This window comes from Emys orbicularis, chromosome 11 (genome assembly GCF_028017835.1).
Source record: "Emys orbicularis isolate rEmyOrb1 chromosome 11, rEmyOrb1.hap1, whole genome shotgun sequence".
In the NCBI taxonomy this organism is placed as follows: Eukaryota; Metazoa; Chordata; order Testudines; family Emydidae; genus Emys; species Emys orbicularis.
This window is the reverse complement of record NC_088693.1, coordinates 35,568,885-35,713,063: the sequence shown is the minus strand read 5'-3', so window position 1 is coordinate 35,713,063 and position 144,179 is coordinate 35,568,885. Positions and strand designations below refer to the sequence as shown.

At 40.8% G+C, this 144,179-nt stretch overlaps 1 protein-coding gene across 9 annotated transcripts; it reads right to left on the bottom strand.

The window, feature by feature from the left end:
- Nucleotides 1-35,520: 35,520 nt before the first annotated feature.
- Nucleotides 35,521-136,893, bottom strand: LOC135885545 (sodium channel protein type 2 subunit alpha). Of its 9 annotated transcripts, none has more exons than XM_065413319.1 (27): nucleotides 136,627-136,893; nucleotides 132,299-132,417; nucleotides 128,070-128,159; nucleotides 126,149-126,277; nucleotides 125,562-125,653; nucleotides 124,189-124,461; nucleotides 118,638-118,701; nucleotides 117,838-117,979; nucleotides 116,848-117,054; nucleotides 116,808-116,810; nucleotides 115,013-115,306; nucleotides 112,779-113,123; nucleotides 111,511-111,643; nucleotides 108,662-108,900; nucleotides 106,902-107,075; nucleotides 93,770-94,126; nucleotides 92,080-92,559; nucleotides 67,571-67,691; nucleotides 67,023-67,177; nucleotides 65,062-65,235; nucleotides 57,845-57,967; nucleotides 45,809-46,090; nucleotides 43,136-43,189; nucleotides 41,725-41,862; nucleotides 40,344-40,448; nucleotides 38,247-38,517; nucleotides 35,521-36,716 (listed from the first exon to the last, which is right to left on the bottom strand). In XM_065413319.1, the coding sequence occupies exons 1-27, from the start codon at nucleotides 136,891-136,893 to the stop codon at nucleotides 35,521-35,523; spliced, it is 6,027 nt and encodes a 2,008-aa protein (XP_065269391.1). The 9 variants fall into 9 exon arrangements, with proteins under 9 accessions (XP_065269391.1, XP_065269396.1, XP_065269390.1 ...); XM_065413324.1 differs by lacking the exons at nucleotides 116,808-116,810; nucleotides 125,562-125,653 and adding exons at nucleotides 122,644-122,690; nucleotides 125,374-125,465 and having other exon boundaries at nucleotides 118,638-118,700; nucleotides 124,286-124,461; XM_065413318.1 differs by lacking the exon at nucleotides 116,808-116,810 and having other exon boundaries at nucleotides 112,746-113,123.
- Nucleotides 136,894-144,179: the final 7,286 nt, after the last annotated feature.

Below are 144,179 nucleotides of genomic sequence, written 5' to 3'. Positions count from 1 at the left end.
AAATCTTCAACAGAAGGTTGCCCCAAAAGTTGTGTCTACTGAAAAACTCAATGCCTGCTTTTCAGTACTACCGGTGGTACTAATTAGTAATGTAGACAGCACTCAGACAATTTCAGCACCATCTCATGAAAACCGGCTTTAAAAAAAAAAAAAATCCATTCCTTCATATTAATTTATGTCAACTGGAAGACAAGAGGTAAAGATCAAAATCTGGAGACAAAGAACTAAACCAAGTGGAAAAATTAGTGTTCCTTAAGTGAGGAGTTACTGTAATTCTCTAAAGTAATTCCGGTTTAGATTGTTTCGTTGCTGATCAATTAAAGAACATGCTCGTTTAAAGTTGTGCAATGCTCCCTTATAACGTTGTTTGGCAGCCGCCTGCTTTGTCCACTGTTTGCAGAAAGAGCAGCCCGTTGGAGCTAGCTCGTGGGGGCTTGGAACCAGGGTGGACTGGCAGCCCCCTACTCCCCTAAGTTCCCTGTGTGGCAGTGGCCCAGCAGGATACCAATTGCCGGGCAGTTTAGCAATTGCCATGTGCTGCTCCTGCCCTCTGCCTTAGAGCTGCTCCTGGGAGCCTCCTGCTCACTGTGCAAGGGGGTGGGGGGAGGGAAGAGGGAGGCTAATGTCAGGGTGTCCCCCTCCCCCCCGCTCCTTTACCCCATCTCCACAGAGCAGGGTGGGGACACGAGAGGGAGCTTGCTGGCAGCAGCTACTGTCTCAACTTGCTGACCTACTTAAAAAGGCAGTGTACTTAAAGTGCGGTCAGCGTACTTAAAGGAGCAATGCGCGTCTCTCTCACACACAGTGTGTGTCTCTGTCTCTCTCTGCCATGCTGTCTCCACTCCCTCCATTCGTGCTGCCTTGTAGAGTGTGAAGCTACATTAACAACGTGTTAACCCTTGAGGACTCAGACGAGTGCTAGTTCATCATTTAGCAGTAAGGCATTCCCCAGGAAATATCCCACCCTCTTACTTCACCACCTCAACCAAACTTCACAATCAGCATCATTGCCGTGTACAGTATTAAATTGTTTGTTTAAAACTTATACTGTATGTATGTGTATATATATAGTCTTTTGTCTGGCGAAAAAATTTCCCTGGAACCTAACGCCCACTATTTACATTAATTCTTATGGGGAAATTGGATTCGCTTAACATCGTTTCGCTTAAAGTAGCATTTTTCAGGAACATAACTACAACGTTAAGTGAGGAGTTACTGTAGTATCTAAGAATGGAAATTGTGAAGCGGACATAAGAAGAATTGGACAAACTTCCACTGCATTTGGAAAATTCTAAGATCTGAAAGGAAATTTTTTTTTTTTTTTGATAAAAAATGAATATTGGCATATATGAGATAACTGTGCCGATCCTTCTGTACGTGTCAGAATGCTGGTACGAGGAAAGCTGACAAATGAAAGCTATTGACTTCAGAAATGAACTGTGAGGGGAATGCTGAGAGTTTCTAGACTGCAGAAAATAAACAATGCAATGACAAGAAAACAGCTAGGGCAAGAAATAATGCTATAACAAACGATCCATAGAAGATGACTGTGATGGTTTGGACACATGTCAAGAATGGATCCAGAAAGAATACCATATATGGAAATACATGCCAGAGTGCAAGAAAACAGAAATATAGGAAGACAGAGGATGTGCTGGATAGACCTGGTGAAGAATGACATCGAACAAAAGGATTGCAAGATGAACAAAGCTGTGAAGCTGGCACCAGACAAATTGATTTGTTCGGCCCTAACGTCGCTGCTGAGCTGATGGACAGGAATCAAAGAAGTCAAAGATTCCTTCATATAAAAAGTATCACCTGAGGCAAAACAAGGCAATGTCATTTAAGTGCCATAAAAGACCCAGACAAACAGTGCTCCAAAACACAGAGTCAATATTTTCAAATAGAAATCAAACAAACCCTAACAGATGATTAGTGTTAAACAAGGCCAGGCTTCACTTATAATCCCAAACTGCATTAGGAGTATACATGTAAAGATCCCTAAAAGTCCACAGTATGTGTGGCACTATGAACTCCACATGGTAGCTTCTTGAAAGTCCCTTAGCAACATTCAAAAAGTCCTCAAGAAAATCTTTGTACTGTATTTGTAGATTAAAAATTAAAATTAATTGAGGTCTTTACATTTGATAAATTCCTTTTTGATCTATGGAATGCACTTGAACGAAAGACCGTTGGCTTCCATAGATAGCATTAGCAAAATATCTAAACACACTTTCCAGGCCCGTAGAACTATTATTTGACTAATTAATCACACAAATGCACTGGGATTGGGAAAATTATATTTTTTTGGTGACAGGTTTTCGTCCAGACCCTACCTTGTCCCCAATGGCTAGTGAACACATTTGGGATCCTCTTGTTGCTCCATCTCATTTTAAACCTGTTCTTCTCTGTTATTTCTCCCACTATTCGGTACTTAACCTTCTCCACTAAACACCCTTTAAAATATTTTCCTAAAATATCGTTATTTAGGCCAGAGAAAATTCAACAGAATATGCATAATGGATATGATTGCCTAAATGAACATGTAGATGCAAGATAGTGGAAAATGGAGAAACAGACCCAGTACAGCTTTAATGAGGCATATGCTAGATAGAGGCTGCCAGAATGTCCTATAGCTGAAGGCAGTGCCATGCAGCCTTACAGCTGACAGCAGCAGCCCTAATGAAGCGGACAGATGGAACCTGACTTGTTTTACTTGGACAGTTTGGTTCATTACAAAAATGTCTTGGTCTAACATCTGTGTCAGGTTTCACTCTAGATATCTCATATCTAGGTTTATGACTCTAGAGTTCTACCACTCCATATAATGTAAGTGATAAGGTACTGCAGATATCAAGGTGGTGAGCATCTTACAGCTACATGAGAGGTAGAGAATCTTGCAGATTAGTTTCTGTGATGTACTGATGCTAAAACTGTAGAAACTCATCAAGGGTCCAAAGAGATGTTGGGAAATCAGAGACAATTAATGCTCGCTTAAATGCTCATAGGCAAACCTACCTTAAAAAGGTGAACTAACATGTTTTAATAAAATACAAATAATTAAAATTCTAAAATGTTAACAGAGTGAATGTGTATAGCTAAAATTAGAGATGATCTGGGCCAAGTCCTACAGAATCTTCTCTTCCCTCATCCTCTGATCTCTCTGCTACCTTTACTACAGTTGATCATTCCACTCCTCTCCCCCAAGGCTCTATCCTTGGCCCTTTCTTGTTCTTCTTCATTATAATTATCATAAGGTGACTCAACCTCATTGACTCACAAGTCTTCAACTGCCATAGTTGGGCTGTTGACTCACAAATCTATTTTTCCTCCCAACTTACTTTCCTCCTGTTTCACATCTATCTTTCTCCCACTCATGAGCACTTAAGTGTTTTAGGTCTAAGCTGCTTTAGCACATACACTCATGTCCTGAAGAACTACACTGTGACCCTAACGGACTCTTTTTGCCAACTGGCAAAGGTCACACTCAACACACCATTATCAGAATATTTAGCCAAACCACACCTTGTAAGCTTGTCATACTGTCCGGAGTTGTTCATGATGGAGTGCCAACCTCAGGGCACACTGGCAAAAAGCAGGGCAGAAACCCCAAACAGATTGTATGGTCTATAATTAGACATCACCAACCCAGTAAAAAGTGTGAATTCCTAAAGTACTTAGCATGGAGTCACAGACAGTTCCCTTGGGCATTCCAATCCATCTTGGCACCCAGGCAAGCTGAATTATGGGATAGATTTTTTTTTAATGTAAAGTAACCAATATTCATGTTACTCCCAGGCCCAAAGGACCACCTACCCTAGATAATTTGTACTCAGACCTCAAACCAAAGACCATGCCTGTAGCGCATCCTGTAATAAAGTAACTAAAGATTTATTAACTAAGATAAGAAATAAGCATTACTTAGGTTAAAAACAGAAAAAAAAAAAATACACACACAAATGAGATACAGTCTTAGTTTTAAAAAAGACAATATAAGCAGCTTGATATGTCCTTTTAGTGCTGATCCATGCCAAGCAGCATGGAGATCTCTTCCTTATGTTTAGGAATCTTTGCTCCTCAGAGACCAGATGGCATAAATATGTCAGCTTTTTCCTGTCAGGCATTTTTATCCGCTTCACCCCAGAATTCCAAGATGATGGGATGAGTTCATGTGCAGGTCTCCCCTTCACGGAGGGAGAGAGGAATGCAATCCACAAGGTCCCTGTCCTTTGATGCTACACAATGCCTCATATGTCTTCAGTGAGCCATCTTGTGTGCAGGAGGAGCACTTTACCTTAATTAATACATCTTTTCCTGTTTGGTGAGTTATACAATTACAGAGGCTCTCAGTGCAAACACTCAATATAACTTTATACCCTTGGCAACAGAGGTTATAAGTGAGATCAATACATGCAGCATCCTACACTGTTAATAAGGTCTAGACACTGTGACAGAGTGCCTTCTTCGCCTCGGTGGGTTCCACGCTTCTGCTTAGCGGCAGGCCAGGATATTCCTCTCTCCCTCAGAATTTCCCCACACCCCTGGGGTTACTGTCCATACCTTGACTAAGCAGGGTTCTTCCCGGCCTCCTTGATGGGGGGGAGAGGGAGGGGAAGGGGAGCCTCTTAGTGTCTGGTAGCCCCTCTGGGCATGGTGGCAGCAGACCAGACACGCAGTTCAGTCTCTCCCCTCTGGCAGAGTCTCTTCCCTCAGACCTCTGGGGCCCGAAAGGGCTGTTTGCCCTGTTGGGCAGAGTTTCCCCTGACCTTCGCCTCTGTACCTGTGGGGTTTCCCTCCTGGTGCTTGTCAGTGTCTGCTCCAACCAGCTCTCCAGTAGCATGCCTTCCTCCCACAGCTCCTATCGTGCACCCCTATCTGGCTCGAAGAGGGGCTCTTAACAGGTTCTGGCAGACCCCTTGATTGGCCCCAGGTGTCCTAATTAACCTGGATTAACCTCTGTTCAGCTACCAGGGGAAAAGGGACCTGCTTATCCTGGGGCTAATATACCTGCCTTCCACCACTCTCCTGTAGCCATCTGGCCTGACCCCATCACAACACCAAACTCAAACTCTAATATTTATCATAACAATACTAACACACAGGTAAGCCTGACAGGTTTCCAGCTATGTATTTGTCAGTGTTCACTTACACCTGGGGCTTTGGCATGAGCTGGCACTTTGTCTGCCAGCGTCACAAAGATATCATACAAAAACTGGTGACTCACTGGTCACGAATATCAAATTATTGTGTGGTGTGTGTATAGGTAGTGTATAAAGAGTTATGTATGTGTGCTGGAAATATGTTCTTAATGTTTTGGAGGAAGTGGATACACAAGTCTGCTCAAGACAAAGGAATGTTATCTTGTCTGTTTTCCTCTCTCTCTAGTGCAAATTGTCTCTGGCCTCATCTTGCTCAATGAAGTATATTTACATCTAAGGTGAACAAAACGGATTAAGCCGATTGGAGAAGCAAATTGACCTGAGCAGGAGCGAGTCAGAATGGCATTTGCACAAGCAGCAGGAAAAAAAGCTTTATCTGGAGATACACTTCAAAGGAATACATTTCAAAGGTTCACTGGACTATTCAAACAAGGGCAGAGAACTCCTTAGTTATCCATCACTTAGGGAAAAAAGGGGATAGCACCCTTTGATTTCGTGAAAGTTGGATCTGCTGGCACAGAGGGCAAGAGATGTTGGTGTCTTGATGTAAGTGAGAAAACTGCTTAGGCAATGATTGTCACCTGCTAAAATTAAGTTTTTAATCACTAGAAAGTGTGTTTTGTTTTGCTGGTATCCACACCTCTCTGTTTTTCAGGCTTATGATCTCATATATCTGTTCTTTGTTAATAAACGTATTAGTTTTACTATAAACATCTTAAAATGCTATTATATTGAAGTAAAGTAGGAGGCTTCAGCTAAATTAATAGGTTGGAGTTGTGCTCTGTCTCTCTGGAGGCGCAAACTTAATTTATGTGAATGTCCAGTGAGAGGGGACTGGACACTACAGAGAGCGATGCCTCTGGGGAACTCCGGAATTAGGATTCACTGATGGGTACCTGCATGGCAAGGTTTTGACTGGCAGAGTCTCGAGGAGTTCGCTGGTGAGGCAGACAGACTGGTGTGGCAGGGAGCTGACACACACTATAAACTCCAGCAAAGATCTCCCTTGCCCAGGCAGAGAGGAAAACACGGTGATTTACGGTTTTGGGTTCCCTGAGTAGAGAGCATCACACACTGATTCACCAAGTAATTCCTTCACTTAATTGAAGGACTTAAGAAATTTGATTAAATTCTTCAAATACAGACTGAGACTGAAGGCTCCATCATCATTTGTACCAACAGAGTTTGCCCTATCTGAGAGGATCATTTGTCCATTAAACCCAGTATCATGCCTCTGTCGGTGGCCACTATTTGATGCTTTAAAGGAAGTCAATAAATATACACTTACCTGGGGAAATCATCTTTGCTGATCACATAGAAAAGTAGTTTATACCCGGATGCCTGATTTTGTTTAAAAAATAATAATAATCACATTTATCTTGCATAAGTACAAATGTTAGTGATCATACAGTTAACCATCTCTTTGGAAAGTCCACCCATAGTATTTTGGTCATTACTAAGTTCAATAACATTTCATTCAAAATTATCAGTCATTTATTTCACTGAGTATTGCTGTAATCTTGTATTTTAGAAAAAAGGATAAAAAAGGAGAGACTGTCCAGTTTTGACCATATACTTCATGATTTTCAAGACTTGAGTCAAGTTTCTCCTAATGTCTCCCTCACACGTAGTAAATATTTTTAGTTTGTGTAATCTGAAGGTAGGTTTCTACGCCAGAACTAATAGGAGAACTGGTTTAAGAGTTATTAGCTTGGAGAATAGCTTTCACATCCTCCAAATTCTTGAAGTGTGTGTTTGGTTTTCTGATAGCACCGACTACAAAAAGAGCTTACAATCCAATTAGACACAATGCAACTGGTTGTATTAACGGGGGAGGGGGGGAAGGGTAAAGTAGGAGGAGCAAGGTTACACAGACTAGCTTGTGCATAACTTGCAGGTTTCAAGTCAATTTTTGGTTTTAACATGTAAAGAAGATTTCAATCAATCACTTTCTGCAGGCCAACAAGTTGAGCAACCAGTTTCTGAGGTACAGGTCTGTCGCATCTTAGGCGCATTTAACATGTGCAATTTCAGCTTTACGCGGTTGGCAAAAACAAAACAAAAACAAAAAAAGAGAAAAACAACAATTTAAATACTGTTTCTGTAGTGCGGGCGATTCCGCCCGCCATTACACTCAATGTAATTTTGACTACGCAATTTTCGCTTTAGGCGCTGACTGCGGAACGTAACCCCAGCGTAAGATGAGACAGACCTGTACTCACAATCAATGGCCTAAGCAGCGGTCCCCAGGGCGGCTGGAGCAGCTGCTGGCCCCCATAGGTGTCCCACCTAGCGGCACCCCCCAAGATTTAGTCAGGGATATTTATACTATAAATCATGGAGAGGTCACAGACTGTGAATTTTTGTTTATTGCCTGTGACCTGTCCAAGACTTTTAGTAAAAATATCCATGACTAAATGGTAGCCTTAAACACCCTCAACTTTAACTTTCCCATCTAAGAAGCTGGAAGATAGTGTGTAAGTAATCTGAATAAATACATCAGTCACCAGGTGTAACTTATGCCATCTATCAGGAAGAGATTCCTTGACCAAAATAATTCTATTATTTTTCTCATAGGAAAAAAACAAACAAACAAACAAAAAAAACACAGCTTTTCTTAGTCCCAGATATGAAGACTTCTTGACGAGGACACCATTCACCTGAACAGGGTTTTACCAAAGGGAATGCCATTGCTTATTTAACTAAAACTCAAGATCCTTTCACCTTACCGCTTTTCACAAAAAAAGAAAAAAAAGTTAATGCAGGGAGAAGTGTGGCCTTTTATGCACATGAGAAAGCCAATAATAGATTATGTTCAGTCACCCACAGGTGAGTAATTAGAAGACTGATTAGAGTTTCTGTTTCCTCCCCCCCCCCCCCCCAATTTAGCAGTTTGGATGCAGCTCTTTTTTCCCCCTTAAAGAGGCAGTATATTTTCTCCCCCCCCCCCAAATAATTAACTAACTTGATCAAGCTTTTCAGCTGATCCTAAGTTTGACCAAGATGGCAATTATATGTAGCAGTGCATTAAAAATAAATTAAATAAATAAATAAATAAATAAATAAAAAGGCTTGCACATACCTAGACATTTTCATTCTTGGTTAATAATTACTTCTAAAAAATACCATATAGGGCCATTTGGAATTGGAAATAATATGGGTCACGGCTTGGGGTATCCTCACATGCGTGTCTTCTAGCACTGAGGGTAAATGAGATTTGATTGATGAGAGGTCTACTTTGTCAGGCTCAAATGCCTACATTCCCCATAGTCAAACAAACATCAACTGTTGGGGGAATTTTTCCAATTGAGGAAACAAGGATCCTTTTTGGTTACAAGGAATCCTTATAGTAAATTATTGTCAAAGACGTCGCAACATATCCTGTGTTTTGGGGAAATGTTTGCCATCTGATGTTTTTTATATGCAACTTTTGAAAGCACCACAAAATTATGCATATTTCATGGACAAACAAACAATTTTTTTTTCTGTTCTAACAGTCATCAGTGCTTCCAGCGGGATTTCCCATTAGAAGTATAAGGAGTATCACTCAAACTAGTGGAACATATCAAACCCCCAAAAATTTCACCTACTGTATCCAAACATCCTGAACCTGTGCAGGTAGGTAAGATTTTGTAACTAAGTGCTCAGTTAAGAAAGGGAGAGTGGAAGAACAATCAGAAAAAAAATAATATGTTACCAAAACAAAGTTAATCAAGATATACATTTTTCACATGCTTGTGCAAAATCTATTTCCAGATGTCATTACAAAGGAGTCTCTTCTCTAACCCATGCATGCCTTTCATAAGGGTCAGGCACAGGTGCAGTCACTATATTCCACACACTTTCCCTACTCTCCCAGGGCTGCATAGCTGACCATAGGGGGAGCAGAACTGGCATAGTTGAGGGAATAATCTGCAGCTATAAACGGGTAAAATAATGGACATGCTCCCCATCACCATACCCTTTCCATTTATAAAAGGTTCAGTCATTCATTCAGGGGCCAGAACCAATATCATGTGTTTTATGTGATCAGTTATACAGCACAAATAACAAATAGCCAACTTGAATAGATTGTGAACAACCCATTGGCCGATATATGTTCAGATACAGTCTTTGTTGAACAATTTAGACTAGCAAACATTTTCATTCCCCCCCCCCCCCCAGATTACAGGGCAAAATACATTGAGTAAGTTATTTGCTCTGAATATTGCCAGCTGTAATCCATACTATATTCACAAGACATGTACTGAAGTACCAATGCTTTTCTTTCAGATTCCTCTTGAGAGCTGAGACACTGTAGTATAGTGCCTTTTCTCCCAGAATTGTGCACTTCATAGATAGAGCATCAAGCCTGGGATGATCATGGGGAGACATCTAGTGGACAGTTTCAGATATGGAAATACTGCTACTGATCATCTAAATACTAGGGCTGTCAATTAATGGCAGTTAACTCGCACAATTAACTCAAAAAAATTAACTGCAATTAATCGCACTGTTAAACAATAGAATACCAATTGAAATTTATTAAATATTTTGGATGTTTTTCTACAATTTCAAATATATCAATATCAGTTACATCACAGAATACAAAGTGCACAGTGCTCACTTTACATTATTTTTATTACAAATATTTACACTGTAAAAATGATAAACAAAAGAAATAGTATTTTTCAATTCACCTCATACAAGTACTGTCGTGAAATCTCTTTAGCATGAAAAAGAAACTTATAAATGTAGATTTTTTTTTGGTACATAATTGCATTCCAAAACCAAACAATGTAAAACTTTAGAGCCTACAAGTCCACTTAGTCCTACTTCTTGTTCAGCCAATCACTCAAACAGATTTGTTTACCTTTGCAGAAGATAATGCTGCCTGCTTCTTGTTTACAATGTCACCTGTGACTTCAGCCCGCAGTCGCTGGGAGCTGCAGGGTATACCCCCACCTCCAGTGGTGGCCTGGAGTACCCTAGCTGCCACCAGTGGTAGGGGGATCCCCCGGCAGCTCCCCAGCCACCAGGGCCACAGACAGCGGACGAGGCATCCCCCGGCAGCTCCCCAACCACCACGGATGCGGGGGGATCCCCCGCAGCTCCCCAGCCGCTGCAAGCGGGGGTCCCTCCCAGCTCCCAGCCACAGCAGGGCAGGGTGCTGGACCCTCCTCCCTCCCTGTTTTGTCATAGACATTTTTAGTAAAAGTCAGGGACAAGTCACAGCTTCTGTGAATTTTTATTAATTGCCCGTGACCTGTCCGTGACTTACTAAAAGTGTTCATGACAAAATCGTAGCCTTAGCTATTGGCAATCCTTCCTCTCCTATAGGCTACTGGCACCCTACAACTTTGGGTAAAGGATCTCACCTCCTGAACTCTGTTGAACTCCCCAGCACAAAGCCCTGAGTCAACAAACAAGCTAACATATTCTGTGTTCCTGGATATGCAAGAAACTGCCAGATGTTATCAGCTAGTTATCTTAATAGGCTTGAAACCCACATGTTTAAAATTCTAATTTTCACACTTTCAGTTTTCTTGAATCTCTGATATTGTGGATGATACATAGAGATTATAAAGCATTCTAAATTAATAGCAAACTGCACCAGGATGTAAAGATAAATTGCTATTCAAAATATAACACTGGATTTGTTTAAAGATTAATCTTCAGGCCCCAGGAGAAGTGTAATATAAATATGGGGCTCAAATCTGTGCCTACTCTTCATCCAATGCATTAGCTTCAATGGGACTGCACACAGAATGTAAATTGGTTTCAAAGTGGTAGCCGTGTTAGTCTGTATCAGCAAAAAGAACAAGGAGTACTTGTGGCACCTTAGAGACTAACACATTTATTTGAGCATAAGTTTTCGTTGGCTAAAACCCACTTCATCAGATGCATGCAGTGGAAAATACAGTAGGAAGATATATATACACACAGAGAACATGAAAAAATGGGTGTTGCCATACTAACTATAACTAAAGTAATCAATTAAGGGGGGCTATTATCAGCAGGAGGGGAGGGGGGAAACACCTTTTGTAGTGATAATCAGGATGGCCCATTTCAAACAGTTGATAAGAAGGTGTGAGTAGCAGTGAGTTTGGGGGGGGGAAATTAGCATGGGGAAAATAGTTTTTACTTTGTGTAATGACCCATCCACTTCCAGTCTTTAGTCAAGCCTAATTTAATGGTGTCCAGTTTGCAAATTAATTGTGATTCTTCCTCACAAGCTAGGGGAAGGCTCATGCCCAAATCAGTCTTTAGTGCTTCCCTCTGGGCTCCATTTATTGTCCAAACCAACAAACTCACAAAAAGAAAACAAAGCTTCCAGCTAGAGACACAACTCCAAGGGTTTCCCACCTAGAATCTCCCTTCCTCAGAGACTACTGCAGTCCATCACTTTTCCTGAGCTTCTTTCTGCAGTCCATCACTTACCTGGAGCTTTTTATAGGGAACACCTTCTCAGCTGAGTCTAATTAGTGAACAGGGCTGGTTTAGCTGCAGGCCCCTGAAGTGGGAGACCACCTTGTTAAGTATTCAAGTAAATTATTTATTCATGTCTGAATATCGGTGACATCACATCAGAATTTTTGGAAGCCGTCACGATGCAACACTAACTTTGAGCGCTCAGCATCTGTGCTCCAGTGATCTGTCGCAGACCATCCGTCCATCTCCTCACTAGTTGTCCTGTACTACAATAAACCTCCATCAGTCCTTTCATAATAACTTTCTCAAGGTTATTTCCAGCTCTACACATAATGAGACCAAAGTACATAAGTTTTCATCTGTTGATTTCTGACATCAGTGCCTGCTGCTCTCCAATAATATTTTTAACATAGGCATTTGTCTTTCCCCCCCCCCTCCCCATCCAGCAGATATGTAAGAGGCTTCACCAACACCACATTTCAAAAGCACCCATTTTCTTTTTGCCAGCAGCATTAACTTCCCAAGACTTGCATCCATAAAACACTACAGAAAAAAAAAAATTAGACTTTTCACCAGCTGCACCTTCATATATTTTAAGATGCCAGAGTTTTTACACACTTTCTTAAGGAAGACCATAGCTGAGCAAGTGGTCTTTGTGACAGGAAGCAATTCATTTCAGAATTTAGGCAATAAACTTGTATATCATCCAGTTTTTCTAGGTCTTCTCTCTAATGTGATGTTACAGTTTTTTGTGCAAAGAAGTTTTTCTGCAGATTTAAAAATATAATCCAAATGTCTGGAGAATATTTTTGCTTGCATATATAAAAATATCGTTCTAGACAGAAACACGTCTTTTTATGTTGACAACAAAATGTGCTTTTTTTGGGTGAAATTTCTGTCAACTATCTTCATGGAACGGTTATAAAATCACCAAACTACTGCATGAAAGCCCTGAATTGCTTTTGCAATTTGAGTTTGGGAAAAGGAAAGAAGAAAATGATGACAAAGGATCTTATTCCAAAAGCAAGCTCCTTGCAAGTCCCGTGGAAGTCACTGGGAGTTGCTGCCATTCAGTCAGGATCAGGCTCTGATGAGCTCAGAAAGCACAGTGCCATCATAGAATGCAAGAGGAGCAATCCTATAAAATGACATTTAGTCATAAGCTTTAATTTCTTAAATCCTACTTGTGTTGTACAATGTAATTAAGGGAGATGTGGAAAAGTTGGTAAATGAGACTCTGAACTTAGGAAACTAAAACACAAAGCCATTTTTCCCCTTCCTTCCTGTACCGCTTTCTTCTCAATGGAAATGTCTCTGTTGCATCCATTATTATCCATGTTAGTGTCCTCTCCTCTGCAATCTCTCAAGGTAGAAACCCTCATTATAGTCAAAATTAAATATATAAAAAGGACACACTGAAACTTTATCATTGTTTTGTAAAAGTAGGTCACTTATTTGGTTTCCATGGTAACCATAGCTGAACTATTATATATAGCTGCCCATAGCCAAAGGCTGTTTTCTTTTATAAGTAATGGGGAGGCTACAAATTATGTGGATTTGGCTGATTTAAAATTACAAAGGATAAAATAAGTGTTTTGCATCACTTTTGGATACACAGCAAGGTAAATTGCATGGTCAACACCATGAGACAGACACGTATGGAAAAGTCCTACAGCATTTAAGAAGGATGAAAGCAATAAGGATCTATAGAAATTGAATGAATTTCTACAGAACTCACAAAAAACCTGGCAGAATTTAATAGAATCTCATTTTCTTTCTATAGTGTTTTTTTTTAAATCATATATAACTCTATAGCAGATTTATAATTCTCTATTAAATTCTATGGGATTTCTATTCAAGTCTATAGAAGAGGAGTAAAATAAAGGCATGCATCACATACTTTCATCAGAATATAATATATTCTGTTCTTCAGTGTTATAATATAATAAATCTTTAAGTACGTATTCCCACTCACCCCCACACACAACTTTCTGGGAGAGCAAGGGGTTTCTCAGGGCTCTGTCCTCGGTCCCCTCCCTCTGTACCCCATCTCTGGGTAATCTAATCCACTAACTCAAATTCGACTACCATCTCTATACAGATGTCTCACAGATCCATCTTTTTACTCCAGACTGTATCCTATCCAAACTAAAATTTTAGCCTGTCTCTCAGATATCTCTTTGTGGGTATCTAGCCACCAGCTCAAGCACAACACGGCTTAAATGGAGCTCTTAATCTTCACCCCCAAGCCCTCTCTGTGGATAACAACATCATGCTGACTGTCACTCATACCAGTAACCTGGATGTCAACTTCCACCTCTCTCTGGAGCCTCACACCTATGCTATCTTTAAACCTTGCTGATTCTCTCCATATAATATCTAAAATATATAACCTTTTCTATCCATCCACACAGATGAAACTCTAATCCAGGCTCTCATTACCTCATGTACTGTCTCAATTACTACAACATACCTATCCCTGGCTTGGCAAATCCAATCTTGCCCTGTTCGTATCCATTCAGACAGAATGCTGCTGCAATGATCATTGTCCTAGCCTGTCACTTTGACCGCAGTGCCCCTCTTTGCTTCCCTCTCTCTTCTACATTGCGTCAAACATAAGCTACTTGTCTTCACTGTAAGCCCTTTCCGACCTATCCCCACTCTACCCATCATCTCTCATTCACTACTAAAAGATTGGCTCAGGCCTAAGATTGGCCCATGTTGCCTGCCTATCACCCACTTGTTACACTTTCATACAAAAGCATCTTCATGCTTTCACACTCCCCCACATGCTTGAGAGGTGCTCCACATAAAAATCTGCAAAGCTACCTCACTATCCTCCTTCAAATTCATCCTTAAAACTCTCCTTGGTTAGGCCAATGGTGTATGGAGGCCGCTGCCTATCAGGCAGACCAATATTGTCTCACTGTTTCTTGTACTCCCCCCAAAAGGTCTGTCCGTATCCATCTCTTGTGTCTAGATTGTAAGCTCTTTGGGGCAAGGACTGTCTTTTTGGTCTTTGTTTGTACAGCATCTAGTACAAATTCTCCGAAGACTAGGGTTTCTAGATGCTACAGTAAATCAAATAAATAATAATTGTTATGTCCTTAAAAGCCTGCTCACACTCCCACAGAATAACAGCAGAACCCCAGTGACTCTTTATGGAAACCTCCTACAAAATTTAAAAGAAAATACTGTTGAATTATCTGGAGAATTGTAGAGGGTGGTTGAAAAATCATTTAGAACTGATCTTATTCTCCATTAAATTCTATAGATTTTTAGAATATTTTTTACAGAACCCTGTTGTTTCATCTCTAATAAATACAATACAAACTTTCTCATAAGAGATTTCAGAGGAAGAATGAACAGGCCCCAATATTGGAAGACTGAACTTTCAGAGAGCAGGCAAAGCAAGCATCTGATTATATTTTTGGATTACAGCAATGGAATCAATGTACTTAGAAGTGGGGCTGAAAACATTTAAAATTGAATTTTCAAACAATTTTATTAAAAAGTGTTTTTATTTTAATAATTGGGTCTTACTAAATACCTGGTTAAGAATCACAGACAACTAATTCAGAAAACATCACCGAAAGGAATGAGGAGATTATAAAAACAGCCAGCGCAGTGCCAAAGCAACTCTGTGTGAACCAGTCTTTATCTGCCATATATAAATGCCTATTTAATCCTAATATTCAAGGACAGACATACTGGTGCCATGAAGAGAGTTCTATCAAAAAGCGGAGTTGAAAAGGAGTTCCTGGGTACCAGGTTAGGTCAGATACTGTCAAGGTAGACATGGCACTGATGACCGGGGACTGGGCAGAAAGCCATCTCATATGTCCAGCAGGGGATGTTAAGGAGGTGGTGCATAAGATGACAGGGATGGAGAGGACCCAGACAGACAAGGGAACCCACACTGATGCAGAACAGGCTGTAGTAGGGACTCAGACCCTGGAGGAGAGGATGCTGGGGGATCCAGTGGGTCAGGTAGAAGAGCAGCAGGAGAAGTTGGCAGCTGCTGAGGAGGCCCTGCATGTAGCCGAGGGGAACTTAGAGAGTTCCAGAGGAATCAGGCAAAGTATGCTATTGAGGAGAAGGAAAATGTGTGTTTCCTGATGCAAGGTGTGCAACAAGAGAGGGATAACCTGCAGGCGCAGCCTAGACATGTGCAGGGCAGGAGACATCCCTACCACTGAGAGTTGCACTCTTAAGGGGGAGGGTGTGTGATGGGGCGTCTGCCCCATATTGGCCCATAAAGGGTAACAGAGCCTTAGGAAGGCAGCCAATTAGAGAGTGGCTGCGAGGAGCAGCCAATCAGGGACGGGCTGGCCCATAGAAGAAGAGCCGTAGGGCAGAGCAGCTTCAGTAGCTGCCTGGAGCTTGAGGAGGGAATATCAGGCTCCTAGCAAGAGGAAGGAGAACCAGCATCCTGGACAAAGCAGTGCTGCCATCAGGGTCCAGGGAAGCCAGAGAGAGCTCCTGGCTAGCTGCTAAGATTGGCAGGCCGAAGCCCTGAGTTAAGGGCAAAGAAGGTGCTGGGGGACCGCGGGGAGGTGGGCCAGGGAAATGAACTGAGGAGTCGGAGGGGATGCAGCAAGTGGTGACCATCTACAGCAGGGTAGGCAACCTATGGCACGCGTGCCGAAGGCAGCACGCGAGCGGATTTTCAGTGGCACTCACACTGCCCGGGTCCTGGCCACCGGTCCGGGGGGCTCTGCATTTTAATTTAATTTTAAATGAAGCTTCTTAAACATTTTAAAAACCTTATTTACTTTACATACAATAGTTTAGTTATATATATTATAGACTTATAGAAAGAGACCTTCTAAAAATGTTAAAATGTATTACTGGCACGCGAAACCTTAAATTAGAGCAAATAAATGAAGACTCAGCACAGCACTTCTGAAAGGTTGCCGACCCCTGATCTACAGGGTCAGTGGGCCGGGACCTGGAGTAGTGGGTGGGCCTGGGTTCCCCCTTTCTCCCCCGCCACTGAGGAAGTGGCCAGATAATTAGCTGTGGTTGCCACTGAAGGAAGTGGCTGGACAGCAGACTTCAGTTCCCCCAGAAGGGGAGAGAACAGACCATGACACAGCCAGAGGGCTGTGTCCTGAACAGGACGCCGTGGTCCTTGAAGCAACACGCATCCAGGAGCAGAGGTGACGGTGGGCGAGACAGCACCAGAAGAGGTTGAAGAGCTAATTCCCAAAAGAGCCAGTAGGAGGTGCCACAGTGGGGAGTCACACCTTTACTCAGAGAGGGGTGTTAGTGGACCAGAAAATTTGGTAATTAAACACAAGGCCTAACTCTGCAACCTCTTCTTGTGCATATAGTGCTATTACAATCAACAGGACTATCTGCATGAGTAACAACTAGTAAGAATTGTAATATTAGGGCCACAGAAATCTTTTATATCTATTGCTAGCAGAAATCTTACTTTCAGAAATGAGTGATATAAAAAAGGAACAAACGTTTTTTAAAATAAAATGTATAGGAGAATCTGATTTGTGCCAGCATGTCTGCAGTTTTCCTCAGGGATCCTCAGGTACTACAGTGCTTTCACTAATATATTTTCTACTGGTTTCTAGTTGTTCACATTATTTGCTGTATTGCTGTAGGGATATTAAAGAAGGTACTAACAGTGATTCCCCCAAGTGACAGTGACCCCCCCATAATTTGTCCCCCACACTTTAAAATCCAACAGTTTCACCAAGTACAAAAATCTCTTGGGTCTTCTTTTAAAACTTGTAAGCTACTGTCTGTAGAAATCATTGATTGTATCTGTCCTGTGAAAGATACTTTATTACTATGTAAAACTTACAAACAAGTTAATTGACTTTGTTCTTGAAGTAATTGATACAAAGTAAACAAACACTATAAGCCGTTAAGTGACTTTCACTCCATTGTAACAGCAACGGCTCCTAGGAACAGACCCCCACCCTCTGTGATTAAAGGGCCGGGAGTCTCAAATGAATTAGCACACACCCCGAAAGTGGTAGAGACAGTAAATTAAAATATGGTTAAGATATGGAATGTATGTTGATGAATGCTTGATGTACATGAATGGTTAGGGAGGTGTCAGCCTAGAAAGGGACACCCCCCTAACCATTCACGGCCGAAGAATGTGTCAAGTAGATCACCAGACAACCCCCGGAGGGTAAACTGGGATCCACCCCATCACCTGGAAGGATGAGAAACACAAACTTTGGACAGTGTGGAGCCACCAGGAATGTGCCATCTGCTGATTGAGTCTAAAGACTGAGGACTTTGAGTCTCTGGTTCTGCTGCCAGCCTCCAGGAGCATCAGGTGCACCTGACAAGGACTCGGCTCCATCCTCATGACCAAGATACCTGGCCAGTAACTTGGCATGAGCAACTTCTAGGCTGGTAACTATAACACCTATACAGAGCTTGAATGAATGATTGTGTGAATGAATGTGTGTGTGTGTATAAGGAATAAGTAGTGATAGGAATAAGTAGTCAAACAACGTTGTTTACTTTTATCTTTTGCTTTATCATTATATTTACAATAAATGTGGCATCTTTGCCTTATCCCTCTTAATAAGATCCTGCTGGTTTTTATTCTATTGGTATAACATTGCTAATGCAATAAATTCAAAAATATAATACCTCAGACCATGAGACTGGGAGTTGGTAAGCCTGGGCTGTATTCCTGGCTTTACTCACTGACTCACTTTGTAATCTACATTGAGCAAATCTCTTAACGGCTCAGTTTATCCTTCTGAAAAATACATATAGTAGTAGGTGAATCTCTCTCTCACAGGGCTATTGTGAATTTTAATTAAATAAAAAGTCCTAGTATGTAAATATGCAATGATCTCAAAGCATAAAAAGGCACTATAAAATGTTAAATAAAATTAATAAATGCATTTTAAAAATTCAAACAAATTTAATCATATGGGCCTGCTACTAAGGGTCTTATGCCAGTTTATGCTGGTAGGCATCAGCATAAATCCTGGGTGAATTTAACTCATGCAATTTTCTATTATATATATCACTGCACATTTACATGTGGCCATATATTTTCCAAGTCTCTACTTTATTAGAAAGCTAATAGTAATAACATATTTCCAGTGCTACAACTGCAATAAGCCTTCACATATTTTCCATTATCCTTTTGTACTGTCTGCAGAATTAGAAGAGGTAGCCTGCTTTCTATCATAAACAGAAATTCATATTTACACAGTGATCTCACAATCAGGACACTGATTATTAATTAAAAACACACCGAAGTGCCTGATCAGTTCCTTTCATAGTTCAACGTTTTCCTGTTACAAAGAAAATTTGTACCTTATGCAATATTATTCTTTGTGGATCAAAAATCCTGGTTGCCATGGAAACTGTAAAAAAGAAAATCAGTCATGACAAAGCAATAGAATAAGGGAAAATATCTGCTGGGAAATCACTCACTTGCTCAGGTTTGCTTATCAGAAATGCTTGGGTGACTTCAACTTGAAAATAAAGCATTTCCTCACATCTAAGTCCCAAACTATAAACATTAGCAAGTTTAAGACATTCAAACATGTACTGCCTCTATAGATTGGAAGGAGGTAACAATTTGTGTTTATAGAATATATAAAAACAGAATTGTGTACATAAAATATATTGTTTTTCTTTGCTAGACCTTTTATTAAAGCTGTTTTGTGGATGCAGATGCATTTGGCACAGAACATTTACTGTGCTAATGATCCATCTTACTCAATGCCTCTATACACAGGACAATGAAATAAACTACTTAAAAAAACAGATGTAAGACCCTTGATGAGAAATGCCAAAAGGGGATCATTATATTGGGCAGGTAACATAAAATAAACTGTGTTATAGTTTAAAACAATACATCAAGAGTCATAGATCAGTCATCTCTCCTTTGTGCTACTCTACTAACATTTCTCATTCAGAAAAAAATACCCTAAAATTAATATCAAACTGTATCTGAAAAATCATTTGCCATGTAAAAATAAATAAGAGTCCAAGCCAGAACCATGCAATTCCTGTTCAAATACCAATGGCTTGTGGGGATCAGGTTGTGAATGACAACTATGGTGGTCAAAAAGCCATATAATACCCTGGAAATCATGATCCTGTCAAACTTAGCCTCTGAGTTATTCCATTATAGGGCTATCTAGGGAGAAATGCTTGATTTATCCTCTTGTCAAATGTGTATAATAATGTAAAATGTCTTGAGATTGCTACATGAAAGGCACTACACAGAAATGCAGTTGAGAATATTCTAATCCTAAATTTGAAATGCCAGGGCCCAATCCTGAAGTGCCTTCCACAGGGTGCAGGTCATAAACACAGCAGAATAGGATGGATTTAAAAAAATAAATAAATAAATAAATCAATATTTTTAAAAAACTTAATTTTTGTTTAAATCAGACTTTCACTAAATACTTTAATTTTTAATATTAAATCTATTTAAAAAACTAAGGTTGTCATAATTTCAAATATCTATTAAAATAATTTAAATGAAAACAATCAAGTAGTATATAGTTGCTGTTCAGAGTTTTAAAGAAAGCCAAACCACTTAAGCCAGCGGTGGGCAAACTATGGCCCGCAGGCTGGATCCAGCCCCACAGGGCTTTGGATCCAGCCCACAGCATTGCCCCCTGTGGCGCTGCGGGGCCCACGCCACTCTCAGAAGCGGCCAGCACCATGTCCCTGCGGCCCCCGGGTGGGGGGGCAGAAGGCTCCATGCATTGCCCTTGCCTCCAGGCACCACCCCCCGCAGCTCCCATTGGCCAGGAATGGGGAACTGCGGCCAATGGAAGCTTCGGGAGAGATACCTGGAGGCGTGGCAAAGGCAGCGCACGCGGAGCCCTCCGCCTCCCCTTCCCCCAGGGGCCGCAGCGCTTCCTGGAGCAGCGCGGGGCCGGGGACAGGGCAGGCATGCAGGGAGCCTGCCCTGGCCCCAGTGCGCACCATTGCCACCTCGGAGCCACTTTAGGTAAGTGGTGCTGAGCCCCAAACCCCTCCTGCACCCCACCCCCCAACCCCCTGCCCTAAGCACCCTCATATACCCCGCACCCCTCCTCTGCCCCAATCCCTTGCCCTGAGCCTCTTCCTGCACACCGCACCCCCCCACACACACACTCCCTCCCGCACCCCAACCCCCTGCCCTGGCCCTGCATACAATTTCCCCACCCAGATGTGGCCCTCGGCCCAAAAAGTTTGCCCACCCCTGACTTAACCCATCACTTCTTCTGGGTGGAGACTTGCATCTCTCTCCTTTGAGATTGACATTTTAAGGCTTCTCGGCTCTCTGATTATCAGACATGCCCATTCTCCTCCATATTTGACCTAGACCACACTCTTTACAAGAGTTGTGCAGCAATCATGTAAATCCTCTGCACAGCTTACAACCAATTAACTGTGCTGTTGTGGATCAGGGGTAGTTTCTAGAGGAATTTTTACCCACTTGAGCACTGTAATGAGAATTTAATTTCTCAAAGCCAGAGGGGAATAGGATTATAGTGCTTAGAGATCATGTTCTGCACCTTTTCCCTGTTTTGCAAAGACTGAAAGTGTAAGGACAACTTGCCTCAAAGAGTCAAGAAATATCTATTTACAACAAGAGACTATAACAGCTGGGTGGGCAACACTTGAGTTGGTGACTTTTCAGGGTGTACCTTTATCATTTTACTTGTGTGGTGTTGTCACTTTGACACTCACGGGAAGCAGTGGGAACACTTATGAGTGCCTTTTTTTTAGAGCGAGCTAGAAGGCAGCAGAATAACTTAAAAATTATATCAATAAATAAAAGTTTATACAGATAAGAAAAAGGCCAGATAATTATTTGAGTTGATCTCTCAGCACCTAGTGTAACATCTATTGGAATAATCATTTCATCAAGAAAAATCTTTTTCTTAGCTCTATAAATACTTAAGCAGACTTTACCACCACAGCCAAACAGATGCATTTTTTCTCCTTTAACTGTTCTCCCAAATCAGCCACTAAGAAACTATCTTTAAATGATTTCCCAGACCTGTTTATATTTAGCAGTTTAAAAAAGAAAACAAAAACACAACCCAGTGCAACTCACGCCACCAATCACTGTGGAAACAGAACAATCCAATAGCTTTATAACAATTCTCTGGTTACTAGGTAACCTATATTGGTAGTTAAAGAACAGAGCTATTTCTATTTCATGTCAACCAATGTCAAAGTGCTAAATTAGACTATATTCTATTCTGTATTTTTAAAGAGTTTTTGTTTTGAAATTACTGAAATTCACAATAACAGCATTCTGTACCATATATAACTAAATACAATATGGTGGTTTGCTTTTTCCATACTGCCAGTGTCTGAACACAAAATAGGGAAAGTAAATAGTAAACAAAAATCTGTCATTAACAAGACTTGAAATTGCTCAACACAAAACAAATAATGATTAAAGCATGATAACATAACGGCATGTAAAAAAAAAAAAAAAACCAACACATTGTTTTGAAGTGTGATTAGGATCCCAGAGGAAGGGAAGAAGTCAGACTGTGTTCAAGTTCTGGGTTCAAATTTAGGAAGTTTGAAATTTCCCAGACTATTTGAATGCATCTAACTCAAATCGGAATTTAGATTTCTCTCATTTCAACTAATATTCCACAAAAACATGTTTAAAGCAATATTGTTGGATATTCCAATCATTTCATAATATGGAGTAAATACACCTGAACAGTTGAGTTTAAAATGTTTAACAGCTACAGACATATTTAAATAATTCATGTTCAAACAGTCATATGCAGGAAATAGAAAGAAGCTATGCAAGTGCTTTAATTTTTCATGCTCTATTCTTTATCTTGCTCCCTACCTGGAATAACAGACAGCTGAAATCTTTAACACACATGAAGGAGTGGGGTATGCTCCTCAAGTAGTCAGAGGTTTCAAACACAAACCATGAGGCAGAATGTATTATAGCAGAGTTCATAGTTCAGAATCTGTATACAGAATGGTCAGTCCCAAATGTAAAATTACCTATTTTACAGTCAGTTTAATAATGCTTATTATTTTAATGACCACAATTACTCTAGTCTTTTTTGTTGTTGTTTTGACAATACCATTTAAATAGAACATAGTAATCTGGGAGTCAGATATTGCAGTGATCTGCTGCTGAGCCAACTTGTTCCTTCCTGCTCCCACGTTACCACTGACACACTCCTGGGCTGAAACGGCCACAGAGGAGTTATTAAAATCACATCAATAAAGTTCCTTAAACATTACATTATTTAGCACTGGCTATACAACACTGCCATTCTCAGAATGCCAGATTTGCTAAGTGAATGTTTGGATGTTTGAAGTGTCCTTGATGTCATTAGTCCACTGGTCACCCAGGGAAACACCTCTTCCCACCGGAGGACATGGAGCATGATAATCCTGTTTCAAAAACTAGGTGGAGCAATTCCTTTTATGTCACTAAGGGGAGCAAAGACTGGTGTACACAAATGGAAAATTGGATGCCCTCCTCATCCTAATGAGCACATTGTTTGTAGCCCTGGCACTGTACGTTCTACTTGTATGTACCATCTCTTTCCCCTACTCTCTGCCAGTCTTGCCTATTTAGATTGTAAGCTTTTGGGGGCAGAGACTGACTCTTACTCTAGGACAACAACAAAAATGGGGTCCCGTTCTTGACTGACTGCTAGCCACTACCCTGATAAATATGATTAATAATCCAGCAAGATGGTGAAGTCCATCTGAGGCAGAGTGAGGGGAGTTTTTGATTATCTTTACATTAAGTTTCTTAAGTGTAATTATTGCAGTTTTCATTTTAAGCCCTTGCTATATTAAGGGCTACTAGATTTACATTGTGCTGCAGGGGTTCCCTTGCTAAACATTAATTTAATAGCAGGGTAAACAAGGCCTGTAAAGCCTCTTCAAATTGCTGGTGTGCAAGTTACTGGTGTGCAAGGGTTTAAAGTGCTGGGAAGTGGCAGGGGAAGCAAAGCTTTCCCTCCTCTGCTAAAAGCAGAAGAGTGTTCCTACTCCTTTCCCTGGCTGAAGTAAGCAGTGCTCCCTCACAGCTCCCCCTTCTCCTTTGTTGGTGCAATGAGAGCTCTCCGTCCTGTTTCAGTCTACTCTAACTACCGGTTACTGATACTTTTTTACTTTCTTGATTATGCAGTACTTTCATTAGAGCTAGGAGTGACATCTTTCAGTTCACAATCCTTTTACTATCCTCAACTTTTTTGAAAACCCCTATGACTGTGTCTATGCTGAGCTTTTTCTTAAAAACCTCAAAGCAGTTACACAGTACTGTAGTGCTGTCTAATAAGTTAGTGGTCCCACTATTCCTATCACTGATGGAGCTGTGCTGATCATAGCACAATATTGGAATTTTTAAGAAAAACCTTAGTGGGGATAAGGTTATGTGCAAAGGAAAGAAAGCCGATTAACAGAAAATAATTTTTAATGCTAAGAAATAACTTTTTTCAGCATAAACTGCATAGCCATTTCACTAAAACGTTCTTAACACTAACCTTGATTGAAAATTTTCCTCACTTATAAATGTACAAAGGGCAGATGGCCACCCAACTCTCAGTGAAAGTCAATGGTAGTTGGGCACCTAACTTCTCTTTGTGCTTTGAAAATACCCACCGCGGGCTATAATCTGACTGCTTTTTTGTTTTAAATCTTGTGCAGTTTGGCTTTGCCAATTATGTAGAAATTCAGCAGCTTTGTCAGATTTTTAAAAGACATCAGTTGCACTAGAAAATATAGAGTGTACTTAGCAACAATCACCAGAGTGCCAGTCTGCAACCTCTTGTCTCTTGAGGAAGAAAATGTACCTCAGTTTACTTTTCTTGACTTACTGCACACCATAAGCTTTGAGTGTTATATTTTAAAATACTAGCCCAATTTCATCCCTGCATAACTGCACTGATTTCAGGTAAATTCTCCAGAATTTGATTTGTGTTCAAGTAGTCTGTCAAATTACTTCCTCAGATTCACTGCTTGAAAAAAATCAATTGTATACAGGACATAAAATCTTTTCCCTATCACTTTGTCTCAGTCTCACCTGAAATACGTCATAGGTAAAGATCTATGGAACTATGACTAGAGTAAGAAGTGATATTTGGTTTTAATTATCAGAACATAATGAATTTTTAATTATAACAGCTGATCTGTCCTTGTAAATCTGTGAATAACATGTATTTGAGGTTGTATTTTCTCTCAACAACCATTCCACTAACATGATCAATCAACTTTTAGTGTAATTCTGTAATCAGATTAACAGCACTTTACTCCATCTTTATTATTTTAGCTCAATACAAGGTTTTATAACTCATTTACCTGAAATCTGCATGGGAAATTAATATTGCAGCTTGTCATGTGATCAGCTATTAGTTAATCAGTTGTACATTAAGTTGTGTAAGAAAATCCTGTTTTGTCCATTTATTTTCTTGCCTGTTTTTTTCCCCTGGCCTTAACCCTTGTAAAAGAAATTTAGCATGGTCTAAAACTGGGTAGCAGTTTTCATTACCACAATGCCATTGTGATACTGTCTTTCCCAGTAAGGCAAAAAATTCGGGGGAGGGGGACAAAAAAATCCTATCACATTCTGATCCTATATTCTTTAGCACTGTACTAAGAACCATGTCAGCTACCCTAGTGTTGCTTGGAAAGGGAAGTGTAGAGGCACTGATTTAGGGCTTGTCTACACTACAGAGGCACAGCAGCTGCATATACTGTAGCACTATAGTGTGTAGACACTGTCTACAGATACAGAAGAAGCAGTAGCTAGTGGTACTCATACGGAGGTTGTGAATTTTTCCACTCCTCTGAGTGACACTGCTAGGTTGACCTACGTGTTAGGGAGATACCTGGCCTCACACTCTCATATCCAAACAGTATCTCCAATTATTGATTGAGTATACTACTACATAACATGTTTCTTTTCCCATGAACATTGGCCGGCCTAGAGGATTCAATATGCACTTCCACTCTGATAGAAAAGCTGAAGTTTTGTAGGTTGCAACTGTATTTGAAAATTAGTTCAGATCCCTGGGGCCTTTGTAAATGGCAAGTCTAATGCAGTTACCTAGGGCCATAGGAGATATATGCCATGGAAATTCTACACTATATGGAATTAGCTGCTCCATGGCTTTGGGTGTTTACAATGTTTCCTGAAAAATTAAAGCTTTCATTGAGAGAGAGAAAGCGGATGTGTCTGTAAACATCCAGCCCTCTTGGTCAGTGGCTAGAGGAGGGCAAATGCGCATCTGCCCACGTTGCTGGGACTCCCCTGGATCGCTCCTACCATGTTTGGCTACTGCTGCCACTCAGGCCTGTGCTCCCTTTAGTTTCTCTCTTACTCCTTGTGCCTCTGTGGCTAACGCCCCTTCCGCAGGGGCCACAGCCAGGGTCCAGTTGCTCCCCGTCCATCTGAGGCTGCCCCTCCTGCTTGGGCCAGGCATCCTCCATTGGTTCACCCGCTCCTCCACGCCAACAGCCAGAGGGGCCTGGGCTCCGGCTCCCTCCTGCCCCTGCCCCCCTCTATGGCTGCCCCTCCTACTGGGGCTCACCCCACTGCTGCTCCCACCCGGGTTCTCCTTCTCCGGGCTTTACCTCGCCGCCCATTACCGTAGCATCCGGCGCCTTCCACTCACAACCAACAGCACCGTCCGCAGTGCGCTTGTCTCCCATGCCAGGGCCCCCACCAGCCCTTGCGGCTCCCTGGCTGCGTCGGGGCCCTGGGATCTGCTTCCCCTCCCCTGGGGCCCTTCCCCCGCAGCGCCGCAGTGGAAAGCAGGCTGAGGAAGGCGAACAGCTCCCCCCATTTCGCCTGGCCTGTGCTGCCCCCTCGCTGTCCCCAGCGCCTTCCCCCAACTTCCCTTACCTGGCTGGGGCTGCCCACAGGGTAGCTCATTGCTCGGCACGGGCTCAGCCCTGCCCGCCGATGAGCCGAAGGGAGGCGGGTGGCCGGCCGGCCTCTCCCCGCACTGCTCGCTCCGCTTCCCTGGGAGGTACCTGCACTCCTGCAGCCTCTCGTGGGCGCGGGGACAGGCGGGGCGGCTCTACTGTGGCCGGCGGCCCGCTGCACTGGGCGGCATTAGCCCCGAGGTGGTGCTGTTGTACAGCCGCGTTCTCTGCCTAGTCCGGCCGCTGCTCCCTCCCGGCTGGGCTGGGAGCGCCGCAGCTCTCCGGCCAGCCGCAGAGCACCGGAGCGGGAGCGGCTCTCTACGGGCTCCAGAAGCGATAGGAGCGACACGTCTGCTTTTAACAGCGATGGACCCTGGTGCGCTTTCTGTTTAGGAAGAGATCGTCCCAACTGTGAACCGGGGCAGCGATGACTCCTCTAGTCTGGAGACCCACTAGGACATTAACTATAACAGAGGTGTGAATTACTCCATTCAGCTCACTAGAGAGCTGCCTGTAAAGTTTAACAATAACAAGCGAAAAAGTGCTATTTAAATGCTGATCATTCAGTAGAAGTATCCAACATGTCTGAATTCATTTGAAATTGTATTCTACAAGAAGTAGGTTGCAAGATTTAAAGATATAAAAACTGAATTCCCAATCATGTGTTTTAGCTTCTCTGCTAGGATTCTGGAGAGAGGAAGGAAAAGAGTGAAATAAAATAATATTTTTATATATAATAGATATTACAGAACTTAGAAATTAGAAGTGACCTGTTAAATCAGCCAGCCTTTCCTCCTTCCCTAGTTAAAGTGTCCTCTACAAAACCCTCAAAAATCAAGATTTAGAGAGATTTAAGCTCTCAGAGGGAAGATCTCACCAGGGAGATTGGTAGATGTCAGGAAGGTATTTTTTCCTTAAAAATAAAATGTCAAGACTGGGTGAAGTCAGTTGTATTTTAAACTAATGAATAAAGATGCCAATAATTTAGTAAACATCATATTATTGTTTTCATTTTTGTGAATAAATACAAAATCCTGAAGTTCTTAAAAAACAAACCAAACAGGTTTCCAATGGCCCCTGTCTTCAGTTTTTAAGCCATTGTACAAGGGTTTGCCGGGGCTCGACCCTCTCCGGGCGGCGGGCAGCCACACCAGCTCACTACACCACTGAGGCTGGGGTACTTCGTCCGGCCACAGGGTCTCCCTCAGCAGCCCTTGTGGTTCTGGAAGACACAGGAAGCCCGACCCTGGCGGCGGGCTGGGCACCAATGTTATGTCAGGGCTCAAGCCCTCAGTTGGGCTGAGCAACACACAGGAATATTTAGCCCAGGCCCTGGGTCAGGGCGGGGCAACAAACGCTGAGTCAGAAGCTCAGACCCTCAGTCAGGGCTGAGCAACAAACAAGAGGTCCCAGCCTCTTCAGGCCAGGGAGAGGGGGAGTCTGCCACCCAAGGAGTGGGAGTCTCCCTCCCACTCCACTGCATCCCAGCCCGGGGCCCTAGCAGCAGCAGATACCCGTTGCTGTCAGTGGGGATCCTGGCCGCAACATACTGACATAGGCTCTGGCAGTGGTGAGAAGCCGCTGAGGTTTCCCAGCCCCGAGCTAGGCTGGAGACGTCTGGTCTCTCCGGCAGCTGGGGCCTGACTAAGCTCTGAGGGCGAGCCTTTGTACTTCCGGGTCGCCGCCTGACCCCCCTGAGGGGCAGGCTCAGAGCTCCCTAGCTCCGCCCACTCTGGCCTCTGGATGGGCTCTTCCCCCTCCGGGGCGGCGGGGAGCCACACCAGCTCACTACAGCCATTCATAAGTTTTTCTTTTGTAACATCCAATTTTTCATTACATATGAGTCAAGTCAGTAAAGCTTTGCTCTAGACTCACAAACACATGGATCATTTTCTGAATGGTCTAGTTCAGCTAGGGTTACCACCTGGCCGGTATTTGACCAGCCTGGCCATCTTTTTATGGATTTGCTAGTTGCCAGAAAAAGAATTTCAAAAGGGCTAACTTTAATAAATTAAGACGACTGATTAGGGAAGTGGATTGGACTAACATATTTATGGATCTAAAGGCGGAAGGCACCTGGGATTATTTCAAGTTGAAGTTACAGGAGCTGTCGGAGGTCTGTATCCCGAGAAAGGGAAAACGGACCGTAGGCAGGAGATTTAGACCGAGCTGGATGAACGAGCGTCTCAGAGGGGTGATTAAGAAAAAACAGAAAGCATACAAAGAGTGGAAGAGGGGAGGGATCAGCAAAGAAACCTACCTTACTGAAGTCAGAGCATGTAGAGAAGGAGTGAGAAAGGCCAAAAGCCATGTAGAGTTGGACCTTGCGAGGGGAATTAAAACCAATAGTAAGAGGTTTTATAGCCATATAAATAGGAAGAAAACAAAGAAAGAAGAAGTGGGACCGCTGAAGACTGTAGATGGAGTGGAGATTAAGGATAATCTAGGCATGGCACAATGTCTAAACGAATATTTTGCATCGGTCTTTAATGAGGCTAATGAAGGGTTTAAGAATAGAGGCAGCGTAACGGAGGGGAATAAAGGAGGGGGGGTTGACATTACAGTACCCGAGGTAGAAGCCAAACTCGAACAGCTTACCGGGACTAAATCGGGCGGACCGGATGATCTTCATCCGAGAATATTAAAGGAACTGGCGCGAGAAATTGCAAGCCCGTTAGCGATAATTTTTAATGAATCTGTAAACTTGGGGGTGGTACCGTTGGACTGGAGAATAGCTAATGTGGTTCCTATTTTCAAGAAGGGGGAAAAAAGTGACCCGGGTAACTACAGGCCTGTTAGTTTAACATCTGTAATATGCAAGGTCTTGGAAAAAATTTTGAAGGAAAAAGTGGTTAAGGACATTGAGGTCAACGGTAATTGGGACAAATTACAACATGGTTTTACGAAAGGCAGATCGTGCCAAACCAACCTGATCTCCTTCCTTGAGAAAGTAACAGATTTTTTAGATAAAGGAAATGCGGTGGATCTAATATACCTCGATTTCAGTAAAGCGTTTGATACGGTACCGCATGAGGAATTATTGGTTAAATTGGAAAAGATGGGGATCGATATGAAAATCCAGAGGTGGATAAAGAACTGGTTAAAGGGGAGACTGCAGCGGGTCGTACTGAAAGGTGAACTGTCAGGTTGGAGGGAGGTTACCAGTGGAGTTCCTCAAGGTTCGGTTTTGGGTCCGATTTTATTTAACCTATTTATTACTGACCTCGGAACCGAATGTAGAAATGGGCTGATAAAGTTTGCGGATGACACAAAGTTGGGAGGTATTGCCAATTCGGAGAAGGATCGGGATATCCTGCAGGGAGACTTGGATGACCTGGTAAACTGGAGTAATTGTAATAGGATGAAATTTAATAGTGAGAAGTGTAAGGTGATGCATTTAGGGATGACTAACAAGAATTTTAGTTATAAGCTGGGGACGCATCGGTTGGAAGTGACGGAAGAGGAGAAGGACCTCGGAGTCCTGGTTGATCGCAGGATGACTATGAGTCGGCAATGTGACATGGTCGTGAAAAAAGCTAATGCGGTCTTGGGATTCATTAGGCAAGGTATTTCTAGTAGGGATAAGGAGGTGCTGCTTCCGTTATACAAGGCGCTGGTGAGACCTCATTTGGAGTACTGTGTGCAGTTCTGGTCTCCCATGTTTAAAAAGGATGAACTCAAACTGGAACGGGTACAGAGAAGGGCCACTAGGATGATCAGAGGAATGGAAAACCTGTTGTATGAAAGGAGACTCGAGGAGCTCGGTTTGTTTACCCTAACCAAAAGGAGGCTGAGGGGGGATATGATTGCTCTCTTTAAATATATCAGAGGGATAAATACAAGGGAGGGAGAGGAATTATTTCAGCTTAGTACTAATGTGGACACGAGAACAAATGGATATAAACTGGCCGTCGGGAAGTTTAGGCTTGAAATTAGACGACGGTTTCTAACCGTCAGAGGGGTGAAGTTCTGGAATAGCCTTCCGAGGGAAACGGTGGGGGCGAAAGACCTCTCTGGCTTTAAGATTAAGCTTGATAAGTTTATGGAGGGGATGGTTTGATGGGATAACGTGATTTTAGTCAATAAGTCAATAACTGCCATCGCTGGTAACTAGTATCAATGGTCAATGTGGGTCTGGCTGGAGAATCTTGCCCGCATGCTCGGGGTTCTGCTGATCGCCATATTTGGGGTCGGGAAGGAATTTTCCTCCAGGGTAGATTGGCAGAGGCCCTGGAGGTTTTTCGCCTTCCTCCGCAGCATGGGGCAGGGGTCGCTTGCTGGAGGATTCTCTGCGACTTAAAGTCTTTAAATCATGATTTGGGGACTTCAACAGCTGAGTCAAGGGAGAGAATTATTCCAGGAGTGGGTGGGTCAGATTTTGTGGCCTGCATCATGCGGGAGGTCAGACTAGATGATCATAATGGTCCCTTCTGACCTTAAAGTCTATGAGTCTATGAGTCTATAATTTAATCTGCTGGGATTTTTTTACGTGGATCTAAAGATTTGCATTATCATCACAATATACTGGGATATCTAATGTTAAAAGTTTCTGTGTCTAGCTAAAGATGTTGCAGTGTTCCCACTTCCACGGTTTAAGGAATAACAGATCAAAACTGTTGAAAATACAGCAGCTGTCTGCACACCAACTCACAAGCACACGGCGCATGTGTGAGAGAAGGTTTGAGTTATGGGAGAGTGAGGAGACTGCAATGTTATCATGTATCATATAATGTTACCACTGTATGTGGTATCGCTCTAGATACTATAAGTGGCTGTTGAAGGGGAGGGTTTATGGAGTTGCCTTGTGGTTGGGGGTTGGGGTTGCAGTGGGCTTGCCTGGGGAGGGGTGGGTTTTTTGCATTTCAAAGGTGGTAGCCTAAATTCAGTTCATATACAAATATCTCACAACACAAAATATCTGTCTTTTGTTACTTAAAAAAATTAGTACTTAAATAATTGTGGTTCAGTGTTCTCCATTCTCTTCCTTTCTTAGGCCCTGATCTGGCAACTCATTCTGTAGGGGTGGGAGCAGAGGTCTACTGACATGCATCTACTGTTGCAGGATTGCGGCCAAAGAGCTTGCACCATGCAGCTCCATCATAGTAGTGTTACTGGTACAGAAAAATCCCATACAAAACAATGTAAACAAGCCCTTAATTTTGGATGCTTTAAAAAAGAAAATATAAAAGAACAAATTCTGCAGTCCTTATTCAGGCAAAACTTCCACAGACCATTGGGAGTTTTGCCCAAGGACCAGAGTTGATTCAGAAGACAAATACATGATTTGTGCATATCTGGTTATCTTGAAATTCTGCAGCTGCGTATGTCTAAATAAACATAGTCGCAGGACTTTTAAGATATGCGGTGCTGCTCATTGTGTACATGAGATTTAGAATAAAGAATCTGAAGTGATATTTCAGGGCTCTTCTTTTTTTCGTCAGCATCTGACTTTTTAAGCATTGCACTCTTAAGGAAGCAATTGAGACAATACCGCTGAGAATTTCTCCCTTTAAAGAAGTTACATCAATTTGATTGCCAATTTTGAGTTTCACTCCAGCTTTGCTCCCAGAGCCAGCCTCATCACTTTCTGGGAGGTTCACAGCGTACTCTGTATTAATGCGAATGAGCAAACTTAGTTGTATTAGCAAATAAACAAGATATCATGTGTCCCTTAAAAATTGCAGTTTCTCTGTTTTATAGAAATCCATATTTTGTCATGGAGTTTGTAAGCCCCAGCTTGGGAGGGAAGAGGAAGTAGGGAGATGTACTTTGACATAAGATATTATTCCAAAATAACTGTCCCAACCCCTAAAAATGGGTGCTGTAGTTTGGAAATAAAATTAGATACCATATGATAAGGATGACACACACACATATAAAATTGTTTTTCCCCCGAGACATTTCCCTGGAATGAACCTACTGAATGTGTGAATAACGAGGGCTACCCAAGATGATGGAGAAAACATAAATGAAGATAAATTTACCCATTTATAATCTGAGGACCTGTCTGTTGTGCTTGTATGTTGAAGATCTCACAGTGCTTTTAGTAAGAGTAGGGATTTGGCCTTTGTGTCCTTGGCCGAAATTCCCCCTATTTACCAATTCTTATGAAGCCCTGTTTTTCACCTAGCTTCTGCCTCCACTGCAGAGATGGCTACATTTCCATGGTACTATGTACATACAGCATGTTAAACATTTGGGATCCTTCAAGGTGAAAAAGCACTACATATAAATATACCATAAATGTTTAAATGATATACGTATACAATCTTCATATTTTAATAATGCGCAATACCTTAAATTATAGCAATATAACATGGGCCCAATGCTTTATTTAATCTAAGAGCAAAGCTCCCATAGAGTTCAGTCTTCCCTATGCCTTAATGTACTATAATGAATGAATCATCTAATGTACAAAATTCCTCTACAACAACAAAAGTGATACTTGGACTTTGGGTCCAAAATATTGCTGGAAATATAAATTTAATTTTGGTTTGTAGCTTTGATGTCTAGTACTAACACCTTAACATCACTTTTCTAGTAGTTTAAAATGCCTGGAATGTAAATGCATTTTAAGCACTCTACACATGAATATTATCTTATGGTACAGTAATTTTAAATAGTGTTAATCAGCCTAAAAAATCCATCTTGAAATGGAAGTGCAAATCAAGTTCAGGAAACACTGAATTTTAAAACAACATAATCTACTGCAAAAGATATAAAATGTATTTGTGAATATATAAGTATACAGTACTTTATTTCATTCCATGCACATTTTTTAAATCAAAAAGACTTTAAATTCTTATTTCTGTTTGCAAATATTTTATCTGTGTAGCCTTTTAAAATTTATAGCACCTTTTGACATACATTACTTGTTGGTGATAAAAACAAAGACAACAATTAAATACAATAAAAAAAGAAATCTTTATTCTTTTGGCTCAACTGTAATGTGGTTTACCGTTCTTTGTGGTAATAGCATTTTCCTGCATGCAGTTCACCAACACACAAGTCAATAGTTTTAGTTAAAGGAGGAATCAACATTTAATTTTTGCTTGTGTAAGAAACACAAATGTCCTGATGTGATCAATTATACAAGTTTGCTACTTAGTTCTTGTGAAAAAGACACTGTCTATCCCATAGTATATTTAGAACAGTTCTAGTGCAGCATGAATCAACAAGAATAAGAATAGTCGATGTAAACAAACACTGGTAAAGATCAATGATTCCATGAATAAAAAGACTACCTTGAAACTTCTGACACAGGCAGTGCTAGGATTTCAAACAAATCTTTCCCACCACATTTCAATTACAAGTTATATCTATTTGGAAGCAAGTGCATTTCGGACTGAATTTGAAATTTATTTCACATTAAAATGTGTGCAAAAATACAGTACTAATAAAAAGAAGCAGAAACCTAAAACTACCTCATTCTCTCCTTTACCTCTTATTTTGTGAAGTTCTTTGATTAAAAAGTGCTATGGACAGAAAGTAACAAAAGTGACTGTGACATCAACCTGAAGATAATTTTAATTTCTGATTTTATGTACAAAATGCTGAAAAATAAAGTAAAATGATATTTTTACAATATTTATATTTTTTTAGAAAATTCTACCCATGTATTTTCAACAGATTAAGCAGTTTGAAACATGTCCTGTACAGACTGGCTATACACCGTACAGTATTCACTTAAAATTTAAGAATGCAAAGCAAGAAGCTCTTTAATAGCTGCAAACTATTGCTTGATGATATGAAGGAATGATTTCTGGTTGAACAATTTGTTTCACTTTACCACTGACATATGGCTTCCCATATTAGACTTTTGAACAGTGGAAGGAATAAAATACAGCAGCAAAGGCAAGATAAACATGCATCAGTGATAGCCTCCAAAATATCTATAATGGTACAGAATACATAATATTATCTGTTGAAAGCTTGCAAACTACACTTATCGTGGTACATATTTGATGCAATAAATATTGTGCTCAGGTCATTATTTGTTTGCTCAAACATGCACCACATGGTAAAGTAACTATTTACATAGATGGTATTATTTTATTGACACATACAATGTCAACCTTGCTGAGAGTAGAAGATGGCTAAATGATACTGCAGGATGAAGCAAAACAGCTTTATAAAGGTTGACTTTTTTGGTCAGTTCAATTTTCTAGGTTAGATTAAATGAGTATTTTGTTCTCCACAGAAGAACACTTAAAAAAATCAAGTTTATATCGCCAACATTTTTTCTCAGAGAAGTTTGTATCAACTATAATTTAATGACTTGTGAAAAAATAAAATATCTGTTTTATTATTGTAGGTTCTATGGGACTTTACAGGCACATTAAGATTTGTCTGAATGAGACACAAGATGAATACTTTCAATAAGCACCTCAAAATATGGAGCCACCCTGAAACATGGAAATAGTTAAAACCCTTGCTTTGTGCGAATGGTGTCATGTGTTTTCCATGCATGAACAATGAGTGCAGCATGCCTTCATGCAAATCACTTCTGCCTGTACATTAGAGAGAATCAGAGGATAAAAGACCTGGTCCTCATATCCCTTTCCCCAACACAAAACCCATTTACAAAAATAGTCACAGATAATAGGAAACAACCTGTGAATTAAAAAAAAAAATGATAAATTCACCAACACCAATTTTTGTAAAAATATGGCAAATATAGCAGTTGAAATGCAGACAGTGGATACAATTACTGTACTCAAGTGTTTTTTGTTAATCACACAGAAATTGTAGGTTTGCACCTTTTTTTTTAAACTGGTCCCTACAGTCTGAGTAGCCATTTTGTCTCCTCTTCAGCAGCATCAGCTGGTAGTGAAAACAATAACCTCCTGTCAAGGTTGTTACCCTGTTTTACAGAGTCACAGTTTGATGACGAGGGGTCACTGTCTTGTTATAGGCACTGACCTTAAATATATATATATATATAATCATTTTATATATATATTTATATAAGTAAAAACTGTCAGTTTGGCATAGACCTCATACAGGAGTCTTGTTGACACAAATATGTCACTTTCCCAGGATGTAAACTATTTGTCACCAATGGAATTCTTTGTTACTTTTTACCTTCCCTGATGTCTTTACCTTTGTCTTCTTTTTCTGATTTGTCTTTTTCATATTTCTCTTTGTCTGGCTTCGTTACGCTATCATAGGAAGGTGGAGAGGTTGTGGAAGGGGTCATATCTGTTTTTTCTGGAGTGGAGTTCTCATTTAGCTTATCGATAATCATATCTTCTTTGATAGGCAGGTCATCCTCATCTTTATCTTTATCTTGGTTAAACATACTTGAAACTTTTTTAAGTTTTTGCTTTAAAAGGTAATGTCTGAAAGCTCGCTGAATAATGACAGCAGATACTTCCTCTTGTTTTCGTTTTAATGTGGTTGTAATTGGTTCATAGGAGACTTTAGAAGGATTTGCTGCCATAAACCGGTCTTCCATTTGTATTCGAAGTGTATCCATTTCTCCACTGTCCCCCAAAACACGCTTTGTAAAAGCAAACAAGATGTCAAGGCAGTGAATTCTGTCACCACTCACCATGGGCAGATCCATTGCAATAAGCTGAAGAGTGTTTGGTTTTGCTATAAGAAGAGGAGGATCCAGTGAAGCTGCAAAATCAGACAGTTTACTGAACTCTATGAACTGGGTGGCGTCTGGATCAAACTTTTCCCAAACCTCATAGAACATCTCAAAGTCGTCCTCACTCAAGGGCTCGGCACTTTCTTCTGTAGCAACACTGAAGTTCTCCAAAATAACAGCAATATACATGTTTACTACAACTAAAAATGAGATGATAATATAACTGACAAAAAAGAAAATCCCAACTGAAGGGTTACCACAGTCTCCTTTAACCGAGCTTCCTGGGTGATCTTTGTAAGGGTCACAGTCTGGTGCTCCACTGTTCAGAATTGGTGCTAACAAACCATCCCAACCAGCTGACGTGGTAATTTGAAATAGGCAGATCATACTGTTGCCAAAAGTTTCAAAGTTGAACATGTCATCAATACCAACTTCCCTCTTAACGTAGGCAAAGTTGGACATTCCAAATATAGCATAGATAAACATGACCAGGAAAAGCAGGAGACCAATGTTAAACAAAGCAGGAAGAGACATCATCAAAGCAAAAAGCAGAGTGCGGATCCCTTTAGCACCCTTAATGAGACGCAGGATTCGACCTATTCTGGCGAGTCGGATAACTCTGAACAAGGTGGGGGACACAAAATATTTTTCAATCAGGTCAGCTAGAAACATACCTGTTAAAAAATAAATTAGTTAGTAAACATATAATAAAATGTAACAGCAACTACTAAAGATTTATACTATTACATACAATGTTGACCAATGAGAAGTGAAGCAAACTTATTCAAATAGCAGAAGTTTGCATTATGGGCTTTAGTTCATTTAACCAAACAGTTATAGTACTATGGTCTGACATACAAATCTGAAAAATCCAGCTAGAACTTCTGCAGCAATTTGCAGGATTCTGTAAAACTGCATCAAAGAGATTTGTTCATTTTAGACGGTATCACTATATTTTTTCCTGGAACTGCTCCTCACTTATACACTTCTATGATCTGTTAGTGAATAGACCAGTGGATATTGAAGTTTACAGAATATTTTTCTGTTTAGTTGTAATAGAAGTAATCTAGATTAATCTGAAGGAAGTGCCCTATTTATAGTTTCTGGTAGCGAATTATAATGTAATCCATTAAAATTAAATTATTTAAATTAAATATGCAAATTTAGACAGGTACTTAACTCTTTAATCACCAATGAAATAATGTGACCACAAATTTAGTGGGAATCCCACAGCAAACCAGTATATAAATAAACCAGCAATGAAAAGGCTTCTTAGAAGAAAAAAGTGGCAGAAAATTTCTTTATTATGGCATCAGAGAAGCAGAAAAACTGTGACCTTTTCAGCCACTCAGAAGATAGCTATGGGTGAAATCCTGTTCCCGAAAAATAGGCCATAAAACCAGATAGTGTACTGAGGAATCCTGCAAGGCCGGAGACAAGGAATCGTACCCATTCCAGGGAGCCCTTTCTGCTCCTGTGCGCTAGACAGAGAAATAGGCCATTGGAACTACATATTTATAGATCCACCTGTTCCGGCCCCGCTCTTCCCTATGCCTCTCCTGAGTTAACAGGCAAAGAGCCCTCAGATGTAAGTGCCAGAGGTGGCTCTGCAGGAATGGTGGGGGTGCTGACCTGCTGTGTGGGGTCCTAGCATGCTATCCACACTAACCAGTAAAACCAGACGGGGTTCTTTTGCTGTTAGTGCTGTCTGTCATCTCAGGGTTGCAGGGCACAATTTCTCCCTGTGATTACCAATAATAAAGTTTGTTCATTTTTGCCTCGAAACAGCCTGTCCATTTATTGGTTTGTTTCTATACTAGAGTAATATGCAATTTCTACTGCACTCAGAGTCATGGTCTAATAGGGTTGCCAATTTTGGTTGGACGTATTCATTAAGGTTTCATCACATGACATAAACTTGAATTAAAGATTAATCTTTAATTCCTGGAGACTCCAGGACAATCCTGGAAGGTTGGTAACTCTACGGTCTAATTTTTGATACTGAAAATGACAATCAATCAAATCTAATTGGTATAAAAACTCTTAATACACAGTTCCTTTATTTCATGCACAGTATGGAATAAGAAATTGGCAAACTAAAGAATCAGACTCTCTTCAAGTCAAATGTTAAGGAACTTAAATTCCTAAAACAAATGTTCAATTTCTACTCTTGTAGTCCCTTCTTGAAAGTGAATTGTACTTACCTACTATGGAGAGAATGACAACTACAAAATCAAAAATATTCCAGCCTATGGTGAAATAGTAATAACGAAGTGAAATCAGTTTCAGAATACATTCTCCAGTGAAAAGGACAATGAACACAAGGTTAATCCACCATAAATTATTTTGCATCTCATCACTCTGGTCGTCTGTTTCTACCATCATGGTGACCATGTTAAGGCAGATAAGAATCATGATGCTGATGTCAAATACTTGTTTTGTCACAAAATCAAAGACCATGCCTTGGAATTTGTTCTGTGGGTAAAAAAGAATGCATAATGCATACACCTTGTGTATAAATTTCATTCCCAAATTACTACAAATAATTAACTAAATCTACAGTTTCCTCATCTGTAAAATGGGGATAATGATACTGACCTCCTTTGTACTTTGAGATCTACTGATGAAAAGCACTATATATAGACTTGGTGAAATTTGATTTTTATTTTTTTATAATTTCAACAGATAACATCAAGGTTAATTTTTAAGCATTTTTTCAATTTTTATCACTTTAAATTTTCAGTCATAGGAAATTGTGGGGGATCAGACAATAGAATCAGACAATTATTTAATGACAGCAGACATTGAGATTCAAAAAATTAAAGTTTGATAACTGTTAAAACACAAATTGTCAACATCACATCCAAATATACAAAGTAATTATCCACACCTCAAACTCAAATAAGTTCTCAAGCAGCGTTTTTCTTACTTCGCCTATCAGTAAATTTTGATTTATTTTTGGAAAAAAAAAGTAAAAATTTTCATTGGTTTATGTGTGTACAGTGAAATCGACATTTACAGACATTTACCAATAAAAATCTGATCTTTCCAAGCCTAATATATAGGACCTAGGTGGTATTATTATTATTATTATTATTATTATTTATTATTAGTTGTACCCTGAGGACTGCATAAGATAGACTCCCTGGGGGGGGAGGGATAGCTCAGTGGTTTGAGCATTGGCCTGCTAAACCCAGGGTTGTGAGTTCAATCCTTGAGGGGGCCATTTGGGGATTTAGCTGGGGATTGATCCTGCTTTGAGCAGGGGGTTGGACTAGATGATCTCCAGAGGTCCCTTCCAACCCTAATAATCTATGAATATGCATTCACTTGTTTGTGCATACATAGACATTTGCCCACACAAATTCAGTAGTTAGGCCTCCAAAGATTCTACTTATGCATATTAAAAGGAAGATTTTCAAAGCTACAAGATTTGGTTGTCTTACCGACATTCATTTTAATATATGGGCTTTAGTGATACAGCAGACTAAAAAAATGTTTAGCTTTGGCAAAACTGGCAAACAAGTTTTTCTTTTTGCCCACGGACATCACTTCCCTGAAAACCTATACAGGTCTCAGAGCTAAAGAAAATACAGCCTCCCTAAGAAATACTTCTTGTACCACTAATAAGATCTTCAGCCTCAATTAACTATAAAAAACATTCACTAGAGAAAATCCTTCTTCCATCTGTGCAGCTGTTGAAGATATGCTGACAGCTGAACCAGTATGGTTCCACTGCACAAGGAGCAGAACAGGAATTGAAGGTCCTTTGCATGGGGAGGGAGAACACTTTGAGGAATGCAGAGCTGTACTCTAATTGCTCCCTAACTGACATTGCACAGGATGGAGGATGGGGAAGAGAGAGGCCGAGAATCCACCATTTCATGGATACTCCAATTCTCTATATCCAAGAACAGGCATGTAAGAGACATGTGGATTAGCCTCCACAGAACAGCTGCAAAGCCACTCTTGGCCTGAGAAGAGGATTCCTTCCTAAGGCCTTGACACCTTTGGCACTCACAGTACTTGAGCTGTAAGTTAGTTGTTTTAGACAGATCAGTGGTTTGAAGGATGCAACCTTCAATCCCACTAGTCTTCCAACAGATGTAGAGTGAGAATTCAAAGCAAAAAGAAGGGTCCTCCACAACCAAGGAGATTAATGAATACAAAAGAGAAAATTCATTTGGATTTAGAGAGAGAAAAAGTTTGCTTTAGGTCAATTATTTTTCTTGCTTACAACTTAACCCAATACATTATTTAAACAGTGTGGGGAGGAGGGAGGGAAATACTTTCATTCTTACCGCTGGCCTAGGTATAGGTTTTTGTGGTTTCTTTGAACCCAGCTTTTTCATTGCATTGTAATATTTCTTCTGTTCTTCCGTCATAAAGATGTCTTGGCCTCCAAAGTAAAGAAATGAGATCAAAACTAGTTACAACCGTGTACCTCCATTGATTACCTACAGCCACCATCACAATTAGTATTATCACTCCTGTTCAGAGTCTCAACAGAATCCAAGGACTGAATGGGCATAAAGACTGGCTTGCTCTCTCATTCTTCTTATTTTTATTGTCATTGTAGCTGCTAGCAACTCCTGAATTTAGGTTGCCTAACATTTTCCATTCCAAAAGATTTTTGCAACTTTTTCTTTGAGAAGCTCTCAAATGTCCAGTGTTTGCAGTAGGCCTTTGATGTTTTGCAGGGGGAATGCACTCAGGCAACAGATGTACCTTGTCTTTGTCCCATGCAAGTCCTTCAGCTTTTGCCCAGACATGAAATGTTAAAAAATTCAACTTCCCTTCTCTTGTTTTTGCTCCTTAGGAAAAATTTGGCAAAATGCTTAAATAATAAGTAAATATGAATATTCTATGACTGGGTTCATGCCCTTGTTAAAGCAGCAACACATATTGTACTGGGTATACCCAGGAGCTGCCAATGAAAGCATAGTGGAATGTTGCAGGGGTGAAGAGGGCCAGGCTGGACTCCCTTCCCTCTTAGACCTAGCACAACATGGTCTCAGCACCTCTCCACCCACAGGGTCACCACATGGGACAGGAGCTCCCGCAACTGATGAATGTGGGCCAGCAAAGAGAGCTAAGTCTGACTGGGTTCCCCCCATGCCAACAAACCCTTGGAGTCAGCACTCCTTCCTCCCCATCTGGGATAATAGCCTTTTCCTGCTGTCAGCTAATGTATTTAATCCTGTAGCTCAACTAGTAATAGTATTTATTCAGCACTGCAGCAAAAATTAAGACTCAATACAGTACAAAGAAGGATAACATGGTCCTACAACTAAGATTTATATGTCTACATTTGGGAGTTCTCAGACATGGAGGCAATGTAGCCAACATTTTTTTTATTGCTTGATTTGGCCATTTAAATCTTTAGCCTTTTTTATGATACAACACCTTTAAATTGATTATCTTTTTTCTTTTTCTATTTTGGTTATATATGCTCATGTGTATGGTTTTCCTAATTCATCCATCCTGCAATGGAATGAATATAGTTAAACCTGTTTACATTACATACTGCATGTTACAGCAAGTGATAATAAATGTTAATCATAAAAAGTATAATATTTTTCTGACCTGAAGTCACTACAGTAATTCATTGTATGGTAGGCACCAAAACAAGCAATATTTTTGTATTTAGCTTTCTTTTCAGAACAGTGACAAAATACTTATCTTCTTTTTTTGCTGGTTGAAATTATCTATGATGACACCAATGAAAAGATTCAGGGTAAAGAATGATCCAAAGATGATAAAGATGACAAAGTAAAGATACATGTACAGGTTGTCCTCATACTTAGGCTGATCCAATACCTACAAAATATGCACAAATGTCAAGCTACAGTATCAGGGTGAACACTGTGTGTCAAAAGCCTTATTTGTTATATAAAGCCTATGGCTCTATTATTCGGACTCATGCGCCTTATGAACTAGGCTCCATATACTCTGAATCTGAAGCCCCAGAATTCACCTCCTTGCCACAGAACTCTGTTCCAGAACTCAGTTCTGAGCTTTCATTAAAAAATAAAGTTTCTAGCCCTGATGGTTGTTGGAAAAACCTTGAAAATGTTAAATGAGTGAAAACGAACACTGTGTCACTTGCCTCAATCTGTAGACAACCTGAAACAATAGCTCTAAGACAGGGTAGTCAATAGGTGGACCGCGGGCCAAATCGACACTGCCAGATGCTTTTGAACAGACCTTGAAAACTTTTTATTTACTTATTATTATTATTGTTATTATTTTTGTATTATTTTCTCTGGAGTCTGGACCTTGACCAATAAATTTGGACCTTGACAGAAAATAACTGATTACCCCTGCTCTAAGAGGTATGAACCGTTCCATTCTTCTCCGTCAGGTTCTTGTGGATTCTGCAATTCCAATGGCAAACAATCTGATGTTTTCCAAGATACCATGGAGTTCACCAATTCTGCCATAGAATCTCGCATTTTAATATAGCTAGGACCTCCTGCCAGGACCTCCCTTCAGCTGTCCCTTTCTTACCATTTATTAACGGGGACTTACTAGGATTATAGGGCACACTCCCTGCATAGTTTCATGGAACAAGGGAGCAGGAAGTTAGGGAGCCAGAATGGAGCACAGCTTGTAGCCTGGGAGCAGAGGGAGAAAGAAGGATAAACTGATGAGCTATGTGGAGCACAGAACAGTACAGGAACTGAGACCTGAGGAGTGGAGCCAAGCTGCTTGGAAAACAACCTCATCCTTGAAAATAATCATTGTTGCAAATAATTCCTAAAATTTTTCCATCAATGAGTGTTTCCAAGTATGAGTCATAGCCTTTTGAGTGTTTGTTTAGGAGCCAAGGGTATTTCATGACAAAAGAATAAGTTAAAGTTACTGTGGAATTTGGTCTTGCTGTGCCACAGAATATATGGGACCTTAAAGGATCTTCCCTTGATCTCCTTTTCTTTTGTATTTTCATGCTCTTTGCTACCTTTTCGGCTTGATGGAACTATATAGCTCCATATTATCTCATTTCCAGTGTCACTCAAGTAAGATATCAGTTACATTACTGGGATCACAGAGTTCACACAATCAAAACAATGGCTCCAGGGAATATACTTACATTTCGAGAATCCACAGCTGCATACATTATATCCATCCATCCTTTAAACGTGGCCTATAAACAGAATACATGTGCTTAACTTCTGCTGTTCCTAGAAAATGACTAATTGGAGACACTGTTTATGAACTGAAGACCAACTATATTCATATTCATTTTAAAATACTGGTATGGTGCAAGATTAATATTTGGCTTTTACCTTGTATCTTGTTGTTTTGTATACAAGAATTGTAAACAATTATAATAAATATGCAATCCAGCTAAATGCAATACCTAATCTTTTACTACAAGGAATAATATATCTATTAAAAATTCTCATCTAAATATGCACTATCGGAAACAAAGATACATTTTGTGGGGGGGGGATGTATCATGGTCTGTATCAGGGGTCGGCAATGTTCGGCACGCGGCTCACCAGGGTAAGCACCCTGGCGGGCCGGGCCAGTTTTATTTACCTGCTGACGCGGCAGGTTCAGCCGATCGCGGCCCCCACTGGCCGCGGTTCGCCGTCCCAGGCCAATGGGGGTGGCGGGAAGCAGCGCGGGCGAGCGATGTGCTGGCCACGGCTTCTCGCCACCCCCATTGGCCCGGGACGGCGAACCGCAGCCAGTGGAGGCCGCGATCGGCCGAACCTGCCGCGTCAGCAGGTAAATAAAACTGGCCCGGCCCGCCAGGGTGCTTACCCTGGCGAGCCGCGTGCCGAACATTGCCGACCCCTGGTCTATATGATGTAAGCTCTGCTCTTGATTTTCAGAGTTAAGACTGAGTTGGTTTTAGCACTGAAATATCTATATACACCTCTACCCCGATATAACGCTGTCCTCGGGAGCCAAAAAATCTTACCGCGTTATAGGTGAAACCGCGTTATATCGAACTTGCGTTGATCCACCTGAGTGTGCAGCCCCGCCCCCCCGGAGCACTGCTTTACTGCGTTATATCCGAATTCGTGTTATATCGGGTCGCGTTATATCAGGGTAGAGGTGTATGTGCACAGAGTGTGTTTACAGTCATGTGTATGCAGCTGTGACACAAAGAATAACCAGGGATATAGTCAGTATAATAAATATGCACACATACATATATATAGCTAGATATAGATAGATATTAAGTGCAAAAGACAACTCAGCCTTAACTGTGAAATCAAGAGCAGTGCTTACATCATATAAACCATAATACGCCCCCCCCACAAAATGCATTTTTATTTCTGATAGCGTGTATTCAGATGAGAATTTTTAATAGCTATATTATCCTCTATAGTAAAAGATTAGGTATTGCATTTAGCTGACCTCATATTTTATTATATTATAATTATACTGAATACATCCATAGTTATACTTTGTGTCACAGCTGTATATACATGATTGTAAAACAAACTCTGCACATCACCAGTTCTGGTGCTCAAACATACTATGCACTCAACAGTAGCAATGGTTACTCCACATGACTCACTGCATAGCTCAGGGCCCATTTACCTCTTCTGCAGGAACCCCACCATACATCCTCCTTGCAGTGAAAGAGAAAGCATGTTGAAGCATGGATAGTGTGTGTGTTAAACCCAGAGACCAATTGCTCCACATGCTGGACACTTAAATAGGTTACTCATTTGAGTGCATGGGAATGACTTCACCTCTAGATCAGGAGTAACTAATTCATCCTACGATTGCTACAGATGGGTTGCTACCAGTAATTACAAGAGGTAAGTATAGATAAAGTAACTTATAATATATGGTGAATTATGTCCCCCAAACTTGCACCATAAGGGAGAAGTAGTAGTCATGGCAATATGAGCCTAAAGTAAGAAAATATTCCAGATTTGAACTGATAGATTCTCAGGGCTTTTAGAATTGTCAAGCAGAAACAAAGCAGACCAAAATGTGTTGAAGAGGTGATAAACATGTTTGCATGAAATGGTGTGATTCCGGGTCTTGTGGAAATGAGTAAGGATTTGTCTAATATTTATAAGTTTACAGAATGTATTTTTAAACTTGTTTTTTAAAGCAAGGGTACAAGTATAAGAAAAAACAAATGGCATCCTCAAAAGTTAAAGCGGTAGTGCTTCAGAGTCCAAGCCACACCCAGTGCTCCTCATTGAACCTTGGAAACACCACCTCCTCTCTCACGTGTCCCAGCAAGTTCTGGTCATGCAAATTAGGCAACCAATCAGCTCTCCTATTTCTTGTCATGTATTGAAGCCTCCCATCCTTCCTCAAAGGGACCCCGCACCACTGCCACTCAGTTCCACTACTCCTTTCCAGAACATCTCAGTACCCTTCAGTTTTGCTTTTTATTCTATTTTTGGGTGTGTGATTTTAGACATATACTTTTAATAGCATATACACTTACCAAACTTGCTCTCCATAATACAGGGAGCCAACATAGCCAGTTGAACTGGCAAACTGGAAGTGAGTCCCAGGTATGTAAAGGGAGAGACAATGAGTATTGTGAGTGTCCATTTCTGCTTGCTCCAGATCTCTTCCACAGCCAGATATGTGTATGTATCTGTCTTTTTAAAAATTGTGCTCAGCATTCCTACCATATGTAAGGATTTTCATGGCACAGTAGTAAACAAAGTATTTTTTTAGGTGTAGGACAGGGTAACTTAGTGACAAAAACATTGAGAAATTACTCTTTACTACAAGTAAACAATAAGAAACATATTAAAGAGTGGTCACTTACTACTTGAAGCAGAGAAAGATAGCCAAGTCCTACATTATCAAAGTTTACTTTAACGTTTTTCCATCTGGCAGTTTCATTGTTGTTTATGAGGTCCTCACATTGACTATAATTGTTGATTTGGCTGATATCAAACCTCTCATCATTTGTGGTATTAACACAGTAGTAGAATTTGCCAGCAAACAGATTTACTCCCATGATGCTGAAGATTAGCCAGAATATAAGACAAACAAGAAGCACATTCATAATGGATGGAATTGCTCCTAAGAGGGCATTCACAACGACCTAGCATATAAATAAAAGGAAAATAGTGGAAACTGTGTGAGAATATGTATAGCAATAAAATAATTAGATATGTTATCAATTTTAATCAACCTTTCTTAAAATGTAATACAGTATTTTAAATCTGTTTGCACTCTGCTTTTCAATTGGTGAAAATAACTCATACAATTAATTTAACAACCAAAAGATGAACAAACTTCACCTAGGTAGAAAGCAAAAAAAGTATAAAATAAATAAAAACCTGATAGTGGTAGGATGTTGCCTTATAATTTGAATACTCTAATAAAAGAAAAAAGAGATACATGTTAAACTCAGACATAAAGGAAAATCTATAAAAATGTAGCAAATCATAGGTTTAAAGAAAGAATGATGACATGAAGAACTAATTGCTGAAAAGGACTTGGCAAAAAATAGAAAAAAACCAGGATGATTTAATTCTTTAAAATTGTTTAATTTATGTAACCCTAAAATTTGTGCACACATTTCTTGTCTTATTTATTCACACATTATTCTTCTAAAGACCAGTAGCAACCTTTACATTAAAAAGAGCAAAATCAAAGTGTGTATTATGTGTTTAGTTGGATAAGCAGTCAATTTCAAAATTCAGTCTAAACAACATTGTCACTGAGTGTAAGTAACAGGAAATTAGGAGAAGTCAGAATATTAATATGAACATGTTAAGGAAGTATGGTGGTAATTAATACAAATGGAAAAGCAGGTACGTACTCAAACAAAAATACTCAGAAACAGTTAAGTCTTAGAGGAAGAGACTTATATTATTCCCTCTTGACTTCAGAGGGAACAGAATCAGGCCCAAATGTAGCAAAATGTAAGAATGAGTTATTGTTAGCCAAAGTATTTAAGGGCTTTTGCAAATATGCCAGGGTAAAAAAAAACAAAAAACAAAACAAAACAAAAAACAGTAGGGAGAAAGTAGGTCCATTAAAAAGGGTTTACTTAATGTTTAGATTAATAATGATTGAAAAGGGTTAAGATAATTAACACTTTGTAAAAAATCTGTCTGTAAACCAGAATAATAAAGAAAAGAAACAAACAATTAGGGTCCAATCCAACTGCTACAGAAGTCAATGGAAAGATTGCCATTGACTACAATGGCAGCTGGATCAGACTGCTAGAAAATAAGAGAGATTTTGTAAAATACCTAAGAAACAAGATCAGCTAAGAGAATATTTGATAAATGTGAACATATGCAAATTAGTCAGTCCATATGATCTGGATCCTAGGACAAATTACTGCTCTGTAAGTCTAACTAATGTCTGTCCTTAGTGAAATAATATGACGAAAGAATAAGTAACAATGGAACAACTGGGTAGATGATGTCTAGTGGGTACTACAGCAATTGTTATTAGGTATGATCTTATATTAAACCTTCGTTAATAATCCTGAAGAGGAGAATACTAATCATGCTAACAAAGTTGATATTAAATTGAGAGCAGATGCACATGCTAGTGAGGACAAAGAAGTAACATGAAGAGACCTAGAAATATTTTTAAAATGGGCCAAAAATAGCAAAATGATATTTAATTTGAGAAATGCAAGGTAATGTATTTTGGGGAAAATAATATAAAACTCAGATATTTGATGTGGTGGAGAAATATGAAAAGCATTAATGCTGAAAGTACTAGGGATGACTGTAGGCAGCAAATTAGACATGCGTTAGCACTATGATATTAAAACAACAGTGTCCCAAAAGAAATGGAGGAAGTCTCTTTGGCTGGTACACTTAAAAGTTTATTGGACAAAACACTAGAAAATGGAAAAGGGGAAAGACAGTGAACTAGTCCAGGGGTCGGCAACATTCGGCACGCGGCTCGCCAGGGTAAGCACCCTGGCGGGCCGGGCCAGTTTTATTTACCTGCTGACGCGGCAGGTTCGGCCGATCGTGGCCCCCACTGGCCGCGGTTCGCCGTCCCGGGCCAATGGGGGCGGCGGGAAGCGGCGCGGGCGAGCGATGTGCTGGCCGCGGCTTCTCGCCGCCCCCATTGGCTCGGGACGGCGAACCGCGGCCAGTGGGGGCCGCGATCGGCCGAATCTGCCGCGTCAGCAGGTAAATAAAACTGGCCCGGCCCGCCAGGGTGCTTACCCTGGCGAGCCGCGTGCCGAACGTTGCCGACCCCTGAACTAGTCAGAAGTTTTTGAGCAGGGATCTAATGGGCCCATTAAAATGAAAGGCTTATTGTCCAGGTTAAAAAAGATATAATGGAAACAATTTTGCATTGGCAGTGAAATGGACTTGATGATGGGATAGGTCTTTTCCACCTCAAACTTTTAGAATTCTATTTATTAAGTAGGACTAACAACATCAAAGCGCAAATAAAAATGAAATACGCAGAGATTATAGTATCAGGGGGTAGCCGTGTTAGTCTGTATCCACAAAAACAATGAGGAGTCCGGTGGCACCTTAGAGACTAACAGATTTATTTGGGCATAAGCTTCCACGAAAGCTTATGCCCAAATAAATCTGTAAGTCTTTAAGGTGTCACCAGACTTCTCATTGTTTTTGCAGAGATTATAGGTGAACAGATCTAAAAAAAATTATTTCAGCATCTTTCCTCAAAGCACTTTACAAAGACCAATAGTTAGCCTCACAATATCCTGAGATAAATATTATTTACAGATGAGGATACTGAGGCACAGATGTTAAGTTACTTGCTCAAGGCTTACATACAAATTCTGTGGCAGACCCAGAACTAGAACCGACATCTAAAAATGTCCAGGGTTGTGTCTTCCCATTCCTCTCTGACATATAACACAAATGTATTATTAGCTGAAGTTTGGCAGCTTGGATCAAGATGGTGTGTTGCATCAAGAGATGGCTCACATACATTAAAGATGAGGCAGCTGTAATTTGCTCCTTTTTCAGGAAATTTGGTGCAGCTCATGGGTTCCTGATAAGCTGCCACTGCAGCCCTCAGTTGGGCAAAGTTTGGTACCCTTCTATGCGCTGTTGAGAGCCCATTTGAGCATCAAAGGAGACTTCAGCACATGGGTGCTTTTTGAAGTAAATGGGAAAATCACTATCATTTTCTATGAAACTATCTCAGAAAACATGTTGCTTTTTCTAATTCTGATAGCATATTATGGCTTTTGTAGCCACTTTCAGTTTTCTGGTGAAAAACTTGGATTTATCACTTACATGCAAAAATTAGGCTAGAAATAGTGTATAATATTTAATATGCAAGCCTTATTGATATTTCTTCTCCACATTAGCTGTTTGTTTGTGCTAAATAACAACACTACAATGGAGGAAGGAAATAATGATGGTGTTACAGTTTGGATTACATGTAGCAGAAGCTCTGTTTGCATCCTAGTAATTAAAACACTTTAGTAAATGGGGAAAGGTAATGAACTAGTTAGAGATTTTTGAGTGGGAATATGATGGGCCAATTCAAAGGAAAGGCTCATTGTCCAAGTTAAATGAAATATAAACTAAAAGTCTCCATGCGTTTTCAGGCTTGATCCTATCATCTGTAATAAGAGTTCATACAGTCTTGATTAACTGTCATTTCCAACAGGGATTCTGGTACTGGGGAAATGACATTTTTCAGTATGCGACTCAGGGCCCAATCTTGTCTAGCTGGGTAAATCAAAAAAGCAATCTAATGAGTTCTGGGTCCTACTAGGACATTACATCTAAAGTCTTGAGAATTGTTCCTACAATTTCTAAAAGTTTTGCATCAGGGAAATGCTTACTGCAGTGGATGAAAACCTTACATACATTATCTGATGAGGTACACATCTCCTTGCTATACATCTTTCTACTTCCGAAGTGTCATGTGATTCCTCCTCCCCCAAGTCTCAAAACAGGTATTTTTAATTTCTCACGTGTAGGACTGAATAACCTCCTGATTGTGAATTTTACATTCTAAAGAGATGCCCCAGCATGCACTGTGCTGGTGACATCAGTAATTCTTATTATTATTGGTGGACTATGAATTCTGCCTATGAGAGGAGGTAAGTCAATTTTTTCAATATTTAGTAGCTTTCTAGTTGGTTTTTTTTAACACTTTTACTTCATAGTTTACTGAGGCATAAAGTATAAATGCAGAAAAAAATAAAAATAATATAAACTATACATTTAACTTCCTTTTTCTTCTACCCTCCCATAAGCAGACTGCACAGTCAAGTGCTGATCAGAGGATATTAATCGTGGGCATGCAGTGGTGAATTGTCGAACTAGGAAACTGCCAACCACGGTCTTTGCATCTCTGCAGGAAACCTACACATTTGCTGAAATCCTTTCTAATCATGGCATTTGCTGCATTAACAAGGTAATACTAAAACTGAACCATTTATTTCTAAAAAAGTTTAATTTACATTTTAAAAGTTGTATGTAGGAACTGGAAACTCATCAGACTTCCCATTGTAACTAAGTATTGTAAGCTAAGTATTTTTCTCTTATCACATCCTAATTTCCCAGTAGTTTCCTTTAGGAGGCTTATTTGTTCCAGTTGTCTTTAAAGATAGGTTCTGAAATCACATCCAAAGCAAAGAAGCCTAGACCAGGGAGGCGTTTGTCTGTTCCCACAATTGGCTTACTGTACATGGCAAAAGGAACACAAAATAGATCACAATTCTGAGGGGAAAAATGGTTTACAACAATGGACAGAACAAAAGTTCTACAAATGTTCTATCAAAAGCAAAATCTATCAGCTGTCAGGCTTGCATAAAACCTGAAACTCTGTTTAATCAATGCATGTCTGGATACAGTCAGCATTTGTTGTATAGAGTTAATGTTTTTTGCCCATTTGTCCGTATTTAACTTTACAACTGAAGTTCTTTTTTTTTTAAAGCCACACTGCTACAATCCTTCACTGTATGAGAAGAGTTAACTCCAAATGTAATAATGTGACTTCAAAGCCTCAGATGGAAAATGAATAATGCAGCATTAATAAAATAATTATGTTCACTCCAGAAATTATCAATTGTAACTATAAATTGCTAAAATTACTTAGGTGGGTATACTTAATGATAGAGAGTGTATTTATTGATATATTAAGATTTCATATGTTGTGGATTGTTTTCTAGTATTGGTAATATTGTGCCTAATTTGATGTCACACATACATTATTATTATTAATATTATAGCCATTATTTATACTGATAGCAGTGATTTTTCATTTTTAGTCTCTATAAAATAAAGGGACTTTCGGTATGAGTCCATTTATAATAATTACTGTAATTTATGGGATATTACTTTGCCAAAATCAAAAATTATCTAAAACTAAAATACAAAAAGTTAAAAATTCAAAATGCTGTCTATATTAGTAACTGTGAAAACCTCTTCTTCTAACACAAATGTGTTGTTTGTTTCTCACTGGAACACACAGTATGTAGATTACTACTGTAGTTTAAGGAAATTTGGCCTAAATTTTTTGATCTGTATAAAAGGGCAAAAATGAGAAATGACCTAGTTAGATGATTAATTTTACAACTAATTTAAAACAGTTTCTGGGGCCCAAATACAGTCTGTGAATGTTTGGGTAAAGAGAAAACCACTAGCTTGGGAATATTGTGCCTGTACAAGGGATAATATCTCCTGGGCTCTGGGGAGGAGGGTAAGTATGCCGGGCAATGGCATTTGCTATGCCTTCATGGCTCCACACCTGCCAATCCTATATGTTTATTTTGGGGAGCTACATGCTTATGACAGAACTAGTTAGCCTCATCACTAGCATGCATCTGCAGGTAAGTTAAAGGGGTCCTTGACCCTATCCTCTCTCTAGCACTAATTTGTTCATTGATATCAACAAGTTTACACTCATAACAATAAAAAGTACAAATTCTAAGAAAATCAAAGATTTCTAGTATGACATCTGGTAATTTAAAATCAAAATAGTATGGTTAAAAAATAAGAAAAACATACTACAAAGCATAATTGGAAATTGCTAATGTAAACCATTAATATAAATCAGAATAACTAGAGACTTTGTCATTCACCAGTAGGGCATAGAGGATTATGTAAGGACTTTCCCCAGTCTCATACTGGATAGATGTGTGTCAGCCACTCCTTCAGCCTTCCCACAATGTTCCAGCAGAGCTCTCTCCTTTGTTGGTGATATGGGTGGCAGGGCTTTTTCCTTGGTAGAGTGTGACAGTCTACACTATTAAGGTTACCACTTTTACAAAATTATGATAAATCTGTTACAAAGTATGCCTTGTGAGGTATCATTGGAAAAGTCATAGTCTGCTGAGTATTACTGTCTTGCAAACATGTGTGTATCATGATTGTATATGGAGTTATGAGATTTTGCTATATGTTTGTTACTGAAACATGTTGTGACTCTGGAGAATGCCCACAGACTAGCTCTTTAGAAATAACAAAAGAACTATAAACAAAGGACTGGCACGTCTTTCCTGGAGACACCTCAAACTGCAGGTATACAGAAGGTGCAAGCGAGAATTTGCAACTCATATGTGAAGGACTGAGTGCAGAGCACTTCGTTAAGTCATGGGGCCTTTTCCAGTAAAGTCAGGATATAAAAAGGGGGAACAAAGGCCCCCAGCCACCTCTCTCCTCCCACATCTCTACTGAAACAAGATTGCTTGAAGGACTTGGAACTGGAGAAGATTGGTTCCAGGCTGGGAAGGGACCCCAGCCTGTGTACTAAGAACTGTGAACTGTCTGCAACATCCAGATGGGTGAGAAAAGTGTGCTTCTAATTTAGCCTTCGTAAAATTTAGGAAACAGCTTGCAGTTTTTATCTTTTATTTCTTTTTGTAACCAATTCTGATCTACTATGCTTACACTACTTAGAATCATGTATACTCTATCTTTTTGTAGTTAATAAACTTATTCTGATGTTTTATCTAAATCAGTGTGTCTTTGGCTGAAGGGCTTGGGGAATCTACTCAGGTTAATAAGGGCTGGTGCATATTCATTTTCTTTGATAAAACAACAGACTTTATAAGCTTGTATTTCTCAGTAAGTAGCTGAGCAGTACAAGGCTTGCATTTCTGGGGTGCAAGGGATATGTGGGGGTTGCCCTATATATAATTCAAGAGTGGCTGGTTATAGCACTCTGGTATATGTCTGGGGGTGAGGGGTGACTTGTATGCTAGAGGCTGGGGTAAGTGGGCAGAGTGGCAGCTCACACAGCAAAGCACGGCATAGTATAAACCAGACTGGAGAATTAAGGGGCACAGCAATTCTACAGTCCAGATTGCACCCTGGGGGATGTCACGGAGGGGTACTCAGACATATGGAAATTAACAATTCAGCAATAATGTTGAAATAATTTAGTATCTGAAATCAGTGATCAGAGACCTTTAGGCCTCATTGAGGGATAACTCCCATTGATTTTAGTGGGCATTTTGACTGTAAAAATAAGGGGGTAAAGGATTTGGTCAAGTTATAGATATTCTGAAATACTTTCTAACATTTTAAGTGATATTTTAAAAAATAAACATATTCTTAACCAAATCTTTTAAGATCTCATGACCATTGACATTTTTACTTAAAAATAGGACTGTGTCATTTCTTAAGTATAATAATTCCACGCATCAGGGAGAATAGTTATGAAGATATAAAGGATCTGTTATGTGGGGAAGGCATTTGGCCTCAGGCATTGTATCTCATTACACGCAAGGCGTCTGTATCTCTCGCTCTCACAGCCGCATGTCCAGTCGTGTGTTTTCCTTTCATAATTGCTGCATTTCCACAGATGACCTACTTTTTCCTTTTTCAGTGTGAGTCCTGAAGTTATAGCTATAGCTCAAATTATGAATTTTTGACAAAGTACAAAACATAAAACAAAGCATCAAGGAAAACATTCGGCTAGATACATCCTGGCTTCCATTTGTGTAAAAATTGGTGGACAGATTCCTGGCAGTAAAAAGTTCTCCTCGGAAAACAAACCGTCAGCGCAGAAAGAGGTCATTGACTAAACAAAAAAGAAGACAACGGAGGGCCAACACCGACCAGCAATGAATGATGATGGTCATGAAGTAGGAATAGCCAATTCATGATTCAGCACAACCCTTACGTGTACTAAATCTGCCTGATGCCCTATCTGTAAATTAAAGTTTCTTCCTTCCAGCAGGAACACTGACAGAAAGTGTTAGTGGAAACACCACATGCCCTCCTTCAAGGTGAATCCCTTCTGTGACTCAATGGACCTTGCTGGTCCACACTGTATCAGGGATGTGTGTAAATCGGGCTATAAAGAATAACTCGGCAGACTTTTAAAATGTGTAAAGAGGAATTTCCTGCACATGTATAAATAACACTATATTAATGCTCACTGTATTATTTACTTATCAGTAAATAATATTATACTGTAATATTGCTACTTCATAGATTCACAGATTTTAAGGCCAGAAGGGACCATTATGATCGTATAGTTTGAATTTCCTCATAACATAAGCCACAGAACCTCACTCAGTAATTTCTGCATCAATCCCATAATTTGAATTTGATCTATATGAGACATTCAGTCTTGATTTAAAGACTTGAAGTGATGAAGAATCCATCACGTCCATAGATAATTTAATCTAGTTGTTAATTACCTCACTCTTAATTGCACCTTGTTTCTAGTCTGAATTTGTCTAGGTTCAGCCACTGGATCTCATTATGCTATTTTTCTATCATCAGAAATCTCTCCCCCACGTAGATACTGGTAGACAGTGATCAGGTCTGTAGACTGTATTCAAATAATCTTAATCTAGAAAGAATTTACAACAGTGTAGATAACATGGGGTTTAGAGTCAGATTCAATCCTTCATGAAAGGCAGTGCTTTCCCCCCTTGCTATTCTTTACTCTTCCACTGTAGCTCCTTACTGCACATATAAAACATTTTATTATTTAACACTCATAAGTATTTTACTGATTATCATTTTAGTGGAAATGTTGAGGACATGTGCTTTCCCAGTGTGGTTAGACATAATCAAATTTATAGATGGAAAAGATCTGTTAGGTTTGAGGTAAACAGCATAAGGTCCTTGGGGCTCCTCAGTTCCAGCATGTCTCTGGAGGTGAAGAGGAATACATTTATATCAAAAGTAGGTGTATGTTCTAGCCAGTCTGAGCAGAGTCAAGTGTTTCAAAACAGTTGACTGGGAAAGTTTGTGGAAGGTTTGCTTTACAAAACAAACCTCTTCCTGCAACAACTGCTTGAAGTCACAACACAAGATACAATATTTTCAGATATTTAAAATATTATATATTGGGTGGGTGCAAACTTTTTCACAGACAACTCTCGGGGTGAACTTTTAAACTTTCTGACTTGTCAACTGCGATGCTGGGAGATCAGGTGCCAGTTCATGCCTAGGCCTCACTGAAGACTGTCAGATGCATAGCTGAAAACCAGCTTGGCTCACCTGTGTGTTAACATTGTTAAAATATATATTAAATTTATAAGAATGCATTTAGTGTTTGGACTTTATGAAATGCTTGTGAGCTGCTGCATGAATTAATCTCACTTATAATATCCATGTTATAACCCATGTTATAAGATAATTAAGTGTTTGTTTTTTAACTGTAAAAGTGTTTGCTGTGAAACTGGACATCCCCATAGTCAAGAGAGAAGCATTACCAAGTGTGAAATACTAGTTTTCCACAAGAGATGTCATCTCCTGCCCAACAAAAGACGGCCTATAGACACCAGACGAACCACTGTGGAACATCAGTGGACAAAAGACTTTGTTGATTGCTCCACGCACACACAAAAAGGGGATGTGCACAAACCCTCAACCCATCACAGTTTGAACTCTGAGGAAAAGGAATAAAAATCCGTGACCATTATCCTACTTGGAATTTGGAGACGGCAATGTTTCTAAGCATAAGGGATCCCCAAGATGCTTAGCATGGTTTAGCCCTAAAGGACATATAGAATTTGCACATTACAGCAGCTTCTATTACTTTTTGAAATCTAAGACTGCGACACATTTGTGTGCGTATGCTTACCTGCTTTAACCTTGTAAATAACTCTCATTTCTTTTTCCTACTTAATAACTCTTTAGTTAATTCATTATAGGATTGGCTATAAGCATTGTCTGTGGTGTGAGATCTATGGTACAATTGTAAGTAAGTGACTGGTCCTTTGGGACTGGGAGTAACCTGAATATTATTGTCATTTTTGGTGGAAGGGACCATTTATCACAAAGGCAGGCTTGCCTGGGGGGCAAGATAGACTGGAGTGCCCAAAGGTACAAGGTTGTTATAATGCTTGAAGAGTTCACACCTGATACTTGGTTGGTCAAATCTAATTATAGAAACACAACCAGTTTGTGCCCTGGTTTGTAATAGTCAGCCCTGAGATTGGCATGCACGGTCATGAGCCACTCCAGGCAGCCTGACATCAACAAATACCCTAGAAAAATCGATGTCACAGACTGTGCTGAAGAAATTAGGAAGCTTCACAATTAGTTTGGTTCAAAGACCGTCAAAGATATTAAATTGCTTTGTAGATTGATTTTCAGATGAATCTAGAGGATGAGTCCAATGTCGATAAATGCAAAGTAATGCACATTGGAAAACATAATCCCAACTATACATACAAAATGATGGGGTCTAAATTAGCTGTTGCCACTCAAGAAAGAGATCTTGGAGTCATTGTGGATAGTTCTCAGAAAACATACACTCAATGTGCAGTGGCCATCAAAAAAGCTAACAGAATATTAGGCACTATTAGGAAAGGGATAACTAATAAGACAGAAAATACAATGCCTCTATATTAATCCCTGGCACACCCACACCTTGAATACTATGTGCAGTTTTGGTCACCCCATTTCAAAAAGATATATTAGAATTGGAAAAGGTGCAGAGAAGGGCAACAGAAATGATTAGAAATATCGAACAGCTTCTGCATGAGGAGTGATTAAAAAGACTGGCACTTTTCAGCTTGGAAAAGAGACAACTAAGAAGGGATATGATAGAGATCTATAAAATATTGACTGGTATGGAGAAAGTGAATAAGGAACTGTTATTTACTCCTTTATATAACACAAGAACCAGGGGTCACCGAATGAAATTGGTAGGCAGCAGGTTTAAAACAAACAAAGGAAGTATTTATTTACACAACGCACAGTCAACCTGTGGAATAGGGGATGTTGTGCAGGCCAAAACTATAACAAGATTAAAAAAAGAACTAGATAAGTTCATGGAGGATATGCCCATCAATGGCTATTAACCAAAATGCCCAGGGATGCAAACCCATGCTCTGAGTGCACCTAGCCTCTGTTTGCCAGAAGCTCAGAGTGGACGACAGCGGATGGATCACTCAATGATTGTTGGTCCGTTCATTCCCTCTGAAGCATTTGGCATTGGCCACTGTCTGAAGACAGGATACTGGGTTAGATGAGACATTGATCTGACCCAGAATGGCCGTTCTTATGTTCTTAGGGCTAATTTATGTAATGAAAACACAAAGATCCAAACTTCTAACAAAAACACATTACAACACATGAAGAGGAAATCATATGGGATCAATTTAACTTTAACTTAGTACTATAGTTTTAGGAATTCACAATACATCCATGCAGTTGATAAGTCCTAGAGCCCAACAGGAAAATTCCAAATCAGGTGGGAGGTAAAATAACCTACATGAGCATACTAACGTGTGAGATAACATATGAATTTACATAAGCAACTGAAGCCTTTTGCTTATCTGTTAGTGATAAATATACAAGAGATAAGATAATAGTGCGACATTTCTGCATGGATTTGTGATTCCTTATTCTGCATGCATGGTTTCTTTTTAGGCATGCATTATTTCATGTTCTTTCATTTGTCTTACCCTCATCCCTTCAAATCGTGACAAGGCTCTTAGAGGTCTCAAAGCTCTTAATGTCCTAAGGGATTTAATCGCACCAAGTTCTGAGTAGCCCAAGGCATTAGCTGTTAAGCTAACCAAAGAGACCTACATAAAAACAGAAAAGCAATAATGCTCATTCATCTTGTATATCCTCCTATACATACGCAAGGAATGGTGTGTGCCATGAACTTCCCAAGAAGAATGAAGGTTGGATCTCTTTCTCCAGGAATCATTCTATAACCTAGGAGAGATCTTTTAAGTCAGCCAAAGTAGAACAAAAGTGTGTTACATGACACCTGTCATTGAAATCCTGTTGGTACAAGGATATAAATGCTTTATAAGTTCACACATAATAGTCAATATTCAGTGGAAATGAAGTCATACACATAAAAAGAACTTCCAAAAATTTATCTGAATTTGAACTGCCAGTTTAGGATAAGACTTTTCAGAAAGTCCACAGATCTTGATAGTAATCCGAAAACTCTCAAGGATCAAATACAGACATGGTGTAAACAGTCACAACAGAAAAGGATTAATTTGGCCCACAGTCAATGGTAACTTTCTAGTGTCCAAAGTGTCTTACTCAAGAGCCATAGCTAGCAGAGCTGTTCAGAATTTTTGGCATTGTTGAAGACTGATAAATGAGAAATTTCTTATCTGATAATTTTCTGTTAGCAACTTCTCTCTGAATTCATTACTAATGGCCTAACCTCTCCCCCCCCCTCCCCGCCCAACTGTGGAATTCGGAAATGGTCCAATGTAGCTGCTGGAGGCTACAGAACAAAGTTCGGTCCTTCAGCTCTGGTCACCAGAAGAGTTCTTCCACAGACAAAGAAACACTCCAGTAACCAATTATTAGCATTAAGACAACTTGATATGACATATTAAATTGACCTTAAGATAATATATGTCTAAGACTCCTTTTAGAGAACAATTTCAATTTATATTCTGGTCATTTACCAGTCTACCAAGGTGGGTTGAATTCAGGGACAAATGGCTAACTGAAACAAATTAATCAGGTAAAACATTTCTCATTCCGTTTCACAGCTTCTCTCTTCATTCATTCATTCATTACTAAAGGGAAGTAGTAAGCAATGAATCCCAGAAGTAGGAAGGGAAAGAACTATTACAGTAGAACAACAGGCAGGAATGGAAGCTCCTCCCATATAAAGCAAGAGCTTTATAAACTAAGGAGCTATGTGGGAACCAACCAAATAGTACCCTCATACGAAACAATGCCTGTGTGAAGGAATTGAAAATTACTTTGCAAATCTTCCTCAGATGAGGCTCATATACTTCCTTGCCCTCCCCTCTGAGATTTCTGTGAATAGTTTCTCAGATGCCTAGCATGCCAACTAGTGCCAGATACTTACATCTTGCCTGTAGCAACCTTGAGGCCCTAAGGACTTGGCATTTCAGATAGAAGGAGATTAACAGGATACAATTGGCGTATGTATTCCATATGCTTCAGATGTATCTTTAGCGATCTAGCTTGAGAGCCCATTCATGCCACAACCTTCCAAGGATTAGGAAAACATGATGGGAGAACTATTTCTCAGGAATTGTGGAAAGAGGAACTTATCTTGAACAGAAAGGTTTGTGGACCTACAAGAATAACATTTTCCTTATAACAAAAGCAGTGTGGTTCTTGCATGGATATGGGAACCAATTCCAAAACTTGACTTTTGGAGGTAATGGCGCCTAGAAAGGCAAGCCGCAGGCTTGTGTAATTTGTCTTTGTGATAAACTTGGCACCTGATACTTATATGGAGAATCCAATGTACCTGCCTACAAATGCCGCTATGTCTGGTACCCACATTTCTAAGGTGCTTGGCTGTAGGACTCGAACCAAACCTCCTTGGAGAAATACTGGTGTAGATGAGATCCCCAAATCTTTGCGATTATTATAATATTTATATTATCTATAGATCTGGACCCTATTGTGCTTGGCACACACAAACAAAAAGCCAGGCCAGGTCTCAAAGAACTCTCTGCTTCCCCTGACATCAGAAATGTGAATTTGACCAGATCAATGAATAAAACATCCTGGCTGAGTTCTATCTGGATATCAAATTGTCTCAGAGGTTAATGTAGAATCCATGCTGAACTACATCTCTCTTCTGATGCTGGGGCTGGTAACTGTAGGTATTCAGAGTCTGAGTGAAGTCCCTGCTTCGAGAGGTCTTGCAAGTACAATGTATCTATCAAATACAAAGTGCCTTCTGGGCTAGTGGAGGTTTAGGAGGAGGACCACAACTCTCCCTTTTCCTCTTTTCTGTATCCTTTTACATGAACTGTCTTGAAAGGCAGCAGATTCTTTTCTACCCAGGACATTATTTCCATTGCCACAGAGAAGCTTTGACCCCTGGTTACTCTCTGGTGTTGTAAGTGATATAAACACGCGTGACTCAATCATAAGCCGATCTGTCATGGGAGGTAAGAGGAGACTTACTCTGCAAGTACGACAATTGCCCACTATGTGGTTTCTTGCACCTTCTACTGATGTAGTTGGTACTGGTCACTGTCACAGACTGAACTTGGTGGACCACTGTTCTGATCCCATAGGGTCATGTGTGGGTTTTTTCTCTTTTTTTGAAGACACTCAACAGAGGTGTTGAAGTTAGCCAAAAGCATGTGTACTACAAAATATTGGAAAATTCTCCATATTGAGTATGCTAAGTTCTAGAGTGAAAGTTGGCTTGGCTTTCAGCATTTTGTTTGCCCTTTTCTGCCCACAAAGGGACATTGAAATGCAGTCTGAGGATGACACCTAATTTTGCACTGTATCAAGTGCACGATCCTATGTCCTCGGAAGGAATTTCAGCAGGTACATTTTGAGAAACCCACTCAAGGGATGAAGCTGATGCATGGCATCAATAATCCTAGCCATTGGAGATAACTGATCCCTCAAGAAATGATTGATGCAATGTAGTTTTAGATCTTTGCTAATCTTCACCATTATGGTAAAATTATGGTCATACCCATGTCTCTTTTGATATCTGGGTGAGCAATTCTCTGCACTATGATCAAAAACTCTTTTTGGTTTTCAAGAACTGGTGACTATGAATCCTTTCCAGCAGCTGTCTGTTTCTCTGTTCATACTGATTAGCATGTTGTCTATGCATGGTTATAGCTGCATATTGTGCAACCTGTGCCTTGCTGTGAGAACTACCAGCCACTGAGAACTCTGGGTGCAGAGGGTGAATCAGAAGGATGAGTCTTGGACAGAAATTGTGAGGTCTCATACACAAATGCTCTTTTTGTCTTTGTTATGATGAGGATTTTGTTGATTTGGAGGAAAGTTTATCAATATTTCCTTGGAGGCTGCTGCTCCAGATTTTTCCCTCTGCCAGGGCAATAGTCCCTTCAAGGATACCCTTGGAGTTGCTATGCTGGCTCTGACAGTGAGGGTTGAGGCTTCTTTGCAATCTCAGCTACTACTTTCCCTAATGTTTAGCCAGATAGCTCCTTGCTATCAGTTTGAATGGCTATTCATGGTTATAACATGACTGTCTTGTAGCTACCAAGTCAGAATCTATTAATTGTCACAAATCACATCAAGGGTTTCACCAAGACAGAACCAGAAATGTCTCGTTCCAAGCAAATATCATAGTTCTAGACAATGAGCCACTTGTTTGTCACAAAGTAGGTTTTCTTTACTAAATACAATAAAAATAAAAAGACTTTGGTCTGAATGGCTTTAGCTGAGGCTTTGAAATTGCTGTGCAGTGTGTCATCATTCATATGGTCTACCATCATTCAGAGGTCAGTAAATTACAGCCCGCGGGCCACATCCGGCCTGCGGGACCGTCCTGCCCGGCCCCTGAGCTCCTGGCCAGGGAGGCTAGCCCCCAGCCCTTCTCCTACTGTCACCCTCCCCCGCAGCCTCAGCGCTCCGCGCCGCCAGCACTCTGGCCCGCCGCTTCTGCCGGGCAACAGGGCTGCAAGCTCCTGCTGCTCTGAGCAGCATGGTAAGGGGGTGGGGCGGGGGTTGGATAGGGGTCGGGGCAGTCAGGGGACAGGGAGCAGGTGGGGTTGGATAGGGTGTGTGGTCCCAGGGGGCAGTTAGGGGCGGGGGTGTGGATAGGGGTCAGGGCAGTCAGGGGACAGGGAGCAGGGGGGTTGGATAGGCATGAGAGTCCTGGGGGGGGCCTGTCTGGGGGTGGGGGGGTGGATAGGGGTCAGGGCAGTCAGGGGACAGGGAGCAGGGGGGTTGGATAGGCATGAGAGTCCTGGGGGGGGCCTGTCTGGGGGTGGGGGGGTGGATAGGGGTCGGGACAGTCAGGGGACAGGGAGCAGGGGGTGGTGGATAGGGGCTGGGGTCCCGGGGGGCGGTTGGGGCAGGGGTCCCGGGAGGGTGCGGTCAGGGGACAAGGAGCGGGGGTGGGGCTGGATGGGTCAGGGGTTTTGAGGGGGCCAGTCAGGGATGGGAAGTGGGAGGGGGCGGATAGGGGGCGGGGGCCAGGCTGTTTGGGGAGGCACAGCCTTCCCTACCCGGCCCTCCATATAGTTTTGCAACACCGATGTGGCCCTCAGGCCAAAAAGTTTGCCCACCCCGGTCTATGGGGTCTTTTAGAAGGAAGTTCCTTCCAAAGGTGTGACTGTATCTTTCATTGGTGGAGCTACTGCCGTACCAACCTTAAGCTCCCCAAATTTATGAAATGTCTTTGTTTTTATATAAACATTTTAGTTTAACCTTTGTTTAATTAGCTATCCTCATCTGAATCTTATGATGCCTTCAAAGGAGACATTGACAGGAAAACATGTATCTAATAAAAGGGAAGTTATTTTATTAATATTGAGTTCCTTGCAAACCACTGACTGACACCCTCTCCTCAAAAAGTCCTGTAGGATTTTTTTGTTGATGCATCTGTGGTATTTCTTCCTCTGGCTGATTACAGGGGGAGGTAGTACACTATTCATCCTGGCATAGGGACCACACAACAGAGGGAGGCTACTGGTTACAGATCTCAATTGTGAAAGTAGCTTGCTAGATATCCCGGGAGCAAGAAAGGCTGCCAGCTTGTTCCCAAAGGCTGGCTGGCACCCAAGTACTGTAGAAGCAACCTACTACCAGTTGAGGCTTTACACTGTAAATCAGGATCTCTTTGCACGTGGAAAAGGATTTCTCCCTTACCCTACTGTGATCCCATAAAGGGGCAGCTTTGTGAGGAGTAGAATCTTCATATGTCTGGAACAAGTGCTCCTAAGGCTTAAATGTGGAGCATGGCCTGTGGAAAAAGGGAGGGATGGAGAGAAAGAGACCCGTTCCTGCCTTTCAGAGTCTGAGCCTCTTTCCTTGGCAGAGCAGGGTTTATAGCTGATGATCAGAAGGCACAATTCCCATTCCGCTGCTGCCTGAATTCTGAGCCCCTTTCCCTGGCAGAAGGCCCTTGGGTTGAAAGCCAGACAGCCACATCTTCCATTAGGCTGCAGCCTGAACACAAGGACCAGGCTTCTCCACATGCCCGGATATGCTGCAGGGTGTGGGGTGAGCATGACAGAACACTGCGAAAAAGACACTGTGTAGGAGAAAAGCCCCAGTGAACAATCCCTCAGGAGAAGAGGCAAAAGAGAAGGGGTTTAGCCCCTGATTTTCACCCCCTTCGTTCATTAACAACACTAATCGCTGCCTTGCAAAGGACATACTTCCTTTTGCCTTTTTGGGACCCGGAGTCTCGGATGTTTGTAGGACTTACCCCTGAGTATAAAGAGAATCCCACAATTCATAGTAGGAGGAAGGGAAACTGTATAGGCGCCCTGCTTCTTTCCCCAGGGATCTGAGGCCCCACTTCAGTATCTTGGGGAGAGGGGGGAAGGTGCCTCTGGATTCTTTCAGGGTTTTTTTCCTCCTCCAGTTCAGGTCTGTTCCAGGACTTACCCTCTGAGTGGGCTGGATAGCTTCCTCCCTATCCTTAGACACTTTCCGCAAAAGCTCAGAAATACCTGACTGAACTTTTCTGTATTGGAGCCGCAACTCCCCAGGGAAGGGTAGGGATGTGACATGCAGGACCAACTCTGAGCCCCATACCCTGGCAGTGCAAGAAGGCACTGGCTGGCTGGGAACAGGCAGGGCATAATTCACCCTCTCTAGAGTCTGTAAGTGCTGTCTCACATAAGGAACACCACTTAGATTTAAGCCAGGTGTTTGCAGGACAGCTCTGCCATGACTAAGTTGGTGCAGAGGAGTTTATCAGGGAGGCACTGCAGTGTCAGATCCACCAATGTTGTTATTTACACGATCTGGGGGTCGAGGAAAAGGAGGGAGAAGATTCTAAGTTGCAACTGCACCAAAAAAAGTAAAATAAAGGGTTTAAAACAAAATGGTCGGGAGAAACTGAACTGCCAACTTTTCCCACTGTCAGAAGCAGAAAATCTGGTGAGCTGAGATGAAGGGCAGAGCTTAGTACTGAAGTCTCCAGCAACACTGGACTGCCTTTGAATTCCATGGGTGGCGGGATTAGCCCATTAGTAATGAATGAGGAGATAAACTGTGCAACAGAATCAATATTTAAATAAATGGTATTCTATTATTGTTTAACAGTGCAATTAAAACTGCGATTAATCGCAATTATTTTTTTAATGTCATGATTAATCACAATTAATTTTTTTAATCGTTTGACAGCCCAAGTTGTGATACCTAGGACACATATGGGTCCTATATAGTACCTGTGCCTGGGAAATTCTGCCGCAAACCCCTAAGAGACTTTTCTGGCCCTGGTATGCTGTTGTAGGAAAAAGTGGGGGACTGTTTTACTTTGAGATTATACTGATTAAGGAGTAGATAATTTATCACAACTGTGATTAGAGTATTAAAAAAAGCCTCCCAAAAGAACCACATTAACAAATATTAAAAATCCATATACTATAAAAATCCAGAGGTTGAATGACCTTCTTTCCATACTGCAAATAAATGAAAAAAGGAAGAAAAAAAGTACAAATGTACACTAATAACATAATAAAATGTCCAAAGAATATCAGCAAAATGTTCAAAGCTACTGTTAACTTTCCGTAAATTTTGCCTTCAAAATTGGAACTACTGGGGCCATATTGTGCTGAAAGTTTTTAAACAGAGCTCCCCACTGGAATAAATGGAGAGTTTGGCTTAAAAATCAATGACACAAGATAAGCGAGACATAATATTGTGAATTACGGAGCATGATAGACTTGTAACACAGTATATAAAAGAGAATACATACATCAACGATCAGGAAGTCCAGCCAGCACCAGGCATTAGTGAAATAGGTTTGAAAACCATAAGCAACCCATTTTAGAAGCATTTCCAGAATGAAGATATAAGTGAAGACCTTATCAGCATATTCCAGCATGGTCTTGATAGTCTTGCGCTGTTCAATGTATATATCTTCAAAAGCCTGTGAACAAAATATTTGTATATGAAGTGCTCATATGACTTAACAGTTTGCCATGTCAAAGGAACTGAGGAAAATATCCAGTATGCTTTTTTTTGTAAGGTGATATGCAGATAACAGACCATAGTTTCCCCCCATCACACATACTTTCTCTTCCCAGTTCGAACAGGAGGCACCATTTCTCCTTCACTTTCTGTAACACATTCCTTCCTTTCATGCCTATTATTAGAGCCCTGCAAATCCACGAACCATTTCTCCGGATTGCGGCTTGGATGGGGATACAAATTTTGTATCCACATAGAGCTCTGCAGCATACACTCTTCCAAATGGAGCGGCTGTCACCCAGCCCTCAGGCTCCAGCTCGGCTCTCTGAATTATGCAGCAGCGGGCTGTAATATGTGGCTATAGTTCACTGGGCATTCTGGGAGTTGTAGTCCCCAATTTGCTCTGGCAGAGAAGGTAAACTACAACCCCCAAAGGGGGTGCGACCATATGCTCCTTCAGTGAGCCAAGTGCTGCGTGCATTAGAGCTGTTGTGGCTGTATAAGGGTGTCTGAGCCCCCCTCTGGAGAGCAGTGCTGCACATGAGGTCCCAGGATTGTAGCTTCCCTGGCTGGAGCAGGAAAAGATGTATGGTGTGGGCAGAGTGGGCGGCGGGGAAGGAGGTCTCTGTGGAGAAGTGGGGGATGGTTAGGGGTCGAGGATTTGGCACAGCCTTGCATCACTGGTGCACGGTGACCTCTGGAGCTGTTAGTTAGAGCCCTACAAATCCGCGTATATCCGCTTTATATCCGCGGAGATCTGCATCAGCAAATAGCAGATAGCCACAGAGAATTTTTGTGGATCGGAGTGCAGATACACATTTTGTATCCGTGAAAGTCTCTACCTATTATCACATTCAGCCAAGATGAAGATGATCCAGAAAGCTCACTCCAGTAGAGCTCTTTGAATCTCAAACTCCTTTTCCTCTTCCCCTAGATAATAATAACCTGTTGACATTGGGATCTGAACTCTGCTAGCTACTACTATGTGTCAACATAGTTGCTGCAAGCAGGATCTAGTCCTGACTATTGTGAACAGGGATTTTCTGATAATCATACCAATGAAACCAAGCTATAGAGATTAACTAACAAAGCAGTCTTCAGCATGGTTTTAGAACAGCTCTCAGGCAAAACTCTGTCCGCACTTGTCAGGGAACCTGTGCAACAAACTTGCCAATAATACATGCATTTAAGCACAATTGTAGCTAGTACAGTATATTTATACTTAGTATGGAGCATTAACTACTGAAGCGTTTATGCAATACACCTGCTTTCATTCCAGCCTGGAAACTAAACATTTGAATTAATCACTTCTGCATATGATTTTTCAACCTGCTGATGGTGCACTCCTGGGTCAGTTGTAGTTCATTTATATATTACAAAAGTACAAGGAAACTAACAATTCATATTCTATTTCTGTTTAAGGAAAATAAAGAAAAAAGTCATTAACATATAAAGAGTAAGTGAAGATATTTTGGTGCGTGGCTCATATAATTAGGTTCCTATTTCAATATACAACTGATATTCAGTTCTCCATTCTTGTTGCATTTATAGCCATCAAGAACTTCTATATATACTACTTTAAATGCCAAATGTTTCTTGAGACAACTTCTGTGGAGATATGATGACATTTCTGAATTGGGAATTTTTCAGTGGAAGAAAAACTATGCTAAATATATATATATGATTAACCACAGTTCTAAACACTTAATGTTAACATATATCTCAGTTGTTTCACATTACAATTACCAGAGCACCACTGCTGAGGAGAATCATGAAGACAATGAAGGTCTCAAACCAGTTGTGTTCAACTATCTTGTAGCAGGTTTTCCTAAGATTCCACCATATTTTTCCTTTCCGATCTTCTATGCTGACTTGACAGCACTTGAACTTCCGTACACAGCCTGGCAAATGTGATATTAAGTTGTGAGATATGGAAATAAGGTAACAATGTATTCTGAAGCATTAATTAACTGATATCCATTTGACTAACTCTAGAGTTATTCTAAGAGATGTCTGTAAACAAGTGTCCCCCTGAATTCTTCAGCACATTAGTCTCACTTTTTGCAGGAAAAATAAGATTCGTATAACATATTTTTATGATACCTATTAGGCACCATTGGAACCTGCAGAGCTGTATGCCTGCTGCAACACCTCTGAAGGGGATACTAATGCAAAAGGGAACTGGGAGCATGATCAATACCCCCTCTTGAGGTTGCTAGTACTGTTGGTGGCACTAGTGGGGAGTAGTTTGTGGAAGCAAAACACTCCACTAGACAACAATTTGCATCACTCACCTTCTGTAAAACAGGCTTCTGGTTCAAGAGCTTCTTCAGGTTCTATCTCTGGCAGTTCTCCTTCTTGAGGAAGTCCAATATCAACTGTACTACCTTCAGATGAGCTGGATGCATTTAGCTTCTGTAAATAAAAGCCCACATAACTGTTTTTTAATCAATACGTTTATTTTAAACAGTAAATTAATATTTGTAATGCATAACAAAATACTCTGCAGGTATTTCAGTGCTCTAAGTTAAAAGCATATTACATATGTAATGACAAATTGCTTTACTACAGGCAAGGTCACAAGATTAGAATGACATCACATGGATTTTTTTCCTAGTGAAAATATCTTCATACAGGGAGTCACCAGAATAATTTGGCTATTTTCTGCACCACATATGAGAATTTTGAAATGAAATTTCAATATGGTTAAACTTAGGTGCCCTGTGTACATTGTGCTATTAGGTTATACCAATCATGTTACTGTATTGTAGATTACACCTGTGATTCTCAGACTAAGGCTCCCGAGCCGCAAGTGGCTTTTTAATGTGTCTCTTGCAGCTCTTTGCAGCACATGATATAATAACACTCTGTGATTTAATTATTAACCAGTCTAAGTTATTAACCAATCAGAATGTTTTTACTATGTTATTAACCAATTGTAGTTGATAAAATAATAATACTCGGTCAGACATTTTGATGTGAGAATAATATACATATATAAACTAAATATTTCCCCTGTCAACTGTTTAAATATGAATATATAGTACTATAGTAAATGAAACAATGAATTCACACTACTGTGGCTCTTTTGAATAATTTGATCGGTAATTTGGCTCCGGAACCACTGAGGTCTGAGTATCACTGGATTATACTGTGGATAGCAGATCATTTGTCCAACATTATGACCAAACCAATAGAAAGATGCATAGCAGTATTTTCATGTCTAATGTAGATGGCATTCTATCAAATCTGTCAAATCTAAAAGTTGATATTTAAACTTTTTCATCTCATTGACATGAAAACACATATTACCAGTTGTTTATAAGTATTTTTAAAGTTTCTAGATTTTCCGAAAGAACAGCACATTAATTTTAGAGCAATAGCCATTATTTTGCATTCTCTTTTGCCAATGCACTTATATAGTCTATTGTGCATTTTGAAACTACTTGTTACTCTGGTACAGTACACATACATGTCCAGTTAATACATAAGTAAGCAGAGATATTCATACTTTTAGGATAGCTGAAATGAAATCAAATACTTTTCAGAGAAAATTGTAATATAAGAATATTGCATCAATGAACCAAAATCAGTGATGTAATCCAAATCTTCAACTTTGTTCTTTTATGCTAGGATATCATATGGTTAGCAACGGACAAATGTGAGTACCATACTAAATAAAAGTAGTTTTGATCACAGCATTCTATGACCTCTTACAATGTTATTACCATGTAGTGTATAACATCAGTAAAATGGCTGCGTTGATAAATAGCTAATTTTATAAAGGGAATGATGTAAACAGATTGAGAGTACATACTTATGTGGTGTTAATGTTAGACAGATGGTTGCTGCATTGCAGCATTAAAGACACCTTCTCTACTTCGCTGACACTTTTGAAGCTTAGGTTAGAGGCATTATTCCTAGGAAGAATGTTCTATTATTATGGAGCTTCAACTTTTTTTAGTGCTTGGAAAGAAAGTTAGTTATAAAGAAAACCATTTTATCTCCTGTTCATCTTAATTTGTGAATACAGAAAGCAGACATAAACTTTTAAAATATTCTTCAGGCTTAAAGAGAACTGATTTGCTTCTCACATATTCTAGTTTTACCATGTTGTAAATCCACTGATTTCAATAGATATACACCAGTGTAGTTTAAGAGGCGTGTCAGATTTATAATCTTTCGCGCATAGCTGTTATATTGGTGAAATCAAATTGTATACTGTAATTATATGAAATTGATTGATTCCCATAATTAAAACTATTACAGTTGACCCATCAAGGATGCCCAGACTTTGGGCCAAAATTTGATCACTTTATTTAAGTAATCCAGTTGAAGTCAATGGGTGACTTGTATGAGGTGAATAATATTTGACACTTTGATTACAGTAGCAGATTTATTACTTTGGATTTAATTTTATATTGTCTTGTTTACAAATAAATCCTCCATTTCTGGCAAACTATTTATAGCAAACTATTTAACAATGCTGCATAAAGAAAATACACTAGGAAAACCTTAATATACTACAATTTTTGCTTTTCAGGAAATCTTGGTTTCCTTAAATCAAGATTACCTAATCTTTCTGCAATATGCATGATTTATAAAGATCCCTTATATGAATGGTGTCTGAAAGTTCTATGCAAGTTAGCATCTAACATACCGGGGTTTGCTACTGCCCAGAGGATAGACTCTCTAACCAGGACCGGCTCCAGCTTTTTTGCCACTCCAAGCGGCGAAGTGGAAAAAAAAAAAGACCCGGACGTGCCACCCCTTTCCACTGGCCGCCCCAAGCACCTGCTTCCTTCACTGGTGCCTGGAGCTGGCCCTGACTCTAACCAGTGGGAATTTTGAGTGTACAGCCTATATGCAGGACTGGGCCTTTGTTAGTTGATGAGCTGCAAACTAAAAAAAAATAAAAAAAAATAAAAAAATTGCAGGAACCTCCAAACTACTTAGCAGAGAGTCTAGTTTCCATGATTAAATGCTACAAAATAAAATATTGCAAAATCTTATAGGACACTGACTGTATTGTGGGGACTTTGTTGTACTATGATCTCTGTGGAAATTGTAATAATGATTATGGATTCAAATATTCAGGAATTTTAAGTTCAGTGGTGCAGTAGCATTTTCAGGTATTGTTGTAGGAAAGGGGGATGCAGACAACCCTTCACTCAGAAAAATGTAAAGGTAAATGTGTAAGTGCTGTAACCCATCCTGGGCAGATATATCAGTCAGAAATGGTCCAGTATATATGATACAGTGGATGGTCCTAGAGCCTGCCTAGTAGGTGCTTTGCCCTGACTGTGGGGGGAAGTGACCATTTGGAACAGGTCTGTAGAATTTGGGAAGCTAATAGAAATTTTGTGAGCAATTTAGGGTCAGGATGGAAATAAATTAGTGGTATTTAAAATGTCTGGTACTAAACTGGACAAGGACATCGAAATCTGCAACACTAAAAAAATCACTTTTTTTTCCTTACAATTTTCAAATTGTACAAAGAGGTGTAATGTCAGTTTGTCTTATTTTTATCTAAACCTGTTCCCTTGTGAGTTCCCAAAGGAAGACTTACTTTATTCTTAGGGATATATGGATAAATGTTCTCCTATAAATTTGGGATCTTTTCTCTTTCTACGGGTCTTTCTTCTATTTCCAAACCCTACAGATAGCTTAGTATCTCAAAGAAGTGAACAGAGTCTTTTCACATGCACAATATGAACATACCCTATAGGATATAAAAAATTACTTAGCTGATTTTCACTCATCTAAACTTGCCGAGTCATAATGGAAGACACAATTTTCTTCTCAATATCAAAAATACACAATGTTAACTGCGCTCCAGCTCACTTGAGTAGTACAGAAATAGCTGGATGAGGATAATCTCTGAATTCCTCTCCTTGTCACCTCTAGCAGTGCTGACTTTTTCAGGAGTTCTCTGTCCGCCAATCTTAATGCTTAGCAAATAATATATGGAAAGGTTTACAGTGATGAGGACTTAACTTCTTTGATTTCCATGACCTATACCAGCCTTATGGACAAGGTCCTGCAAGTTTGAAAAATTATTTCAGAGTGTATTGTGCATGTTATTTCAATGGAATATGGGTGCCTAACTCCTTTAGGCTTCTTTGAAAATCCAAGCCTACGTATATAAGGTTAAATTCTGGTCTCCTGTCCATCTATGACCTTCACAGGGGAGTCAGTGGGAGTCCTATCCACAGCTATGAGGTCAGAAATCACCCAGTGTGTTCTTTATGAAGATACGTACATCAAATTTGCTGTAAATAGATATTGTGCAACACAAAAAGTAACAGAATTTAATAATTACATTAATTCAATTAGTATTCTAGTGTAATATATGCAAAATTACAGAAATGCATTTTTGACACAGCAGTTTAGCTATTGTGAAATACTGCCTCTATAATATTAAAACTGATGAGTAAAGGGCCAGATTCTGTATTTCTCAAATAAGGGCCATAGAGTTTGGCTTACTGTGAATACCAATTATCAATTTCAGGAAAAGCCATAAATAAGATAAATGTCAAAGTATATTCCAAGTAAATAAATTCATACCACAGCATAAAAATTACCTCTTAATAATACAATAAATAAATAACTTTAAAATCAAGGAAAATACTCTCTTTGTATACTATGGAATTACATTAAGATTTTACTTGCATCATTCCAGCCTGGGCAGCATTTATATCAAAAATGCTGCAGCAATAGCAGAGCAAACAAAAATTATGAATTGGTTAAAAAAATAAATCAAAGTTTGAAAAATCTATTGTTCGTTTTTGTAAAAGGAGAATAAAGAGCTTAGAAACTCATCCATTGTGAAATGTGTTAATTCAGCAGGAGGACATTGCAAGAGTGAATAATAAGTTCTTATCACTGAAGTTACATGAGATTTATTCCATAAATATTTTAAAGACAGATAACTCAAAATGGAATTAATTATCAGGAAAATTAGCAATCAGTCTTTATTAATGTAGGGTAAGAATTTGAATTTTATGGATGGTAAATTGGGTCTTACTAGTCTCTTCTCACAGAAAATCTGGTATGCTTCTTCTAAAGAGCTGCAATTACATTCACATGAGTTAAGGTAGGCAGATTTACAGTCTGCTTACCAAAATAACGAACAGCACCAATAGCAGTTGATATTTGAAACAAAACAAAAATATTTTAAACTGTCTTGTCCTACTGAGAGTTCTGTTACTCTTCCACTCTTGATGTCACAGAAAATATATTTCCTTAGTATGCTGTTCCTGTGTGTCTCAGACAAGATTACTCTATCGACAAGTATATTAAAACAATTACCCAACTGAAACTTACAATGAGTCGGTATTATCTGCAGAAGGGAAATTTTAACACTGATATGTTCAAAAGAAAAAAGTATGTGAGAGGAAAATTCTAAATATTGTAAAGATTGCTCAACCACTCTATGTCTCTGTGTTTTTTTCATATTGAGTTTTAATTGTGGCATTCTATATGGATGTTAATAAAACTAAGCATACATTAGAAAGTTGTTTATGAGGCAACATCTGCAGTAATTAAGATGTCAAACCATACAACTAAATTCAATAGGCCAAGAAAAGTTCAACATTCTTAAAAAAAGCAGTCATTAAAATGGCTCTATAAAAATGGGATGTTTAAAATACCATAACACAAATATCAGCTTTCAGTAACAGACATTTTGCAGGTAGATAACTAAATCCTATTCTAGCATGAGGCAGATGACACAGGGGTGGGGAAGAATGTTGCATTACTCTATCTGCATCCAGCACAACACCCTGGCACAAGTCAGGCCACTACCACACACTAACATGTGGTTTAATATGTGGCCACATTTTGGTATTAGCCTGGTTACTGCAGATGACAGCATACATGCAAGCCAGGTTGGGAGCTAGACACCTGCCCCCTAACTTGTAGACTATGCTTTTTTAGGAACAGAGTGTACCCGCCCACTTATTACCTAGGCATACCTCCAAGGCACCTGATAGCTTCTTTCTCTGCACACCAGTATTCCAAAGAACTACATTTAGTCCACATTTTATACTGGACAGCATATATGCTGCCCTCTGTGATGCAATGCATCTCTAGATACAAACAAATTAATCAAAGACAAATTTTACCTTTGTTAACATATCTTTGGATATGTTAACAAGCCCTTTCTGATTCTTACCAAATACTGAATTTCTATGTTTGAGAAAGTATGTAAACACTCAGGTTACAATACGCATCTCAGAGTTAACTGTTAGGATATATCTACCCTGTAGCTGGGAGCATGCTTCCCAGCCCAGGTAAACAGATTCGTACTAGCTCTGCTTGAGCTAGCACAGTAAAAAATGGCAGTGTGGACACTGCAGCATCAGCATCGGAGCTGAGACCCAGAGGTCAGGCGGGCTTGGACCTGAGCAGCTAGTCTGAGCCACCACCACCAGTGCCACAACTATCACAATGCTCTTTTTAGCATGCTAGCTTGAGCGGAGCGCACGTGAGTCTGTTTTGCCGAAAGGGGAGAAATGCACCCTGCTGCAGTGGAGACGTGCCCTATGACACTATGTTCAAAAGTCAGGCTGCTAGACTGGAAGTTAGAAAGAGAATTTCCCCCCCAAATAGCATACTAAGGAAATTATTTTGATACAGTGGTGTCTACTTTGGCTTATGATATATATACCCTCCCTCCTACTTTTCACATAATATAGGAAAGATACAAAAATACTTACATAATTTTTAAAGCGTCATTATCCTGAGCACCACACATAGGTATCTTTAAAATTTCACATTTACCAGTAACACCTTAAGTCATATTTCAATTAGCAATACGATAAAAGAGGAATAGCTCTTAGTTTAGCTTTTAAAATAGAAATGAAAAGTTGAAAGCAGTCTGGCCACCAGGGAAGGACTACAAAATGTAGCAACAGAGTTTGTCAAGAGGTTTTAGATATGATTTCTTTTTTGAACTTCACACACGCCTCACGGATTTATATAATTTTGCTTCACCTATATCCAGGCCCCTTTGAACTTTTAGCTTTTATTATTTATTTATTTATTTATTTATTTTTAAAATGCTAAACTGAGAGTAATAAACAGCTCTGAGTTTAACTTTTTCACAATTGGCCAGGATGCCGTTGAACAGCTGCTGAAATCAGGGTGAAAGGGACTGAGGAACCAAAGAGTAAGTAGAAAGATGATGCAGGCAGAGACCCTGGTTTTTTTAAATAAACAGTTTTTTTCCAAATACCTGTAGAAAAAATATTTAAAATAACAGAAACAATAGTTTCCTCGTTTCTCACTCAACTTAAGAGTTGCATGGATACCAACAGGTAAAAGAGATAATCTGTGATGAAAATGGTGATGTTATATCCAAATTGATACAAATACCATAAAAACAATTAATGAGAATTCTTGTGATAAAACCACTGCTATGCTTTGCTGCTATTCATAACCCATTTGATCTGCCTATTTGTGAACATTTGGGCAACCACCAGACATGAATAGCAGTTCAAATACCTACAAAACCATTCACATTGGAAGTACTCTAAAGGCTTCTTTAAAAAACTCTGTTTAATTCGCACAAACCAACATGAATGTTCATGGATAATTCTCTAACAGAGAAAGGGGTTCCTGTTTATCAAGTTTAGGTAATCTAATTTGGAGAAGAAACAATATCCTGTGATTAATTGACCTCTCACATGGTGTGGAGTTACAAAATACTAATATTCTGTGACAAATCTGTGAACAATCCATAGTGTTGAATTTTTTCACACAAAATATTTATTAAACAATTATAATGAATAATTATAAAATCACAGACTGTTGCCAGATAAGTTATTCACCACACAAATTTCACCACCTCTAATGCAGTCAATGTTCACTCATTTTCACTCAGCTGATTTATAGTGTGTTTTGTGCTGTTCCAGATTGACTACAGCATCATATTGCTTCATGACATAATAAATAGCATGGTAATGTTGAGTGGGTGAGATGGAGGACAGAAGAAAAGAGGACAGCCCTTGGTTCAAAATCAATAATACCTTGCTGATTAGAATTTTCATTTTACTTGTGGCTTAAAAGATGAAAATATGTTCAGATTCCTCACAACAGGCAGTTTTATCACTTTTAGATTTTTTTTGCCAATTTTTAGGATGGGTGTCTTCCTTGTATAAATTAAAGGGCTCCACGATGATCAAAATGGGTTAGATTTTGCTCTCAGATCCCTCTCTGCAATCCCAGACTTTGATATGGGTGTGTGTATAATTGAGTACAGAACTGGTTTCCAAATGTTTGATTGGCAGAATATCAGTTTTGTGTAAGCTATTTTACCAGATGATGGTAACATACTTTGATTATGTAAATTAAATTAAAATTTATGCTATATGGTGCTTCTGTTACTGCATGATATAGTCCATAATAATTAAATTGCCTATACAAGATTTAGAGAACAACAAATATTTCTGAAGATAAAAAATATAAACAAACAATTACGCACAAGTGGATGGTTATTTGAATTTGCAAATTACGTTAATTAAAAACTAAAATAGGATAGTATGAGAAAATTCCAAAAGCTTTCTATTATCAATATAACATACTCCTGGGCTTATTAAAAAGATTCCTTTTTATGTTTATGAGAAACAATATTCTACTTGGTCCCTCTTATACCTTAGCTACTTCAAAACTAAGTCCCAAAACTTTGTCATCAAAGCTGGAAAAGTTACATAGCATGCACTTCAAAAATGTGTTAGAATATCATTAAAGAATATCATTAAAAAGTTCATAGATAAGTCAGAATCTGATTCATAAAAATACTGGGGGTGCCAATCTTGCCTGACCATGCGGTGATGTGAGTCACATGACTCAGCAAAGCGCAGTTTTGAATGTTTCTACTATATTGCAATGGATGGGCAAGAAACATAGCTGAGTAGCATGCAGGCCAGTCAATATCCATTAGAAAAGTGATCATATATATTTAGAACTTGTTTAGGTAACCTGTGTAAAATTGGTGATACGTTGCTCGGGCTGGTTAAAAAAGAACCAGAGCTGCATTCTTGATTGATCCAGCTTGATTTTATGCCTGTGAGAAGTAAGAATTGTAGGAAATGAAGTTCAAGATACCAAGTATCTCTGCTTTTCTGCTCTGGAAACTCTTATACATATTGACTGATTAAAGACTTCAAACATTTATTTTAAGTACATTCAGAGAAATATAATAAAATGTAAGAGTGTAAAATAATAAATGCTTTTTAGATCTCTGAATCCTGATTAAAATAAAAAATACATTATAACATGATTACAATAGCTCTAGAAGATTCCTCCATTTGTAATAAGAATTTTAAAAATATCAGATGAATATTTTGATAAGATTATTATCCTGAAACCTACACTTTGGTGGGAAATCTAATGGATCACTATTTCTATAGCATCCATTGCCATATTGTCTAAAATCTGAATGAAAAAATTCCTTTTGTATTCATTGGGTGCTGGATTGAGCCAGAGCACCAATATGTTATGTGATAGTAAGTTGGGGCCCAATTCTGTAAACCGTCATTGATGTGAGTACTTCTTACTCATACTAATAGGCCCATATATGCTAATTGCCCTATTTGCTTGGGAAAGGGATGAGCACAATCTGTGGCTAAATAACAGAGTAAAAGAGGCAGTTAAAGACAAAAGACACCTTTTAAAATTGGAAGCCAAATCCTACTGAGGAAAATAGAAAGTAGCATAAACTATGGCAAGTCAAGTGTAAAAGTATAATCTGGCAGGCCAAGAACAAATTAGAAGAGCAACTAGTAATAGACACAAAAACTAACATCAAAAACTTTTTAAGTACATCAGAAGCAGGAAGACTACCAAACAATCAGTGGGGCCACTGGATGATCGAGGTGCTAATGGAGTACTCAGAGAAGATAAGGCCATTGCAGAGAAGCTAAATGAATTCTTTGCATCAGTCTTCACTGCAGAGGATGTAAGGGAGATTCCTACATCTGAGCCATTCTTTTTAGGTGACAAATCTGGGAAACTGTCTCAGATTGAGGTGTAAGTAGAGGAGGTTTTGGAACAAATTAATAAATTAAATAATAATAAGTAACCAGGACCAGATGATATTCACCCAAGAGTTCCGAAGGAACTCAAATGTGAAATTGCAGAACTACTAACTGTGGTATTTAACCTATTACTTAAATCAGCTTCTATACCAGATGACTAATGTGACGCCAATTTTTTTTAAAAGGATCCAGAGGTGCTCCTGGCAACTACCGGCCAGTAAGCCTAACTTGCATACCAGGCAAATTGGTTGAAACCATAGTAAAGAACAGAATTATCAGACACATAAATGAACATGATATGCTGGGGAAGAGTCAACACAGCTTTTGCAAAGAGAAATCATGCCTCGCTAATCTACTGAAATTTTCTGAGGAGGTCAACAAACATGTGGACAGGGTGATCCAGTGGATGTAGTATATTTGGACTTTCAGAAAGCCTTTGACAAAGTCCCTCACCAAAATCTTTTAAACAAAGTAGGCAGTCATGGGATAAGAAGGAAGGTCTTCTCATGGATCAGTAACTGATGAAAATCTGGCAAACAAAGGATAGGAATAAATGGACAGTTTTCACAGTGGAGAGATGTAAATAGCAGGATCCCCCACGGATCTGTACTAGAACCAATGCTTTTCAATATATTTATAAATGATCTGGAATATTGGTAAACCGGTAAGTGGCAAAGTTTGCAGATGATAAAAAATTACTCAAGATAGTTAGGTCCAAAGCAGACTGCAAAGAGTTACAAAGGAATCTGACAAAACTGGGTGACTGGGAAATTCAATGTTGATAAATAGAAAGTAATGCACATTGGAAAACATAATCCCAACTATAGATATAAAATGATGGGGTCTAATTTAGCTGTTACCATGGAAGAAATAGATCTTGGAGTCATTGTAAATAGTTCTCTGAAAACATCTACTTAATGTGCAGCAGCAGCCAAAAAAGCTAACAGAATGTTAGGAACCATTAGGAAAGGGATAGATAATAAAACAGAAAATATAATGCCACTGCATGCAGTTCTGGTTGCCCCATCTAAAAAATGGCATATCAGCTCTCTGCCTACACACACGCATGCACACACATTGGCTGGCTATCTTGTGGTTCATTAAACACACAGTAAAGTCTTCGGGAAAGAGTGATACATGGCCCAAAACAGGGAGTTTTAAGGGCTCTACATCATGGCTTCATGATGCATTACAATTTCTACATATAGTGTGGCTGTGACCAGTAACTTAACTGTAAAACAGCAGGAGTGAAAGCTTGGCCCCACTGAAATCAATGCAGAGTTTTCCCATCAACTTCAATGGAGCCAGGATATCACACCAGCCATTTTGTTTTGCAAAGCCATTTAGGGGAAAATAAAAAAAATAAAATAAAAAAGGGGGGGGGGAGGTTGACATGAAAATAGAGGGAATGTATTGAACAAAGATGTCATTTTTTAGTCACTTTTCTGACCAGAAACTCATCTTAAATGTCTCCTTCTATTAAGAATATTCTTTCATGACAGGGCTCAATATTGGTCATTTAGCAGAAATATCCTCATTCTTCCCTATAATAGAGCTCACAGTAGAGCAGAATCATCCAGAGAGGAGCATGAATTAGATTTCATTGGATAATTCTTTTCTATCCAAATTGACTGGCAGGGACTGCCACAGTATTAGCAACAGTCCTCCCTCTGATGAGAACTGAAAGCATCGTTTCTCTAATGTTACCATTCCTACCTGCATGGCAGCATGACGTGTGCCACTGGGAAAGTCTCTGAACAATTATATTTGCAACACTATGTCCTTTGCAAAATATCATAAAAAGTCTGATATATACCTTAGAACCACATTAATCTAATGAACCATCAACAGTTTTGAAATTTTCAATCAGGGTTGATTTCTAGGCTAGCAGTTTGACACCTGGAAACTGACTTTATCTTGCAACAGAAAACTGAAGCTTACTACTAAGTAGGAAAATTGTCAGACACATGGAAGAACATAAATTGTTGGGCAAAAGTCAACATGGTTTCTCTAAGGGAAATCATGTCTTACTAATCTATTAGAGTTCTTTGAAGGGGTCAACAAACATGTGGACAAGGGGGATCCAGTTTACATAGTGTACTTAGATTTCCAGAAAGCCTTTGACAAGATCCCTCACCAAAGGCTCTTATGTAAATTAAGTTGTCATGGGATAAGAGGGAAGATCCTTTCATGGATTGAGAACTGGTTAAAAGACAGGGAACAAAGGGTAGGAATAAATGGTAAATTTTCAGAATGGAGAGGGGTAACTAGTGGTGTTCCCCAAAGGTCAGTCCTACGACCAATCCTATTCAACTTATTCATAAATGATCTGGAGAAATGGGTAAACAGTGAGGTGGCAAAGTTTGCAGTCAATACTAAACTGCTCAAGATAGTTAAGACCAAATCAGACTGTGAAGAACTTCAAAAAGATCTCACAAAACGAAGTGATTGGGCAACAAAATGGCAAATGAAATTTAATGTGGATAAATGTAAAGTAATGCACATTGGAAAAAATAACCCCAACTATACATACAATATGATGGGGGCTAATTTAACTACAACTAATCAGGAAAGAGATCTTGGAGTCATTGTGAATAGTTCTCTGAAGCGTCCACGCAGTATGTAGTGGCAGTCAAAAAAGCAAACAGGATGTTAGGAATCATTAAAAAAGGGATAGAGAATAAGACGGAGAATATCTTATTGCCCTTATATAAATCCATGGTACGCCCACATCTTGAATACTGCATGCAGATGTGGTCTCCTCATCTCAAAAAAAGATATACTGGCATTAGAAAAGATTTAGAGAAGGGCAACTAAAATAATTAGGGGTTTGGAACGGGTCCCATATGAGAAGAGATTAAAGAGGCTAGGACTTTTCAGCTTGGAAAAGAGGAGACTAAGGGGGGATATGATAGAGGTATATAAAATCATGAGTGGTGTGGAGAAAGTGAATAAGGAAACGTTATTTACTTGTTCCCATAATATAAGAACTGGGGGCCACCAAATGAAATTAATGGGCACCAGGCTTAAAACAAATAAAAGGAAGTTCTTCACACAGCGCACAGTCAACCTGTGGAACTCCTTGCCTGAGGATGTTCTGAAGGCTAGGACTATAACAGGATTTAAAAGAGAACTAGATAAATTCATGGCGGTTAAGTCCATTAATGGCTATTAGCCAGGATGGGTAAGGAATGGTGTCCCTAGCCTCTGTTTGTCAGAGGGTGGAGATGGATGGCAGGAGAGAGATCACTTGATCATTACCTGTTAGGTTCACTCCCTCTGGGGCACCTGGCATTGGCCACTGTCGGTAGACAGGATACTGGGCTGGATGGACCTTTGGTCTGACCCAGTATGGCCATTCTTATGGTCTTAAAATGCTAGTGGGAAACTTGTGTCCCTTTGTAAACAAAGTAGAAACGTTTAACAATATTTCAGCATAACAATTTTAACCACAACAGAGTAATAAAAATATTTACAGAACTACTCCCTAGATTAATTTTTTATAACCTATAAAAAATTGCAGTCTATTCTAATTATAAGTTCCAAATTACTTTCAGCAATGTGTCTGCAGACTGTAAGAGCATTAATCCTTTTTATTAAAATCTCAAGCATGTAGCAGATTTTAGTATCTGAGTTACTGAGAGAAATTCATATCTAATGTCAGTGGGCCCAACTCTATTGATTGTAACAGAGTTGCACCCATTTACATGGGTAAGAATTCTGTTAATTGTTTTCAAAGATTAGTGTTGTTCCCCCAAAAATGTCAGAGAAGAGATTTATGAAACATCCAAGTTATGTCCAAATAGATACTTACTGCTCTCTAAACAGGGCTGGCTCTAGGCACCAGCAAAGCAAGCAGGTGCTTGGGGCGGCAAATTTGCAAGGGCGCAAGAATCCAGCATGAGAGCTGAGAACCAACAGGGAGCCCTGGGAGCTGTAGATCCTTGGTTAGCTCCCTGCCTATAGAGGCAGCCCTGGAGCAGGGAAAGAACTACATTTCCCAGCATTCCCTCGGCCGCAATTAACAGGAAAGGGAGGGGGAAGGAGTGTAGAACTGAAACCTCATGCTACAGCTTGCTGTAAATGGTAGGAACAGAGCCAGCTCTAGGTTTTTTGCCGCCCCCCACTTCAGCCCTGGGCTCCCCCCACACCCCTGTGTTGCCCCAGCCCTGGACTCTCCCCCGCCCACACCCCCTGCTGCCCCAGCTCTGGCCCCCACTGCACCCCCCTGCTGCCCCAGCCCTGGGTTCTCCCCCCACCTGCATCTCCTGCCACCCCAGCCCTGGCCCCCACCCGCACCCCCTGCCGCCCCTGCCCTGGGCTCTCCCCCCACCTGCACCCCCTGCCGCCCCAGCCCTGGGCTCTTCCCCCCCCCCCCCACCTGCACCTCCTGCCACCCCATCCCCCACCCCCCACCCGCACCTCCTGCCACCCCAGCCCTGGGCTCTTCTCCCCCCCCCTGCACTTCCTGCTGCCCCAGCCCTGGGCTCTCCCCCCACCCGCATCTCCTGCCACCCCAGCCCTGGGCTCTTCTCCCCCCCCCTGCACCCGCACTCCTGCTGCCCCAGCTCTGGCCCCCACCTGCACCTCCTGCCGCCCCAGCCTGGGCTCTTCCCCCCCCCGCGCACCTGCACCTCCTGCCGCCCCAGCCCTGGGCTCTCACCCAAAGAAAGAATTGGGTGGACTAAATGGACATTGCACCTCTCTATCTGAAGCCTAGCAAGGCAGGTACATGGATCCCACTAGAATTTAAAATGAAAAGTAAGGGAGGGGAGGCTCTACTAGACTGGGCAGCTTTAGATACAGTACCAGGCACGTAGGAGGATTTACATTTCTGAGCCATGGAAGCAGAAATTGACTTTTCTTTTCCAGATTTAGCTAATATTCAGAAAGGGAATCCAGCACCTGCCTTCCAGATTTGAACACCCTCAAAATTCAGGAGTGCTCAAAGCTCAATTTGGGCAGCTGTTACTTCATTTCTCCCAAATCAAATATACTGATCCACTGTAACTGGCTGTAGGAAAAAGTAGAATAAATTGAGCAAGAAATGCTTCCCAGTGGTTATTAGGACTGGAATTGCTATTTTCAACAGCCATTGCTTTTTTTTTAATTATTATTATTATTTTTAAGTTTTAGTTTTATTTGTTTAAAAGGAAGACAGTGATATTGCATTGGCAAATTCCCCATAGAAACAAAGAATGGAACAAAAGAATAATAAAGGCACCTCAACTTTTCCTCATTTATGTAGGACAGTCTTATAATATGCATCCAGATAGCCTTCAATCACACAAGCTGAAAATTGTTCCACTTTACTGCAGTTCTGTAACCATATGGGAACCAATCCTGTCTGTGTTCTGTGCACATCCAAAATTCCTGCTGAATGACCCACATTGGGAGCGAGTTACCAGTGACCCAGGGCTGGGGCGGCGGCGGGGGGGGCAGCCAAAAATTTTTTTGCTTGGGGCAGCAAAAAACCTAGAGCCGGCCCAGCCTCTAAATAGAAATGTCATAGAAAACAACACAAACCCTGAAGAATGAGGATGAAAGGAAAAGGCTGGCAAAATATAATTAAGAATAATTTACACATCTATAATTCCTTTCATCTGAGGATCTTAAGGTGCTTAGCAATCATTAGTAAATAATACCCAATAATACTCCTGTGAAATAGGAAGTATTATACCCATCCTACAGATGGAAAAGCTGGAGAGAGTCTGAATGACCTGCCCAGGGATATAGAGTGACTCAATGAAAGAGCTGGGAATAGAACCTAGAACCCCTGCTTACCAACTGTCCCATGATTTGATCCCTAGAGAATGATCCCTCCAGGAATTATATCAAAATTAAGTATTACTGTAGCTATATTAGTCCCAGGATAGAAAGACAAGGTGGGTGAGGGTAATATCTTTGGGTATGTCTACACTACAGGATTAATTCGAATTTATATAATTCGAATTTAGGAAACCGATTTTATAAATTCGAATGTATTCGGCCACACTAGGCACCATTAATTCGGTGGTTTGCGTCCAAGCTACCATAGTAGCATCGATTTCCAGAGCGTTGCATTGTGGGTAGCTTTTACATAGCTATCCCATAGTTCCCGCAGTCTCCACCCCCCTTGGAATTCTGGGTTGAGACCCCAGTGCATGATGGGGCAAAAAACATTGTCGCAGGTAGTTCTGGGTACAGCCTCCCCCTCCCTCCCTGAAAGCAACGGCAGACAACCATTTCGCGCCTTTTTTCCTGAGTGAACTCTGCAGACTCCATTCTGCATCAAGCATGGATCCCGTTGTGCTCCAGAACGCAGTCTTGAACATTGTAAACACCTCGCGCTTTCTCGTGGAGTTTATGCTTACACAGGACCAGAAAAAAGAGGCGAGGAGGAGGAGGAGGCGGCGATTGCAGCGCAGCGACCAGCGTGATGAGGACATGGACACGGACACAGAATTCTCTGAGACCGCGGGCCCCGGTGCTTTGGAGATTATGATGTTAATGGGCCAGGTTATAGGCTTTGAACGCCGATTCTGGGCCCGGGAAACAAGCACAGACTGGTGGGACCGCATAGTGTTGCAGGTGTGGGACGATTCCCAGTGGCTGAGAAACTTTCGCATGCGTAAGGGCACTTTCATGGAACTTTGTGACTTGCTTTCCCCTGCCCTGAAGCGCCAGAATACCAAGATGAGAGCAGCCCTCACAGTTGAGAAGCGAGTGGCGATAGCCCTGTGGAAGCTTGCAACGCCAGACAGCTACCGGTCAGTCGGGAATCAATTTGGAGTGGGCAAATCTACTGTGGGGGCTGCTGTGATGCAAGTAGCCAAAGCAATCACGGAGGTGCTGCTACGAAAGGTAGTGACTCTGGGAAATGTGCAGGTCATAGTGGATGGCTTTGCTGCAATGGGATTCCCTAACTGTGGTGGGGCAATAGATGGAACCCATATTCCTATCTTGGCACCGGAGCACCAGGGTACCCAGTACATAAACCGCAAGGGGTACTTCTCAATGGTGCTGCAAGCACTTGTGGATCACAAGGGACGTTTCACCAACATCCATGTGGGCTGGCCGGGAAGGGTTCATGACGCTCGCGTCTTCAGGAACACCAATCTGTTTAAACGGCTGCAGCAAGGGACTTACTTTCCGGACCAGAAAATAACCGTGGGGGATGTTGAAATGCCAATTGTTATTCTTGGGGACCCAGCCTACCCCTTAATGCCATGGCTCATGAAGCCATACACAGGCAGCCTGGACAGGAGTCAGGAGTTGTTCAACTACAGGCTGAGCAAGTGCAGAATGGTGGTAGAATGTGCATTTGGCCGTTTAAAAGGTCGCTGGCGATCCTTATTGACTCGCTCAGACCTCAGCCAAACCAATATCCCCATTGTTATTACTGCTTGCTGTGTGCTTCACAATCTCTGTGAGAGCAAGGGGGAGACCTTTATGGCAGGGTGGGAGGCTGAGGCAAATCGCCTGGCTGCTGATTACTCGCAGCCAGACACCAGGGCGATTAGAAGAGCACACGATGAAGCGCTGCGCATTAGGGAAGCTTTGAAAACCAGTTTCATGACTGGCCAGACTACAGTGTGAAATTTATGTTTGTTTATCCTTCCTGAAAACCCGCCCCCTTTATTGACTCATTCTCTGTAAGGAACCCACCCTCCCCCTTCCCCCAGCTTGCTTTCAAAGGAAATAAAGTCACCATTGTTTAAAAATCATTTATTCTTTATTAATTGATTATAAAAAGAGGGAGAGAACCTGAGTGGGGTTTGGGAGGAGGATCAGCGGGAAGGAAAAGCCCAGTAAAAAAAGGTTAAGAAAATGGCAGCCTTTTGCTTGGGCTGTCCACTGGGGTGGAATGGGAGGGTGTACGGAGCCTCCCCCCCCGTGTTCTTACACATCTGGGTGTGGAGGCTATGGAACATGGTGAGGAGGTAGGGGGGTTATACAGGGGCTGTAGCGGCACAGAACCTGAGTGGGGTTTGGGAGGAGGATCTGCGGGAAGGAAAAGCCCAGTAAAAAAAGGTTAAAAAAATGGCAGCCTTTTGCTTGGGCTGTCCACTGGGGTGGAATGGGAGGGTGTACGGAGCCTCCCCCCCCGTGTTCTTACACATCTGGGTGTGGAGGCTATGGAACATGGTGAGGAGGTAGGGGGGTTATACAGGGGCTGTAGCGGCACAGAACCTGAGTGGGGTTTGGGAGGAGGATCTGCGGGAAGGAAAAGCCCAGTAAAAAAAGGTTAAAAAAATGGCAGCCTTTTGCTTGGGCTGTCCACTGGGGTGGAATGGGAGGGTGTACGGAGCCTCCCCCCCCGTGTTCTTACACGTCTGGGTGTGGAGGCTATGGAACATGGTGAGGAGGTAGGGGGGTTATACAGGGGCTGTAGCGGCACTCGGTTCTCCAGCAGCCGTTCCTGAAGCTCCACCAGACGCCGGAGCATGTCTGTTTGCTCACGCAGCAGCCCCAGCGTTGCTTCCCGACTCCTCTGATCTTCCTGCCGCCACCTCTCATCTCGAGCGTCTCTCCTCTCCTCACGTTGGTCCCTTCTGTCCTCACGTTGGTCCCTCATGTCCTCACGTTGGTCCCTCATGTCCTCACGTTGGTCCCTCCTGTCCTCACGGTCACTGGCTTCTTTCCTATACTTGCAAACCGTCTCCTTCCACTCATTCAGATGAGCTCTTTCATTCCTGGTGGATTGCATGATTTCGGAAAACATCTCTTCTCTCGTCTTTTTTTTACGACGCCTTATCTGGGATAGCCTTCGGGAAGGAGGAGGGAGGCTTGAAACATTTGCACCTGCTGGAGGGAGTGAAAAAAGGAGAGAATTTTTTTAAAAGATACATTTTTCAGAACAATGCTTATACTCTTTCACGGTGTATACTATTCACATTACATAGCACATGTGATTTCTGTGCAAGGTCGCATTTTGCCTCTTAATATTGAGTGCCTGTGGCTTTGCTGCTAGAGATCACAGACGCAGGTCGGGGCAACAGAATTCACCTTGCATGCTGCCATGGTAAGCCACTGTCTTTAGGCTTCTGCGCCCTGCTTTCCCACATACCAAGCAAAGCCCGTTGTGCTGCAGTTTTCCTGTTAGCTTGTTTTCTGCTGCTGAAGGTTAACACCCCCCCCCCCCATCCAATTCTCTGGGATGAGTGCTTTCTCCCTCCCCCCACCGCGTGGCTGGTATCAGGGAAGATCCCTGCAGGAACCAAACTAACACAACCCCCCCCCCCACCCGCCATGAATTCTCTGGGATGAGTGCTTTCTCCCTCCCCCCACCGCGTGGCTGGTATCAGGGAAGATCCCTGCAGGAACCAAACTAACACCACCCCCCCCCCCCATCCAATTCTCTGGGATGAGTGCTTTCTCCCTCCCCCCACCGCGTGGCTGGTATCAGGGAAGATCCCTGCAGGAACCAAACTAACACCACCCCCCCCCACCCGCCATGAATTCTCGGGGATGAGTGCTTTCTCCCTCCCCCCACCGCGTGGCTGGTATCAGGGAAGATCCCTGCAGGAACCAAACTAACACCCCACACCCCCCCCCCCCACCCGCCATGAATTCTCTGGGATGAGTGCTTTATTCCTCCCCCCACCGCCTGGCTGGTATCAGGGAAGATCCCTGCTAGCAAAACGCGAAAAGCTCTGGGCCAATCCTCCCCCCCCCCCCTTGCACTTGGCTAAATGCAGGGAAGGATTTCTTTTCAGCCACAGGCAAACAGCCCAGTAGGAACGGCCACCTCAGTCCCCTTAATTAAATTCCCTTATTTCAACCAGGTTACCCTAAGCGATATCACTCTCCTGAGGATTACACAGCAAGATAAAGAACGGATGTTGCTTGAATGCCAGCAAACACCGGGACCATACGCTGCCAGGCTCTGTCAGGCAATGATACCAGATTACTTGCTACTAGCATGGCGTGGTCAAGTGTCCTACCATGGAGGACGGAATAAGGCTGCACTGCCCAGAAACCTTGTGGCAAGGCTTTTGGAGTACCTCCAGGAGAGCTTCATGGAGATGTCCCTGGAGGATTTCCGCTCCATCCCCAGACATGTTAACAGACTTTTCCAGTAGCTGTACTGGCTGCGAATGCATCCCAAGTGCTCAGGGCAAATTAATCATTAAAAATGCTTGCTTTTAAACCATGTTTTATATTTTAAAAGGTAAACTCACCTGAGGTCCCTTCCATGGGGTCATGGTCTTGGGTGCTGGCTTGGGAGGCTTGGGAGGGTACTTCAGTCAGGGTGAGAAACAGTTCCTGGCTGTTGGGGAGAACGGAGAGCTGGGTGCTCTCTGCCAGCTCGTCCTCCTCCTCCTCCTCTTCCCCTTCCGCGGAATCATCAGGTGTACCTGATGAGATTATCCCCAGCTCGGAATCCACAGTCAGAGGTGGGGTAGTGGTGGCAGCCCCCCCTAGAAATGCATTTAGCTCAGCGTAGAAGCGGCATGTCCGCGGCTCTGACCCGGAGCGACCGTTTGCCTCCTTTGCTTTTTGATAGGCTTGTCTGAGCTCCTTGACTTTCACGCGGCACTGATCTGTGTCCCTATTGTGGCCTCTCTCCATCATGCCCTTGGAAATTTTTTCATAAGTTTTGGCATTTCGTCTTTTCGAACGCAGTTCAGCTAGCACTGAATCCTCTCCCCATATAGAGATCAAATCCAGTACCTCCTGTACGGTCCATGCTGGTGCTCTTTTTCGATTATCAGCCTGCATGGTTACCTGTGCTGATGAGCTCTCTGTGGTCACCTGTGCTCTCCACGCTGTGCAAACAGGAAATGAAATTCAAATGTTCCCGGGGCTTTTCCTGTCCACCTGGCCAGTGCATGCGAGTTCAGATTGCTGGCCAGAGCGGTCACAATGGTGCACTGTGGGATAGCTCCTGGAGGCCAATAACATCGAATTGCGGCCACACTAACGCTAATTCGAATTGACAAATTCGATTTTGGCGCTACTCCGCTCGTCGGGGTGGAGTACAGAAATCGAATTAAAGGGCCCTTTAATTCGAATTAAATGGCTTCGTTGTGTGGACGGGTCAAGCGTTAATTCGAATTAAGGCAGCTAAATCCGAATTAAAGTCGTAGTGTAGACCAGGCCTTTTATTGGTTCAACTTCTGTTGGTGAAAGAGACAAGCTTTCAAGCTACACACAGCTCTTCCGAAGAAGTTGGTCCAATAAAAGATATTACCTCATTCACCTTGTCTCACAAAAGTTTAACACCACTTTAAGATAAGGACATAGAACTTCATTATCCCTAGGAAATGGAATTAACCGTCCGAACTTGTAGTTCACTAACCTTTCAGAAGCAGTAATATCAATGACTGAGAACAACTATCTTGAAGGAGAGCTAATACACAGGACATTTCTGCAGAGGCTTACTGTTTGCTAAATACCAGATTAAGGAAACACCTAGAGGCTGGAGATTTTAAATAAGGAAAATTACCTACTAAATAATTCATGAACACAGAGCAATCTTTTGCCTTACAGGATGAAGCTGAAATGCCTCACAGTTTTAGTCTGAGAGGAGAAAGACAGTTTAATAAGACTTATATACCTGAGAAGAATAAAGAGAGGAGACCATGTACAATTTAAGTGATTAATGAATCCACCAGGGAAACTTTTTACTACTGCATCTTGCCAAGAATCTCTATTACTTTAAAATGTAAAAGAAAATCTTATGAGTGCATGCCTTTCTTAGTTTAACCAAAACTCATTAGATGTGATTAAAGGGAACACATGACTTCCGAAGGATCAACAAATGGTCTAGATGAAAAGACAAAAAGGCATTGTGCTGATGTTAATGTAATACTTGTGGATGTATTTGAAGGTTATTAATGGGCTGGGATGAAGCTGTCTATAGGAGCTGTCAATAGAGACAAGCCCACGAAAGGGATGTTAGGATCTTTACCCTGTCTTATCTTATGTACAGCCCTTGTTATTAAGGGCTTGATCCTGCAAGGTGCTGAGCACTCTGGTGCCAATCCAGCAAATCACTTAAACAAGTGCTTTAACTTTGTGCTTAAAGATGAGTCGGAGCCTGAATGCTCAGTGCCTGGCAGGCTCAAACCCTAGAGGAATAAAGGAAAAGCATATATAAATCTAATCCCAGACAGGATTTCCCAAGAGAAGATAGATGTTAATGCCTGTTTATTTAAGTTTAATTCATATTGGAGGAAAAGATCCAGAAAGGAAGATTAAAAAAAAGAGAATCTGGTGGGAGCGTGAGGGATCTCAGAGTCCTGTGCTTGGGAATCCATCCCGGGGACAAAGGACAGACTAGAAAAGCAAAAGTGGATGCCTGAGACATGTCTAAACAAGTACTTTCAGCAAGAAGCATAAACAGTGCAAGGCAAAAGGAAAGCCCCTCCATTAATATGTGGACCCCAATCTGGTATTTACACAAAATTACTTAGATTTGGGTGGGAGCTCAGAATAAGAAGTGGAGAGAGAGAAAGAGAGGTTTTATAAGTGTACCACTGAGTACAAGGTCCTGGTCTTAGTAGGACTAGTCACCATCTCAGAGTATTGATGTTCACAGAATTTTTCTTTATCATCATTCATACAATAGTATCTACCACCTAATGCATCACTGACAATTATAGTCAATGCACACAAATATGGTACAATACAATGGTAGTATTTTGATGTCCCATTTAATTCCTCATATGGAAAGTTCTGTGTGTTTTACACAAATTAATAAATTTAGCCTGACAACACCACTGTAATTTATATAATTATTATTCCTATTTTACAGATGAAGAAACAGAGACAGACAGATTAAGTGACTTCATCAGGATAATACAGAAAGTTTGTAAGGAACAAAACCCATGTCTTCTGACCCTCATCATGAGTTTGAACCATACAATGATCCTTTCTCCCCAAAATTCTAACATAGCATATGGATAGCATCTATAGTTGTGTATAATCTTATTTCGGGGGAAATGTCTGGAAACATGGAAAAACAGAAGGCTCAAGGAGCAGGATTATACCAAGAAACTACATGATTTAGGTAGAGGGGGAGAAAGAACCTGTGTCACTGCTGTTATCTGACCATTACTGATTCTCTCAGTATTAGAAAGACTTTGATAAGCTTGGTAGTAAACTTGGCTGAGCCTCTGGTAGCAGTGAAAGCTCGGAAATAGATCATCATGGAATGATGCACCAACCAAACCTCTTAGAAGGTGCTTGAGGGGGAATGTTTCTTCTTCTTCTTTAGTGCAGATTAAAATGGAATAGAATAGTTCAGCAGATATATGTCCTATGTTTGCACTTAGGAAATGTAGGACGCTTAGAGGGATAATAATAAACCTTACAATGTCAGAGGTCTATTAAACCACTTTTCCTGTTCTGCTCTATATTGAGTCATAATTTCAACAATAAACTACAAACTAAGCACTCTTCTTAACAATTTTTAAACAAAAATATATTTGTAAAATGTGACAGTAAAGGAACTTCTCTAGAGAAACTGGAAAAAGTGGTTCCAGATTTGATGCAGCCAGTGGGAAAAAGGAACTCAGGGTGAGCTGTTAAATATTACATATACCCTCAGACTCAGGCATGAGAGGCTCATCCATGGACACTTGTGTCTTAAATTTTAATCTGTGGCAGGGAAAGTTATTGGATTCAAATGCCTCAACATTTGCAGGATAAAGATGGGCAGCTGTGTGAATTTGATTGATGTTGGGATAAAAAGCTTCCAGACTTTGTTACTGTGACGCAGTAGGGAGCGGGGCGGATTGACCTGGGAATGTCGTCTAGTTTTACTGGGACTGTTTGCGTTGGGGATGGGAGAGCAGGGGATGACTTTATTTGAGGGATGATACCTGAGCCTGTAACCTGAGCCAAAAGGGGGGTGGGGCCAGGTGACATCTTTGCCCAGGAAACTGGACAAAGGCGAGAGGAGGAGCCGGGGGGAGGGGAGTGAGTCAGCTGGAAGGGGTTTCAGTTTTGGGCTGGCTGGGAAGACGCAGGGAACCCCAGGTCTGGGGTCTAACCTCCTTGCCCCCCCAGAGGGACCTGGCTGAGGGGTCCTGGTTGTACCTACAGGCCCTGCTTGGGACTGTGTTCCTGTTGTCTAATAAACCTTCTGGCTGGCTGAGAGTCACGGTGAATCGCAGGAAGTGAGGGTGTAGGGCCCTGACTCCCCCACACTCCGTGACAGTTACCTCTAGGTCACTGGTTTAGATCTAGCCCTAACTGGTGGTTGTTACCATCTGATGGCACTTCAGTGGTGTCGATGATCATAGTACAGAATCCAAGTGCTATATTCTGAAAAAAAGCCATAGTCATCATGGGCACTCTTTTTGACAGCCTCAAAGAGGTCAAACATTGAACAGGAATGGAGACTGTTATTTCCATAAGCAGACCCCCCAGAATCCAGTTGAAATACTAAGGCACTGGTGGGGCAAGTGTGGGGAAATTTGCATGACTGCTTCTCATTCTATGGTGGTTCTATGCATAAACTGAGGACTTCAATTTCCTGGGCTAGAAAATTGGCACCTTTTACAATTATTGAATTGTCTTGATAAAATAAAAATGAAAAATAGAAATTAATCTTACTTTTCAAAAAGTGTCAAAAGTGTCTCTATTGTCACAATAAATAGAATAGAATATTCTACTTCTTTCACATTTGAAACTTACAACCTTCCATCAAGTTTCGTATCTACTATTACAAGGTTGTATATGGTACTATAAAGGAATCAAATTTAGATAAATCAATGCTAAAATGGAAAATAAAACCACAACTCATCTTGATAAATATAAAATAGACCTACCTCTTTGCTTTCCTCTAGATCTGACTCGCTGCTAAACTCTTCTGTATTTAAATTTTCAAAATCTGATTCCCCAACAGCAATTGGTACTGTCACAGTGAGGCTTGGATTGTTTATGAATGACATGTAATCACTTTCATCAACGACATATTTTTCCACGCTGCTGCCTACGCCACTGGTAGTTCCATTCCCATCCTTAAGATAGTGAAGGTCTTTACCTATTTCTATGACAGTATGGTTGGAAATGCAGCTGTCTTTTTTGTTGTTTAGATCTTCAAGAGGCTTGATTTCATCTAAAGCTTTCTGTTTTCTAACAAAGGCTTTTTGGATGAATCCATGTGCTTTTCTTTTCACATAATCTATTCCCTTCTGAATCCTTGCCACTGCAATTTGGAGATTGTTCATTTCATTATCATCATCTGTAGCCGCAAGGTTGTCTGAACTAAATGAGCTCAGCAGTAAGGCCAGAAAGAGGTTGAGTACCTAAAAGACAGTAAGTAGAAAACATAGCTGATGTCTTATTTTTTAAGTGATGACAGTAATTACTTTATGGCATGTTTAATGACATAATTTTTACTTCACAATTAGCGGTAATATCAAACTATCTGAAGGCCATTCTTCCTAGTCTATGCCTGCTGTATTGTACTGTTTCTTGCCAACAGCATTTCAGGTTGCAAATCCCCACAAAATGCACTTGGCTAGATGACAATTCAGAAAACCCAGGTCCCAGAAGTTGAGCCCCACTCTGTATGAGCTCTTTGCACAATAGTGTGCATGGGACAGGTGAAGGCATGTGTAGAGAGGCTGCGAGAGGGTGGCAGTAGACCCACTCTCTGCCCTGAAGAGGGGCTATAAAGGACTCACAGAGGCTACTCCAGCCATTAGGACGCAGTTGTGCAGTCATTCTGCAGCATGGGGATGAGATCATTTCTTCCTCCCCTCCCCCACCATACATGTACCCAGCTTCTTAGGATGGATACTTAGCAAACCGTTGACCTTTACTATTTAAATAAATATGACAATCAGAAAAATAATATTCAATAAATGCTACAGAAATAAATACTCATACAATGTAATATATTGTGTTGAGTGTTCTGAGCCTAAAGAGTTATCTCTGAGCCTGTGTGTTCTGAGTGCTCGGAGCCTGAGTCATTTGAGATAATTACTTACATGTCCTAATGGTCTAGCCAATCCACAAGCAAAGGTGTAACCAGGTGACCCCATGGCAGGTATATAGGATCCTAATGAAAGTAGCAACTCCAGTCTGCTCTGTGTCACTACCTTGTTGGGGATGCTCCCTGCTACCTGATGTAATGACAGAGACTACTCCTGCTCCAGCTCGTGCTCCTGCTCCAGCCTAAGTCTACTCCTGCTCAAGCTACAGCCAGTCACCCGGCTGTCCTGACATACACATACACTACACATACCATACAGACAGAGTATTCCTAGTATAGGCTGCTGTATATAAATCCATAAGAAATGTGTGAAAGAGTGTTCACAGAGCCATCAATTCACATTCCAGGTTCAATTATGATATGAACATGTCTTATTTTGATTAAAATATGAAATGAATTTGGATAGTTTAAATTTTAAAAAGTTGGCCCTTAACTCCCATTAGTTCACCTCAGTTAAAATTAAAAGCATATTTTATCACATAAGGCATCATTTTTTGCAAAATAAATTAGGTACATACCACTAGGTTTCCAATCACCATGACCATCATGAAAACAATAAGGCACATGGCTTGCCCCGCAACCTCCATACAATCCCACATAGTCTCTATCCATTCTCCACATAGTACTCGGAATACAATCAAGAAAGAGTGGAAGAAGTCATGCATGTGCCAGCGTGGAAGTTCACAGTCATTGGAGATCTTGCAGACACATTCCTTGTAGCTTTTACCAAACAGCTGCATTCCAACCACAGCAAAAATGAAGACAATGATGGCCAGCACCAACGTCAAATTTCCCAAAGCCCCCACTGAGTTACCAATAATCTTTATCAGCATATTCAGTGTTGGCCAAGATTTTGCCAACTTGAAAACTCGAAGCTGAAAAACAAGAGCAAAGGAGCACTGTTACTGATGCTGCTAATTATAATGAAATGATCAATGCATTTCAGATTTTCAGTTACCAAAAACCCATAACTGTAAAATGTCTCATTTAATTGTTACAACCTTTAGTCACCACATTTATGTTTTCATAGAAGCTGGCCACGAAGGCTTAGCAGGTTTCTACAATAAGGCATGTACAGACTGAAGTCCTAATTCAAGTCCCTAACAGCCAAAAAAATGTAGCCTTTCACTATGGGCTTCAGTTAGTGAAATGCCACAGAACATCAGACTGTGCCTTTTTCTGTAACCACAGGGAAAAAAAAGAGAACCACTCTGTTGGGATCAGTAGCACTACAATGAACATGCTCATCGTGTCCACTGATTTTCTCAAGGATATAACTCCCATAGACAAAGTGCAGATGACTGGTTGCTAACAAGCTACATAGAACCAAAAAGACAGTGGGCCAAATTCATCCCTGGGATAAATCACTGAAATCAGTGGAATTATCTCAGGGATGACTTGGGCCCTATGTCCTTTAAAAAATTCATAATATAAAAATACATTTTGCTTTCAGTTCAATGAAAGAGAATACTCACTAACAGCATATATATATAGGAGGGGGATTTGTCATCTGGGAAGAAGCCCCCAGATGTTATAAGAGGAGTGTTGGTAAAATTTTCAAAAGCACCCAAGTGACTTAGGATCCTAAATCCCATTTTCAAAAGTGATTTAGACACGTAAGATCCTACATTTCATTGAAAGTCAATGGGACTAAGGCTCTTAAGTGCCTAAATCCCTTTTGAAAATGGGATTTAGGCACTTTTGAAAATTTTACCCTGTCTCATTAAAACCACCTGAGAAAAAGATTTTGTCTCCTTTATTCCCCCAAGTTCACTTCCTCCTGTCACAGAGATCATCCTGGTGGAAGAGTACTGGATGTAATTGCTGCTAGAATGCATCATTGATGCTCCTGCAGTTGTTTTTCAGTGATGGTTAGGTCTGGGTGGACCTCGCAAGTTTGGAAGGTTTCCTTCAAAGAAGGATGATAGAGTTACAATGTTTATTCCAATTGCATGAAATTCCTTTTTGGTTTCAACCAGGCCTGCAACCAACAGTGTATTTTAGTATTTCCTCTTGGCTGAAATGCAGAGGAGCAAATGCATATAAATTAAACAAACAAACACTTGTGTTTTTTTTTTTTTAAATCAAACCTCAAAAAAGTTCTGGTTGGGATTATTTCAGGAATTGGGCTAATGGTATTTGTTATTTCATTTGAATTGGTTCATACATTTCTAGTGGTACCACAAACAGTACTGCCAATCTGAAGCATTCAAAAATTATTAATCTGCTTAAAAACATGAGATTGGCTTAAAAATAATTAGATTTTTTTTTAAATGGTAGATTGTTTTTATTTGTCTTCTGCTTTCTGAGCTGTTAGGATACATTCAGTTCATATTTTCAAGCTTTTCTCCACAACACTGAGAGCTAGAAACTTACTTTTACTTATTTAAATGAAAGATAAATTCTTCCATTATCACTTGATTCCATGAGCTGGAGTTTCAAGAAAAACATTAAGTTTTATGCGACTTGTGATATAATCATGAGAGCTGGCAGCAATGCACAGGTTAAATACTGACCAGCTCAGCTTCTTCGAGCTAAATTTATTGAACCTTCTTGAGAAGATTCATAGTATCCCCGATTTCACTGGTAATAATGGCAGCATGCAAATATTCATCATGAAAGATGTTATACATGAGGAAGGATGTTAATTACATTATATTTGCTACCTGACAAGATTCTAATTAAAGTTGCCAAAGTAATTTAATTTGGCAACCTATTTACAGAGCAAGATCTGAGCTCCCCAAATTCTCTCATTGAGGGTGATCAGCACCTTAGTTTGTTTTTTTCCAGGAATTATTTTGTTCAAGAGACACCATAAGGTAGAATAAGCCCCAGATGTACAATGTATTAATTTTAGAATAAAATGGTTTTGCAAAACTTAATAGCCCAAATCCCTAAGTCTCTATTCATTCTTTACTGCCATTGAATACAATTAGTTTTACCTAAGTAAAAAAGTCAGGATTTGGCTCAGTATTAATATAAATATTTTCATGATTTAAAAACAGTTAAAACCAGTTTTTGATAGGACCGAAGCATTTTCCTGCACTGTTTACAATCCAAACAGTATAGCATTGTGTTATTGTACGAAGATCTGGATATAAAACTGAGTAGAAACAAAAATTAAACTAACCAGACTATTTTCACTGGTGAAGTGAATAAGAAATTTCTTACTCTATCATTTTGTTTCTGTTCACTACGTCTCTCCTCATTTATCACTAACGGATAATACCTCTCTCCTATGGAATATGGAGGCAGTTCAATGTTGTTGCTGGAGGCTATTTAACTCAGGCCACCAGAAGAGTTCTTCTAAATAGAACTCTAGCAACTGATTATTAGCATTAAGACACAACTTGATAGACTATATAAATAATATTAAGGTAATTATATATCCAACTCTTGATTCAGAGGAAAATGTCAATTGTAATAAATTGTATTTCAGTAATTTACCAGACTATCAAGGTGAGCTGAATGAGGAGAGAAGCTACTAGCAGAAAGAAAATTATCAGGTAAGAAATTTCTCATTCTCCTGCACACCTTCTCTCCTCATTCATCACTAATGGGATATAGCAAGAAGTGAAGCACAGAGGAAAGGAAAGGGTAAGCAGAGTTTTAATTATTATTGGAGTAGAATAACAGACAGACATAGAAGTTTCCCCCATACAGAGCAAGATCTTTTTAATTTAAGGAATTATTTGGGAACCAACCCAACACCTTCCTAGTACCAATGGAAACCTGTTTCACAAATCTTCCTCAGATGAGGCTCAAACACTTTTCCCCACAATGCCAATAGAGACTGTGTAGAGGGAACCTTGAGTCCTACTCCATAATTAGGTCCCAGACGCCTTACATGCCAACTGGTGCTAAGGATGGAAACAAAAGTATGAAAGAACTATTTCCCAGGCATTGTGGAAAGAAGAACTTAGCTTGAACAGAAAGATTTCTGTAGCTACAAGAATAACCTTTTCCTCACAACAACAGCAATGTGGTTCTTATATGGATCAGTGGTTCTCAAACTGTGGGTTGGGACTCAAAGTGGGTCATGAGGTTGTCAGGGCTGGCTTAGACTTGCTGGGGTGGAAGCCGAAGCCTGAGCCCCACCACCTGGGGCCAAAGCCGAAACCCGAGGGGTTCAGCCCTGGATAGTAGGGCTCAGGTTACAAGTCCCCTGCCTGGGGCTGAAGCCCTTGGGGGGTGCTGGTGGGACTTGGGTGGGCTCAGGCTTTGATTCCCCCCTCCTGGGGTCATGTAGTAATTTTTGTTGTCAGAAGGGGGTCGCGGTGCAATGAAGTTTGAGATGGACCTATCCTCCATGAACTTATCTAGTTCTTTTTTGAACCCTGTTAATAGTCTTGGCCTTCACAACATCCTCTGGCAAAGAGTACCACAGATTGACTATGTGTTATGTGAAGAAATATTTCCTTTTGTTTGTTTTAAACCTGTTGCCTATTAATTTATAAACCTGTTGCCTATTAATTTCATTTGGTGACCTCTAGTTCTTGTGTTATGAGAAGAAGTAAATAACACTTCCTTATTTACTTTTTCTACACCAATCATGATTTTATAGACTTCTATCATATCTCCTCTTAGTCATCTCTTTTCCAAGCTGAAAAGTCCCTATCTTATTAATCTCTCCTCATATGGAAGCTGTTCTATACCCCTACTTTTCTGTACCTTTTCCAATTCCAATATATGTTTTTTGAGATGGGGCAACCAGATCTGCAAGCAATATTCAAGATGTGGGCATACCATGGATTTATATTAGAGGAAATATAATATTTTCTGTCTTATTATCTACCCCTTTCCTAATGATTCCCAACATTGTTAGCTTTTTTGACCACCGCTGCACATTGAGTAGATGTTTCAAAGAAATAGCCAAAAAGACTCAAAGTTCTCTTTCTTGAGTGGTAACAGCTAATTTAGACCCCATCATTTTATCTGTATAGTTGGGATTGTGTTTTCCAATGTGCATTATTTTGCATTTATCAACATTGAATTTCATCTGCCATTTTGGTGCTCAGTCACCCAGTTTTCTGAGATCCCTTTGTAACTCTTCACAGTCTGCTTTGGATGTAACTCTCTTGAGTAGTTTTATATCATCTGCAAATTTTACTACCTCACTGTTTACCCCTTTTCCTAGATCATTTATGAATTTGTTGAACAGGACTGGTCCCAGTACAGACTCCTGGGGGACAACACTATTTACCTCTCTCCATTCTGAAAACTTACCATTTATTCCTACCCTTTGTTTCCTATCTTTTAACCAGTTACCAATCCATGAGAGAACCTTCCCTCTTATCCCATGATTGCTTACTTTGCTTAGGAGCCTTTGGTAGGGACCTTGTCAAAGGCTTTCTGAAAGTCCAAGTACACTATATCCACTGAATCACCCTTGTCCACATGCTTGTTTATCCCCTCAAAGAATTCTAGTAGATTGGTGAGCCATGATTTCCCTTTACAAAAACCATGTTGACTCTTCCCCAACAAATCATGTTCATCTATGTGTCTGATAATTCTGTTCTTTACTATAGTTTCAGCCAATTTGCCTGGTACTGAAGTTAGATTTACCAGCTTGTAATTTCTGGGATCACCTCTGGAGCCTTTTTAAAAATTGACGTCACATTAACTATCCACTAGTCATCTGGTATAGAAGCTGATTTAAATGATAGGTTCTGCAATTTCACATTTGAGTTCCTTCGGAACTCTTGGGTGAATATCATGTGGTCCTGGTTACTCATTACTGTTTAATTTATCAATTTGTTCCAAAACCTCTGCTACTGACACCTCAATCTGAGACAGTTTCCCAGATCTGTCACCTAAAAAGAATGGCTCAGATGTAGGAATCTCCCTCACATCTTCTGCAAAGAATTCATTTAGCTTCTCTGTAATGGCCTTATCTTCCTTGAATGCTCCTTTAGAATCTCAATCATCCAGTGGCCCCTAGTTGTTTAGCAGTGTTCCTACTTGTGATGTACTTAAAAATTCTTTTGCTGTTACTTTTTGAGTGTTTGGCTAGCTGTACTTCACATTCTTCCTAATTATATTTTTACACTTCACTTGCTAGAGTTTATGCTCATTTCTATTTTCCTCAATAGGATTTAACTTCCACTTTTTAAAGGATGCCTTTTTGCCTCTAACTGCTTCTTTTACTTTGTTGTTTAGCAACGGTGGCACTTTGCTGGTCCTCTTCCTATGCATTTTTAATTTGGAGTATACATTTACATTTTATTTCATTGGACTCTACACTTTCTTTCACATATAGCTACACTCCCACACCAGTACAACCTATTCTGTCCTTCCGATATATTTTGTACTCTTCTTTTACTGTGTCCCACTGTTTACCTTCATTCCACCAAGTTTCTGTGATGCCATTATATCAATATCGTAATTTAATATGAGGCACTTAAGTTCACGCATCTTAGTATGATGGGGCAGGAAAGCTCTGCACACTAACTGGACAGCATTGAGTTCCAGAACATTGATGTGTAGGGTGGCCTCCTCGGGAGACCCCTTCCCTTGGACCTTTACGTGGTTGAGATGTGCTCCTCACCCATAAATTGAAAAGTCCATTAGAAGTGTCATTGTTGATAGAGGCCAGGTAAAAAGGTAGTCCACTGCATACCTGGGTTGGATCCCTACACAACTCTAATGAGGAGAGGATTTCTCAAGGGATTATGGCCACCAATCTGTGCTGTACCTGTTTGGCAGACACAATGATCTCTACAACCCTTGAAAGGGCTGCAAATGAAGTCTGGCATGCTATGTGACATATGTGCATGCAAACATGTGAGAGTCTTCCTACTGGTGTGCTGGGATAAGTCTAGGGTTGGCATAAAGTTGATCTCAGTCTGCAACCTTTCACAGACCTGGGGTCTAACAGTGCCCTGATAAACGCCAAGCTCTGAGTTGGGATCAGCATTGTTTTTTCTCTATTAATCCTGAATCCCAGTATGGCAAAGAGGTCTTGTGTCCTTTAAAGTGAGTCGGTCACTTGCTGGGTAAATTTTCACCCTACTATGGTCTAAGTAGAGATACACCCAGATTCCTTGTCTTAACTATGGGTGGCCAGTAGAGCTAGAACTTTGGTGAACATTCCTGGCACCATGAAGATGCTGAAGGAACCTTAGGTACTTTCTGTGAGCTGATTGTATTGAGATGTGAGGCCTCTTGAAAATTGAGAGCCACGAATCAGTCCATAGGATCCAAGGGGAGAGTACAGAGGCAAGTGTAACCATATGGAATTTGAAGTAATAGATGAAAGTGTTGACGCAATGAAGACCGACAATAGGTCTCCAACCCCCTTTCTTCTTTGGGATTAGGAAGTAGTGAGAATAAAATCCCCTGCCCCCCCATTCTGGGAGCACTTCCTCTACCACTCCCAGTTGAATGAGGGAATCCACATCTTGCCTCAACAGTCTTTTGTGAGAAGAATCCCTGAAGAGGGATGGGGAGGGTGGAAAAGGGATTGGAACAGCTTGAAACTGGACGTGATACACCTTGCTGATGATCTCAAGGACCCACTGGTCTGAGGCTATCCAAAAAAATGGTTACCTACCTCTTGTAACTGTTGTTCTTCGAGATGTGTTGCTCATGTCCATTCCAAATAGGTGTGTGCGTGCCGCATGCACAGTTGTTGGAAGGTTTTTTCCCTAGCGGTACCCGTCGGGTTGGCTGTGGAACCCCCTGGAGTTGCGCATCTGTGGAGGTATATATAGGTCCCTACCAACCCGCCGCCGCTTCAGTTCCTTCTTGCCAGATATTCTGACGGAGGGGAGGCGAGTGGGTCTTGGAATAGACATGAGCAACACATCTCAAAGAACAACAGTTACAAGAGATAGGTAACTTTTTTCTTCTTCTTCATGTGCTTGCTCATGTCAATTCCAAGTAGGTGACTCCCAAGCCTTACCTAGGAGGCAGGATCGGAGTTCATGGAATCACTGATTGTCGCACCGCTCTGCCGAATGCTGCATCTTTAAACATCTTATTAAAATAATTCTGTTGAACAATAGCACTGTTAGAAAATTACATTACTGAGCTGTTTGTTGATTTTACCACACAATTTTGCTGCCGAATGCTGCATCGTCTCTGGCCTGCTGTGTAATGGCGTAGTGCGACATAAAGGTGTGGATCGGTGACCATGTCACTGCTCTGTAGATGTCTTGAATAGGAACTTGTGCCAGGAACGCCGCTGAGGATGCCTGTGCCCTTGTGGAGTGTGCCATCAGAGTGCAGGCAGGAATCTTTGCCAAGTCATAACACGCCTGATTACAGGATGTGATCCAAGAAGAGATCCTTTGGGACAAGACTGGAAGCCCCTCCATCTGCTCCTCAGTTGCAATGAAGAGTTGCGTTGATTTCCAAAATGGCTTCGTTGTTTCAATGTAGAAGGATAATGCTCGTCTGACATCCAGGGAGTGAAGCATTCATCCCATGTTGCTAATGCATGGCACCCTCCTGGCTGAAGTTATAGTCACCAAGAACGCTACTTTCCAGAAGCATGTTGCTAAGGGCTCAATAGGAGGTCCCTTCAGTCTAGAGCAGGGGTGGGCAAACTACGGCCCGCGGGCTGCATCTGGCCTGTCAGACTTTTTAATCCGGCCCTCGCCTGCCCAGCTCTCCGACCAGGGTTCGGGGCTTGCCCCACTCTGCCTGCCCAGTGCTCCCGCCAGGGAGTGGGGTCAGGGGGCTTGCCCCAGGCTGCCTGCCCGGTGCTGCGGTCGGGGAGTGGGGTCAGGGGCTTGCCCCGCTCAGGTGCTCCAGCTGGGGAGCAGGGTTGGGGGTTTGATGAGGTGGGTGAGCCTGAATGATAGATGGGTGGGCCTTGATGAGGTGGGTGGGACTGGCGCAGCATCTTTTCTGATTTAAAAAAACACATTGCCATCACAGCTCTTTTGAAAATGAGGCCCTTCAGGGATGCTGCAGGAATGACGTTATTTCGTCTTTGCATGAAGTATGTACTGTAGTACACTGAAAAGTTTTAGCTAACATACAATTTGTGTTCAGACAGGAGAAAAATTGTGTGGTAAAATCAACAAACAGCTCAGTAATGTAATTTTCTAACAGTGCTATTGTTCAACAGAATTATTTTAATAAGATGTTTAAAGAAACTTATGTTGTCCCTGTTTGAATATGAATTGTTAATTTTGTGATCACTCATGGCTCGCCATACTATTTCCATACCCAGATGTGGCCCTCAGGCCAAAAAGTTTGTCCACCACTGGTCCAGAGAGCACCAGGTTGAGATCCCATGGGGGAATTGGCTGTCTTACTTGAGGGTACAGCCTCTCTATGCCTTTGAGGAAGTGGCCCACCATGGGGTTTGCAAAAATAGAGTGACCAATTGATTGGGGTGGAAAGCTGAGATAGCGGCCAGGTGCACCTTTACTGACAATACCGACAGACCTTGATGTTTCAGATGCAGCAAATAGCCCAGGATAAAGGGAATCGATGACTGTAAGGGTGGAAAGTCATTTTGTAATGCCCAAATGGAGAATCTTTTCCACTTGGCCAGATACATGGCCCTGGTGGATGGCTTTCTGCTGCCAAGAAGGACCTCTCTAACAGGGTCTGAGCATGTGAGCTCCAAAGGACTTAGCCACAGAGTTTCCATGCCACGAGATAGAGAAACTGCAGATTGGGATGCTAGAGGTGGCCATGGTCCTGTGTAATCAAATCTGGGACCAGGGGCAGAGTTATCGGCATGTCCACTGACAGGTCTAGAAGCGTGGTGAACCAGTGCTGGCGTGGCCCTGATGGTGCTATTAATATAATTGATGCTCCCTCCCTTCTGACCTTCAGCAGGACCTTGTGTACAAGTGGGAAGGGCTGAGGACCGCTTGTTGATTGGCAATCCGAAGCTGGAGCCCCCCGGTGAATAGACCTTATGGCTGAAGAGGTCATAGCTTTTTTGCCTCCTTAAATTTGGGCGTAGGACCCTGTTGCCCTGGTCTTTCTTTTGTATTTGCTGCTGCCACAACAAGCGTGCCCGGCTGAGGGTGGGTGAATAGGTATTTGTACCCCTTGGAGGGTACAAAGTACTTCCTTTCCACCCCCTGGGTCATGGGGGGAATGGAGGTGGGGGTTTGCCATAGGGTCTTCTTGGTGATATTCTGGATGATCTTGTTCAAGGATAAGGCCACCCTTAAAGGACCCTCGGGGGTCAGGATGTCCACCAGGGGATCCGTTTCTTCTGAAATCTCCTCCGCCTGGAGGCCCAGATTTTGTGCTACCCTTCTGAGTAGCTCTTGGTGGGCAATATTGTGCATAGTCAGCAATGTGGCAGATGAACCCGCTACTGCCTCGATTGGGGAGGAAGAGGATGCTACCCTTAGCAGCACCGGGTCCTCCTGAACCTCTAATTCGTGGAGGTCTTCTCGTGCTGATACTTCCTGCACGGTGGCAGGGACGGTCTCGGTGCCGGCCTTGGTGCCGGCTAGGACGCTGAGCTCTGATCCCCGCGGAGGTTCCCGTACTATGGAGGAGGGGGGAGGCCCCTGCCTGTCCGAGGCAAAATATAGAGATCTGGATTCCAGAAAGGCCACTGTGTGGGCACCTGCCATTGTGGTGGCCAGGACATCATGGGAACTTGCTGATCGTCCTCTTGCCTCAAATGGTGATGACAGCGGTGCTGGCTCCATCTGGAGATGCACAATTCTGGCTCCGAACCCAAAGACGAGTCCCACCTCGGTGATCATGCCAGTGCCGAATGGGACGGTGTCGGAGAGTGGTGCCGAGGGGAGGGTGACCAGTGCCGCATCATGGCCGGTTTGCCCTTAGAAAGCATGGCTCCTCTGTGCAGTACCGGTGCTGCCGGTGCCGGGGACTGCAGGGCTGTCATCGCTATGAGGTTCCTGGCAGCCTCAAACATGTCCGGGGAATGGAAGATCCAACTCCCCCATTTGGCTCTCCCACGCTGGGGAGTCCAACGGGACCGGACTCGACAGACCTGCCTATGAGGCCAGAGTCAACATTGCCGGTTTCGCTGGAGCAGGGGCTGAGGCCAATACGGGCTGTGCCAGCTGGGGACGAAGAGCCAATTCCATAAGGAGAAGTTTTAACCTAAAGTTCCTCTCCTTCTTGGTTCTTGAGTGGAACCCTTTACAGATTTTACACTTGTCTGTCTGGTGGGCTTCTCCCAAGCACTTTAAGCAGGAGGGTCTCACGTTGGCATAGGCTTCTGGCAGTACCCGCACGGTTTGAAGCCTTGAGACTGAGGCATGTCCCGGTTCCCGAGAAGGAGGGGGGGAGAACATGGAGGGAATAAACCCCAACAGAAACTTATCTAACTAACTATCCTATATTAAAACCACTAAATAACTCTAATTAAAACTATTTACAGATACAAATAGGAAAGTCCACTAGGGGATCACTTGCCATAGCAAGAGAGAGAAGAAGCAGCTCCAACGACCATCACAGGTGGTAAGAAGGAACTGAAGAGGCGGCAGGTCGGCAGGGATCTATATACACCGCCATGAAGGCGCGACACCAGGGGGCTCCACAGCCGATGCAATGGGTACTGCTAGGGGAAAAGCCTTCCGACGACTGTGCATGCAGTGCGCGCACACATACTTGGAATTGACATGAGCAAGCACTTGAAGAAGAACCCAGGCTTCTTGGAAATAGGGAGGGAGGTTGGCAAAAGGAGGGTTGGAAGAAGGAGGATCTGAAGGTCATCCAGCAAGACTCTAGATGTATGCATCAAAACTGTTGCTTGCTGAAGCCCCAGATTGGGGGCCAGCTGAGGAAGAAGCAGTGGTCATCTTTGGTGAAATTGCTGCCTCTTCCTCAGGCAATCTGAAGACCATTGCTGTGGATAGTACTGACAATATGGTCTCTGTCTCTAGAATGGTTGCTGTTGTCTTGGGTGCTTTTTTGGGGGGCTGGGACATACAGTCCCAAGGATCTTAGATTGGCTCTCGGGTCTTTTAAGGTATGGAATGCCACATACATACAACTATAAAGAGCTCATTGCCCTTGAATCACAAGTCCGGTGACCTGGATCCCCAATGGAATTCCTGATGCTTGCAGCCAAGAAGACCTCCTCATCACCATGGCAGAGGCCATCAACCTCTCTGCCGTGTTTGATGCATTAAGCACTGTTTGTATTGCTGTTCAGGCCCTGGGCTGACCCTCTGTCATTAGGCACTTCAGTGCCCTGTGCCGGTCTTTCGGGAGTCTGTCCATTAAATTGGAATGTCTATCCTGTTACAGAAATTGATATGCAGAGAGCAGTGTCTGAAAATTTGACACACTCATCTGAGGGGGTCCACCCAAAGAGATCTAAGTCCTTCATGTCTTTTCTCCTGAGGGGTAGATTGGTCTAGCCTTACAGCTTTGCAAGGCTGGTGTTAGGGAGTAGGAAGCAGGGCAATTGCCTGGGGCCCCATGCCACAGGGGCCTGGCATTGGGGAGCTTGGGCTTCAGCCCCTAGTGGCGGGGCTTTGGCTTTAGAAACATTGCAGAAATCCAATGTGTGAACAGGTGAGACTGGGTGGGTGCTCACTCCTTAGTTTCTGCCCTGGCCCCAGTAAGTTTAATGCCTTCCCTGCTGCTTTGACCTCTCAAGGGCCATATGTACTATAAGTATACTGGGGAGGGTATTAATGGAAATATTCAAACCCTGTAGCAGATGCCTGGTATCTCCTTTCTGCCCTTTTCAGTGTCACTGGGATTAAAGGGGTGAGGATTTTCTAGATCAATGTGGATGGTTTGAGTAGTCCATTATTAAGAATATGGTTAGTTACTCCATTGCAGGATATCCAGATGCTTATGTTATTTCTTCTGGATGGCCTCCAGGGAGAATCTAGCATCTCTGCCATTATTTTAACAAGTCCTGGAAAGCCTTTAGCTCATTCATTGAAGCAGTGGATGGAAGATTAACTGCCTCATCTGAGGAGGAGGATGAAATGGCCAGAGCTGGTGACTTTCTGTGGAGTAATTATGCCTTCTATATTTGTTTTTTTCCTCATTTTGGCTATTCTATGGGGGAGAAGAACCCATGAATATGGGGGTCTTTACCGGGAAAATGTCCTTATACAGAACACAACTAAGCCAATTGGCAAAGAAAAACTTACCAATACTATGTTAAAACTAGCAATAAACTTCACAAACTGTAGGAGAACTAAGCTAGCTACACACTAAGAGCAAGGAATGCAGATACTACAGGGTTCTGTCTCACAGATACTATAGGGTTCCATCTCGCAGGCATCAGCGAAATGAAGGAATGGAGTGTGGTTGTGGCTGCCCCACCCTTTATGCCTTCGGCTCTGAGGAATGAGAGGGCACTCAGGGCACATGTGCAGCCCCAGCAGACACTGATATTAAAAAGACTCCAATCTCACACACCAAGAGTGGAATCTGTGTGGACAATCACTCAAAGAAGAAAGTCAGATTACTAATACATTGTGAGGAAGATGCACGACCTACAGTAGATGCATGCAACTAGTGGCTGGGCAATTTAGCAGCTTTAAAAAAATTATGCAATGAACTTCTGTCTCGGTAATGAGGATCTACTGTAGAATACTCCCTTTGGAGAAAAGTAATGTGCACCAGATTTATAATATACAAAGAGAAAATTAAAAATGAAGCAGTATATTTGTGTGTATAAAGTAAACATATAATGTAAAAGTCTGCTTTTTTTACTAGTGTACTTACCAGTCTGAATGATCTGAGAACAGATAATCCTTCCACATTTGCAAGACCAAGCTCCATTAAACTGAGGCTCACAATAATACTATCAAAAATATTCCAGCCTTCTTGGAAATAATAATAAGGATCCATGGCAACTATCTTGAGAACCATTTCTGCTGTGAAGATCCCAGTAAAGACCTAAAGGTAAAAGATAATCTGTTACTCTAATAATATTGAAGAACATTTTAGATAAAAATAATAGTGACAATGTTTAACAAGTTATATGTGTCCAGTGACTCTTACCAAAATAGAAGGGCTTTCTATGATAAATCTACATAGCTTCTAAATATTTCTGTGCACTGATTTAGCAATCAAATTCAGAAGTGAAGCTAAAACATGCCTCACAACATTTAATTGCTAAATGGGAATCAGCAAAGAAGGGAAATAGGTCTTCTCTTCAAACTGCTAATAAGCATGTATGGAGGTTGTCAAACAGAAACCATTCTAGTTGTTCCTTCCTTCTCAAATGCCATCTTTGCTCAATTTTTTGAGATAAGGCTAAACTTATTTGAGACCAGATTTTTCCATTTTGACACAGACTATATTGAGGATGGTGTGCAGCAACCTTTCTCCCAGGATGACCTCCAGAAGGTCAATCCATGGCACCATCTTCTTCCAAGGTGGACTACGTTCTCCCCTGTGCATCTGTCCACATTGTTGTCCAGTGCATCTGTCCACATTGTTGTCCAGTGCACAGGGGCCAGAACTATGGCCCTCTTCCTGTTCCATCCTTTGGGGTTGCTAGCACATCAGGAAGAGTTAGCAGGAAGCAGTTTCTATACTTAGAAGAGTACAGGGACTGCAACTGCAACTCAATCATGGTCTATAATTATCTGATAGTAAAGTGCTCTGTAACCAAGCAGACAAAGATGTCACAAGATCTAACGGCTAGAAGGTGAATGTAGAAAAATTCAAACTAGAAATATGGTGAACATTTTTAACAGTAAGGGGGTAATTAACCCACTGAAACAGCTTACCAATGGGGTCTTTAAATCAAGACTGATTGTCTTTCAAAAAGATCTAATTCAGCTACAAGTTATTGCACTAGCTGCAGGAATCACCAGCTGAAATACCATAGCTGTGTTATGTAGGAGGTCAGATATTATCATAACTGTCCCTTTGAATTGTGTCTGCCTCTAGTGTAGGAGAGTACAAGGTAAGGAAAGTTTCTTCTGCCCTTCCTCACCCCTCACCCACCCAGGCACATTCTGAATCCAAATCTGGATTCCATTAAACAAGTAAGTACCTCACAAATAAGGCATAAGGTGTGTATTTTGTAACCAGATTGCAATTTGTCGACAAGAGTGATCCTCTGTACTCTGTCACACTGATTACCATTTCTGGGAGCATGCCTTTCTGTAAATGAGATCAATGACAATTGAGAGAGCCATTCAAAATATCAGACAATTTTACAGGACTTCTGGTGTCTGCTCCTAATTTGTTCTACAACTAGGATAATTTTTTTGAAGGGGAATGAATTAAACTTTTTTATTAGCAGTCTATTTGTATAGGCAAAACTGGAGGTATGCTTTTGAGGTCTCTTACAAACACTGCATTAAAGAAACGACAAACAGTGTATCTTAAACATGCATAGTTAAACAGAGCGGCCTGTGAGCATATCACAGACTGTACAAAATATCTTTGTAAGATGTGTAAGGACACTCAATAATTCTTTTTAAGAGAAATGTATTTGTATGTCACATGATACATTATGAAAGACTTACCAGATTTCCTACTGAAAGCACGTGACTAAACTGTTCTGTCATCGGATAATGCTCCATGGCCATAAACAATGTGTTTAAAACAATGCAGATAGTAATAGCAAGATCGACAAATGGATCCATCACAATCAAATTTACAATATGTTTTACTTTTAACCATTGAGTGCAGCAATCCCAGATCAAGCATGTGTTAGCAAATCTATACCAGCATGGTGGGCATTTCTGCCTGGATTCTTCAAGTTCTAGAGGGAAAAGTGTAAAACAAATTTAAAAAGATAGCTCTTTATTATATGTATCAAGTGGGTTTTGTTTTAAGGCCTAAGCATTCTTCTCAATATTTAGGTGACAGAAATGGTATGATGAAACAGATCCCTTGAGACCCAGACTGATGTCCAGCCACAGCAAAAGTTAAATAATTAAAAAGAGGAACTTGGACCAATAAATTCTAAAACTGATGTTAAAAGAATCCTAGTTATTCAATTAATAAAATAGCCATTCACAAACCAGAATCTAAACAGGAAGCAAAACACAGCTTTCATTCAAAGGATACCATAGCAGAATCCTGGTGTACTTCAGTCACCTTCTGACACAGTATAGAACTTACCTTGGGGATGGGATGTGGCACATGCTCTCATTTCTTGAGTGAGCTTTTCTCTCAGGTTTATGAGACTGTTTTCCATATCTAATAGCTAGATTGGCCCTATCAATGTCAGAATTGGAGAGACTCAGGACCCAGATTGTAAGGAACCATTACACTCCATCACTGCCCTTGTTATCCACCAATTATCCCAACAGAAATGGATGGAAGCATCAGAGTACAAGAATACAAGAGAAGGATACATGACTGTTTCCCCATAGAAGTCAAACTAATTAAATAATTTTGGAGGGATTTTATTTGCACTTGAGAGTCAGAGACAGGGTCACTTAGCTCATGCTGTTCTTTTATTTTATATCCAATGGCTGTCACGGCTGAGGGTGGGGACCTCCCTGATCGCTTGAAGTAGTATTTCTGTGACAAGAGTAGAAGAACCTGGTGATTGTCACTGACTGCATGAGTGGGCACCTCATCTGCTTGTTTGATAGTATTCTTTTGGATGAAACCAGGGGAACCCAGTTGCTATCAGCATCTGTGCAAGTGGGACTCTTGCCTGTTTGTCTCTAGACAAGAACCAAGAGACATAAATATGCCCTTAACCTTGTCCTCTTGGCACATAAAACCTTTCCTTTGCCCTTGTGATCTTGAGGTGCATGAGAGACGTACTTTTGCACTTTACTGTAAGAGGGGTGATGTGGTGCTGTTTTGTTTTAGTTACGATCTTCTGATTTTCAGATGCTATTTTGCGCTGCTACCCAAGGTGAAAGCTGGTGCCAAGAGCCTCAAGGTGGTAACAAAATTAAAACAAGTTTATAAAAGACCTACAACTTGACCTTTAGCTATGAAGCAGTTAATTTTTTGTTTATTGTTTATTATCTAAAGTGGGTTCACTGTGTGGAAGGAAAAAAGATCCTTGATGGGGCTACTCATGTGAGTAAATTTACTCATATGCATGAGTCTTTTCAGGAGCCGACCTCAAATTAAGCTCCAATCCTAAAACCATTCAAGCATTTGTGTAACTTTACTCATATGAATACTCCTCTTGACTTGAATGATTACATACAGTCATCCTTTATTATGATTTAATTAGAAACACTATGGCCTTGTCTACACTTATGGCAGCATGTAGGGTACATGTGAACACACTTCAGTGTGTAGCTTCACATGGCAATTAAAGGCTCTGGCAGAAGGAAGGCAGAGGGACACTACAATGCTAAAAATAGCAGTGTAGATGGTGAGAGGCACCTTTGGGCCATGTAGATAGTATGTAGAGTATATACCATAAAATTCTGGCATGTCTTTACTCCACTCATCTAAGCAATGCCTCATCATCTACAGTGCTATTTATACCTTGCTGGGGAGCATGCGGTGTCTGTACTCTACATAGTGCTGTAAGTCTAGACACAGCCTATATTGTTGGAGTGATACGACTTTGTGTTGTTATCCAATCTGATCTCACATACTAAACATGTTTGAGCTGGGTCAGTGTTGGGATCCAAGACCTCAACAGAAAAGACAGCTGCTGCTCCTGAAGGCAAGAAGTTCTAAGGACCTGCTGATGCTATTATCAATGTGGCTCCACAAGAGGTAGAAATGGTGGGAATATTAGTGTAGGCACCGAAAACAGACCTGATCTGAGCAGGGTTGGGTTACTTGGCAGCTAGAACACCAGTGGCTGCTCTAGCTAGCATTCCTACCATTGCTGCCTCCCAATTGAATTGCATTTGTGAGAGTAATGGTGGGAAATTTTATGTAAAAAATCTAGCACTGACACAGCCCTAGACCACGTCTACACCAGGAGCACTTTACTGGTACAGGAAAAATGGTATACTATAACGTCAATACACTCCTGATGTGGACACTTTGTACTGATATAATAAAATCACCACCATGAGTAAAACAATCTATACCAGTCACCAGCTTTGCCAGTATAGCTTCATCTACACTAAGGACATCTGCCAGCACAACTATGTCAGTCATGGATCACACCTCTTCACACCCTGACTGACACCTATGTCAACAAAAATCCGTAGAGAAGACCGATCCTCAGTCACTTCCCCAAAGTCAAACAGGAATTCTGTGACAGAGCCAGGAGTAGAAGCCTAGTCTCCTAACTCACTGTACTGTGCTTTAGCCACAAGACCATCCCTTCCCATATACACTTCCAGGTGAACAAGTCAAGTGTTGCAGAGTTTTTCTCTGACCAGGTATTTATACTATTTATACTTAGTCATATCAAACATACCATGCTACATACCTTCCATTGTGTTTGTGAGTATGCTGGCTAAACTCATTGCTCTTTGCCTTGCACTGGGCTCTGCCAGGAAATCCATAGAAACATGGTAAGAACTTGTCCGTCTCTTTCTTAATTCTGTTTCTGTTGTGGTGCCCTGAAAATAAAATGCTGATAAAATAGACTATCACCATGTGTGTTGATTAATAAGCAAACACTATATGGATTCTATAAAAATGTAGTGAGTTTCCAGGAAAATGAGGGACGTGTAGGTTCATATCCCCAGTATACTGATTTCATTTAAGTCTCAGTTCAGTTAAAAATTTAAGCACATGCCTAACTTTAAGCATGTGAATAGCCACATTGACTTCAACGGGACTACTTGTGTGCTTAAAGTTAGGCATGTGCTTATATACTTTGCTGATTCAGGGCCCAGAAATTCAATTTGCACGTCTTTCTCACATTGGATTTAACTATTTGTAAATTTGAAAAAAGATCCACGGAATTTGGCACTGAGCTTTTTTATAAATATCTTTCTAAATATGTGGGAATATCTTTTCATAAATCTGTATCTGCACAGCCTACATAGACAGGCAGCTGTGGGCACAAGTGAGGTGTGCATATTTTCTTGGGTTGATTCTTCATTTAGATTGAAAATCTATACAGTAAGCCTATATCTAAATTTTCAAACCAAAATGAAAGGACAAATAATGTGTAATCACACTGAAATTTATACAAAAAATTAACCTGTAAGAATCTTGAACTGACTGAGAGTAGTACCATCACAACCCATTCAAGATAAACACAGTATTCTATTGACAGGGGTATGTGGAGTTAATGGGAGTTATACCATGGCTTAATTTATTCCATTAATTATATATAACCCATTTATCATTTTTGTAATTTTTGACATCCATCTGATATAGGAATGCAGAACTTCCCAATTAAATCTTCAGTGAAAATGTACTGACTGCCTTGATATATAATAAAGCCATACATTTTGCTAATTACATTATTTACTATTTTATCTTGTTGATGCCTAGTGTATTAACAAGTATTTTCAGGTATTTAATTAGAGATTGGGAGACAAATTTCAGTTTTTAGCCTGTGTCATTTGTGGAGAATATTAAAGGTGTTAAAATATGCAGGATCATTCCCAGCTTGACCAACCAGAAATCATTCCCAAGTGATTTCATTTTGTAGAAACACAGGCCTGTGTAGTAAGAAGAGGCCACCTTGTCTATTAGAAACTTTCTTACATTCATAAAACAGCCACTGCTGGCAATGATCACCTCTGGGAGAAGCTGTCCAGGTGACGTGAGAGCCGGAGGTCCACCAACTAAAGAAACCACTCCATTGCAATCTACAGTGCTGTGCATTTTCCCATTTGCTGGAAGCACTGGTACCATCCTGGATGACCTACTGGCCTGACTAATGTTACTGTTGCGCCGTTCACCATGTCTATGTGGAACAAAGAGAGAACCTCTTCTACTCTCATTGTCTTCAAAAGTGCTGTGTTCATCATCGGCAAAGTCATTTTCTGATCCTACATCCTTTGCTCGACCTCGGAAGCTGAAAAGACTCGTTCTGCTGCTGCGCCTTGGGGAAAACAGGGAGCCACGAATGCTCAGCAAAGACTGTATGAAAAGAAAATTATATAATTATTAGCTGAAAATTCTTAAAAAATGTTTTCATATGGACAAATACAAAGTTAATATGTTCTAAAAATTTATTTCATAGACAAAGAAAGAGACTATTGCACACACGTGCGCGCACACACACACTTTTAGGTGGCTTGAGAGTAAAATTAATCAAAGAGAGCACACAAGTGATTGCCACTGCCCATAGTTACTTTTCCACTTAGAAAAATAAAATCAATCCGTTTAATTATAGTAAAAGATGCTGTTTAATGAAATTGCTTCCTCTAACTCTCTGCCTATTTTATTGCATGCTGTTCATAAATTAATAAAACTGAAGCTAGACTCTTATTTATTCCTGCTTTGTGTTGGTCTGTATGCTTGGCTACATAATTTTTTTTGCAAATTTCTTTGTACTGACAGACAGCCAACAAATATGAGTTAGCTTAAAAAAAGTAAATATTTTCCTAGATATTATTCATTTAGGCCCCAATCCTGCAAGGAGTTCTCAGAGGGTTTTTTTGTTTGCATTTCCTTAAACAAGTACTAACAAGGGTCATCTTGCAAAAACATATGTGCATATGAATAAATTTACTTGTGTGAGTAGTCCCATTGAATTTGATTGGGCTACTCATGTGAGTTAATTTACTCATATGCATGAGTCTTTTCAGGATCCGACCTCAAATTAAGCTCCAGTCCTAAAACCATTCAAGCATTTGTGTAACTTTACTCATATGAATACTCCTCTTGACTTGAATGATTACATACGGTCATCCTTTATTATGACTTAATTAGAAACACTATGGCCTTGTCTACACTTACGGCAGCATGTAAGGTACATGTGACTAATCGCTGCAGTGAAAAGGAGGCTGGAACACACTTCAGTGTGAAGCTCCACATGGCAATGAAAGGCTCTGGCTGAAGGGAGGCAGGGGGACACTACACTGCTAAAAATAGCAGTGTAAATGGCGAGAGGCACTGTTGGGGCATGTAGAGAGTATGTAGAGTATATATCATAAAGTTCTGGCATGTCTTTACTCTACTCATCTAAGCAATGCCTCATCATCTACACTGCTATTTATACCTGTGCTGGGGAGCATGCAGTGTCTGTACTTTACATAGCGCCGTAAGTGTAGACATAGCCTATATTGCTGGAGCGATACGACTTTGTGTGGTTATCCTATCTGATCTCACATACTAAACATGCTTGAGCTGGGTCAGTGTTGGGATCCAAGACCTCTGCATAAAAGACAGCTGCTGAAGGAAGTGTGCTGTGGATTCTGTAGATGGCACTCTTCTCTCTCAGTCACCATTCTGCCAATGCCACAGGAGAGAGGCAAGTGGCACTTTGCTACTGGGACTGCTATCTTTTTTTGAGACATAAAACCAAGGTCCTGAAACTAATGAACACTTTTCACATGAAAAATTTCACATGGAAATTTTTGCCATGTGAAGTAACTTTGTGTCCCTCAAATTTTGTTTTTTTGTGAAGTTCATTAAATGGCTGCTTTGTCATTAGAAATGTGATATTTCAGATTACGAACATGCAAAATCTTGAAACCACTATTCACTCTCTATGCACCCATTTCCACAAGTAAATGGGCCCATTTTCAAGAAAGAAATGTGAGAAGTGACACATTTTTCATTCAGGTGGGTTTATTTTTTTTAATTTGCAATGAAAAACAAAATCTCTCTAATTCTAACAGCTTCATATTTCACTGCAAGTGTTTAACAAAAAGTCCTGACCATTTGAAATTACATTAAAGATCCTGTGACACCTTCTGCAGGAATAAGAATGTTCACCTTGTGTCCTTACCATTACTGCACTCTCCATAACAAACAGATTATGATGCAATAAAGACACAGTTTAATGGATAATACCACTGTACCTGATGTGGAGAAGAGAACCTCTTTTCATATGTCAGCCTGTTCCCTTCAATGGAGAATCGGAAACCTTTCCTTCTGATGCTATCTTCTGATTCAGATTTGTGAAAATCTTCCTCATCTTTCTCCTCTCCTTCAGACTGCTCCTTCTGTTTTCTCTTCTTCCTTCTGTTCCTTCTCTCTTTAGCACTCTTTGAACTCAACTTCGATGCTTCAGAAGAACTTTCAGAGAATCCTCCTACCCCACCTACTCCGCTGAACTCTCTTGAATCAGCTGCTACTGCAGCTGCTGCTGCTGCCTGTTTTGTCACAAATTTACACACAATTAAAATGTACAACACTAATATTTTTAATTTTTTTTAAAGTGAGTGAATGTGATGTTTGTGAAAGTGAAGCACTGAACCCACTGAACCCACTTCATAAAGCATAGCATATTTCACAAAGCACCTTTTTGTCAATGTGTAAGGAACAATAATTCACCAGTCCACTGCAATCCAGACCAAAAATGGCCCTGATATTCTAGCCTGAACCTGACAGGGAGTAGAACAGTCCAGAAGAAAACTGCATCACTGGAGCCACAGGTGAACAATCATGTTTTTGTTGGATTAAAGAAGAGGGAACAATATAGCATTTTTGCAATGAATCTTAACCAGCAGACAAACTATACAAAGTTCAGGGAATGTAGTCAAAGAAAGAATGTAGAGAAAAGAAAATATAAGAGAAAAAAATCTGCAGTAACAGGGGATAACGTTTCCTTAAACCACCTTTGCTGGGTCCTTTGCACATATGGATACTTTCCAACTCCTTAATGGACTAGCAATGTCCAGTGACATCATTCCAGTAAGTGGTCTTCATAGAATTGAGTTAAACTATGTTCCACAACAGCCCTGGTGCTGCTTATAGTCTCAAACATCTGTAGAGAATTTTACTAAATAATGCTTTTTTTAAAGCTGCAGTCAGCACCAGATGTTGCTAGAAGGCACAGCTCGGCTGGTCTTTAGCCAGACACGTACTAGGAAGATACAGATCAACTCCAGCTTTAGCTAGCCACTGGCCAGGAGTACGATGTCAGTCAACCAACTAGTCCATTAGGAAGTGTGAGGGGCTTCAAAAAGAGGAAAGAGGCTTCAAAGTAGGACCCAAAGGTTCATGGATTCTAAGGCTAGAAGAGACCATGTGATCAGCTAATCGGACCTCCTATATAACACAGGCCATAGAACTTCCACAAAATAATTTCTTGAATCAAGACATCCAGTCTTGATTTTAAAATTGTCAGTGATGGAGAATCCAATATGACCCCTGCTAAATTGTTCCAGTGCTAATTACTCTCACCATTTAAAATGTATGCCTTTTTTCCAGTCTGATTCCAAGTGATGCAACACTACTCTAGTGGGGAGCACTGCCCACAAAATAAGTAAGTTTTCTTTTGGCCTGAATCTCTATTGTAATTTTCTGCTCAGTCTTGCCGTTTTCACAGCAAAATATTTGTCCTGAGTTACATTCAAGAAATGTAATGAAAAGTCATTTAGCTGTAAATAATTCATGTAGCAGAACCAGTGGTTTTTTCACATCTCCACCTGAGACTTCAATCTCCAGTGTCTCAGCTCAGTGTTCTTTACCAGATTTGTTACTAATCAACAGACTGAACTGATCATTTAGGGCTGAGTAAGGAGTAGAGCAGAGTCATTATTTCTCTATTGCTCGCCCTTGTTCAGGGGCTGTGTTTGTGTGGGGGAAGTAATTTACTACTGTGAAGGGGCGGGGTTTATTCTCATGTGCGGCTGAAAAGGACCAGGGCACAGTCTTGCACTAAAGGAGCAGTTTTGGATTACAAAGGTACCTGAGCGTCTTCTTGTTGTTTTTTCAACTGTTCAAGCATCTGCTGAAATTCTGCCTCCTTCTGCTCTGCTTCTTCCATGGTTGCTTGATTCTGTTCTTCATAGGCCATGGCAACAACAGCCAGGATCAAGTTAATCAGATAGAAAGAACCCAGGAAAATTACCAGAACGAAAAATATCATGTATGTTTTGCCAGCAGCACGTAGCGTCTGGGGAAAAAAGAAATAAATAGCTTTATCAGTTTTTTAAAGTTACTACATAGTCTCTATACATTATAATTTAGTAATGCACAATTCTATTATAATAAGAGCTTGTGTTGACACAACTGAATTTAGATAATTCATATAGTTTTTCCATATAAAAATATTGTGGGTCATATTCTGCTCACAAGTGCAAAACTAGAGTTAAATGGGCTTTGCAGAAGAATCTCCACTGGGTTCAAGGTAAATAAGATTCTGCAGCTCAGATGCTTCACAACTTCTTCTACAAACTAGAGGCTGTAGTAGTGTCAGCTGCCACAGGTCTCCCCCTGAACTGGGGTTTTATCCTGTAGATCTACATAGTAGAAGGCCCACTGGTCACACCTTATCCTTCCACACCCAAGGAGGTTAGAGACAGGATGTGCCCCTTAAGGAGGAAGCATGGTCTAGTGACATACAGAACACTGGACTGGGAGCCAAACATGACTCTAGTATTCACTGATTGTGTTTGTACAATATACTTTACCAATTTGGGTAAAGATAGATAGATACTTTACCCACCTTAATACAGTTATTCTTGATTATTCACAATTATTCTTATGCAGTATAACCTAAGAGCCTCAGTCATCCACCAGATCCCTATTGTGCTAGGTAGTACAGAAACACAAAACACAAAGATGGTTCCAGCCCCAAGCAGTCTCAGGGATATGTGGATGAAAAGCACTATGTAAATGCTATGTTGTAGTTGTTCTAGTAGTAGTAGTAATAGTGTTTATTTTAGTGGATCCTCACCAGCTGATAAAGATTCTCCCAAAAGTCCTGAGTCATCAGTCGAAAGAGTGACAAAAACGCCCAGCTGAATGTGTCAAAGCTTGTGTAGCCATAGTTGGGGTTTCTACCAGCTTTTACACATATATATCCTTCTGGACATTGACTACAAAAGAAGAAGAAATACTATTTTAAATAGATACTCCAAATCATTACACACTACTGTACATCATAGAAATGTTCAGGAGTATGAACTGCTAACATTCAGTCACTTACTCAAGATTAAATTATTCTCAGCTAAAATTTTACACTACAAAACAATCCAATAAAGGATGCTGTAAGGTTAACTAAGATAAAACAAATTAGAAAAGAAAAAAAGTATGTTATTTTCTAAGAACACTTCAATGCTTTAATAATCAAATTTATAATAAACTAGCCTTCCCATTCATGCTCTTGATTCTCACAAGCTTGTCAGCTGTCAGCACATCTCCTGTGGAATTGCAAAAGAGTGTCCACTGGCATGACTGATAATAAGGGCACTACTAAGCCAGATGGCAGCAAATGTTTATTCTCAAAGTATTTGAATGCCTACTTTTAGGGAAAGAGGCTAGCCTGATGCACTTAGATAGGACCATTGCAAGTTCAAGTCATGTTGATGCTGATACTCAGAAATCCAGTATCATACTCCAGAAACTTTGTTGATTTGAAATAATAAACTGTGGAAGACACTGCAGTGGGTTGTCCGCTTGAGTTTTCCTAAGTTATATCTATACATATAACTGTTTTCATAAAAGACCATAAAATATAATGAAACATTTTCTTACCCTGCATCTGAACTATTGCCACACAGCAGAGCATCATTTTGTCCTTCCAAAAAGTAAAAATGACCTGTTTATAAAGAGAAAGGGTTGGGGGTAAGGGGGGGGAAGTGAGGTGAATTTACTGAAAAAATGTGTTTAGTCACCACATAAAGAAAACATTTAAATCTAAATTTAAGTGTACAAAATAATATAAACATTTGTGTTTTAAAGGAAATTAATGTAACCATAACATGGAAACCACAAACATAATTTTAGGAGAAATATCTTATAATTTTAGAACTAGGGGAAAAAGCAAAAATAATGTTTTTGACAAACAAAAGATTTTCTAACAGGTCTAGAAGACGCATTTCTTTAGAGAAACAGCAAAGCAATAGTACAGTAGAATCTTGTTAAGCCATACAAATGATTGGGAAACCCTCTGTGGATTACCAAATTTTATACATTTGCAAATAACTGAACAAATACCATGAAAAAATTACAAGGACGCTGAATCAACAAAATTTATTTGTCCATATGTTTTGATATTAATTATTTATGATACTTCATAGGATACTAATTTATTCAACTACTACACTGCAATTTGTTGAAGTAATTAAATGTTAGTAACATGAGAACTCAGTACAGCATGCTGCTATTACATTTTGATTTTGAGAAGTGGAGGGAGACCACCAAGCTGTGTGTGTGTGTATGAGAGAGGATTACTAAGTCAAATTCTCTGGTGATGTAAATGGATCCATGTTCTATTGCACTTATAGTTTCATTACTGAATAACAAACATAATCAAGTTAAATCCCAAAGTAAATAAAAGTAGAGAGATGATTTTTAGATAGCCACAAAGATGTTCAAAATTCAGCCCTTTAAAGCTATCAATTGGTGAAACAGCACATGAGCAAAATGCGAGATTGTGCAACTCTTACTCCTACTGACAAGCACTTACTCAACCAAGCAGCCCCATTGTCAGAATTAGGATAATTTTTAAAATAAGTGCTCATCAGGGTGAGTAAGGGTTGCACAATCCAGCCCAATATTAAGGGAAAGTCCAAATTCTATCATCAAGATGAAGAACTATTTGTTGAAAATTCTAATGGAAGCAAAAGAGATTGGAATGTACTGTTTGGAATTAGCAGACTTTTCTTCTTTGGTATCTCCCAAACAATATATCCCAATATCGGTCTTTGGTCTAAAGGCTGACAGGAGTAAGGGGAACAGAGAATACTCATATCTGTAAGCAAAACCAAAAATATCTATTCTTTGTGGGCATTCATGGGTAAAATTGCATTTCTGGTGTGCTTCATACAGATAGATGTAACTGGTCATTTTTTGACCTTTTGTCCCACAGTAAATTTACTCATGAAGGAATATTGACTATGCCTCTAGCAGAATAAAACTATGCTAAGAGGAAAACTGGCCTTGAGGTACAGACATAAAGCTTTCTGTTACGAAATCAGATGATCAGTAAGAGGTTTTATAGCCATATAAATAGGAAGAAAACAAAGAAAGAGGAAGTGGGACCGCTGAAGAATGTAGATGGAATGGAGATTAAGGATAATCTAGGCATGGCACAATATCTAAATGAATATTTTGCATCGGTCTTTAATAAGGCTAATGAAGGGCTTAGGAATAGAGGGAGCAGGACAGAGGGGAATAAAGGAGGGGGGATTGACATTACAGTATCAGAGGTGGAAGCCAAACTTGACCAGCTAAACGGGACTAAATCGGGCGGACCGGATGATCTTCATCCTAGAATATTGAAGGAACTGGCGCGAGAAATTGCAAGCCCCTTAGCGATAATTTTTAATGAATCTGTAAACTCGGGGGTGGTACCGTTGGACTGGAAAATAGCTAATGTGGTTCCTATTTTCAAGAAGGGGAAAAATAGTGACCCGGGTAACTACAGGCCTGTTAGTTTAACTTCTGTAGTATGCAAGGCCTTGGAAAAAATTTTGAAGGAGAAAGTAGTTAAGGACCTTGAGGTGAATGGCAATTGGGACAAATTACAACATGGGTTTACGAAAGGCAGATCGTGCCAAACCAACCTGATCTCCTTCTTTGAGAAAGTAACAGACCTTCTAGATAAAGGAAATGCGGTGGATCTAATATACCTCGATTTTAGTAAAGCGTTTGATACTGTGCCGCATGAGGAATTATTGGTTAAATTGGAAAAGATGGGGATCGATATGAAAATCCAGAGGTGGCTAAAGAACTGGTTAAAGGGGAGACTGCAGCGGGTAGTACTGAAAGGTGAACTGTCAGGTTGGAGGGAGGTCACCAGTGGGGTTCCTCAAGGTTCGGTTTTGGGTCCGATTTTATTTAATCTATTCATTACTGACCTCGGAACCGAATGTAGGAGTGGGCTGATAAAGTTTGCGGATGACACAAAGTTGGGAGGTACTGCCAATTCGGAGAAGGATCGGGATATTCTGCAGGGAGACTTGGATGACCTTGTAAATTGGAGTAATAATAATAGGATGAGATTTAATAGTGAGAAGTGTAAGGTGATGCATTTAGGGATGACTAACAAGAATTTTAGTTATAAGCTGAGGACGCATCGGTTGGAAGTGACGGAGGAGGAGAAGGACCTCGGAGTCCTGGTTGATCGCAGAATGACTATGAGTCGGCAATGTGACGTGGCTGTGAAAAAAGCTAATGCGATCTTGGGATGCATTAGGCGAGGTATTTCTAGTAGGGACAAGGAGGTGCTGCTTCCGTTATACAAGGCGCTGGTGAGACCTCATTTGGAGTACTGTGTGCAGTTCTGGTCTCCTATGTTTAAAAAGGATGAACTCAAACTGGAACGGGTACAGAGAAGGGCCACTAGGATGATCTGAGGAATGGAAAACCTTTCCTATGAAAGGAGAGTTGAGGAGCTCGGTTTGTTTAGCCTAACCAAAAGAAGGCTGAGGGGGGATATGATTGCTCTCTTTAAATATATCAAAGGGATAAATACCAGGGAGGGAGAGGAATTATTTCAGCTAAGTACTAATGTGGACACGAGAACAAAAGGATATAAACTGGCCGTGGGGAAGTTTACGCGTGAAATTAGACGAAGGTTTCTAACCGTCAGAGGGGTGAAATTTTGGAACAGCCTTCCGAGGGAAACGGTGGGGGCGAAAGACCTCTCTGGCTTCAAGATTAGGCTAGATAAGTTTATGGAGGGAATGGTTTGATGGGATAACGTGATTTTAGTCAATTAGGCATTAACGTGCCATCGCTGGTAAAATGAGGGTCCGGCTGTAGAATCTTGCCTGTATGCTCGGGGTTCTACTGATCGCCATATTTGGGGTCGGGAAGGAATTTTCCTCCAGGGTAGATTGGCAGAGGCCCTGGAGGTTTTTCGCCTTCCTCCGCAGCATAGGGCAGGGGTCGCAGGCTGGAGGATTCTCTGCTACTTAATTTAAAGACTTCAAGGGAAAGTGGGTGGGTCAGCTTTTGTGGCCTGCATCACGCGGGAGGTCAGACTAGATGACCATATTGGTCCCTTCTGACCTTAAAGTCTATGAGTCTATGAGTCTATGATATCCCACGTGCAACATATTGGGCCAGAGGAATGACTAATCTTAAAATGCCAATGGCAGTAAGAATAGGTTTGATTCACAAAAGACAACTCATTTTACTTATGAAGAAATGTCTGGGAAATGCAGACCATGAAAATGTATGATGGCTTAGAGAATCTGATCTCTACCTTAACTACCATGTTAATAGCGGTGATTGACAATTTAAACATATTGCCTAACAATGAGAATAAGCTGAAGTGTAATGGAAGGGATAGAATTCTTAAAATCCTTAAGGCAGATTCTTGCCCCCAGTTTCCTTTGTGCCACTCAAGAGGTGCAAAAGGAACAGCAATTTACCCTATCTCCCCCTGGAATGGGGAATCTCTAATAGATGTAGCACCGTCAGAACTAGCACAACTCTTGGTGCAAGTGGCATGTCAAGGCAGGGAGGGGGAATAGCCAGAGTGAGATGTTTTCTGGTTATCACCAGAAAGCAGACAGTCCCATATGTCTATTCTGTTTTAAAACTCACTGCAGTGATCTCAGAGACCAGGTCTACAGACTTGGGATAGGACTATGGTGCTAAAAACTGTTGCACAGATGTTTGGGTTTGGGCTGGAGCTCAGGTTCTGAAGCCAGGGGATGGGATGGGTTTCAGAGCTGGAGCTCCAGCCAGAGCCACAATGTTTTTGTGCCATAGCGTGAGCCCAAGTCTGTAGATTTGCTGCTGCAGGTTTTAAAATGCAGTGTAGACTTACCCTTATGGACCATTGCCAGCTGGGGCACATGCAACCAGAGAATCAGGGAACTGTAACCAGCTCCTTGACCATGTCTCTACACTACTGCAACAGCATAAGCTGGACACGGTAGAGAATCTAATATAAATACAGACAGACAATGTGCAGACCTTATGCCCCAGATGTCTTAAAGAAAAACTGCAGTCCCACTGTAGGGGATCATCTAATAACTATTTAGAGAGGAAGGATGGTGCAGTAGTTAGGGCACTAGTCTGGAAATCATGAAACTTAGAATCAATTCCCTGCTCTATCACAGACTTCCAGTATAACCTTAGGTCCTGTTTTTAAAGGTATTTAGGTACCTAGTGTGGATTTTTAAAAAGTCATTGGGACTTCGGTGCTTTTGAAAATCCCACTAGGTGCCTATCTGGATCTTTAGGCACCTAAATACCTTAAAAAATCTGGCCCTTAGTCTTGTGGCTCAGTTCCCCATCTGTAAAATGGAGATAATAGTAGACAGGGGTGTTGAGAGGATAAATATATTACAAGATTGTGAGGGGGAGATACTATAGTAATAGGGGCTAAGTATGTAAGACAAGATATAATTACAATGTAGGTTAAATCACTAAACATGATTGTAAGTATAATAAAATAGATCATTAACAATCAGAAAAGGAGCTGACACCTTGACAGTAATGGTATAGATTAGGACAAAGGAAATACAGCTCACCATACCAAAGCATGACAAAGACTTTCAGAATTGTTCTATACTGATTTTTATTATTTTTATTAACATTTTTTGTTTGTTAATGTAACAGTTTGTGTCTTTAACCAGCTGCCTGTCTGAGACAATGCAAATGCTGCACTGGTTCCTGTACCTTCCTTTAAATCATTGTCCAAATGATAGGATATTAAGGATACTAAAGTGTTAGGTCATTGATTTATTCACAGATTAGAAATAAATGAACATCTGTGTAATATGCAAGCTCTTGCTTATTCCTCCAGATCAAGACTCTGCTGGAGGGATTAGTTGTACTCCATCCAAACCATCTTTAAGAATTTTTAAGGGAAATTTTAACATGCGGCGATAATATGATGATGATTTATTGATGAGAAATTTTAATCCACACTGAGACTGATTATTTAGCTATACATAATGGCTTCCTTGGTTGTACCAGAACTACCAGACCTTTGACTTTTTATATCTTTAAATCTGGTTATACTACTTTAATCTTAATGGAAAGACAATAGCACCATGCTTTTCTATCTGTTTTTAAATCTTTCAGACAAAACAATGTAATGAATCATATTATAAATTCTTACTTCTATCCTCGATGTACTCCTCCCAATTAAATGTGCTCACTGTTGTATTAACAAATGTTCCATTTTCGCCCATTGTGCTATTAAAGTAGGAAATAACATTTATTTCCAAAGTAGAATTGTCTGGAGGCCACTGCAAGCATTTGTGCCTCAAGTTGCCCATGAACAGCTGCAGCCCTATTAGTGCAAATACACTCAGACAAAACACAGTCAGGATCATTACATCTGAGAGCTTCTTCACAGACTGAATGAGGGCTCCCACGATAGTCTTCAAGCCTGCAAACAGAAAGGGATTTTTATTATGATGTTAAACAGATACTAAACATATAAAATATTATGTGCTTTTTCCTGCAAAGATAAAGATTTCATGCAGAATGACAAGAAAATGATTCTAATGTTTGTGATATAGTAAATTTTATGAAAAGCCCAATCGCTTGTGAGGATGAATGAAAAGCTGTAGGTTTATGTTCATTTGAAATTTGTGTATGGAAATAAAGAATACATATTGCCAAACACATTGGTAATGCCAAAACAAGTGATTTTATTATTCATGCTATATCTCAGCCCTATATAGAAAAAGTTTCTTGTTTTCATTTGCTGATGCTTCTTGCCCAAACCTTTATTATATTGTTTTGTTTCAAAAATTTTACATTGGTAAGACAGCAGAAAAGATCTTATTACATACTAATATTTTAAGGATACAGTGTTAAATCTTATGTTATAGAACAGGTGATGGTTTGGAGAAGAAAGACATCTTTAAAAAAATCCCCCATGCATGCCCATGCTATCCTTTATGGTTTTATTTCTTTATGTTAAATTTTTAAAACTGATTGCACGCTTCAACCCCAAGTGCTTGCAACAAATGATAAAATTTGCATCAATATGAAAGCCTTAAGATTAACTTTTTTTTAAATGTATAAAGAAAGCTTGATGTCATAAGATGCAAATCACATAGGCTGTTTACTGCAAATGTCTCATGCAAGAATTTGTTAAACTCAAAGGCTGATTCAGAAAATAAAATAAAACTAATACTAAAAAAGCAAAAAGCAAATTTAAATAAATTTAATTTTGATTCCTGCTTTTTATTTTGTTTATAATGTGTAGCAAGCAACACGGCTTATGCTTAAAATGTGTGATTAAAGCTTCAGTGGAATTAAAGTCAGCCTCAGTGTTTAACCTAGCTCTCACCTGGAATGACTGATATTGTTTTCAATGCTCGGAGAACTCTGAATGTTCTCAACGCTGAGACATTGCCCAGGTCCACAAACTCTGTCACATATCTGTAATAGGGGAGTTCACACACAAACACAATGACAGCACACAGATAACAGTTGGAGATACAAGGGGCCTAACACCTTACACCAATTACTTCTTACCTGGGATTACAGAAATAGTTTTCAAAGCTCTCAATACTCTGAAAGTTCGAAGAGCTGAAACATTGCCTAGGTTTACAAATTCTGTTATATACCTGTAGGATTAAATCACAGTTATTCAGAATTTAGGCAGATTTTATGCTACTTACTTGGGTCTTTCATCAAGACCTCTTCACCTTTCACTGTATTTTGCCTTGTATTATTAATATGCTTTCCTGACCATCAAATTAAACTTAAATGTCACTGAAGTAAACCACACTGATTTTAATTTTGAACACCTAATTTGGTAACTTTGTGGCATGAAGTCAAAGGGATCGCTTCCATTCTGGTAAACAGAAAGAAGACAGGATATGAAATTAGCTTCTCTTGAGAGTATAATCCAATATTAGTCACAATATTAGTGGCTGACACACCATTCTGGCTTCTGCAGTATGTTTAATTTTGAAATATTAAAATATGGAAAACAGGTAAAATCATTTTGAAACAACAGGAAATCCATGCTCCAAATGTTCTGCATTCCAAAATATGATGTAATTTGTAGCCACTAATTTCATACCCTCATAAAAGTTAAAAATTGTTAAAAGACTTACGCGAATGTAATGACAGTGAAATCTAGCCAATTCCATGGGTCTCGAAGAAAAGTAAAATTTTCTAAACAGAAGCCCCTTGCAAGAATTTTTACAAGTGATTCGAAGGTATAAATTCCAGTGAATGTGTATCTGAGGAAAATATCCAAGCAAAAATTAATAGAGACAAATATTAATGACATAACATTTCTATATGTATTACTTTTTATAGTTATTTTATTTGATTTATTTTCTTCTTTTAAATGGCTTAAGGATTGAATAGAGGATTTAACTAACTTTAAACATCTGCAGAATTATTTGTCTGAGAAAAAAAGAATCAAAATCTGAATATTAAAATATATTATACAACTCTGCATTTGCAAGAGATGCTTAGCATCTCACAGGCTCAAGCCTTTGGTTTCTGCCCAAAATTGAGTATTTTGGAAAAGTTGATAAAAATCCATTTAAGTTTTTATAAGTGGGGCTTTCCACTGCAAAGAATTTATTACCACACCTTTTTTTTACTCAGGCAACTCAAAAATTGCCAACAGCTCCTAGCTCTCATTTCCTTCCATGAGCAAAGGGCAGCCAAAGAATGAAGATTTAGCTTGGAAGGTATTGGAGAGAGAAAGCCAACTTTGTGACATGCTCTCTTCTTGCTCCCAAATATCATAGAAGGCCAACCCCGGGGATTCCGCTGAAATACAGATCCCCGGTTGGGGGGAGGGTTGGCACTGACTATATTCCGCCAGATTTTCCCCACTGCCAAAGCCACAATAAGTATAGAATAAGTTCCATGGGTGCAGTTCATACACTGTGACTTGCCCTCTACCCCTGAAGGTTCTGTGAGAACCCTTGGTAGCATCAGGCCTGCTCGCAGCCTGTAGGAATTAAAACAGAGTCTGCTTCCATGCTTACCTCTAGTTACTACATGTTAAAACATCTTGAAAGAAAACCTGGCCTATTGGAGTTGATGGGAATTTTGCCATTGATTTCAATAGTGCCAGGATTTAACTAACCAGGTGGATATCATTCAAAAAAGTAAGTAATATAATAGTGTGGTCATTCAGCATTTGAGGACTATGCAAGATTTTCCTTTATCAAAGAGAACAATCAAGCTAATGTTCTTCAAATACCAGAAGCAGCATGGAGAGCAGTAGTTCCCAAACTGTCATGTACACAGTACCAGTCATCCACAGAGCACCTGCCAGTGATCTGTGGAGAGCTGGTTGTTCACAAAGTGCTCGATTGCCTCCTCCTATTTTCCAGCTGTTAAATCAAATGAAAAAAACTATAAATCCATGAAGTATTCTCCCACTATTACTTTTTCATACAAGCAAATGCCTTAGTTGTCACCGGGATAGGGTGACCAGACAGCAAGTGTGAAAAATCAGGATAGGGGTAGGAGTAATAGTCACCCAAAAAGACAAAACCCCAAATATCGGGACTGTCCCTATACAGTCGGGACATCTGGTCACCCTACACAGGGATGTTATTTGTTTGCCCATGGAAGGGAGGTCTGCCCAATTGTGAACAGGAGGCATGGCGGTCCATGAGATAATCTCTCTACTGACGTGTTTATCACACAATGAAAAATACCAATAACCCACAATATGCAGAGAAGGGGCTAATTCCTGCCATCATTACATATACATAACTCCACTGAAATTAATGAGAAATATGTGTATAAAAAGATTGATATACAGATCCTGTATGGCGCTACAAGCAGCTTTCTGCTCCCATGTAGAGAATGGAAGTTACAAACAACCTGTTAGAAGGGAGATCATTTACGGTCTTGAGTTAGAGTCACAAGAGACAGAGGAAACAAGCAACAATGTCACAGACTAGTTGTGGTCAATTCATATGATCATAAATAACATAAGATCACTTACAGAAGCTAATATCAGATTTGTGAATATATTTAAAGAAAATGCATTTAACTTACTCTACATTCTTTGTCCACTCCGGAGGGTTACTCATGGTCATAAATACACAGTTGGTCAAAATAGTGCACATAATAAGCATGCTGAACAATGTAGATTATAGTCAAGGAACATACATCAGAAAAATCTCATCATAACAAGAATATTACATGAAGATCAACATTTAAGCAAATTTTCATTATCAGGAACTATTAATCCCTTCACTACTCTGTTGATGCTCAGGGCAAAAGCCCTAAATATCTCAGAATTTTCTTAGTTGTTGCTTTACATTTAAAAGCGAATAATCAGCCATTGAAATAAAAAAGTCTGACATAAAGAAAACTGAAGTTTTAAAAAGAGATGATAGATGATTTTTTTAATAAAAAAAGAGTGACTTGAGAAGGGGTGGACTATTGTACAATGGGACAATGCAACAATCTTTCAAGTCTGAAGATATGGACATAAATCTGATTTAGCTCATTAGTGCCAAACAGCTAAATTTATAGTTTCTCCCCAATATTGCTATGCTTCACAAAATCACTACATAATTTGGCACATTTTGCTGTACCTGTTCAGGGCGAGAATATTACATATGTTGCAAGGCAGGCCTATAAGACATTGGAAGAGAACACAGAGAAATTTGTCCCATATTTCAGGGGGAAGCATGAATGACACCCGCTTGTGCTATATTTGGCTTTGGTTATAATGTTAAAAGATTTTGGACCAAATTCTGTTCTCACTAATTCTGATCCAGAGTAAACACTGAAGCAAATCCAAAATCACTACATTAACTTTGATGGAGTTGCTCTGGATTTACCCCATTCACTATCAGGAGAGATAAAAACCACCACAGCCCAATAAACATTAAAGTACACCAAAATGAAAACCATACAGACATATGATATATAAAATGGCCACACGGTGGCACCAAAACCTACAAAATGTTAAGAACATTTGTATTTTAGAGACTTTGAGAACTGCTTTAGCCTGTGGCTATGACTAAAAGCATAGGTGCAGACGGTACTCCTGCTCAGGAGTACCAGCATAAGGGACAGCAAACACTATGATGTTCCCCTCATGGAGTTTCCTCTGCAATCTTTTGATCAGCAGTGAGGGGGGTGAGGTTTCCAATAATACACTTCCTTCTCCCAAGACAGAAACTTAGGGTCTAGCTTCTAAATTACCCCTCCTTCTCTACTCCAGCCCTGTCACAGGATAGCTGGTCCCTGTGAATAGCAGGCCCAGCTCCCAGTGTGAGAGCAGGTGGGCCATTGAGGCCAATTAAAGGGGACAGGGCTATACCTGGGCAACAAAATACTGTCGGAGGACAAGAAGAAGGGGAGAGATGGGTGGGATAGGGTAGGCTAGGCTAGGCTGTGTCTAGGGCTAGAAGCAGAACCAACTCCTGTGGTGGGGTCCTGGGAGCAAGGGGCCAGGTGTCCAGGAAGCCTTGGAGCTGCTGTCGCAGAACAGTAACAGAGCTGACTGAATAAGGAAGCTGGCCAGGACTGGGAAGCTGCAGGAAGCAGGGTTACCAAAGACCCCTGGGAGGGAAAGCTGTGAAACCCTAGGACAAAGGCTAAGCTCAGGGAGTGGTTTTGTTTGTTTGTTTGGTTTTGTATAGATAATAAACCCACTTAAAGGAGACTGGGTGTGACAGTGAATATTTGCAAGCTGGAGAGAAGCTCTGCCAAGTCACAAGCCTCTTGCACTCTCCTCCAGACCCCAATCCCTCTCCCCCCACCACCAAATTGCCAGACTCACAGAGAGCCTTCTGCTGAGTTTGGAGAAAGATGAGCAATGCTGTTCCAGAGGCAACTGACTCCACCACACTTTCTGCCTGAGATTTCTACTCTGTGCATGGATACTAAGGGCACAATCAGTTCCTCTCTTATCTAATAATCATAAAATAATGATGGCTATTAACCCAGTCATGCAAAACCACTTTGTCTTAGAGCACTGAGTTAAAACATTAAACTTAGTATAAGAATTGAAGTTTTTTTTTCCAAAATAATTTACTTTTTAAATTCATTTAACTAAAATTCCACTTACCAAGCAGCCACAAAATAATCTCAGCTATGTTGCTATCAGGTAACTATTTCATGACTAGAACGTACTGTGGTTAACGAAAGGGTGACTGACAGTGTTATAACTCCAACCATAATTCTGATGTCATAGTTCCCATCATTCCACCCACTTTCCTTAAAATCAAATTGTAAATGTAGAATTAAAATGCATAATAATGCCCTTGTCTGTGGTTTGCTTAGCAATAGAAAATTGTAAAAATATAAATATCCAAGAGGACAGAGGAACAGTGTGCACGATATATGGTTTTAAAGAAAATCTTGAAAGAGTTATTAAAAACAAGCACATGAATGCATCAAATAATTAGGATAAGAAAGACATGTAGCATATAGGTAACTAGTCTATAGTTTCACTTTTCTACAAATAATATATATCATTGGCTCCTGTTCTGTGCGATGTCTCAGTATGCAATCCACCTGGTAAGATCTCATCCACCAGGGAAATCTGTTTAAAACATGGAGACTGAAGGGTGTGAAAAGAGGTCAGTAAGTACCTTTATTTTAATTTTCTTCCCTTATATTAAAGGTTTTACAAGGCTTTGTACCTTCATCATGCCAAGGCAGCACATAGCACCCCTTCCAAATCATTCTGCTAGTTTGCAATATTTGAAAGATCCCTTCTTCTCAGAATACTGTTTGCTGTGATACCACAGAAATTCAAATTTGAAAGGAGCAGAAGACAAGGGGCAGCAACTCTGAGGAGTTTTTCAACTAATCTAAAGTCATGTATTCTAATAATTTTATACATTAATATATTGCACAGGGCTTACAAATGATTTTTATAGAAATGCCTCCTAAAAGCTGCATGCCCCTACCATATTGCTGCTCCTGAGAAGTGTCTCACCATCAGAGCAGAATGGAGCAATAACAGGGGCATGTCTTTCCCACACTGTAAGACATGTGCCCACCCAATTTTTTCATAATGTGTGATCCCAACTACCCGCACCAAGATCAGCTCCATGATCCAGGAGAATTCCATAGTGCGTTGAGGGGTGTGATATTACCAGCACAGTATTTAGTTACCTTGCAACCTGGAATGGGAGTACAAAAACTAGACACCGAGGGATCTTACAGTTCTTTAAAATAATTGACATAGTACCTCTTGTTTTTAGGAGCATTGAACACATTAAAGTTATTGAAGTTACTGGGTTTGTTATGCCAATTGCATTTCAGCTTTAATAAAAGACTGTCCTTTTAAAATCATGTGACCATCTCCAAATATATAGAACACAACTCTGAGAAACAATGCGAGTAATGCTGTGCACACGCTTCAGGGCTCTGATGATAGAGGACTCAAGTTTAACTCTATAAGGTTCAATCTTGCAAACACATTGAGCACTTTGCTTACTACCTTGAGTAGAGCCACTGATGTCAAGGCACTCACTACTCAAGGTAGTGTTTGGAGGATCAGATCCATAGTTACTACTAGATTCATATGATTTATGTTTAACATAGAAGTGAGACAGAGTCATATATTGCGTTACTATCATTCAGTTTTGAGGTTCTCTGTGCACTAGTCAGAATGCTCATGAGCTACTTGAAGATTAAAATTAAAGTACCTCCAGAAATACAAGTACATAAAATGGCAATGGTTGCCAGAAGAAACAGAATGATAAAAATACATATAGGACTGATAATTTATAATAAAACTCAGAATTTCAAGGAACCCTATTAACCTACACTACTACAGCTGTGATCTGAATCAGAAAATGAAAAGGGGTAGAGAAATATTTTCTGCAGCTGTTCATGCAAGCTAAAATTGGGGATCAAAGATTACATTTTTTTTAATGCAAAGTGTCACTTAAGAATTGTAAAACATTTTAAGCAACATACCTGGAGCATGTGGGGAAAATTACTGGAGAGAGGAATAGGCAAGTAAAGTAAGTGGGTAATACCAGAGATGGAAGGAGAAAAAATAAGGAAGGTGTGGTAAGGGGAAAAGAAGAGGGAGAGGATTTGGCTGTGTGACTTCTGATCTCACCAGAACAGCTGCAGAAACGAGAGAAAGGGGAGGGAGAGAGACGAGAGAAAGCAGCAGAAAGAGGATGGAAAAAGCATTGTGGATCTTACCTGTCCTGGGATGGCCTACCAACTAATGATTTAAATACTAAAATAAAAGCAGCATTTTGTTCATTAATATTTTGAACCAACCACTTCAAAAAGGATATGAATGTACCAAAATTTTAATAGCTATTTTTCTAAGAGGATTGAAGGGAGTTAACATGTACACGGCAGAGGCGGCACTGAATCGGAAGATTGCCTTCCCTCTATTCAATACTATAAAAGTCTGAAAAAGAAAACAAAATGAAAAATTTAGAAAATATGTACAGTGGATTCTCATACTCTGCATCACTTGTGCTTCATCATTATTTACAATTAGCTGAATTCTACTCTCATTTACACCTCTGCAGACTCAACGACTTCATGTGTAGTTCACCTAACATGCAGGAGAGCCTCCAACTGAATTTCTACAAGTAGAATTGTATGAAAACATTTCAACAGCATTATTTAGAAAACATAAATATTCTATGTCTTATTTGACAGAGGACAAAGTGAGCTCTAAGTGTACACACCATTTGTGTACTGGACCGGCTTCCCCAGGCGGCGATTTAAAGGGCCTGGGGCTCCCAGCAGCGGCTGGAGCCCTGGGCCCTTTAAATCACCGCCGGAGCCTCGCCGCCGCTACCCCAGGGCTCTGGCAGCAGGGCTTGGGTGGCGATTTAAAGGGCCCAGGGCTCCGGCCGCTGCTACCGCCCCGGGCCCTTTAAATCTCCACCAGAACCCCGAGCCCTGGGGCAGTGGCGGCAGCCGGGAACCCCCATGGCTTTGTCGGAGATTTAAAAGGCCCGGGACTCACCTGTGGTAGCAGGAAACCCTGGCCGCTGCTGCTACCCCGGGGGCTCCGGCAGGGGGCTCGGGCAGCGATTTACAGGGCTGGAGGCGGTAGTGGTGGCCGGAGTCCCTGGCCCTTTAAATTGTTGCCCGAGCCCCGCAGCCCGAACCCCAGGGTAGCAGCAGCAGCTGGGAGCCCTCAGGGCTCCGTCAGCAATTTAAAGGGCCTGGGGCTCCGCTGCGGTACCAGCGGCTGGGAGCCCCGAGCCCTTTAAATCATTGCCATAGCCCCCGGCCACCGCTGCTACCCCGGGGCTCCAGCAGCAGGGCTCGGGCAGTGATTTAAAGGGCGGGGGCTCTGCTGCGGTAGCGGCGGCCGGAGCCCTGGGCCCTTTAAATGGCTCCCAAGCTCCGGGGCTCCCAGCCGCCTCAGCAGCTGGTAGCTCCGGATGTGATTTAAAGGGCCCGGGGCTCCCAGCCGCCACTACCGCAGCCGGAGCCCCAGGCCATTTAAATCTCGATTTAAAAGGCCCGGAGCTCTAAAGGCCCCGCCTCTTCCGGTTGAGGCCATGCACCCCGCTCAGGACTCTGGTGTACCGGTAAGTCCTTTAAGTTACTTTCACCCCTGTTGGTGCCTATCTTATAACGCATATTAAGATATGCTAAACATAATTTTTATACATTCATTAAAACTTCAGAATTTCCTACACCAGGTATCTGCAGTAATTCTGGTATCATCCATATAAGGAAATAGTGGGGTGGAGTGATAAACACTGATGGCCTGATTTTTCAAAGGTGTTTTGTAAACCTTATATCCCATCAAAATAAATGGAATGGAAGATGCTCAGTGCCCTTGAAAAAGAGGCCTCGAGCTTTTAAAAGCCACGCACTGTATGGACATGATATGGCATGTTCAGATTTTCCTCTCATGCACAAAGTTAATTTTTTTTTCACTAAAAAAGTAGAACTAAAATTTGTTATTCTTTTTTATATTTATCATGAGGCTTTTTTGGCCATGAATACATCTACCTTTCATATTTAATGATTTAAAAGCTTATCTGTGCTACCTAATTAACACACAGAATTCAGTGAAGATTTGTATTTCAATTCCTACCATCTGCCCACAGCTTCAGTAATAGGTTATATATTTTGATTGTGTTAAAATGGCATTTATAAATGGAACAGCTTTGAATGAAAATCTTTTCTTAAAACCAGAGAAGCCAAGAAGGCTCAACCTTTTATTCAATGTACCTTATACACCTGAGTCTCTGAAACATTTATATTCCACATACACATGGAGCCAACCTAAGACCGTCTCTGCTCAGGCAAGCTCAGAGGTGGGAGAGGCTTGAGCTGCTTTCCTCCCCATGGAGAAGAAAGCCATAATATGAATGTTTGTGCTCCTTGACTGTAACAGGGACTTCTTTGCACTGCAGGCAGCACTGGACATATCAAAAGGGACATAAGCCAGTAGTATTGCCAGTGGCCCCGCTGCATCAGCTGGGAGAGGAGGGCAGCACTTAAGGAGGGCATGCTTTGCTTTATGTACAGGTATAGTAAATGCTGCTGCTGTATCCCTGGAAGCATAGTACTTCCCTCCACCAGAATGAATGCTACAACTTTTAAACCACACACTGATTCTCACCCCCTGCCCTCTGCTGACTCCCAGAACCAAATTTTAGTCCTTAACGAGGCTTTATTTTGGTCCTCAGTACACTTGGAATTTCATTTGCTTTTCACCACACTTTTGCCCCCTTGTCTCCTTGTTTCCCTTGGAACTTCACCCCCTGCCCTCTGCTGACTCCCAGAACCAAATTTTAGTCCTTAACGAGGCTTTATTTTGGTCCTCAGTACACTTGGAATTTCATTTGCTTTTCACCACACTTTTGCCCCCTTGTCTCCTTGTTTCCCTTGGAACTTCATCCCTTTATTTCAGGAAATTCTGGTTGAAATCCTGAGCTCCTCACACGTTTTCTACTGCCCTTACTCAGACAAATTCTTATTGAAGCCATCATTTGTGTGATGCAGGCTCATTGACACACATTTATGAAATGAAAATGGAGCCTTATCTAAATGTACAAAACTCAAGGAAAATCAGTGAAAATTTATGAGAAATTCTGATCATAATGCATACACTTGTAAAGCGTTTAAACCACCATACTTCAGAAAAATAACATGGTCTGCAACATCACTATCACATGGCCAATTTTGAAACTGTTTTAGCAATCAGAAGAAAGAGGCTATCCCATTTTCAGTATTAATAGCAATTACTTTTCTGATGTCTAAGGCACAATGATCTTGATGCTAAGTTTCAGATCTCCAGCGGTGAGTCCTACATCATTATTACTGGAGAACCGAGGGGGGAAAAACACTAGCAGCTGGCCCCAAATCCTGCTTGCCTTACTCCCAGACTTCAGCAGGACTACCTACTTGAGTAAGGCAAGCAGAATATGAAGTGTTTGTCAGTATGTGAACTTTCAGAACACAACATTGAGCAAATAAAGACACATATTTCTTCTTAAGGCTTCTATCTGTCTTAAGCTCATCTCATTATGATATTGCTGTGGTTTCAGAACTGAAAATGATTGATGGGGATTGATATATTTCCTTGGTTTGCACAGCTAATGTATCACTCTTAATAGTAGTTGTTTTTTTGTTTTTGTTTTTAGAAAGTGCTAGTTAATTCTCAAGGGGAATATATTTCCACATACAGCAAAAAATCCTGAAGACAGAAAATTCCATGAATTTCAGCTAGCAGAGTTTCCTCTGGCTTATCCTGGGATGGGGCAGGTTTTTCTGTTTTTGGAGTAGGTACAGTGCAAAGCCCAAAACTTGAAGATCTGGGACATCAGAGGAAACCAGGGCGATCTGCACAAAGGCCTGGTATTTCTGTACTTCTCTGCCTGGCTCCAATGGGACATATGACAGGATTATGCAAAAATTTTACCTTTCCATATTTCCATTAAAAATGGCATATTTCAATAAAATATTTTTAAAGAGTATAAAGAGTTTTTTTATGTTATGGGTACTCCAGCAAGGAGCCCTACCTCTTCCCATATTTCCCTACCTCTTTGACTGCAAGCTCTCCTTTGAGCCCCTTATTACAGTAACCTGATTCTGGATAAGGAATATGCTTCAAAGACTAACAGTCCTTCACCCAAATTATCTAGGAAGAAGATACAATGTCTCTGAGATTACAGGGTGAGGAGGAACGCATTAGGAGCATACTGATATACTATCTCTGCCTAACTCCTCACCCCTGACAACCCAAGTAATGAGAGAATAGATCAGGAATAAAACCTAAGTTTTCCACATAATAGTGAAGAAAATGAGCAAGAGGGCCATTCAAGGCAGCTTTTCAGTGGGTTTCATAATGAAAACACTGACATCCTTAAATGACGATTTTACATACAGTTACAATTAGAGTGAAATGCCAAGTATATTACAATAAAGCTAACAGTGTATCACAACACCCAAACCAGGGGCCTGATCCTGCAAACACATTTTACTGCATGCAGTGCCAATGAAGTCAACCATTGGAGCACTACATCTGGGTTGGGCCCAAAGTAGTGGAAAAAAGGGAGTCCTGCAGAGGGTCTATAGTATTTTAATACTCTTAATTTCTAACAGAAACATGTTAACTGCAGTCTTAAGAAACACTCACTTTTTTATTGATATAATATGGGTCCAGATCCTCCAAGGGCTCGGACACCATTCCTGGAGGTATGTCGCCGTAAATAAATGGCAATGACTTTCCTGCCTCCAGATCACTGTTTGGTTTTGGTCCATTTTCATCATCATCATCTTTACGTTCTTTTTTAGACTTCTTAGCTTTTTCTTCAGCAATACGTTGTTCGATAGCTGCAAGTGACTCTCTCGTGAAATAGTGGAAGCTGTCAGGTCCTGGTGGTACCAGCACTGATTGTGCCATCTTTTCATCCTGCACTTCTTAATTACCGTTTAGCCTCACACATAAAAAAGTGCTAAAAATATAAAAACACAGAAAAATATTAGACCACCACCACACAAGCAATTTAAATGGATACACCTTCATATCACTGTCCGTAGGGCAATGTATTAAATAGGGTACTTATATGAGAACAGTGTGTTGTGAAATTGATCCACTCATTCGTTTTTCTTTCAAGATAGGGCATTTAACTTTTCATTTGGTCTCTTTAGATGTCTGGAAAAGAAGCAAATCTTTAAAAATTTAGTTTAAAATTAATTTATTGCTTATGAAAAGTGATGAATTGGCAGCTATAGAGAGTGTATACATTAATTTTAAAAGTAAGTAGAAAAATTGTTTCTTTTCTTCCTCCACCACACCCCCCCGGAAAATGTTGTGACCATTCTAATGAATGAGATAGTTAGTGGATAGTATAAAAGGATTTTTCCCACACTCACTGAAATAAATTAACAGTTAAAAAAGTGTTTATTATGTGGTGTCGGGTGGGAGCATCCAGCACAATTGCCCTTTTAACACTACCACCATGAAAGGTCTTATGTCAGACCAATCCTCCCTCTGTGAAGAGGTGTGGACATGGCTTCCTCAGGATCCCATCATTGACACTGAAAGCATCAGCCAGAGGAATGCTCCTTCTTTTCAGGGACAAGCATGTTGGCTTCACAGATTAGGGAGCAAGAAACCAGGTTTAGGTACCTGAACGTAAATCCCCTCCCTGGTAACATATCAGGTGCTGAAAGAATTTCTGTGTTAAATCCAAATTGGTCTTCGCTACTAAACATTCTTAGACTTTTTATTATCTGTTGCAATCTTTAAATTGTGTATATTTTGCATAATCTTCAGAACTGAGAGCAGAACCATCTTCTTTTAAAGCCACCTTATACTTCTGCCAAAAATGACAAATGGAAAATATTTCCAATGCAGAGATACTATGATCCGAAATCATGAATGTAATCTGTGCATTTGATAATTTCCCCAAGATTTTTTTATCTGAATGGGCAAATTATATTATCCATGTAATAAAACAGCAAATGTAATACAAGATTAACAGCTTCAGTGCCAGATGATATACCAAAAAAGCAATTATCAACTTAAAATGATGCGACAAACTGAATTTTCCTGCACGCTCTGTTTTTTTATTTCCCTACTAAGTACACATAGGCTTGTCCGATTCCACCACAGCTGCAGCAACTTCATGTTTTCAGAGCTATCTGAATTGACGCTAACACCATGTCTAATTCTCCATTCTTCCGTCCTCACCATACACATAACCATCTCCTCCAACACACACACACAGGCATGCTGCAACTTATGCAGGTACATCTGTGAAACGCGCTCTCCTATTGCAGTCAAATTCACCTGGTGCATCCTATTATGGATGTTTTGTAGAAAATTGCTGTTGGAACACATGTACAGTTTGGTGGCAGCAGAAGGGTTAATTATGAAAATGAAAGTGGTACTACTGCAAAATCCTTACAGATTTTATTGTTAATGATAGAAAAAGACAGAATCCTCTCTAAACACTATAGGTGACAATTAAAAAAATGCATTACCAGTATAGAATCTTGCACCTGTGTGGATTTGGAACGACATCATGAAGAATGCAGCTAAAATTCCATCATGCCTTTATTTTATTTTTTTTATTTTCCTTCAACAGACCACACCTAACTTCCTGCTAAAGGATCCTGGTTATTGAAGTAAAAACTGGCATTTCCTGTGCAAGAGACTACTAGCTGCTGTAAATGTAACAACCATTAGATGGCATTCATATACGATCAGAAGACATTTCTGTAAGAAACCAACTGCAGAATTCAACTAGAAACTTTGGATTCTCAAACACTTGCCTAACCTGAGGCTTTTGCATTGAAAATCTGGCTTTTACAGAATCTCTCCAATTTTCACGACTCTATAAACTCATGCAACATTTGTTGATGCTGAGATCACAGATATTAAAAGTGTGAAAATTACACTGACCAAAAGAGAGGAGGCATAGAGAAATGGGTGTTGCCCAGGCTGGCTGCAACTAAGGCAGTTCTTGAGACCTATGGTAGTCTAGATTAATTTAAAGTAAGGGATACATTTTTTTACCAATATAAATGAATTAGATTTATTTGGTGTCTTTTCAACACAAGCAGCAGAGAAATGCAGCCCTCGGGTGCAAGTTGCAGGTAGTGGGTGGCAGGTAAGGGAGCTCAATGCTGCACTGAATCTGTGCTCAGGAATGCAGCCAGGATTTACAGTGCCCAAAACAAGATGCAGAAGCAGGAACCTTAGAAACTCGACCCCGAGGCAGCCCACTGAGTAATCCCCTTTGGGCCCCACTCCAAATGCTGCCTTATTTCCTTTTCCTTTTCTCTCTCCTGCTTTCTCTGGATTTTCTATTCTTATTTTTTATTTGTATTTATTTTTTTCATTTGCTCACTTGGCTAGCTACCCTTTCCTTATCTCTCCACCACTATGTTTCAGAGTAGCAGCCGTGTTAGTCTGTATCCGCAAAAATAACAGGAGTACTTGTGGCACCTTAGAGACTAACAAATTTATTAGAGCATAAGCTTTCGTGGGCTACAACCCACTTCTTCGGATGCATATAGAGTGAACCATATATTGAGGAGATATATATACACACACATACAGAGAGCATGAACAGGTGGGAGTTGTCTTACCAACTCTGAGAGGCCAATTAAGTAAGAGAAAAAAAACTTTTGAAGTGATAATCAAGATGGTTCAGTACAGACAGTTTGATAAGAAGCAAGTGTGAAAATACTTACAAGGGGAGATAGATTCAATGTTTGTAATGGCTCAGCCATTCCCAATCCCTATTTAGCCCTGAGTTGATTGTGTCTAGTTTGCATATCAATTCCAGCTCAGCAGTCTCTCGTTGGAGTCTGTTTTTGAAGTTTTTCTGTTTTAAGATAGCCACCCGCAGGTCTGTCAAAGAATGGCCAGACAGGTTAAAGTGTTCTCCCACTGGTTTTTGAGTATTATGATTCCTGATGTCAGATTTGTGTCCATTAATTCTTTTGCGTAGAGACTGTCCGGTTTGGCCAATGTACATGGCAGAGGGGCATTGCTGGCACATGATGGCATATATCACATTGGTAGATGTGCAGGTGAACGAGCCACTGATGGTATAGCTGATGTGATTAGGCCCTATGATGGTGTCACTTGAATAGATATGTGGACAGAGTTGGCATCGGGCTTTGTTACAAGGATAGGTTCCTGGGTCAGTGTTTTTGTTCAGTGATGTGTGGTTGCTGGTGAGTATTTGCTTTAGGTTGGGGGGTTGTCTGTAAGCGAGGACAGGTCTGTCTCCCAAGATCTGTGAGAGTAAAGGATCATCTTTCAGGATAGGTTGTAGATCTCTGATGATGCGCTGGAGAGGTTTTAGTTGGGGGCTGAAGGTGACAGCTAGTGGTGTTCTGTTATTTTCTTTGTTGGCCCTGTCTTGTAGGAGTTGACTTCTGGGTACTCGTCTGGCTCTGTCAATCTGTTTTTTCACTTCAGCAGGTGGGTATTGTAGTTTTAAGAATGCTTGATAGAGATCTTGTAGGTGCTTGTCTCTATCTGAGGGATTGGAGCAAATGCGGTTATATCTTAGAGCTTGGCTGTAGACAATGGATCGTGTGGTGTGTCCTGGATGGAAGCTGGAGGCATGTAGGTAAGTGTAGCGGTCAGTAGGTTTCCGGTACAGGGTGGTATTTATGTGACCATCGCTTATTAGCACAGTAGTGTCCAGGAAATGGACCGCTTGTGTGGATTGATCTAGGCTGAGGTTGATGGTGGGATGGAAATTATTGAAATCATGGTGGAATTCCTCAAGGGCTTCTTTTCCATGGGTCCAGATGATGAAGATGTCATCAATGTAGCGCAAGTAGAGTAGGGGCGTTAGGGGACGAGAGCTAAGGAAGCGTTGTTCTAAGTCAGCCATAAAAATGTTGGCATACTGCGGGGCCATGCGGGTACCCATAGCAGTGCCGCTGACTTGAAGGTATATATTTCCTGGACACTACTGTGCTAATAAGCGATGGTCACATAAATACCACCCTGTACCGGAAACCTACTGACCGCTACACTTACCTACATGCCTCCAGCTTCCATCCAGGACACACCACACGATCCATTGTCTACAGCCAAGCTCTAAGATATAACCGCATTTGCTCCAATCCCTCAGATAGAGACAAGCACCTACAAGATCTCTATCAAGCATTCTTAAAACTACAATACCCACCTGCTGAAGTGAAAAAACAGATTGACAGAGCCAGACGAGTACCCAGAAGTCAACTCCTACAAGACAGGGCCAACAAAGAAAATAACAGAACACCACTAGCTGTCACCTTCAGCCCCCAACTAAAACCTCTCCAGCGCATCATCAGAGATCTACAACCTATCCTGAAAGATGATCCTTTACTCTCACAGATCTTGGGAGACAGACCTGTCCTCGCTTACAGACAACCCCCCAACCTAAAGCAAATACTCACCAGCAACCACACATCACTGAACAAAAACACTGACCCAGGAACCTATCCTTGTAACAAAGCCCGATGCCAACTCTGTCCACATATCTATTCAAGTGACACCATCATAGGGCCTAATCACATCAGCTATACCATCAGTGGCTCGTTCACCTGCACATCTACCAATGTGATATATGCCATCATGTGCCAGCAATGCCCCTCTGCCATGTACATTGGCCAAACCGGACAGTCTCTACGCAAAAGAATTAATGGACACAAATCTGACATCAGGAATCATAATACTCAAAAACCAGTGGGAGAACACTTTAACCTGTCTGGCCATTCTTTGACAGACCTGCGGGTGGCTATCTTAAAACAGAAAAACTTCAAAAACAGACTCCAATGAGAGACTGCTGAGCTGGAATTGATATGCAAACTAGACACAATCAACTCAGGGCTAAATAGGGATTGGGAATGGCTGAGCCATTACAAACATTGAATCTATCTCCCCTTGTAAGTATTTTCACACTTGCTTCTTATCAAACTGTCTGTACTGAACCATCTTGATTATCACTTCAAAAGTTTTTTTTCTCTTACTTAATTGGCCTCTCGGAGTTGGTAAGACAACTCCCACCTGTTCATGCTCTCTGTATGTGTGTGTATATATATCTCCTCAATATATGGTTCACTCTATATGCATCCGAAGAAGTGGGTTGTAGCCCACGAAAGCTTATGCTCTAATAAATTTGTTAGTCTCTAAGGTGCCACAAGTACTCCTGTTATTTTCACCACTATGTTCTATCACTCACTTTTTACACCCATACTTACCCTTATCCATTCCCTCTCAAGCAGGGCCGGCTCTACCATTTTTGCTGCCCCAAGCTCGGACTGCCGCCGTCCGAACTGCCGAAGCGCAAAAAAAAAAAAAAAAAAAAAGCTGCCTGGACTCTGCCGCCCCAAGAATGGACGGAATGCCGCCCCTTAGCATGTGCCGCCCCAGGCACATGCTTGCTCTGCTGGTGCCTGGAGCCGGCCCTGCTCTCAAGCACTCATTCATTCATTTTTTCACTCCATATCCATTTCATTATCCAGCAGCTGCTGCCTTTCTCTTGGGTTGTGAAGAGGAGCCCAAAGAACAGTGGGCCACTGCAATTTGAGGCTGGAATGGAGAAGGGAGGAGTAAGGAAACTATGAGGCGCAGGAAAAGCCCACTCCTGTGGCCTTGACAGGACGGAGTCAGGAGGGAGGGAAGCATGAAGTCACGCTGCAGCTTTAGGGGAGAAGGATTATGAGACAGAGCCCCAGATTCAGAAGAGATGCCACTCTGGGGGAGAGGGTACAGAGGCTCCAGCAAGAGCCATTTCCTCAGGTAGTAGGGAGGAAAGGAGAGAAAGTGTCCAGAGTTTCAGGAGGAGGAGTGGAAGAAAAATAGCTGTGTGATTTTTCACTGTGGTCCAGAGCCCAAAAGGAGCCACTGCAGTAACTCATGCACTGTGTGCAATCTCATCATCAGAGTAGTAGGTGACAAAATAAAATCTCAGAGGGGTCAAGGCTGTGTCATTGTTCAGCACAGCAGTGCCCAGAACAAGGGAAGCTGTCTAGCTAGGCAAGGCTTGATGTGCAGGAGTGGTCAGGGCCGCCCAGTGGATTCAGGGGGCCAAGGGTCTTCGGCAGCGGGGGGCCGGAGCGGAAGGACCCCCCGCCGCCGAATTGCAGCCGAAGACCCGGAGAGGAAGAAGCTCCGGGGACCCGGGCCCCACGAGAGTTTTCCGGGGCCCCCGGAGCAAGTGAAGGACCCCGCTCCAGGGGCCCCGAAAAACTCTCATGGGGGCCCCTGCGGGGCTGGGGGCCTGGGGCAAATTGCCCCACTTGCCCCCCCCCTCTGGGCGGCCCTGGGAGTGGTAGAGGCATACCACCCCAAGCTTAAGAAAAATGCTTTAGGTGTCCCCCAGCAGCAGCCCTGTGTATGCTAGGTCTCAACAAATAACAATGTAGCTGTCTTGATTATTTCACTTTGCTTTAGACTAACAATTTCCCACCAATACTCCTTTAATTTTTCTTTAAATACATAATTTAAACCATGCAAATGTACAATTCAAATAGTAACTATCCATAAATACAGTTAATATGCTCAATTCAAAGACATCACACATTAAATACTTTAAGTCATGAGATTTCTACTTTAGCGTCTAATGTCATGTGGATTATATATATATAATACATAGATATGTATATGTATACATAAAAGCTCAAATAAACCAAATACCTCAAAAGCTTGCCTAATCCACACAGTTTGGGTAAGAAGTCTGATTCCATCATTATTGTAATGTAAGATAATAAGCACCACAAAACTAAGCAGGAATGCTATTCTCCCCCTGCAAGGCCATCCTGTATCCTGAAGAACAAAACAACACACATGCACAGAAAGAAGTGATATATATACAATGAAGACATAAGAAAAAAGGACCAAGGGACACACAGAAAAAGAAAATAGTGAGAGCAAGTAAAAGGACACAGAAATAACAAAAAAGATGAAAAAATAAATTTGCAAGACAAGAAAGAGGATGACCTAAAGCCTTGATCCTGCAGATGACAAGAAAATCAGTGGGGAATACTCACAGCAGTAAATACTGGTCTCTGATGATTGGATAATAGACTTTAAAAAGTGTGGACATTATATTAGTAGTTAATTTGCAAAAGTTGCATAAAAAGTTGAGATGTGTGATTTTTATTGTACTAATGTACGGACCTGAGATTCTATGGCACCTCAACCCAATCTGTAACATCTGCATGCATAGG

Excerpts from the sequence above, each read along its gene's own strand:
- LOC135885545 (XM_065413318.1), bottom strand. The coding sequence starts at position 136,893 with ATGGCACAATCAGTGCTGGTACCACCAGGACCTGACAGCTTCCACTAT. Across the intron at positions 132,418-136,626 it reads CATATTATATCAATAAAAAA|ACTTTTATAGTATTGAATAG; the intron begins GTGAGTGTTTCT and ends TTTCTTTTTCAG. Across the intron at positions 111,644-112,745 it reads GCAGTGGCTGTTTTATGAAT|GGCACCACAACAGAAACAGA; the intron begins GTAAGAAAGTTT and ends TTTTATTTTCAG.